At 43.2% G+C, this 144,179-nt stretch overlaps 1 protein-coding gene and 1 long non-coding RNA gene across 2 annotated transcripts; one reads left to right on the forward strand and one right to left on the reverse strand.

Moving 5' to 3' along the window:
* Positions 1-7,485: 7,485 nt before the first annotated feature.
* Positions 7,486-81,725, reverse strand: HAS2 (hyaluronan synthase 2). Its single transcript, XM_029591960.1, has 4 exons — positions 81,075-81,725; positions 31,172-31,798; positions 12,490-12,591; positions 7,486-9,210 (listed from the first exon to the last, which is right to left on the reverse strand). The coding sequence occupies exons 2-4, from the start codon at positions 31,796-31,798 to the stop codon at positions 8,281-8,283; spliced, it is 1,659 nt and encodes a 552-aa protein (XP_029447820.1). The 5' UTR covers positions 81,075-81,725; the 3' UTR covers positions 7,486-8,280.
* A 323-nt stretch (positions 81,726-82,048) lies between these two features.
* On the forward strand, positions 82,049-112,185 carry LOC115085669. Its single transcript, XR_003854926.1, has 4 exons — positions 82,049-82,188; positions 82,307-82,438; positions 84,089-84,134; positions 111,273-112,185. It is a non-coding gene; the product is annotated as an uncharacterized LOC115085669 (long non-coding RNA).
* Positions 112,186-144,179: the final 31,994 nt, after the last annotated feature.

Raw genomic sequence — 144,179 nt, forward strand, 5'->3', positions numbered from 1 at the left:
GCATTATTATACAGAGTCAGAAACAGTGTGCCATTTCTTGCTTCCCATTTACTGAGTCATTTTAGAGAGCAATGAAATTTATGGCAGAATCCACACAAAATAATGTGTTGCGCTGTTGGCTATTAATAAGTAGCTTCTACATATCAACTTAAAAGTTTTTACTGATTCCCTTATCGTGCATTAGTTTTCTCTATAGCCGTAAAGCTTTGAATATTATATTTTTGGCAGAATTCTTTATCGGGTAGTGCTTCTTATACCCATTTCAAAAGTATACACTTTCTGGCCACAAATAGATATATAAAAGTAAAGTATAGTACATGTATTATGGTCAATATTATCAGAATGCCTTATTCTAGCCGAGAATTAGTGACATTAAAAGAAGCTCAACAAGCAGTCCACTGTTCAGGGTTCAGAACACATGCACTGTTCTTTGGACAGATGAGACACATCACCAACAGAATTCAAGTGGTGGCAACCACCACTGTGTGCCCCATCCACAGAATCTACTCCCACCACACAGCCGTACCCATCTCAAAAGGACATGAACCAGGATGTAAAGAGGTAGCCTTCTGACCAGGCCTCTTATTTTCCACTTTAGGTTTTCTGTGAGAATTTTACTGCTCAACTGTTGCAGGAAACTGAAAAACACAAGAGACAACCTCCTTACCTCTCTGCTATAAAACCTGTTTCGAAGATCGTTAATTCAATCTAAGGAAAACCTGCAGGACAGGGGACATATGCTGCGAAGAGCTTTTGCACAATAATGCTATTCTATAGAACTTTGGGATAACCCTTTAAGATGAAATAAAACCCTATGTCTTATATAATTTGAAAAACAATTTGTCATTTTTTGTTTGAATACACACTTTTATTGTTAAAATAGATGTAACCCCATACCCAGGTGCGGCCATAAAATTATTTGTTGTTACTCTTCGGGACTGGTACCTTCCCAGGCTAGCTCGAACAATGGCTCCTCTTCTCAGGGCCTGGATTCTGTGTTGTGTGGGGGAGATGACTGCCAAGGCTCTGAGTTCTCTCGTGTCTTTTGTTAGTATCTCCGGGGAGGGAGTAGTTGTACGTCCCAGTGTGTACTGGCTGTGCCCAATAAAACTGGAGCCAGTGTGTTAATGTCCAAATTAAAGTCTTTACTATCGAAAACGTATAAGAAATATGGTACACAAGTTAATCCACAGCACCACAGTATATATATATATTTTTTTTTTCAATCTCCTCCTCAATCTGTGCATGAATGTCTGCTGCCAGAGCCAGGGGAACCTCTACCCTCCAGAGGGTAGAGGCCACAAAAAGATATATAAAAGTAAAGTATAGTAGAGGGCAGAGGTTCTCCAGGTGGGCAGTGTGTCCTTTGGCTGGGCAGAACACCCCACCAATTGGCAAAGATATAGTTACTGTCTCTACACAGAACAATAGTCGCCCCCATCCCTCAGAGGTTGAAAGCACTGGATGGGTGTCTTCAGAGATATTAGGCTTTGCCTGCACTTACAATTAGTTGATTTCCCAATGTTTACTTTTGATGTAGTCCTCTTTCTCTCTTTCCTCTGAGGTGATCACTGGTGTGAGGGATCCCCAGAAAGACGACTCTGTGCTCCAGCCAGAAAAAGGGAAGTCAGAACTTCCTCCTGGATCTTGGAAACCAAATCTTCCAAAACCTGAAAGTAATACTGGGAGAGTCTCCTTGCAGCAGGTCACTGGCCCCCCCCCCCCCTTCCTCGTGGAGGGTAGGTCTTCCCTCACCTGCACAGCCCCAGGCCCAGGATTCCCAGTTCCCTGTGCCCAGGACGTATACAGGCTCCAGTAAAGCTCCTAAAACCAGAGGGAAAAAATCTAGACCAGCTAGTGAGTGGATTGGAAAGGGAAAAACCACTCCTGACCCTGGTCAGGACCACCAAGCAGGGTTTGCTTGCCCCTTTGACTGCTCCTGCAAATTAAAAGATAAGTTTCTAACTACCTCTGATCTCATTGCCAACCCAAAAGGACTGCCCCTGAGCTGTAGCAGGGGAGTGGTTATATATCCTAAGCCGGGGATGGGGGGGGGGGGGGGGATGGCCCATTCCAGACCTCCCCACTAAACCAGCCTGCACAAACTAGCTAAAATTTAACACCCAGGACCATGCTGGTAGAGTGACAAAGGGGCCACTACATAGAAGTGGAACTTTTTGGACGTTAAAGTATTAGTTTATTTTCTCTTTCTTTCTTTCAGATGAGGAATATGGAAAAATGTTAAAGCATAAGGATTGATTTAGAGATCGGTGTCCATAGCACATGACGACATTTACCATAGGTACCAGTAGTCTGCCTTGCAATGTGTCAGAGTGAGTTGTTATAACACTACAGGCAACAAATGCCTATGATAAAGGCCTTTCGTGACCCCTTGATTTCACTCATAAAGCACATTTTCTTTAGGAAAGAATCTAACTTTTGCTTATTATCTGAATATACCTGTAGAAACAGTCACACTTTATAAAAGGAAATACAGAAAGGAATTCTAAGTTAGCCTAGACAGAACATTGGAATTTTCTTCCCCACTTTGATGAAATGTACTGGAGAAGTAAGCCACAATGGGCATGGCTTTCGGTTTGACTCCCCCTCATGGTACTACACCACCATCTGTCAGAGAAGGCAGCAGGTAAGCACAATCAAAGCCATTGTTCTGGGGAATATTGTAAGGCATCACACAAGTGATCCAAGTATCTGGTGACTTAATTCACATGTCCACTCTGTTAAGTGGATTCTTGGGCCTTCTTGTAACTCCTGTCCACCAGAGTCAGAATCAAGAGTTATGAACAACATCAATATCTAGCACTAGCCCTTAAAAAACAAAAGACACCCTATTGAAAGTGAGCAGGATTGCGATTTCTTCATGTAGACCATCTAGCCCCAAGCTAGATCTTCAAAAATAATGCAGCCTTTTTCCTACTAAACCATGGACACCCTTCTTCACTCTTGTGGTTTCTGCTTTAAAAAAAATAAATAAATGTTTTAGCAGCCCCCTGTGTCCTGTTTGGTTAGCATGAAATAGTTGCCTTAAATATGTAGAGATATGGCAGGAAAACATGAAAGAGATGGAGCTTAAGGATTGTTAAGATGTAAAGTACGTCCATAGCCATTCACTGCCTTAATGGCATTTCACAAATTAGTCTGACAAGAGAGTCCAGGCAGGAACCAGACTATCCAGCCACTATCTTCAGTATTCATTGCACATCTCCCAGCTCTTGCACAGTCAGAGAATGAAAGGGTTTCCAGTTTCTGAAGGCCTCCTCTCTTTTGTGACATAGTATAATTGCTACATGCACACAACAGTTTGCACCGGGCAGGTGAGTCAGCAATGTTCTAAAAATCCCTTCTAACTGCCTTGTTACACCTGAAACTGTCATCTCTGCAGTGTTATCAACACCTAGTAGGAATATCTGAAGAGAGTTTTGCTTGGTTCCACCCACTGCAGTAACTATGGTTAAGAAATTATAGAATAGCTCAGTTTTGATCAGGACACCTGAGCAGGAGACCTTAAACTCTCAAATGTATGCACAGTCACTAATTCCTCATACAAGGCCCGAATGGCCTGACTTCTAGTTGTACATGAGGATTAAGTTTTCTTTTGGCAGGTTTAGTAGGCTGGTCACAGCTGCTTCCTCGATTTGCTCTGCTGGTCCAGATCTTCTCAGGGGCTAGGTCCTCTGGTCTCCTCCTCTCCGTCTTCCATAATCACTCACAGCATCTCCTACTTCACTAGCCCCATTGCCTCCATCTTGAAACCCACAATGCTGGCTGGCTGTTAATCCTTTAAATATCATGCATGTTAAAAAAGATAAACACTTGTCCCAAAGTAGGTTTTACATATGTTAGGCCTTAGTGAGCTTCTATTGCCTAACATCTTATGAGACCACTTTAAGGAGCTGACTAGGGCTTTAGCATACAAGCATACTATTCCATACATGAGCATGAAAAGCCTTAGCATGCTGCTTAAGCTTTATTCCACAAGAGCCCCCCTAAAAAAAAAAAAAAAAAGTGCTTAACAGACTTTTGTTGTTGTATGGGTTATGCTGGTGTTCCTAATTTTCAAGAGAAAAAAAGATGGCTGATGTGTCTAAGAAACCTTGTATTGGACTTAAAGTGGTTCATCAACATTTATACTTTCCTCATCAGTAAAAGCTAGAACAGAGCGCCCCCCCTGAGGCAGTTTTCTGAAACATGATATGTGGGGCTCGCTCAACACACATTAAGGGGAAATATATCTTTTTATAAGAGTCTAAAAAAAAAAGTCAAAAATCATCATTTAAAAAGAACTTTTCATTACAGGACAGATGATTATGTGTGACCTTTAACGGAGAGAATACTGAATGAAATCTGAAATTCAGAATCCGTGGGGTGGTATGATGGTCCTATTTAAAAATTGTTTAACACAAATTGTTTAAGGTAATCTATTATTTAATCTCATTCAAAAAGAAAGAATTTGCATACAGTATCTATTATATATGTTAGTAAATTGACTTTTAGTGTTTTCTATTGCTTAAGAAATGAATGGTACATACATAATGCCCTAGCTGCATATTGTACCTGCTGGCCAAGAAGTAAACTGGATTTATTTTATTCAGCTGCTTAGCCATTTAAATCCTTCATCACTTTATGTCTAGTAGACATAAAGGGGTAAATTTTAAAAGCCCTGCGCGCCTATGTTGCATAGGCCGCCGGCGCACGCAAAGTCCCGGGTCGCACGCAAGTCCAGGGGCTTTGTTTGGGGGGCGTGTCGGAGGCGGGGCTGTGGGTGTGGTGCCGGCCTGGGGGCATTCCAGGGGCATGGCAGAGGCCTCCGAAACAGCCCCCGGGCCGGGGAATGGCACACCAGCACCCAGCCGGCGCACGCAAGTTACGCCTGCCTTGGGCAGGCATAACTTTTGACAAAGGTAGGGGGGGAAGGATTTACTTAGGGATGGGGGGGTATGTTAGATACGGGAAGGGAGGGGCTAGAAAAAAAAAAAAAAAAGAGTTCCCTTCAAGGCCGCTCTGATTTCGGAGCGGCCTTGAAGGGAACGGGGAAAGCCATCGGGGCTCCCCTCGGGCTCGGCGCGCGCAAGATGCACATGTGTGCACCCCCTTGCGCGCCAACCCCGGATTTTATAACATGCACGCGGCAGCGCGTGCATGTTATAAAATCGGACGTAGATTTGTTTGAGCTGGGTTGCGTGAACAAATCTACGCCCACGCATATGTTTTAAGACTTGCCCCAAAGCGTCTGGACCTTCTTGCACCTCAAAACATTCTCAAATTATAAAAATGGAGAAGTTACAGGCTTGAAAAAATAAACAAATATTCAGACATACATTGGCTCCAGGAAGCTATACATGTATATGCGACACTTAATATATAAGCACAATTTTTTCCGTTATAATAGTGTTCTAACTAGAAGCTAACATTGAAGAACATTGCTATAATCCTGATTTATAGCCAAAGACATTAAAAATCACAATTAGAGGATTTCTTCCTCTCAGTCCTTCCTGTGCTCCCCAGTTCCTGGCTTGCACCTGGTGCTTGCAGATGCTTGTTGCTAACAGATTAGTTCAGCACTGCAAATGGATTGGAGATTGGGATGATGCCAGTTCATCTGCATTTTTCTTTTTCTTGGTCATTCCAACAAGATCATCCTTTCCATTTCTTTTCCATAATAACAGTTCCAGATGATGGGACAATGCATTGATGAGCTAAATGTGTGTATGAATATGTTCACTGAACATGTAACTGTTCTTGGGACTTTATGAAGACTGATGCATTTATAGGGCGACCAATTTTCTAAAAGAATTTAACTGGGCAACTAAGTAGCTCAATACTGTCCACTTCCATGCAGCTGAAGTTACTACATACTTCACCTCATTACATGTAGCAGCTATGTTTTAGCTGCTCAAAACAAGTAGGCCTTTCTGGGAGGTGGAGAAAAAAAAAATGAAGCACATATATAGATTTTCCCAAATACACATGTGCATTTTCCCTTACCTAATTCCATCCACAGGTAAAGCAGGGGCAAAGCACTTGGGTCCTTAACAGCTTCATAAGTGTTAGTTTTTCCTCTTTGAAAATTAGCTACTTGGTGAAAATTGCACATGAGACCATTTAAAACTTGTATTCTATGACATACATTAAAGCACTATGTAGAGATAACATAAGTTCACCATACTCTTATCAAAAATATTTTATTTATAATAGAAACATTTTTACAATACATTCTGTATTGGAAATACATTGAATAATTGCTAGAATAAATACAGGCAATTACTTTAGTCTTCTATAGAACAAGGAAATCTGGTAAAAGTTTGGAATCTACCAAAAAAAACTTAAACAAAAAAAAAAAAAAAAAACCAACCAACCCCTTACAACAAAACAGTTTGACAACCAAACTCAGTGGGGGTTTTTACTTTTTAATGGTATCCATCCAGCGACCATAAGGATCAGTTTACAGCTAGGAGCCTATCAAAAATGAGGGATAGGGATTAGCATACTGGGATGCATGTAGGCCAATGATTGGGTACTATAATGCATATTGGCCATTCTACAGCAAAACATACACATTTGCAGAGCAAAGAAGCTGAAAATGCTGAAATTTGTTAGAATACCCAGGCTTCTGCTTTAATCACAGAGCTTTTTTTTTAATCAAAGCCCTCAAAAAGTTTATGAAAAAATACACTGGTATTAAAAATATATCTTCCCTGTTATTGATTTCTAGTACGATCTTTCTTAAAATGTATATTGGAGGTGTTTCTTATACTATACATTTTAAGGACAATATTCAGAAGCCATATACCCCTTACCCAGGTTAAAATAGACATGGGGAAGAGGGGGAAATCAAAGCAGCATGTAATTTTACCCAGGTAATGAGTCTTCATTCCCAGGGATGCATTTTGATTGGGGGAAGAGAGAAATCATATATGTAGATTAGAATTTTCATTCTAACTGCATTGTTTTGTAAGGAAGATGGTACCTATAGTAAAAGTTTGAGCAAAATTTATGTGGGTGCATTCTCCAGGACAATTTTAAAAATGAAACATATGATCATACTGTGCCTTTGAAAACTGGTACAGAGCATACGGGCAAAGTTCCCAGTGTCTAATCATAGAAGCAAGCACTTGTGAATTTTGCTCCTTTTACGCATTTTAATCTTTAAAAAAAAAAAAAAAAAAAAAAAAAAAAATTCTATTCAATCCGATATGCCAACATTTACATGTGGTCTTTAAGAATTTATTTCAAGCTGAAAAAAAAAAGTCTTTAAAAAATTGCACATCTAGATAATTATATATCAATTTAACCGTTACTTTCAATTTAAACTATTCATAATAAGGCACAGAGTAAATGTTTTTCCCCTCAAAAAGACCCTTTACTTGACAAGGATGGATTGCTTGGAAGACTGCAATAGTCAAATTCAAGAAAGGCAAGTTTAAATAATTTTCACAGAAATGACTATTCATCAGTTTTAAAATGTACAGAAAATCAGTTTATTCTTTTTGTGAATGATATGAACCAATATAAAAAAGTTTCACATTTTGGCCAGTTTTAAAAAGAAAAGAGCAAGTATGAATCCATTCACAACACATTAAAAGAATAGAGAACAAAATGTTTTGGCAGATAAGTAAAATATAAAATATGTAAATTTTTAAAAAATTGGCATACAAATAAAACACCAATAATATAAAAATACAGCATAGCCATTGTGCTTCAAAGTTCACAACTGGCATTACATTTGGCAACCAAAGACCCTTCCTTAAAACAAAAGTAAAATTTTTAAAAAGTTCATAAATTATGTTGCAATACATTGCATGAACCTCTGGGCCCGATACACTATGGATGAACCCCCCTCCCAAGCACAAACTCACAAACCAGTAAGGGAACCCAACCCATAGTGAAAGGAGCGGACAGAGCTTTCTCTCTTCTTCCCTAATTTGACCACCCACATAAGCATGACCAGTGAGGTATATAGAACATAACACTGTCAAGCATATGCACAGTAAAAAGTGCATAAACAAAAAGGTTATCCCAAAATCCTGGCAATAACTTAGGTTCCATCTCTGTTTTTCAAAGAAAGTTTTTCTTTGGAAAAAAAAAAATTAAAAATTAAAAAAAACTTGTAAAAATTGCATGTGTTCAAGTTCCAGCAGCAGCGTTGCATTTCCCATGGTGACAATGTTCCATTCCACTAATACTACAGTTCCTAGAAAGTCTCTGAAGATTCTGAGATTTAGTTTCTATTTTCCATAGTTTTAGGGTAACTAGAAATCATCATACATCAAGCACCATGTCATATTGCTGTTCCTTCTTCCTTCTGCCGCACTTGGTGATAAGAACCACATACAATGTCAAAAGCATAACCCAGTAGCATGCATAAAGTATTGCACCAATAATAAGAACTGTCTGTTCAGATTCAGGAAATGACTTTTCAGTTTCCTTGCATATAGTGAAAATCACGCCTCCTAGAAGGATTGTAAACCATACGGATATTGGAATGAGTCCTATGAAATTGACTACTACAGTTTTTCGGCCTGATGTTCCCCATCCTGCTTTGTTTATTGTGGCTATTGCAAACATCTTGGCTGGAAGTAAACTTGACATATACAATACGGAATAGAGAGACATGAAAACCATAACTATGTTCCCTCTAAGACAGCTGGCAAAGGAAGACTTTATAAGGCCTACTAATTGAACTGTCAGCAAGAATAGGAGGATGTTCCATATTCGTCCACGGTAGAAAAGCTGGATGACTGTGGCAATGAGGAAGAAAGGAAAGAATCCAGTGATTACAGCTTCATAGGTCATCCACAAGTGGTGTTTGTGGAACCACATCGCATTATACAGCCACTCTCTAAAGTATGACTTACTCCAACGCGTCTGTTGGTTCAGCCACCTCAGGTACTTGACTGGTGTTTCAGTAAGGCATTTTGATCTAGCCGTATACTTGGTTGCATATCCCAGACTTAAAACTCGGTTTGTTAAGTGTCTATCATCTCCAAAGCTACACTGGGAGCCCATGAATTCTTGATTGTACCAATCTTCAAGGAACTCGTGGAGTAAAGAGTTCCTATACATTCCCAAAGGTCCACTGATGCATTGCACACAACCAAAGTAAGATTGGCAAGCTCTTTCAATATTAAAAGCCATCCAGTATCGAACACTACTGAGAAAGGAGATCCAGGAGTCATACTTGTTCAATATCTGCAATAAAAGAAATAATGCATGTATTTTTAGTCATTAAAGGAGAGCAGTTTTTCAGACAGCTAATTTATATATAAATTTGCCATTTAAATGGCTTTGATGTATCCTCTTATTTATTTCTATTTTTTGTTTTAGGGTTAAGTTTAATAAAGATTTTCTTTAAGGATACAGAATGGAAAGAGCTGTTTAGAATTTTCGGTCTTTAGTGTTGCACATCACCATTTTAAAGACAAGCATTACGATTGTTCAGATGGTTCAGCTGTCTATGCTACTTGCCAGTAGAACCATGCTTACAGGTTCATATCCCAGCATAACATCTCAACCAGGAAAAAATAATTGAGCATTATAAACTGAAGTGCTTTGTATACACAATGGAGCAAAACTGAACATAATAGGGATATACATTCATTTTAAAACAAATGGTAATTCTAACCAAAGTAGGCATTTTTGTTTTATTTGGTCCCAAAATCAATGCACAATCCCTCCAAAAAACACCAAACATTTTAAGATTCATTCAAGTTGGCAAACAATGTGTACTGTTTGCAAGCAGTGCACACTAGAGATGTGCATTCGGGAGAATCAAAATAGGACATTAAAAAAAATGTTCTATTTCATTTCATTCTCAAATTTGATGAAATTTCAGTAGTTTTGATGTTTCTTTTTTCTTTTCAAACCAAAAAGTCACCCATTGGGCCTAGGCCTCCTCTCATCTAGGGAATAGGCAAAGGCCCAAAGCCTAGGCCAATACCCGATTAAAGGCCCAGGGCCCCCAAAAGTTTGCCAGAGACAAGAAACTTCCCAGCCCCCACTTACTGATTTGATATCGCAGCCCAGACCAGATCCTGACATCTGAATCTTGGCCTACACCTGGGCCCAGTTCTGATGATGAGGGTCTGACTCAGAGGCCAGGTCTTGACACCTGAGCCTTAATCCTAACCTGGAGATGGTCTGAGGCCCAGGCCTCATACATCATCCTTTAGCTTTCTTCTTTAAGATGACAGTGCTGCTAGGGATGCACTGGAGTTCATTTTGGCACCTTACTCCTCAGCGGAGGCTGCCATTTTTTTTTGAATTGCAGTTTAAATGACTTCTGAACAACAAAATGGTGCCTCCCTCTTCAGTAGAGGCCACCAAAGTTAATTAATTCTGGCATGCACCACTTGATGTCATCATTGTAGAGAAGAAAGAAGAAAATGATGTGTCTGAGATCTGGGCTTCAGCCTCCGGGCCTGGGACAAGGCTCCGGCATTGGGACCAGGCTTTGAAGTATGGACTTTGCGTAGGTCCTAGGCAAAGGTCATGGTGACCTACCATGGCCTAGTACAATACAAGGCAAGGCTTTGGACAGAGTCTAGGCCTAGTCAGCAGGATCAGGTATGTGGGGGGCAGTGAGGATCCTGGCTCTAGCATTTTTGTGGTTGGGAGGCCTCAGGAGAAGCAGTTTTTTTCATTTTAATACATTGAGATTTTTTTTTTTTATTTTGTAAACTAAAGAAAATGAAATGATTAAACAAAATGGAATTTACACACACCCCATAATGAAATTAAAATATGAACATTTTTTTACCCCTGTGCACCACTAATGCACACCATTGTCTGAAATAAAAATGAACCAAAATGCACAAAAATGAAAACATTTTCCTGAACATTTTTAGAATATATAATAGCTCTAATTTTTTAAATATGTGAGATTTATGAAGTTATTCATCTAAATTATAGTTACAACTATTGAAAATTGGTAAATGCATATGATAGGGACAAGAAATCCAATTTGGATTAAAGCCAATCCTCCAAGTGAATTGGGGTCAGTGAATGTTTAGATCAACAAGCAAACAAGAACAGGCTGGTTTCAACAGTTCAGTTTGCAAAACAAAAACAAACACAAACCACTTATGAATTCAGTAAAAAAGTTACATGCACAAAGCCAACTACGAGTAAAAAATAATGGGGGGATGGGGGGGGGGGGAGGAAAGCACTGGGGAGGATACATGCAGAAAATTAAATTCAAAAACCTTAGTCAAACTTTCTAGTGCTATTATCATCCACAGATACTTTCCAGAATCAGCATTTCCTGTCAGCGATAAAGGAATAGCTGCTTAGTGGTTAGAATAGCAGGATGAGAACCAGGAAGAGGGTTCAAATCCCTCTTCTTCCACCATTGCTTCTTGCAACCTTAGGCAAGCCCTATCTGGAGCAGGGACTTACAACTCAGCTACAATATATGTAGGTCGCCTTCCCAACAAGTTTGGCTGGGCAATCAATTAAACCAAAACCTAAATCCAAGCTATAGGACATAGTTTCTCAACCCCATCCTTGGGAGCCTAGCTTGACTGGTTTTAGGACTGCCTCCCAATGAATATGAAAGAGGAACACCTGCATGTATAAAGCTGGTTCTTAGGCCCATACAAATATCTCTTTTGCATATTTATTATGGATAACCTGAACAGTGCTCCCAAGGTCCGTTTGAGAATCACTGCTCTAGGACACCTGAAGAATAGATTTTAATGAATCTGAAATTTTACTGGGAGAGATGTGGTGTTTGCTGAATCAAATTGCACACATCATACAATAAAGTTATTTTAATAGCATAAACTGTGAACCATAGTCTAAACAGAAAATATACAAGCATTCTCTTCAATATTAGAAAATCAGCAATATGAGAAGTATAGAGCAGTGGTTCCCAAATCTGTCCTGGCGAACCCAGAGAGTCAGTCAGATTTTCAGGATACTCACAATGAATATCCAAGAGGGAGATTTGCATACACTGCCTCCACTGGTGCACATTTACGTCATACATAATCATTGTGGATATCCTGACAGACAGACAATCTGACTGTCTAGGGATGCTCCAGGACAGGTTTGGGAACCTCTGATACAGGGGAAGGTCTTTGTGGAGGAGAGAGGTTATATTATCATAGTTTTATACTATGCTATATTTTATGTTATGTAATTCTTTCAATTGTTTTGTGGTTTTATTTATTTTTTGCTAACTGCTATTTTTTTTAACTTATTTTAAAATGTTTTGGAATATATATTTTTATCCTTTTTGTACATTGCTTTAATTTACTTCTATAAAATATTGTGATTAACAAAGTCAACTTGACTTGTGTTAATTATTTAATCCCCAAATTTATCTATGTTGTATAGCACTTATGTATACCATCAGACCTATATAAAATATCAATTATAAGTAGTAGCAACAGCATTTCAAAGGAATTATATTAAATCAATTCTTGAATTTAAATCAATAACTTAATTAAAAAAAAATGCCTTATTTACCTGTACATCCCCACCAACTCCTCCAACCATAGAATCTTCTTCCAAAACCTTTACCATCTCTACTGATGAAGCTGGATCAAGCATTGTATCAGAGTCACATACCTGGAAATTCAGAAAGAAAGCATTACTTTAGAAGTAAATTACTGGAAAGATATGGATATTACATTTTAAGATTTGTTAATTGTATACACATGATTTTATGCATAGACAATGACCTCTGCATGCACTTCTTTGATCTTCATGATCCATGTGAAGCATTTACTTTTTTTTTTTTTTTTTTTTTTAAATAGGGTCTCATAGTATTCTAACAGTGCCTTTACAGCACTTCAGAAATATATTCAGCTACTTTGTGATGGATGTTGTTAGAACAGCAGCTCTGCTATCCAACATATGATAGTTGTTTCTGCAAATCAAAAAATGCTTTATTTCATAACTACCTAAACCAATTCCTAGTCTGTAAACAATCAAAACTCGTACACATAACCTATCCACAGCCCTTGTTACATTAATACAACAAAATGTTATTTTTATCAAATATCAAATTTTAACCATCCCAAGTACGTTTTACACATGCTCAATAGAGCCATGTATTTTGATGGAGGGTTGTTTTATTAGGGGTGCACTCAATAATTAGAAGCATCACAACTCTCAAGTCTCCCCTTACCGCCCCAATTATAGATGTCCACTCAGGCCTTGGCCCTACCAAGTTTTGGGTCTCTCACCAGAGAAGTGCTCTTGCAGGCACCATATGACTCTGCGAGTTTGGGCCATGCAGGTGCCTGTATTCTCGCGAATAGTCTCGTGAGAACAGCATGAGAATAAAGAGATCCGCGCAGCTCAAACTCAGGGAGAGCCATGTGATGCCTGCAGAAGCACCTCCAGAAAGATTGCAGGGTGTGGCTGGCTAAGGCTATCTGGGGGTGGTGAACAAGAGCAGCAGCTGACAGGCAGTTAGGTGTGTTTGTGTGTGTGGTCTGAGGCTGGCAAGAAGGGCTGTAGGTCACTCGGGGAACTAGCTTGCAGGCTAAGGGTGCCAGGCTGGTTGTGGACAGATTGGCTGAGGTGGTTAAGGCTAGTTGGTTGTGGAAAATGACAGAGAGCAGGGGTAGCAAGCTGGTGGGCACAGAATGTATGAGCAAGCACTTACAGCACTGGAGGACAAAACAGAAAATTACTTAGATGGTAAAGATATCTTCCTCCTTTTCCCCAATCAGGCAGTCTCCATTATCCCAAAAAACATTCCCTTCCTGCTCCCCCATCTGCCCTCCCTCTACTATTCTTTCCATTCTCTCCCTCTCTCCTTGATCCTTTGGCGGGGATGGGAAAAGAAAGTACTTACAGGGTAAGGTGGCGCTATTACGTGGCCACCGAACCTCTGTCATTCTTGTGGTTGTTGGGGTTGACTTATGCAAGAGAAAAAGAAAAAAAAAAAGCATCCCTATTTTCCACAAGAACAATGACAGGAGCTCAATAGCCCCAACATAACACAAGGACGACAATGGAGGCTTGGCTTAAACATTGGAGGAAATGCATTTTAGTTTCTAGTTTTTCAGTTTTGCTCCGTACACAGTGTCTGGCTTCTTAGATTTCAATTTAAGTTTTTATCTGCACATTTGAAGGTCTGTGTTCTGGATGAGTGACCTCAGCTATTCTGCTGGGTCACAGGGATCTGCAGCAGTTTTGTTCATTCTGTTTTCCCTATAGGTATAGTATGGTGAAATTTATACTTACCAGATTATTTCCTTTCCTTTAATCCTAGCAGACCAGTCCACACCTGTGGGAATTCCCTGCTTGCCAGTAGGTGGAGGCAGAAAATGTTTTCCATGCTTTTGTTGTTGTTTAATTCACTCGCATATATCCTGGGGTAGCTGAGATGTCCTTCAGTAGCCTCATGCCCTAGCCTATTAGGTTGATGTTCTGTATTTTTTTTTTAAACACCCTCCCTCCCTTTTTTTTTTATTCAGGAGGGTACTTGGACTGTAAGGGAAAGGAAAGAAAATAATCTGTCAAGTATAAATTTCACCTTCCTTTTTGGCTTGAAGAACAGTCCACACCTGTGGGATGTAACCAAGCAGTAACTAATTTGGGTAGGCTGAGGCCTTAAGAGGCCCCCAACACTATTTTGCTAAACTTCAGATCTTCTACCTACAGGTCCAGCTTGTAATGGCTTTTGAGAGTACCCAAGGAGGATCATGTCGCTGCCCTACAACTATCCTGAGGCATTGCTCCTCAGCCTCCCATGAGGCATTGCTCCTCAGCCTCCCATGAGGCATTGCTCCTCAGCCTCCCATGAGGCATTGCTCCTCAGCCTCCCATGAGGCATTGCTCCTCAGCCTCCCATGAGGCATTGCTCCTCAGCCTCCCATGAGGCATTGCTTGAGCTCTAGTAGAACGTACAAGGCCCTCACTCCCCTTGTGAAGCTTCTGCTCTCCTTCTGACCTGGCTTTGATCAGCCAATCATCCAGATATGGGTGCACTGGGATTCCTTCCTGCCTTAGAGTTGCTGCCACTATCATCACCACTTTCGTAAAGGTTCTTGGTGCTGTGGCTAGTCCAAAACAGCAGTGCTTTGAACTGATAATGGCTGCCCAGTACTGCAAACCTCAGGTATCTGCAATGTGATTTCTCTGATGGAATATGGAAATATGCTTCTGCTAGGTCCAGGGCAGTCAGAAACTCCCCCTTTCAGACTGCCCCAATGACTGACCTCAATGTTTCCATTCTGAACCCGCTCACCTTGAGAGCTCTGTTCGCCCTTTTCAGGTCTAACACCGGACCGAACACCCCCTTCTATTGCCACATATTGTCTAGGGTCATTCTGATAGCCTTGCTTTTCTCCTGCAATCTGAAGGGGGACTAAAAAAAAAAAGAATTCTGATACTGTGGTAGCCAACTTCAGGAACCCTAGACGATCACCTCCAGGACCCACCTATCCCTGGTGACTCAGGCCCACTCCTTGAAAAATAGTGTTAGGTGACCGCCCACTGAATGATGTTCAGGATGTGCTGGGCCGGGCCGGGCCAGGCCAGGCCAGGCCGGGCCACCCCCCCCCCCCCCATCACTTACCCCTTTTTTGACACTGCTGCAACTGGGGCATCTACCTCTGAGACTTTTAGTAAACTAATCTACCTCCCCCTATTGTAGTGGGTGGAGGAAGGTCATTAAGGAATGAATTGGCTAATACCCATTATCCCTCAATCATCTCCTTTATAGCAGGGTGGAAGGGAGATTTTTGCTGGTCTCCTTATACCTCACATTCTTTTCCTCATTTTCCTTGCCTGACTCCTGTAGACTTAAGGCTTGCATAACCTTTACTAAGAGAAGGCTCAATACTTCCTTCCTAAACTCTCTCATCTCCTCCTCCATGGGAGCTTCCTCTGGGAGTTCTAAATCCCCTGCATCACTCTCCAAACCACCTGGGAAGGGTAGGGAGGGAACAGTCAGGGGGGATTCTCTCTGTCCTCTTTCTTTAAACCTGCTGTGTGTTGTGATCCAAAGAGGAAATTGCCTCCCAGGGGACCTTCTAATACAGCTCCTTTGGCTTTCATTTCTTTATAGGCCTGGTGCATTAGCAAGATAAATTCTGTGGAAAACTCAGTTTCCTGTGCTGTGCCATGCCTTGTTCCCTAGGGCTACTCTATCACAAGGCGTGCCTGCATCTCAGCTGGCTCCCCCATGATGGGCCCTCTGCCTGATCAAGCTGCTCTCACAATTCCGTCCGCACATCTGCTTGCAGCCCACCCCTTCCCTCCTCACCTGCTCTTCGTTGCCCATTTTCCGGCAATTCACAACCATCACAGTGGGGGCAAAAAGATCTCACTATCGAGCTTCTCCTTGTTCCACATTGCGCGCATTTCTGGCCCATCTCGGCCATGGGTCTTGGGCTGGAGAGGAAGAAGTCTATGATCCCACTGCTGTGGCCAAGGATGCCGAATCGCTCCCTATGAGTGTGCGCCTTCCCCTCTTAGACTGCCCTACGCAGATCGCTGCTTGCATTAGACTATTCTTTAAAAAAAAAAAAAAAAAAAGTGGAGGCGGCACTGTTTCCCCTGCTCTCTTTCTTCTTTTGATTGTTCCTAGCTATTCCAGTACACATCCCCCACCTAACCGGAGGCAGAGAACTACCAAAGGACCTGCCAGCTAACAAAGGATATCTAACGTGAGTGATGTAAGCAAAAAAAAAAAAGTGCATTGAAAAAGTTTTCTGCCCCTACCTACTGGCAAGCAGGGGAATCCCGTAGGTGCGTACTGGGCTGCAGGATGTAAAGGAATGGTGTTCTAGAGCTCTGTGCATTATTTGCACAGCTGCCTTTTCATAGGTAGGGATTAAGGCTGTTTGAATCCTGTGGCATTAGTGCTGCTATGGTATAGCCAGTTAGCTATATGGGCAGAGAACTTTTAAGTTTCACAATGTGGTAAAGGGAGTTCGTATCGTTGTTACTTAAGACACCAGAATTAGATTTTTTTTTTTTTTGGTATGGCAAGGTATATGTCAAAAAATATCCTGCACTGTCCACCTTGTTGAAGGAATAGACGGGAGTTCTGTGGGTACAGAGTATATATATTTCAGAACTGGATTTCTATATGGTTTGTCTGACACATTCAACATGAAATTGAATGAACATCTCACTCTTAAGCCAGGATATGCTGGGTATGGTCTCGATCTCAAAATTTACTGCTACTGCTCTTAATACTTGTATTGTGCCAAACAGCTTCTTTCTGAAGCTTGTGAGGTGTCATACATACAGGAACCATATTGAGATGAGCTTGGAAGATCTTTCAATGAGGCTAATGGTACCCATACAAAATCAGGATAATGTCTGTAGCATACGCCAAATTTTTGTGCTCTCAGTTTACATCTCCTGGTACTTGATGTTCTTGCTCTCCATACATAGTACAGAAGAATAGTAGTTTTGTACAAATGCTTCTATTAGAAATGCCGTTTGTTGTTTTCACAGTTGTCATTTTCTATCATCAAGCTTTTTATTGCTTGGTCTGGGAATGAATAATTTAAACTCCGATGTATCTGAAGAAAGTACCTAACAAAAACAAGGATATCAACTGTAAAAGCAAGAAATTGGGAATGGGTACTGAGGACAGAGCTCGACAGTTATGTTAGCCCGCACCCTCCCAAAAAACACAAGAGGCATTCTGCTGCCCCTGCTCCATCAGCACTTCCACTCCTCTCCCAACTACCACGCTGGCATAAACATGCAGGGCAAATAGAACTGGCAGTGGGACAGAGAATGGGATGCTTGCATGTCCCACGGCAGCCCTGTCTCCTCCTCCTACAGGTTTATTACATCAAAAGCCAAAGCATACTCTACAACTGGTGCATGCATAGACTTAGTCCTGCACAGTCCCACTGCCATTTCTAGTCCGGAGAACAGCATGCCACACCCCTCTGCCAGGGCACTGGTTAGACGGAAGGGTTCTTTAGATGTATTTGCATATTAAGCAGAAGTACAGCACTATTTTAATTCATTTCTGTTTTGCCTTATTTGGTATGTGATATTAGTACCACAGTTAAAATATTTTAGAAAAACTATGTATCTAGTCATTAGAAAATACCGGGATTAAAAGACTCTCTCTCAGAGATCTCTTTAGACCATGTATGTAGTATGTTTACTGCATTAATCCACTTGAAAGTGTGGATATAAACAAACCATAAATAAGTGATTACCTTTTATTTGCAATAATAAATTTCTTGGCTAGAAGTTCAAGGAGTTACATTTCCCACCACCAGGTCAAAAGAAACCAGGCAGATCAAGGCAAAAGTTACATGAATACACAAGATTACATTACAATGGTGACAGGAAAGGGGACAATGCTGCTCCCTCTGTCGCCTTATCGCTCTGCTAACAATTCACCCCCACCCCTCTCATCCCCTTCCCAGGACCATTTCAAAAGTTATCAGATTTATATTCGGGTAATGACTTTTCTCTTGACCTGCCAAGGCCCCCCTCAGCTCCCAAATCCCTTTAAAATAGAAAAATGTTATATTCAAATTCATCAAATATCTCTAGGTTAATTACCTTATAGTTCATTAATTTAATAAAACCCACCACATTCAAGCACTGTGGACCATACCTTTACTACCTGGTTTTATATGCTTTCACTTAGTTATCGTGTGAGTTTTAAAAAGAAATAAATAGACACATTGGGATCGGCCCAGGGCTCCATGGCAGAGCTGTATGCAGTCAATCCGAACAAGAGTTTATTTCCTGGACCCTGCTTTTTCTCTTTGGGTTGTCCCAAGACTAGTGTATAGAGCCTTTGGTTTCCCTGACAGGAGGGTAGCAATTGATTGAAGATGTTCTGTGTAGAAATTAGCGAGAGAGGTTTGGGTTTTGCTCCCCCATGTGGGAACAGTAGATGGTACGTCCTAGCTGTTCATCATCCTAAAGCAGATGGATTTTTAGTTACAGTGTCAAGCTGACATGAGCCCTCTGACTCGTCCTGCTTGCTATTTTTCTCCTAAGTTATGGGAAATGAGTAAAGAAGTCTTCCCATTGACTCTTTAGACTCAAGCCAATTTTTTTTTTAGATTTCCCTATGAGAGCTGGTCTCCCTTGTTGCAGCAGATTTGGGGTAAGGAACACCTTCAGACAGTGACCTGATACAGAGGAAGTACAGGGAGATTCACTCAGAAGTCCAAATATTCTGTTGTAATTTCTGTTAGGATGAAGCAATCTGAACCCAAAAAAATAAGGTACATACCTTGTCGTATATGTAATCTTTTGCATTACATGTGATGCTGGAAGTGATCGCTAGACACATTTCGACGCATCGCTTCATGTTCCTGAACGCGTATGCGAGCATATCGGGGGGGAATAGCAGCAATTTTACGTTGGATGTTTTCCTTCAAGTCTTCCACAGTGCGAGGCTCGTTTAGATAGACTTTTCCTTTGAGCATACCCCAAAGGAAGAAGTCTGGTGCTGTCAGATCCAGTGACCGTGGTGGCCCAAGCCCCTTTGAGATTACCGTGTTGCCGAAAAAGGACTCAATTTCTGCTATGCTCTTTGCCAATGTGAGACACGTTGCTCCATCTCGCAAACTGGGTTAAAGGTCGCGAAGGCTGTTCGGCGCCTACCTCAAATCACTCCTTCACGGGGGCATCCCAACTTGTTTGAAGTTCCATATACCAAGGAGCACATTGCACATTATTTCGTTCAGATTGCTTTGGCCTAGTGAGAGTTATTACAGAATATTCAGGGCCTCTTTCAAGTGAATCTCCCTGTATGTTTCAAAGTAACTAACTATCTCCTCTTTGGAGGCAAGGATGTTTTATTCCACCCTTCCTGCTTTTTGCTTCATTTTTTTCCTTTTTGGGTTCAAAGACTAAATTTTGGTTCCGCTGGGAGCTGATGGCCCTTGGTACCTGGGACTCAGTAACCAAACCATTGAGAGAGTGTGTACTCTCATTGTGAAAGAGAAAATAAATGTGGAGGAGGGAATCCCAACAGAGGAAGGAAACCAAGGGACAAAGAATCAAGTGCTTTGTAACTACTGTATGAAGTATTAACTAAAGAGAGAGTAAGGTAACTCCTTAGGCAGGGGGCCTAGTGAGCAACTGACTCAAGAGGATTTAGAAAGAAAAAGATCTAGGACTATATTCTGATAGAGCATTGAAACTAAACTCTGAAAATAAATCAGGAGTTAAGAGAGGATTGAATTAACTTCAGTCTGATATGGGAGAAGGAAGAAGAAATCTGTGTAAATAAAAGTGCTTGCAGATAAAAGGCTTTAGTAAAGAAGTGGAGACAAGTTTGACATCTTTCTGCTGTAGTATTTATTGACAAACTGAGAAACCAAATGAAGTGTAAATATTATTCAGTCATCTAATCTCCACTATCAGTAATGAAGTTAGAAACAACCATTCTTCTCATGTGTGTTTACTGGATTATCAGTGCTGTGTACAGAAGTGGGGGGAAAGGCTGGTCTTGCAAAGAGCATGGTATAAGAATGATTGTTCCCACACTAGAATCCTGGGACTCAGAATGTAAAGCTATCCCGAGTGCTGAAGGAGAGCCTGAGGGACAGTAAAGAGTGGTGGGCAGAAAGAAACTGTCGCCGTTCTTTTTCCCCATGTGCTTCTGGGTGCAAGGAGAGAGAGATCCATCCTGCCCAGGGGTCACACTAGGATTTACAGTGCTAGGGAACAGGAGTCGCAACCATTGTGCAATGGTGACAACTAACTGTCGGGCTCAGGGTGCATGCACACAACACATTTTAGAAGAAACCGTGGACTGCATGATTATTTTATTTATTTATTTATTTAATTTTATATACCGGCAACAGTTTGCACATCGTGCCGGTTTACAAAATTACAAAATGATTGAGTGGCTGGGAAGGAGAGGTAATTTCTTTAAAAAAAAAAAGTTAAAGGAGAGAAACTATGTGGAGGTTCATGCAGTCTCTGCCCCAGTAGGAGCCAGTTCAGATATGTAGGAGACCGTGTTTTGTTTTTTTTCAGGAAGTACTTTCCTGTGCACCTTTTTATTCTGCCTGCTAGACTTCCCTGTGGTCCCTCAAATAACAAAAGCAAACATGCATCCTTCATGTGTGTACCGGCATCCTTTTTTCATGAAGATAGTTCTAGTAGGAGGAAGCAAGGGGCCAATAAATAGGAGTAATGGAAATATTCAAACCAATTCTTTACTGGATCATGCTTCTTTCTCTAAAATTAAAGTAGTATTTCTCTCCCAGTGTGTTGGGATTGCCTAAGCAGCTTTCTATAGCAGGGTTTCTCAACCATTCTTCCATCGACCAGCACTGGTCCCTGGCAGCATTTCTGCTTATCCAGAGCGCAATGGGTCATTTTAGGTAAACACAGCAGCAAGACCTGCCACCTGCACCCATAATGCACTGCACCCTGCACCACAGCTGGCAGAGACCTTTTCCTAACCCACCACGCTTTGTGGACCTCTTTTCCTCCCAGTCGGGGATGATCCCAAGTGCCCACATCTACAGGACAGCAACATCTGCTGACTGTTAACATGAGCCGACCTGAGACCATGTCCGTGTCTCACCTGCTCTCAGGCCCCAGTTCCCACTCAGAGCCATGAGGGGAGGGGGACCCACCGCAGAGCGGGAGACTGCAGCAGATGCGGACTCAGTCTCGTGCCGGCTCATTAACTTTCAGCTGCAGTTGCTCCCCTCCTGGAAATCAAAGTTCATGGGGTGGAGATATTAATTGTAGCAGTATTGCTGGCTGACAGGGAGGTGGGATTTATCATCTTATTTTTAAAATGTCTAACTGGTGGCTGACTGAATGGGAGAGGGCAATATAAATGGGAGAGTTTTTTTTTTTTGTTTTTAAGAAACAAAATTCATTAAAACTAGCTAGATACTTTCTTAAAAATGACAGATCAGTTGCAGGGCTAACCCATAAAATAAAAAACACCAGGTGGGAGAGAAGCAAATCCTTCCCCTACCTCTTCCTCTCCTGCTCTCTAGTTTTCTAGGAGACTCTTTCCTGTGCTCAACAGCACTGCAACTGGTCCATGTAAATAAGCTGGTCCCTTGCATACAAAAAGGTTGAAAAACAAACAAAACAAAACAAAAACACACACAACTCTTCTAGAGCATCACCATCCTGGCATTTCAAGGAACAAAAGCTTTTCACCCCTGTATAACAATTTCACATTTTCATAGTGACCCAAGTTGCAGGAAACAAACAGGGAGGGAGATACAAAATGTAGCATCTGCTACTATTAACTGAAATAATTATATACTCTTAACTTATCAGACCAGTCAGTGTTAGGAGGAGGAGATATATAGCCTCCCTTTATCTTTTGACTGAAGTCATGTTCCTCCTGGTGACAGATTGGTAAAACTATATCTGGCCTGCAATAATAAATCTGAAGATTGTGCTTGATAAAGACTAAAAACATAATCACCATTTCAGAACAAATATATATTAACCCTTTATGTCCCGTGTCCTATCTAAAGGATAACTTCTGAATAAATCTGAGACATAATGGGTTAACAATGCATCCTGGATATCTGCAGATTTACAAAGGTCCAGGAGTATGTATATATAAAGAATATACTAAGGGTTTTATTTACAAAAACGTGCTAAAAGGAGCATGGTAATATGCATATAAGCATGCATTATTACAGCACATTTCACACACTACTCACCAAGACTAACTAATACCAGCACGCAGGCGCACATGTACGCGCATATGCCAGCTCGCATCCAGAGAGGCTGCCATTTTATAGTATATATGCGTATATGCGCGCATGGTATAAAAACAGGCTGAACGTGCGTACACGGTTTTAAATGGATGCGTGCACGTGTGGGCAAATGCCACCTCTACCACGTAAATAAGGGGGGGGGGGGAGGGGAACTTTAAATAGAAACGCGTGCAGACGCTAATTACCAGTTAAACCACTTCATTTCCAGTTTCGCCCAGGTAAGGATAGGTTTTCCTAAGCCCTCTTTTCCCTTCTTAACCCCTACCCTTAAAACCCTGAGGACATGCCTATATTTTTTTGTTTCAGGACTTGCACGCCAACCATAGCAGAAGTGAAGTTATACAGTAGGGGACCCTGGTACTCACTTGTGCGTGGAAATACTTATGTGCACATTTCATTTTAAAGACCTGGAAACTCCTCTTCCCCCATGACCCATCCTTACCCCGCTCAAATTTTCCTAAAAATCAGCCCAGGGGCCATTGTATAAAAACAAGGCATTGACTACATAAATAATGGATACATACAGGTGATATACAGATATGAGAAATTGCAACTAAAATGGGGTACATTAGGTAGGAATAAGGAAGTGAGTATTAGGGTATAAACAGAATACACATAACCCACCATCTAACTGTTTGATATCTCCTACTCTGCTGCTGTTTAATTTGCTTCATATAAATTCTAAACCAGCAGGTTGAGAGATCAAGAAACAGTTGAATAGCAGTAGCCCAAAAGTGGAGAAACCTTGTGGGATTTCACAGTCAGGATGGAGGACAAGTTTCTGCTATTGAGTCTAGGAGAAGGCCTAGATAAATAACTAAGCTTTGACTTTTTTCAGAAAGTGAGGTAACAAAGTTTCCATGTCCAGCATTACAGGTAACTTATTCCATATTTGAGAGAGAGTATAGTTGATTGCATGAAGTCACATGCATGATACTCTAGCTGAAGTCAGTGGAGACGGGCCTGTTAAGAGGATTAATGGTCCCTTGTGGAGTTGAAGGAAAGCAGAGGTTGGGACAGATTCTAGAGCCCAATTGATTCACCCATTTGAAGACAAAGCAAAGTTTTTAAAGTGTTATCTTGCTCTTAACTGGGAGCTAGTGTAGGCGATACAAAAGTTAGCACAACATGGCCAGTGGATTTGGCCCCTACCAAAAAGGTCTAGCTGCTGTGCTCTGTAAAAATTGGATGCTCTTGAGACTGCGTTGTGTGATGGGTAGAGAAAGTTACAGAAGTCAAGACTGGCGATCAGTTTGACAATGGCTAGATCATTTTCTTGTAGTTTTTCAATTGAAGACCTGGTATAGGTTCAGAAAGGAAGTTTATACCACCACAGATGTGGGTTTCCATTTTGAGATGCTGATTGAGACTGCATACCAAGTTTTTAGGGCCTAACAAGTTACCTAGTTATTTTCATCATGTTCCATGTTTTCCGATATGATGTGCAAATGAGTATCGGTATATAAAAGCTTTTAAATAAATGAATAAATACAAAAAGTCCTTATCTTAAGTCAGTCATAGGTAACTCCGCTCCTGATTTTAAAAGATATCCACAATTAATATGCATGAGATGTATCTACATACAATGGAAGCAGTGCATGCAAATATATATCTTATACATATTCATTGTAGATACCCTGAAAATCAGACTAGTTTGTGGAAATCCAGAACTGGAGTTGCCAACCCCCTGTCTTAACCCAGAGGAGTTCAGACTGAGTTTAGATCAAGTTTGTGTTTAAGCCGTAAAGTCACTGCTGAGAAGGAGATTGCATCAAAACTGGGACTGAGCAAACTGCAGCCATGAGCAAAGTTGGATGAAATCTGCAAATAGGTGAGATTTGGTGTAGAAAGAAGGACAGAACAGCAGGCAGTTTTGAAATGCCAGTCTTGACATATCCCCATTTTACTTTGTATTGTAAATTGCATCACAGAAGCAGCATCTGGTTAACTTAAACCTGGTCTGAAGTCTCATTCACTAACAAGGATTTGTCTTTTTAACCACTTCTATGATGAACCAGAGTTCCCTGTCATTATTTAAATTTTAAAAATTTTATGTAACAATTTTGATCAAAAAGAATATTCAAAGTGGAATTCAGCTTAAACACAAACATTAAAATACCCCCAACAAAAATAAATATTAAATTGCTACAAACTATCACCACAACATAACATTATAAACTACAGCAGAGTTGTATGTAGCATGGGCAACCAAAATTAACAAAACATAACTAAATAGCTGATGACCTAAAATTGCCTGGCAGATAACCAAGAAACAAATTCATTCAAGCTTTTCTTCATTAAACTTTTACTATTTCTGCAAGACTTTGCTGGTAAACAAACTTTAAAACAATTTCCTTTCACACAAGTTTCTCCTTTTGCTTAACTGCTTTTCAAAGCGTTCGTTTTCTACTGGAGATTTTCCACTGGGTTAAAATGCAATGCATCTGCCAAAATTGAGGACTTTTTTTAGCCAATATTTTGCTCTCTGACCAAAGCGCTACTTTTCTCACTAGCTGCAGCTGCACAGGAATGTTTCTGGTCCTCTCCAAATCCCTCTGCAATCTGGCTCCAAACTGTTCCTTTCCCACTTGCAAAAGCAATAAACAGGAGGCATTGCTCAGCTAGTCTGCTGCTTGTTCACTTTTCTCCCTGTCCAAGTGTTTGTTTTTTTTTTTTATTTCCTTCTTGCAGGAGCTTTTCAGGTCAGCAACAATTTAAAAACTACAGGATCTCTGAAACAGCTAATGTAGCTCTGCTTCTCTCTCTCTCTCCCAGAACCATTCTTAAGCTGCCCAGGGAAATTATTTTAATTCTGTTACAATAGCATAGGCATATAAAAAACTTTTAGTCCTTACTTGATGGGTCATGTACATATGTCAAAGAGTGAGCGTCTCTGCAGAGGGAATTCTAATGGAAAAAAAAAATCTAACACAGCTCAAGATGTAGTAGTAATGTTCCAGATTTTTGGAGAACAACAACTGAAGGCATAAAGGTTAATTCAAGAATTCTAGCTCAGTGGTTCCCAAACCTGTCCTGAAGGACCCCCATCCAGTTGGGTGTTCAGGATATCCACAATAAGAACATAAGAAAATGCCATACTGGGTCAGACCAAGGGTCCATCAAGCCCAGCATCCTGTTTCCTTCCAACAGAGGCCAAACCAGGCCACAAGAACCTGGCAATTACCCAATCACCAAGAAGATCCCATGCTACTGATGCAATTAATAGCAGTGGCTATTAGCTAAGAAAACTTGATTAATAGCAGTTAATGGACTTCTCCTCCAAGAACTTATCCAAACCTTTTTTGAACCCAGCTACACTAACTGCACTAACCACATCCCCTGGCAACAAATTCCAGAGCTTAACTGTGCGTTGAGTGAAAAATAATTTTCTTCGATTAGTCTTAACTAACTTCATGGAACACTAACTTCATGGAACGCCCCCCTAGTCCTTCTATTATCCGAAAGTGTAAATAAGCGAGTAGATATGAATTGGTTAAGACCTCTCATGATCTTAAAGACCTCTCTCATATCCCCCTCAGCATTCTCTTCTCCAAGCTGAACAGCCCTAACCTCTTCAGTCTTTCCTCATAGGGGAGCTGTTTCATACCCTTTATCATTGTGGTTATCCTTCTCTGTACCTTCTCTATCGCAACTATATATCTTTTTTTCAGATGTGGCAACCAGAACTGTACACAGTATTCAAGGTGTGGTCACACCATGGAGTGATACAGAGGCATTATGACATTTTTTGTTTTATTAACCATTCCCTTCCTAATAATTCCTAACATGGTTTGCTTTTTTGACTGCTGCAGCACACTGAGCTGACAATTTCAAAGTATTATCCACTATGATGCCTAGATTTTTTTTTTTTTTCTGGGTAGTAGCTCCTAATATGGAATCTAACATTGTACAACTACAGCAAGGGTTATTTTTCCCTATATGCAACACCTTGCACTTGTCCACATTAAATTTCATCTGCCATTTGGATGCCCAATCTTCCAGTCTTGCAAGGTGCTCCTGTAATGTATCAGAATCCGCTTGTGATTTAACTACTCTGAATATGCATGAAATACAATTTGCATGCTATGCAAATTATTTTTCTATCATTGTTTTTTAAAAACTAAATAGAAGAATAAAGACAATATCATTGATATCAGTTTCAAACAAAAAGACATCCCTACCTGATACAGAGTGTAGCTATTTCAAAATAGTTTACACTATTTTCCAAAACTAACAAAAAATACCCCAAAACCCTCAGAGACATGAAATTCAATTGGCAACCCAATGAACAATCTTTTGACCTGCACACCTCTAGTATCAGGCATCTACTGAACGCTAAAGAATTAAAAGCTTCAAACAATAGAATAGGAAAAAAAAAAATGAAGGCAGAGTGTTACCCATATAAAACCCATTTCAGTGTTTGGATAGTTTAGATTATGAACAGACAATTTTTACATAAGTGCATTCAACTCTTAATGCAGGTTTAGCCAGGGCTTTTGTTTCAGGGGGTACGTGCTGCTGGAACTGAGTACAAACACCATTTTCCTCCATCTGCTTGGATTTGCCCTGTGAGCCCTCAAAAAGTTCCAAGCATCCTGCATGCGACTATCAGCACCTTTTTCCCTGAAAGATAGCATGTGCTAAACCCCGTGCTCCTTCTATTCAACAGCTGAGCATGGTCCTTGTCTGAAGAGCTTACAATCTAATATTTCATGATTCCTTACTGGAATTTTTGTAGGCTGACTAATGATATTGTAGCTCCTAAATATTTGAGACCACATAGGTCACATCTGAAGGTACCTGTATGACCTTGAAAGGTCAAGTACTGCAATCTGTTTTTGTTGGGCCACTAAAGGATGCCAGAAGCTAAGGAGTCCAGTTTTCACCAGAACCAATACAGATCATAAAGCTGCTTTATTTTAGATCCAGTTTGTAAGAGGGAATGTGTTGAATTCATGGTTCTCTTTCCTTCTGTTGCTAATTTCATAAATTTATATTCTTAGTTCTATTATCAGAGCAAGATAAGTTTTTGCCTAGTCTTTTATACACAAGAGGGCCTGATATTCAAAAGCATTTATACACTTAAAAATATTTTACATCTATAAATGCATTTTACCTTTATAAGTAGGCTTTTGAAAATTGCTACAAAATAGGCTATTAGATTGTCCATAGGATTTACTCACATAAGTTCACTTTACATGCATAAATGGCTTTTCAAAATTCAGGTACATATATTACATTTATACACAAAACTTGTTTAAAAATTCACCTGACAATGAATATTTGTGCATTCAGCTCAAAGAAATAAGAAAAAATATCAGCGAAATATCCAGAATTGCGCTCTGGCCCTAGGGCGTGGTTTATGAGTCAGCTCTATGTTCCATAGACAAGACCCCAGCTTTGGGCCGGGGCCCAAAAGATCAATTTTGTTTTCCAAATGAAACACGAAAAATTAAAATTTTAGTCATTTTTAAATTGTTTCACTTTGATAATGAAATGGAAAAAAAAATAGGAAATTGTTTCTCCCAAATGCCCATTCCTAATAACTACTGGAAGAAAAAAAAAAAAAAAAAAAGGAGAATGTAAAGCACTAAGATATTGTTGAGAGAGGAGCATGAGGCTCAGAAGTGTTACTAGATACTTAAAAAAATTCAAAGTACAAACTCAGTCTCCCTCAGATTTTGTAATTAAATTCAACAAATCACAAACTCAGCCTTCATTCCACTCCCTGCCCCCACCAAGAACGATCCTTTAAAAGCATAGGACACTGGTGTTACTGAGATCCTGCCTGCTTTATGTGGACAATTTAAGAAATTGGCACCACTCACACTGAAGAGCCAATGAGATGCACTGCACTCTTATATGATCAGAGGATGAGCTGCCAGTTTTTTGTTTTGTTTTTTAAATCAAGAGGCTCTCAGTTTTTTTGTGAGACACTCCTTGTTTTGAAATAAATGTAGCCCTCTATTATATGCAAATTGCCATACTCTGGTAAGCTATTTCAGGCATCAGTCACCTTCTCAGTAGAGCAATATTTTCTCTGAGCCTTCAGTCCTCCCAACTTCAAAATCAAGGGGTCAGGACATGAAGCTTTGTTTTTGTGAAAAATGCTACTACTTTCTTGAAGGTTATTGTTGCTAGATCTTTGAATGTTTCTATTAGAGATTCTCCCTGCTCCCACTTTATTCCTCTATAGAGATTTTTGAAGGTCCTTGTGTCTCTATGAAGCATTGTTTGAAGATCCTGCACAATTTGGGAACTCTCCCCTGAGCTGCCTGCATCTTCTGAATATCCCTCCAGAGCCATACACAGCAAATAATGTAGTGCCCTACCAGAGTGCTCCTCTACAGGAAACACACACAAAAAGTCTCTCTCACTATCAGGCCAATACAGTAAACCACGCGGGAGAGCGGGCGAGCACCCACTCTCCCGGCGCGCGCTTCAGTAACTTAATTTAAATTAGGGCCCGCGGTAAAAAGAGGTGGCTATCAGCGAGCTCGACAGCTGACGCTCAATTTTGCCGGCATCGGTTCTCAAATCTGCTGACAGCCACGGGTTCGGAATGGAGCGTCCGGGTTTCAACCCACGAGCCACAGGCCCATTTTTTTTTTTTTTTAAACTTTTTAACTTTTGGGGCCTCCAACTTAATATCACCATGGAGGCCCCACAGAAAAGCAGTTTTTACTGCCCTATTAATTATGCGCGGGCATAACTAATAGGGCCATCAACATGCATTTGCATGTTGCGGGTGCTATTAGTCTCGGGGGGGGGGGGGGGGTTGGACGCGCATTTTCGATGCGCTATTACACCTTACTGAATAAGGGGTAAAGCTAGCGTGTCGAAAACGCGCATCCAAATGCCGGTTAACAGTGCGCTCCATTGTATCGGCCTGTATGGGAGGTTAACTTTCCCTACCACTTTATCAGACTGACAGGTAAACGTCAAGTTGTTCAGATCTCTTTCCTTACAGTAGTTGCCAGTTCTCGCCCTCTTAATGAAGTCATCTATATCAGCAGATTGCTAAGGATGACTAATATGGAAGCACCTAAAATTGCTTAAGCCTTGTGACAGTGGAAGTAACTGAATGAGGGGAAAAACAAATTTTTTTTTTTTTTTGCATCTTTCAAAAATAAGTTTCTAATCTGTTTTAATCAGAAAGTAAAAAAACAAACAAAAAAAACCCCAAAAAACAAACAACCCAAACTTAGGGCTTTCAAAGGCAAGTGAAATTTAAATTATTCCATGCTTATTTCAGAAATGGATTTTGGTAGTATTTTTGGTTTATATTGCTACAATCCTGTTTTGCAAGCTCACAATACTCAATACTCAGGAAGATGCTTAATAAGGAGTGGACCCTCAAAAATGTCCCCCCCTCTTGCCCAAGAATCTTGCTTTAACTGAAAGATTATTCTCCTTAGATAGAGCACTTATATTTTGAAAGTACAGATGGAAACAAAGGGATTTTGAAGCCCTGGACTTGCCTTCTTTTCACCAACTAAAATTTTATTTTTTTTTTAGGATTCATAACTTCCAAAGAGACCTTAGAAACAGATGTTTGCAAGAGAAAAAAAAAAGTATCAGCTTTCAAAACATGCAAGTCAGCATCCAAAGACTCTAATGAATGAGAGCTGCACAGTACAGTGTGCATCTAACTTCCTTTACAATCGTTTTGAAAATGGGTTCAAACCAGTTTAAGAGCTTTCAGATGGACCAAGAATGTTCATTTTACAATTTGTTTTCACAGAATTTGGTTTGAAATCACTTTCAAATTGCACTAAAACCTCCATTCAAAAAGGTGCATAGGGAAATAGTGAAAGTTAAAATATCTTTAGGGATTCAGCCATTCATTCGACTGAAGAATTTTGCAGCAGTGAAGTCTAAGTGAAGCTCATTTAAAATGCAGATCACACTGTAAAGCAGTGTTTCTCCTATCCAATAAGGTTTTCAGGATTGCCATAACTAGTATGCACGAGACAGATGTGCATGCACTGGTTCTCTAATGTATACTAATCTATCTTGAGCATATATTCATTACAGATCTCCTGAAAACCCAGTTGGTTAGGTATGCCTCCAGGAGGAGGTTGGGAAACAATGCTCCAAAGCAGGCTTCTAGCAAACATCCTATGAACAGCTCTTATTATAAAGGCTCTTGCTTCATGTTAACTCTCACAAAAAAAATACTGAATCATGTCAAACTGTTTCCAGAATTTCCTTGACACTTTCAAAGACATTTCTGTCAACTGAATGGAGGTAATACCTTTCTTAGTAATAGCACCATCAGTATCTACCTCTCCACCCATAGAATCAGTCTTACAGTTTTAATAAAAATATTCAGCAATCATGCTAACTAATCTGAAAGGAACAGTGTGTTGGGAAAGGGGCTAAGACAGTCTGTCACATGCTCTATAAAATCTACAAAAAGCCTCTTTATTCAGCACATATTTGCACTGGCATGCCTCTAGAGCTCTGCTACCTACCTGTACATAATCCACACTTCTCCCCAGTGCCTTGAATGCTGTGTACATAACTTCTCTTTTTCCACCCCACTTCTGCATGATGCAAACAGACTTGTTGGACAGGACCAGTTGAGTGACGTGTTGCATGCTTTCTTTGTGTGACTCCTCCGTCTCGTTTGGCCCTGTGGAGTGAAAGTTGTTCTTCCATATGTAAGTAGCTGATTTGTCTCTGCCCATGATGTCGCTGAAGGTGTCCATCATGTAAACGTCATCTTCAGAATTGCCATCAATAACCATGATCACTTTAATTCCAGGGTAGGTTAGCCTTTTCACAGAGAGTAAACATTTTGTCAAGTAGTCTGGGTCTTCCTGATAGGCAGCAATGCAGAGAGCAAGAGTCTTGTTCAACTTTATGGGGGTCTCCAGGGATCGCTTCATTTTTCGGTGTTCTAAAAAGGCAAATAGGCTCTGGATGATGAGGTGTAGGGACAAGATGGCACCATACAGCCCAAAGGAGAAATAGTAGTTGTCTGTCTGAATAAACTGATATCCAACAATGTAAGCAGCTGTGATTCCAAGTAGGAGGGAGACTCCAAAGAGTGTTGTTCCAAGTATTCTCAGGATACATATAAACCTCTCGCAATGCATCTGCAACAGAATCACAGAAAGCATTAATTTTTACCAACAGGTTTGGGTCATGATGGGCTTTTATATTCTTTTACCTTAAAAATAGTGGCAATTTATTTTTTTTTTTAAAGGAACTCTGAATAGTTTATCAACAAGGATAGCACCTTTCAAAAAATGTGCTTCCCTCTCTTCTCACTGCCCCCTCCTATCCCAGTGTGGGCAAAAAGTGCATGCTGTCCATAGTGTGTAAACTTTACCAAAGAGGTGCCACACCTTTTACCCATGGGAATCTTTAAAAATACCCGCTGTACTTCCCAGCAGGACGTGTGCACCTGCACAACTCTGCGCGTAGTTATGTCACCAGACCGCCCAACAGGGAAACAATTTTTAAAAGGCATGAAATATTTACACATTCTAAAAAAAAAAAAATGCAAGAGGTTAGTTTGCTCCAAACACCTGAGGCAATCTGCATACTTTATTATACTCTTCAAATTCCTTTTTATGCTATTTTAATTGTACATCTATTGTATTTCCAGGCTTCAAGAATAATGATTGGAAGCTTCTCCTGTGCTTCCTGGCTATTCGTGGAATGCAGAGATTTTTTGTTAACAAAGGATTCGATTCACCCAAATTCAGAGCTTGGAAATACTTCTGGCAGAAAAAAGTTATCCACTAAGTTTAGCAAATAAAATAGACATCCTGTTACGAGGCTGGAAAATTCCCATGTGCCAGATTGCCTGGATGCATAAAATTTAGTACCTAGCACTACTCTAAGCCTCACAGGAAGTGCCACCAGCCGAGGAATAAGGAGAGGGGCTTCTGTTGGCCCAGGGAAAAGGAGCAGGAGAAAAACTCGCCAAATGTAAGGTGTGGAGAAAGAAGGGGGAACAAAGTGGTTGTTAGGCTTCAGGCTCTGTGGATCTTTTTACTTAATATGGGTTTTGGTAGATGGTGGAAGGGAAGGGATAGAATTTAGTTGTTTCCCTGTACCTCAGAGAAAAAGGATCCAGTGATAGTATATTGTAATTTAGTTATGGTGATGTACTTAAGATTTCACATTCATTTATGCACATCTCTCATGCATATTCGTTACAGCAATATATGAATTTTTATATGATATAATTGTGTTCTGATGTATTTTACTGTTGTTTTAACATGCATTGACAACTGAAATGAGCGAACAGTACAAAAAGGGTAAAGTGGAAAAGGCTTATTTTGCTTTAAAAAAAAAAAGTTTACAAAAAAGTGAGGTGGGAACAAAATTTCCCATAGCTTCTAAGAATATTTTTAATGGCACCTAAGTTTTCAGAAAAATATATTTTACCCCATCCTTTGATTTAAAACTACAAACAGAAAACTAAATAAACCAACTTTGCACAGGTTTTTAGATTAACCCAAACCCTAATTCAAACATTTTTGTTTCATTAAAATGCATATGACAGTTTTCCTATTCCTAAAATTCAGTGTCTCTACCAACACCATCAAAATCTGAACTGAGCAATTACATTATGATGCTAGTTTAAAGTAAGTGTATAAGGCTAAAATTATTACTTATCCATACTTGAAAATCTTCAGAGGGATAGTCGCGTTAGTCTGATGTAGCACAAATGACAGGAGTCAAGTGGCACCTTCTAGACTAACCAATTTGTTAAAGCATGAGTTTTTGGAGAATAGAGTCCACTTCCTCACATGCATGAAGTGATGTACAAGAAATGGGTAAAATATATACAGAACAGAGAGAAGGCCTTGGATTAGGCAGGACATCATGTGGAGAGAGTGTTAATAGCATTATAGTATAACCTACTGACAACTGAGGTAAGTGTGAAAAGACAGAATGATCTGCTAACAGCTAAGTTCATAGATTGTTGTAGCGAGTCATGAAGCCATTGTCTCTGTTCAGAGCTAGGGTAATGGTGTTAATTATTTGAATGAGTTCCAGTTCAGCAGTTTCAGGCTGGAGTGCTCCTTTGAAGTTTCTCTGGAGGAGTATGGCAACTTTAAGGTCAGATAGAGAATGTCCTAGAAGGCTGAAATGTTCTACTAGTTTCTGAATGTTACCATTTCTAAATGTCAAATTTATGTCCATTTATTTTTTTTTCCTTATAGCTTGACTTGCTTGTCCTATGTAGACAGCAGGGAGACATTGCTGGCAGGTAATGGCATCTGTTACACTGGAAGAAGAGCAGATGAATGAGCCCCAGATGTTGTAGTTAATATTGCTGGGTCCTGTGAGGATGTTGTCTGGGTTAATACATGGACAGAGTTGACATCTGGGTTTCTTGCAGGGTCTGGTTCCTGAGTTGGTCTCATTGATGAACAATTTGTTATTGCTGGTGAGTACCCACCCAATGAGGTAAGAAAATAAATAGAGCCAGACAAATACCCAGGAACACTCTGCTAGAGGATCATCCCAAAACAGAAAACAGAGCATATCTGGTTGTTTCTTATAGCTCCTAGTTGAAACCACTGAAACATATTGTCAAGGATGTGCAATCCATCCTGGATAGTGCTCACAGGCCATAGGTAGCAAGAAGCACCACCCCCCACCCACACTCCACCTCAAATGGATATTCACCACAATGACACCAACTCAGAAACCCAGATGCCAACTCTATCCACATATTAATCCAGAACTCATTCATCTGCCAGCAATGTCTCTCCGCTGTCTACATAGGATAAACAGGTCGATCTAGTAGGGAAAAAAAATGGGCATAAATCTAACATTAGAAATGGCAACATTCAGAAATCAGTAGGAAATCTGACCTTAAGGTTGCAATACTCATCCAGAGAAACTTCAAAGGAGCACTCCAGCCTGAAACTGCTGAATTGGAACTCATTCCAATAATTAACACCATTACCCTAGCTCTGAACAGAGACAATGGCTTCATGACTGACTACAGGTCTCTATTAACTTAACTGTTAGCAGATCATTCTGTCTTTTCACACTTACCTCAGTTGTCAGTAGGTTATACTATAATGCTATTAACACTCTCTCCATATGATGTCCTGCCTAATCCAATGTCCTCTCTCTGTTCTGTATATATTTTACTTATTTCTTGTACATCACTTCATGCATGTGATGAAGTGGACTATCCTCGAAAGCTCATATTTTAATAAATTGGTTAGTCTGTAAGGTGCCATGACTCCTGTCAGTTTTGTCCATACTTGAATCACAAGGAGTCTTCATTTAGATACAAATTGCCTATTTAAAAATACACTTATAAACTGCTTTCCCAGCTAAAATTAGTCGAAAACAATGAAGCCACAAAGAACCAACAGAACTAAGGCACTCTAAGGGGCCGGTGCAATACAGTGCGCTTGGCTTAGTGCACTGTATAATCCACACTCTGACGCGATTTAAGTAGGCACTCATCCACCCCCTAATGCAATAGAGGGATTAGCGCTTATATAACCCGCGTCCAATGTGGAATAAATGCAATAGTGCTCATCACATGCAAATGCATGCGAATGAGGCTATTACTCACTCACTCTGCATTAAAATAAACAAACAAACAAACAAACGTGCATTTCAGGAGGCACATTTTGCTCTCAGATATTACGCCTGGAGCAGGCGTTAATAGCTAAGCGCAGATTAAAAAGTACAGAAAAGCAGAACACACACTGCTTTTCTGTATTTTTTTTTTTTTTTTTTTAACTTAAAAAACAAAAAAAAACAGAACCTTGGCAGACCGCCGAGTTATGAAGACCAAGGCCGGTAAACTCTGCATCTGTTTTGATAAAATCGGCCTTCTGCCAGTAATGAAAATAGACGCAGAGTTTACAGGCTTCGGTTTTCATAACCAGCAGCTGCGGCAGGGTCGTGTCAGCAAAGAGGTGCCAAGGTCACGCAAGCGAACCTAGCACCTCCCTGCTAGCGTGACCCCCCCCCCCCCTAAATTTGGGTATAGCATGGCACCCCCCTTTTGGGCACCGTGCAGGCATTAAAAAAGTGGGTGCTGACATTTCAGCACCTGCTTTCCGCACTTTTTATTGCATCGACCCCTAAGGGAGAAAAAGCAGTCTGTGGGGACTTCAACTTTCCAAGAACAGCCATTACCTATGCCCAATTCTCAGGATCTAAGATTGGAAGGATCATAAGCTCCCATGGCAAGCAGCACACCAAACAGAGACAGGAAAGGAAGCCCTGCAAGAACATTTATCCATGAGAAATGAAGGTCTTGGTCTATGCAGTGACTTCACAGGGAGGCACACTAGAACCATGACAATGCTGGAAGCAGCAAATCTGGAGACAAATTCAAGATCTGCAACTTCAACACAATGTTGGATCAAATAGAAATGGAGAGAAGCAAGATCTCAAGTAGTCCATAATATAGCTAGAGTGAGGCATAATGCCAGAGGCTCTGGAATGATGTCCCCTTCCCAGAACAAGTCACCCCTATGGAAGAGATGGTTGTTTACCACAGCATTCCTGAAGAGACCATCCCAGAGCCATGCGTATTCAGTTCTCATCCTGAAGCAGGAAAGGGAGAACTTTAGAGCTGTGATGGGCCCAACATGGGAGGGGGGAAAAAAAGAAAAAAACCCTCTCACTCCCTCACTTTTCTTCCAATGGCCATTATATATAAAAACACTACTTCTCTGTGCTGTGATTATTTAACAATACAATTGTTTTTCCCATAGGTAGGGGAGAGAAGCAAGTGCCTTAAGATTTGATTGTTAAACATAAGACTTGCCATACTGGGTCAGACCAAAGGTCCATCAAGCCCAGCATCCGGTTTCCAACAGTGGCCCAGACAGGTCACAAATACCTGACAGGATCCCAAGAATAAGCAGTGGATTTCCACAATGCTACCTTAATGGACTTTTCCTCCAGGAACTTGACCAAACCTTTTTTAAATGCAGCTACACTAATAGCTTTCACCACATCCTCTGGCAATGAATTCCAGAGCTTAATTATGCATTGAGTAAATAATTATTCTCTCTTATTAGTTTTAAATGTATTACCTAGTAACATCATTGTGTGTCCCCTGATCTTTGTACTTTTTGAAAGAGTAAAAAAATTGCACTCATTTTATAGACCTCTGTCATATCCCCCCTCAGCCATCTCTTCGCCAAGCTGAACAGCTCTAACCTCTTTAGACTTTCCTCATAGGGAGCTGTTCCACCCCCTTTATCATTTTGGTTGCCCTTCTCTGTACCTTTTCTAATTCTGCTATATCTTTTTTGAGATGCGGTGCCCAAAACTGCACACAATACTCACAACGAGTTCACACCACATGGTCCGATTCTGATCCCTGGACCTTAGCCCAGTTACTTGGGCAAAGTGGGGGGGGATCAGTACAATTTTGGTAAATGGTGCCAATCAGGATGGGTGCAAGGGTGCACCCATCTCAAACATGGGATCAATAACATAAGGGGTGTTTGCACATCAGGGGAGCCAGGGTGCTGCTGCATACATACTTCACACATATTTTGGGGGAGTGGGGGCTGCCTCAACCGGCAGCCCTGGGTTGAAACGAGGGTCAGCATTGACTCCTGTTCAACCTTCACATTTGACTTTTTCTTTCGGGGGGGGGGGGGGGGGGGGGGCGGGGTAGTCAGTGACCCATTAAGATTATGGTGGTCCCAAGAGGTTGGAGCCAACATTGGGTTAAAGGGCCGCTCGCTGCAGTCTTTTGTGACTCGTTATTTGGCCGTGACACAAAAGCATGCGCCATCAAGCCACAAAGTGTTTTGGGGGGGAAGGGCCCCCACTATCACAGTGACAGACACCCCCCTGTGAATAAACATTGCATTTTGATGATTCTATGCCTACATTTGTTTCCTTATGCTCCACTCTGTGTCTCTGGTCAGAAATATACTGTCTGTGTAACAGCTTTGCACAACTGAGCTATTACTTGCAGTCCTTGCTGGTGCTGTTGGAACACATAGGCATGCTTTCTCTGTCCTGAAATCTTACTCCTGGGGGAATTCTGCACAAAAAAACTTAAAATTCTGCAAACTTTATATTGGTCATAAATAACAGTTTACATGACAGTCTTTAAGTAGTTACATTTTAAATTAATACAAAAAAAAAAGTTATTACTTAAAGATGCAGAGTTTTAAATATTTTGAGCAGAATTTCCTTAGAAACTAACTGTAAGAGAGTGTTCCTTCCACTCACTATCCCTACTCCCCTGGCCACTTTGCCGTCTCAGGCCCAAACTCCTCCACTTGCCAGTATCTCTCCCCTCCACACAGCGGCGGATTCACGATGTCGGACCGGCCCGGGTATTCGCTGCCCAGGCAGGCCCAGGACACATCACGTGGTCTGCTGAGTGCGGCTGTCATGGCCACGCACGGCAGACCACATGACTGGAACGATCGGCCTACCGGGGGATGCCCAATCCGCCCCTGCCTCCACCTCTAGGCTCAACCCCTTCCACTCTAATGCCAAGCCCAGAGTTTGACCCAGTTCTCAGTACTGCCCCTCACACAGGCTCCCTTTGTCCCTCCCTCTCGCTAATACACACACACACACACACATCCCCTCATAGAGGGCCCTCTTTCTTGCATACACACCCACACAAGCTCCCTATGTCTCTCTCTCATGCACCCCTTCACACAGGCTCTGTCTCACACATACACAATCCCTTCATACAGACTAGCACCCTCACATACACATGGATCCCTTTTTCTTACACACGAGCTCCCAATCTCTCACACACATACACACTCCTTCACAATCTCCTCATATAGGCTCCCTCTCTAAAACCCACACTCAAGCATCCCCGCCCCCTGCTCTCACACACATTTTCTCTCTCACCTGGTCCTTCCATCTTCGCCACGAGCGGTGCGCCAGGGCCTTCCATCTTCACCATGAATGGAGCGCGTCCCTCAGCACATGCGGGACATGCTCCGTTCGTGGCATCCCGGGGTCTCCTCTGCTATTTTCTGTGCAGAAAATGGCAATTCTGCACAAATTCTGTGCCCTGCAATAGCGCAGAAGGCCTTCAGGACTAAAATCTGATCTTCTGGTCCTTAGGTTCTATGATCCATGCCTGCCCGCATCACTATCCTGAGCATTATTTATTTGAAAAGCACATATTCTACAACTTCTGAATTTAAAATGTGTCCAGGGCATAAGTACATATATAATAGATAAGTATCAAATATATAACAAGCATCTCATTCATACCACATGCTTCTTGGAATTAAAAAAAAAAAAAAGAAGAAGAAGAAGTTTACACCCCCTTCCTGAAGTCTTTCACATCCTGTATTCCTCTCAACTTAACTAGCAAATTTTAAAAGCTGACATACCAAATCAAAGAGAAACCAACTACTCTTTACCTAGTTATCTTCCGGCAGAATCTGAGGTATGTGCCTGCCTTATTTGCTGTAACTACTTAACTGGATTGAGATACAATAAAATTAAAAGCTACCACATACTTGACCTTATCTGTTTTCTGTACTTTTAATCTATTTTTCTCTCTCTGGATTATATGCGTCTGTCAGTCTTCCTGGCATCCAGTTGTAGTAGAGAAGGATTTTAAGTAGCAAAAAAGTCTTTAGATTTTTTCTCCCCAGTTAACTAAAAGAAATTAGCCCCAATCTAACTCTGTGCAGGTCTCAAAAGAAAGGCTGCCTTTTTTACAAACAGCAGTTCACTCTGCCATGATACTTTTAGTTCAGTCAGGGATCACAGCTTCCGGTTTCAATACTAGCCTCTGAATAAATCTATAGATTTAGAATCCAAATTCGCAAACTAACAGATTCCATTTGAGCTTTTCTTCATTCAAACTTTTAAATTACATCAAATTACTATTTCTGTGTATCTCTGCTAGTAAACTAACTTTAAACAAAATTTTCTTTCACACAAATTTCTTTTGCTTACCCTCACTTCAAAAGATTCTCGTTAGAGAGCTGTATCATCAGGTTAGCATATATCCCGCATCTGTCAGCATTAAGTATTCTTTTGCCAAATTTTCTTTTACTCTGACCAAAAAAAAAAAAGCCTACTTTTCTCTCTCATCAATTCCAGCTCCATAGGCATGCTTCTCGTCCTCTCCAAATCTCTGCAATCTGGCTCCAAACTTTTCCTTTTCTATGTGCAGAAGCAATAAATATGAGCACTCAGTTCAAGTGCTTGTTTACTTTTCTTTCCTGTCCCAAGTGCTCTTTTTATTTACCTTTTCTTCCTGAAGGTGGCACTATGGGTCAGCAAGCAACAATATGGTCATCCAATAACCCCAGGCCACTCGCACCCTCTCTCTTCCACTGAGTGCAATCACGTAACCAATAAAACAACCAACTGTTAGAATCAAAAGGCCTCAGCTTTATTACAAAACATCAATATATATACCAGAGCGTAAGAATGACACACACACAGTCCAGTGAGCATCTGCCACAATCTCAGCAAGAAGCCCAAGTCCAGGCTACCCAGCCTACAGGCATCCACCACAAGCCAGCAAGGTGCCTACACCTTTCAGCCAAGAAACCCCAGAACAAAATATGCTCGGGTAACATTGCCCTTACCCCAAACCAGCTGTGACAAATGGGAGACAAGCTCAGAACAAGCACAAGCCACAGAGGGAGGGATGATGACAGGGAACTTGAAAGAAAAAAAAAAAAAAAAAGAGAGAGGGGAAAAGACACAGGTCTAAAGGACCCCCTCCCTCCATGTCAAACCAGCCTTAAGTTTCCAGTGAAGCAAAGAGAAGCAAACCCTGCATAGTTTGAACGCTTAACTGGGAAGAGAGAGTCCATTCCATGTGACACCTGCCATCACTGCCTGATCACAAACATCACAAGGGAGCCTGCAGCAAAGTCAGAAGCCCACATTGTCACAGATAACTCAGGACCTGGCTTGCCCAAATCATTAATTTAATTAAAAAGCCATAGGATCTCTTAATTAAGAGCAAAGCAGCTCTGCTTCGCGCTCTCCCCTCCCCCAGCACCATTCTTCAGGGATCCAGGGAAAATTATGCTTTTTCAACTCTGGTAAGAGAAAAATGTTACAAAAGCAACATACAACTAAAATATAATATGATGAAAAATCTTAAAAGGGACATCCGTGTTAGTCTGGTGTAGCAAAAATGACAAATCAAGTGGCACCTTATAGACTAACCAATTTTTTAAAGCATGAGCTTTTGAGGACAGAGTTCACTTCATCAGATGCTTATAATATAGTATTGGGCAGGACTTCAAAGACAGCATGGGAATAGGGCTTCTGATTAATTGGCTAATTTTGTGATCTCAGGGGTATTCTTTTCCCCCTTACCCCACAGACCTGGTCTATACAAGACTTGGCTGGTCTGAGGCCCGGTTATGGCAGTAAGAATCACCACCACAGGCAGAAACCACGAAGCAAGCCAGGGTCCATTTATTCCCTTTTCAAAGTTCAACTAGGATGGAAACAAAAAGTAACTTTTGAGTCTGAAATTGGTGATTGTGCCAGCACGACTGATCCTATGCCCTGCATTCCATATAGAAGCCAGGAAGAAGGCAGAGCATTTTTTTAGCTCAGTCCTTGCACATATTCCTTCTGGTCATGTTGCTGCTGCTGCTATTACAAGTTGCAATGTGGACTTGGTTTCATAGCCTAAATGGATAAGGTCGGCTTAGTTGTGTTGAGACACTGATGGGGCTATGGGTGGCTCTTCTGTGTGTAGGAGGCTGTTCAGGTAAAGCAATGTAAATACATTAGAGCTTCTAATAACAAAAAATCAACCCAACACAAATTTTAGCTCTATGAAAAAATGTTTTAAAAGCCTCTCAAAAAAAACCAAAACAAAACAACCCACAAAAAACACCCCCACAACCGAACACCATTAATTAAAAAAAAAAAAACCTAACACCTAATTTTATATTTTATAAACTCCCCAAAATTAGAAGTCTTAATCATAATAGTGATGATTGTGACAAACCTGAATATATAACCTATAAGATCATACATTGCCCTTTTTCTATACAGGCAGTGAAGTATTGGCCACCATTTCCTGAAGAAGTGACAGAACACAAGTGAGCCGCCTCCTCATGATCCTCATCACTAAGATTGTGCCACTGAGGGATTGGAGAGGGGGGGTTTAATTTTGTGTGTTTTATTTTGTTGGTGGGAGAATGACAGATTCACTTTTTTTTCCCCCCCAATTTCATATTTTTAAATGCATGCTTTTTTCAAAGAGTGTGCAATAAAAGCTGCCTGTCTGGCCTGTGCATAAAAGACCTCCCTCCCAGTTTCCTCTCTCCTCTGTACCTCCCTTCTTCAGAATCCCCATATGTGGCAGTTGCTTCTATCCCACTGGTGAAGTACCTTAAAATAGTGCCAGCTGATCAGAGGCTGTGCCATTTGAGCATGGGTGGGATAAGTTAAGCGGGAATGGGTACTATAGAAGCCCAGCACTGGTAGTGGCGGGGGGAATTTTCCTCCTCCACCTCTCCCAATGCTGCCTTTGTGGGTAGAGGTGGAGCAAGAGAAGAATATGGAGTTTCCACATCCCCTCTGCCCAAACCACAATCTTCTCTTGCTGCATGTCTTGAATCTGTTGAAAGGGAAGCATGTAGACCAGGGCTTCTCAAACCCATAGGCATTCAGGATTTTTAGGCTATTCATAAGTAAATATGCATACAATACAAATCTTAAAACATAAAACACCCACTCAATTTCTCTGAGAATTCAGTGCATGAATAAGTAATCCAACCTATATTTTTTGAAACTACATCTATTTTTTTAATGTAACATATACCTTAAAGAACCAAAAGCATACAGCCACAATGTTTCTCAGTACTAGTGCTCCAGTTCTATGTATTTTAATGTCTATATTCCAATTATAGCAGAGAAACAGTCATCAATTCCTGAAATTTTCATTTTGTCTAGTTTCCGAAAAAAAAAAAAAAAAAGTTTAAAAAATAATTTTGATATGCTTTTTGTGCAGATGCCATTTTACAGAAGAAAGAAGAAGGGTTAAAATCTAAGATTATTTCAACATGGGCTGGAACCATATTCTCTTTTCCCTGAAATATTCATAACAAAACAATAAAACATGTGAAGGAGGCTGTTGTGATGGGAGTGTATAAACCCAATACAGGCAAAAAGGGTTTAACAGTGCCTCTACCAAAAATTTGGTTAAAAAGGTAAATACTGCAGTCACTAATTTAGAAAGCAAATGAGGCCACTTAAAAGGTCCATATAAGCAGCAGCTTCCTTGCCTTTCTGGTGTAGTTGTATCCTCAACTAGGGGTGCTACGAGTCCAGGTCTAAGACTAGACAGGGAGGAAATGTTAACTTCCGAAGCCTCTGGTGTGGTCAATCACAATATCTCTGTGACCACTTCACACAAGTTTGAAAACCCCAGAAGGTGCCATATGGTAAAAAAGAGCTGAGAAATAAGAATCACCACCACAGGCAGAAACCACGAAGCAAACAAGGGTCCATTTATTTCCCTTTTCAAAGTCCAACTAGAATGGAAAAAAAAGTTAACTTTTGAGTCTGAAATTGGTGCTCAAATGTAATTGAAAGAAGAGGAAACAAGCCAAAATCACAATAAAAATTAGCATACATCCAATAATCAGGAAAAAGCAGATTGTTTCTCTGTCCATTCTTCTTCTAATCACTTCCCTTACTGCTCTTGTTCTCTCATCCTGAGAAAAGATATCCTCACCAGTTAGGGTGGGATAGCCAGAGTAACTGCAACATCAACCAAAAACAAGTGGGAAAAAAACCCTCAAGTCCAAGAAGACTAGCCAGAATGAGAACATCAAAATGGAAAGAACTTCAAACTGTAATCCAATTATCCAAAGGTTGAGGTTCTGGATTCCTTTATTCAAAAAAAGTCTCTAAATTCCTCTGCACCCTCACTTTTACTAGATGCTTGGGCAGAAAGATCTGACCCCAGGCCTTAGGGTGACAGGGGAAACCCTTCCCTTTAGACAGTTGCAATGAAAAAAAAACACAAAACAAAACACCAAAAAAAAACAAAAAACCCCACCTCAATCAAAACATCTCTTTTCAGTTGAAACGCAAGACAAACCTCCACCTCTCTCCCTACTAGGCATGCTCCCATAAACCCTTAGAATTGCCTCTCCTCCAAAAAAAGGTGTGGATACAGCACTGGGAGGAATCCTAAGCACCATTAGCTCCTCCTAGCTTAGGGAAAAATATTAGTTAATGACAAAGCTCCAGTTGCCATGGCTATTTAGGGAGACAACTCAACTGCTTCACAATGAGTTTGGGGAAAATGGGGAACTGTGGGGGAGGGGGAGGTGTCACTTTTTTTTTTAAATATCTTCTGTTGGTAATGGACAACTGTGTTAAGCAGAGTACAAAGTAAGTTTAAAAAAACATACAAAATCAGATACATATAAAATTACAATAGAGACATTACATAAACTATTAATAGAACAGTACTAGCAAGCTGCCATAAGCACAACCACTCAGCAATCAGAATTATCTGCAAAATCGGTATGCTGTTTGAAATAGGAGGGCCTTCACCTTCAGTGTTTGCAAAAAAAAAAAAAAAAAAAATACTGATATCCTCCATGGACCACTGGGAATCAGGCAGGGAAGAACCTATGATGGGGATGGGGAAAGGCTCGATGGCACTTCTCAGAAAATCAAGCAGCCTTTATAGGAGGAACTGCTAGTGAAAAGTTTTCCTGGAAAACATTCTTAAATGAAGAGTAGTCATTAAAAGTTTTTGTATGTACAAACCCTGAATTTTGACAAGCAGGGCTCTAAATACCTAACAAAACATACACACACACAAAAAAAACAAAAAACCCAAAAACAAGAATTGAATTCCTTCCTATGGTAGGTCTGTGAACCAAAGTTTCCCTGGAAGTGTGTGTGGGGGGGGGGGGGGGGGGGGGGGGGATAAATGTTCTCTCATTTGCTGCATGACTTATTTATTTGAGATTTTTATATACCAACATTAGTGTGCAATCATCATACCGGTTTCATGTAACAAAAAGATTGAAAGTACAATGAAAGGAGGGGAGGGGAAGTCAAGTAAATTACAGTAGGAAGAGTGCAGAGAAAGTGCAAAACAGTAATGGTAGTAACTTTATGCAAGGGAGTAACTTATATACAAGGGGCTTAAAAAAGGTATTGAGGTGCATTGCGATGTTAAAGATGACGACTTGTGTCAGAGGTGTTTAAGCATGTATTGACATGGAAGGGGAGGGCTGAGGACACGGTCTATTCTGGGTGGTCTTGTTGGAAAATGGTGAGATTACTTACCTGATAATCTCATTTTCCTTAGTGTAGACAGATGGACTCAGAACAAGTGGGTATAGTGTGCTCGTGCTAGCAGTTGGAGACGGATCTGATGTCAGCACGGGTACATATACCCCTGCAGGAAGTGAAGCTCCTCAGTAATCTTCCTTGCAAAAACTGTTATATTTATTTATTTATTTATTTCTTTTGTATACCGACATTCGATCGAGATATCACATCGGTTTCCAGAAAACAGGTTGAATAGAGCCGGAACTGCCCTATTTTACATTGTAACAAGCGAACAGTTGATTAAACAATAAATATAAGGAACATTGTAACATATGAATAAAATTAAAATTAAATATTAGATGTGGGTATATAGAAATGGCATATAGCCTATATACAATATGTACAATATGACTTGGTAATGAGTAGGGTGGGGGACAGGGAAGAGGGAGGGAGTTATGGATATATGTGTACTGACTATCAATGAAATAGTGAAAACAGGATTCCCCTGACCGATTGATAGTAGCTGGAGACAGCCAGCATTCCCAACCGGAAGGCGTCGACACCCTCATGTAAGAAGTGATAAGGCTTACCTTGAATCTGTGAAACCAATGTATGCAGGCAGCTGGGCGGGATGCTGAGTCCATCTGTCTACACGAAGGAAAACGAGATTATCAGGTAAGTAATCTCACCATTTCCTGTCATGTAGCCAGATGGACTCAGAACAAGTGGGATGTACAAAAGCTTTACTCCCAGACTGGGCGGGAGGCTGCCTGAGGACTGGGTAAGACTGCCCTCGCAAATGCTGTATCCTCCCTGGCCTGGACATCCAGACGGTAGAACCTGGGGAAGGTATGGAGGGAGGACCACGTCGCCGCTTTACAGATTTCTGCAGGCAACAGCATCCTAGATTCTGCCCAAGATGCTGCTTGGGCTCTGGTAGAATGGGCCTTGACTTGTAGAGGCGGTGACTTCCCGGCCTCTACGTAGGCCGCTCTGATGACTTCTTTAATCCAGCAGGCGATGGTGGGCCCAGAGGCCGCTTCTCCTTGTTTCTTCCCGCTGTGAAGGACGAACAGATGGTCAGTCTTTCGTACTGTTTCAGTCATTTCCAGATATCTGGGCAGCAATCTGCCGATGTCGAGATGACGTAGCAAACGCCCATCTTCTGATTTCTTCAAACCCGCCGTGGTAGGCAGGGATATGGTCTGGTTGAGGTGAAATTGTGAGACTACCTTAGGCAAGAAGGATGGAACCGTACGAAGATGGATAGCCTCAGGAGTGATTCTGAGAAAGGGATCATGGCAGGACAGTGCTTGTAGCTCTGAGATGCGGCGTGCTGATCATACAGCCAGCAAGAACACCATCTTCAAAGTGAGAGAATGTAGAGACAGGCCCCGAAGGGGTCAGAAGGTGGATCCCGTGAGGAAATCCAAAACTAGGTTGAGGTTCCTCAAAGGCACTGGCCACTTCAGTGGCGGACGAATGTGCTTGACTCCTTTCAGGAAGCGAGAAACATCTGGGTGCGTGGCAATGGTCTTACCATCCCTCCTGGGACCATAGCAAGCCAACGCAGCCACCTGAACCTTGATGGAGCTGAGGGAGAGACCCTTCTGAAGTCCATCCTGCAAGAAATCCAAAACAATAGGGATTGTGGTCGCATGCGGATTGGTGCCGTGTCGCACCAGTCTTCAAATATTCTCCAAATCCTTACGTAGGTGAGGGATGTGGAAAGCTTGCGGGCTCGTGTTAATAGTAAGAGTTCCTGTTTCACTAAACCACCTCTAGTCTATTTTGTGAGTGAACGGCCAATGCCCATTACACAATGTATGTAAATTTATCTTATGCATATTCTGAAAACACAACTGCCAAAGGTTTGGGAAGCTCTGATGCAAATCAAGTGAAATTCCTGTAAGATAGGCAGCCTTTGAACATTATCTGGAGCAGTTATTCGCTCTTGAGGTGCAACATTTCCAGTCTTAGCAGGAACAGCAACTTATGCTTTTACATACATTTTTGATTGCTTAAAGTCAGAACGCCCAACATGTATCATGGATTTCTTTCAATTATGAAATATGTGAAATATGTTTGACCAGCAAGCATGCAGAAAATATATGTCAGCAAATTATGACCATCATGGGACACCCACATGCAGCTTTTCTGCAACGTCAATTGAGATTTTACAAGCTCTGTTAGTGGAGTCATGCTATTGGTCACCTTTATGAGGGATACCTAAAAGGTAAGAAGGGTTGCCTATGAAAGAATCTGCTTTTCAGATCACTTTGAGGTCATGCCTTAGGTACATCAAATAGTAATTGAAATCCTCTCTCATATGTCCTCTTTATTGCATTTTCCTAGCCAAGAGTGGAAAGATCATGATTGCCTAAAATTTACATAGTTATTACACATTATTTCACTGGGTTAACTTCTTTAGCTAAGATAGTGCAGTATAGGTTAGTAGTTAGGGGATGGTCCATTTGTTGTAGCCACTTCCTTTGAGGGTGCTGGAATGGCCATTCCCCAGAAAGGAATAAAAGCAGCTCTCTACTGAGAGACTGTGGGTACTGCTTTGAGTTGAATTAGGCAGCAGTCAATTCAACTGGAAAACAAACACAACTCTGAGGATCTATGCAAGCCCTGGCTAAGGTGCTGCAATACCAGACCATTAACTAGCTGATTGGGTTTACCTCTGGGTGGTTTGTTTTTTAAACACACTTTTTCATGGTAGGAAGCCTTGAGAGACTCACTAGGTGTTGCCTGGGTTCAGAGCATGGGAAACACTATCCCTGGGGGCAAAGGCTAAGGAGGACCTGCCTCTCTGCAACCTCTTCATGGACCAGAAGTATGGTGGTAACCTTATTCAAGGCCCTTCCGATATTCACACTCTGTTCAAGGGAAAAAATTTTTTTTTTGGAAGAACCAGAAGGAAGATGATTTCTGGTTCTCCTTCCTGCCTGAAGAGAAGCACTAAGAGCTGCAGGTTCCTGAGAGGATCCCTCCCATCTGGGATCTGTGAAAAAATAGAGAGGGAGAAACACTCTGCTAAAAAAAGTGAGTAATTTCATCTTGAAACCATTTGAGGAATCTTTAGCCCCTGGGGAGAGAGGGTTCTGACACTCTGTGCAGAGATGGTATTTTTGCCACATTTTCCAGATATGGAGGGGTCTTTCCTGTCCCAACCAAAAAAAGATAGTGAGCCTCAGTACCCCCACTGCCTGGAAAGTGAGTGCCTTTCAGTCCTGGTGATAGAAACTGCTGCACCAATTAGGTGAGGGGGGAGGGGGGCTAATGACTGTTAATTGTGCCATCACTACAGTTGATTTCCCATCAGTAAAACTATTGTATTTGGACACACAATCCATGGCTCCAGAGTACGTACTGACACTCCCCGCGCACACAGTGAAGGAAAGGTAGCCCTCCTCCAAAGGAAAAGAAAGCTACAAAAAGGCACCCCCTGTCAAACTGGGTCCTGAAAGATAAGTCTCACTCCCCCCTCCCCCCCCCAAAAAAAAAAAAATAATAATCCAGTCCCTGGAGAAAGTGAGACCGTGAAAGAGCTAGAAAGGAGCGATACAGCCCCAAGAGTAAAAATCTTTCGTGGCCTCGTTGGTGGTTAGCGGCCACCCAAAAATGGGGTAACACTTGGCTCCTGCCGCTTGCTGCTGATTTACTCAAGTTGAGGAGTGATAACCATCACCGTGGCTGTGGGCAGATTCCTGCTTACAGACTTCAAAATTGAGGAATCACCAACACTGCTACATCCTTCTGCCGGGCAACCAAGTTGAGGAGGGAGGGAGAGAGAAAGGGCTAGTTGTGAGCAGCGGCTGACTGGAGGAGGGTCTGAGGGCAGGGGTAGGGGGGGGGGGGGAAGAGGAAAGATGACTGATGGGAGTAAGAAGAGAGGGAAGCAGATCAGAGGAAGGGGGAAAAGATGATAATGGATTTTAGCACTGGAATGAAGAAGCTGGAGGGGCTGCAAAGAAAAGCAAACACAATAAAGTGTATTAAAAAAAAAAAAAAGTAAAGAGCAAATGGATAAGACCAAAAATTAAAATAATTGTAATCAAGGATACGTTTATTCCCTGCCTCCTAAAAAAACATTTTGATTGAAAGCCAAGTTTTCTAAATATTTTTTAACCATGTTCCTGGGCAGTTATCTTCAGGAGCCAAAAAGGTCAGGAATTGTGGCTGGGAGCTGAGCCCTGCCCATTTGTTTATAGACCAGATTGCTTTCCCTTACATTCCCACTGCTATTGTTCATACTATCTCCTAAGTCCCTAACCTCCTTTCTTCCTTTTCAAGTGCATGCATTTGTCCTCCCTAAGGCTTTTCTCCCATTCTGAGAGGATGGAGGAAAAAACGGATTATGTGATGCTATCCTGGGAAGACGAGAGCAAACAGAAACCTCAGGAAATTGCAAAAAAAGATGCAAGTCAAATATTCTGGATAGCAACACAAATATTGAGAATTCAGAAAACAGAGCACTGCTGTTACTTTGCTAAAGATGGGAATGGAGATTTACTAGCATTATAAATGTATGTCCATAGGGAGCTACACAGATATGGCCACTCTCCTGTCAGTCTGAAGCAAGTATTATAGGGACAAGTCATGCCAAAAGAGCATGTTCTTGCTGAACCAAAGAAAATGGAATAAAGATAGCAAAGCACTTTGAAAAATTCTTATGTATGTACCAAGACTGAGAAATATAGGCCTGCAGGAAAGAATGCCTAGGTTATAAAATATATCCTTGGCACTGCTGCCATGCTGTCTTAGCGCTGCCTAAAACAAGAGAGCTTTAATACCGATTACAGACTCGCCTCAAATGTCATTTTGAGGCTCTGCAATTCTCTGTGTTAAAATGAGCTCTTCACTTTTTATTAAAGTGTGAAACTCCCAATCAGAGGGCTGTGCTTTGGTTTGAGTAATAAGTTCATACGTACTTTAGACAGTTGCAGGTTCCAATTAATAATTACTCTATAATTGATTACGTGCCATTTCCTTCAGTATGGTCGAGTGAATCAGTGTATGTGGGCAGGTCTGAGGTCTGTGGTGGAGAGAAGGGTGATAAAGAAGCATCACACCCTGAAGATCTATTTTTTTTCAGGCTGCAAAAAAAAAAAAAAAAAAAAAAAAAGTCTTGTTTGCCAACTATTAACCCATTCTGCCTTTACAGCAGCTACTGTTTGGTGGTTTTCCCACTATTTACCTTCCACAGGGTGAATGAAGCCCAGAAATCTTCCTGAAACCTCTTAAGCCTGTCAATTTACTAAGAATTCCAAAATGCTTGACTAAATTATAAATGATGTGTTCATTTCTTTGACGGTAGATCTAATGCAGGGGTGGCCAAGTTCAAATCTCAAAAGTCACAAACAAGTCTGTTTTTCAGGCTATCTACAACAAATATACATGCGGCATATTTGTATGCATTGCCTCCGTTGACAATGAAGGTTGCATGCAACACCAATATCCTGAAACCAGAGCCATTTGTGGCTCTTGAAGATTGCATTAGGACAAGAATGGGCAATTCCAATCATTCCCACCAAAAAAGAAAAAAAAAAGAAAAGTGTAAATTCAAAATGACCCCCCCCCCCCCCCCCCCAAAAAAAAAAAACCCAACCCCACAATAAAAAACTTAATTTACATACACAATTAGGTTAATTTTCAAAACCTTTGGGCCGGATTTTAAAACATACACGTGCAGCCTACACATGTGCGCGCTACCCGGCACGCGTACATGTACGCCTAATTTTATAACATGCGCGCGCATGTTATAAAATCCAGGGTCGGCGCGTGCAAGGGAGTGCACGCCGAGCCCTATCCGAGCCACGCTGCCTTCCCCTCGGAAGGAACTTCCTTACACCCCCCCCCCCCCCCCCCCCACTTTCCCTCCTTGCCCTTCTCCCCCTACCTTTGATGCTTTTTCTTTTTATTTCAAAACTTACTTCAGCCCCAGGGCTGAAGTAAATTATGTGCGCCGGCCAACTGCCAGTGTGCGATCTCCGGCCCAGCGGCTGTGCAGAGGCCTCTGGCCACGCCCCTGCCCCACCCCCGGATCGTCCCTTTTGTAAAGCCCCGGGACGTACTTGCGTCCCGGGGCTTTACATGCGCCACCAGGCCTTTTGAAAATAGGCCCGGCGCATGTAACCTTTTGAAAATCTGGCCCTTTATATGCATAAATAGCCTCTACTTGTGCATTCTGTATTTTATAAAAAACAACAACACAAAAGTGAAAATATGTGCCTAACATGTAAGAACCTAAAACAAGGGGTAGTCTAGGGGCGTTCTGGGGCAGGACCAACACTAGATGCATTTAAGTTGCTATTTTGTTAGACACATGCATGTGTTTGCCATCTTACTTGCATATTTTCACACTTGCTAATTATATAGCATGAGCAATATTAAATGTGTTTAATACTGAGTGGGTGGGAACTAGGGGGTATTCAGATTGAAGGACCAGGAAGATTTTGATGACCTGTTAGAAGGAGTGGGCGAACTGGTGGCCTAATTGGTAATTTGGTTAATTTCATTTACACACGCATGATTTAAAATTGGCTGGATTACTAAATTTAATGCATAAAATATACGTGTATATCTTTAAAATTAGGTAGGAAAAAAAAAGTTTGCAGGTTCAATGTGTTGATACGTATGGTTTCAATATATTGCAAGTATTTGCACACAAGCCTACATACACATGTATGTTGCAGAATAGAGATATATGCAATCACAGTTACAAAATACTTGAATATATTTGCTCAGAGTCATATCTGCACATATATGCCGCTGTGTGCATTTGTTTAAAGTTATCCTTAATGTGTTACAAGTAAAACACACAACCTACTATTTGAACTCTTTTTCTTTCCATTATTCACTTTTCTCTGCTGTTATCAATCTACATGCATCATGAATGGTGTTCACATCTGTGAACCACAGCTGAGTTTGGAACACCACCCTCTTACATCATACAGCTGTAGATAGTAATTTTTTTGGACTATCCAGAAGGGACAAAACACTAAATGTACAGCTCTAATCAGCCTCATATTTCAGTTCTCTTGCGTTGTAACCTCCTTCCAAGGTCTGAAAGACTGACATGAGAAAGTTTGTTCTATTTTACATCTAAGGAAAAAGTGTAAAGATCAGGCCCTTGGTGTGCATTAGACAATTTTCTGTTTATGTCATAAGGAGAACAGCTACTTGTTCAGGAAAATATGTATTTGAAAAGAAGAGAAAAACAGTTTTCCAGCTAAAAGTTTGCAGAACCAGGGAATTTAGTTAGTAGTTTGTTATAAAATATCAGATTTCTTGCAGCTTCCTGCAGCTACGGCTCACATCCTTCCTGCAACATCTCTCCCCAAATTTACACCAGGTTTTCACCCCTCAACTTCTCTCCAGCCTTCTCTCCCTAATCTTTCAGATTCCTCTTATCCCCTCCACCCAGTCCTTTATATATCCCAGTGACTATCCTTGCTTTGCACCAGCAGCCTCCCTCCTGCTGTGCTGCTCTGTTTACTGTTAGCCAGACAGGCCCATATGAAGGAAGTAGCAGCTGCTTGGCAGGACTCTGTCTTGGGGGCTGAAGAAAAATGGAGAATAGTAGCAATAGCCAACCATGAAGTGCAGCAGCAATAGCTGCCTCTAAACTAGAATCAGAAAGAGAAGCGGCCTGTGGTAGTAAATATAAGGAGTTGTCATCATGAGCAGGTGCCTGCTGGACAGAAGAGCTATGGAAGCCTATAGAGATGTGCTTTGGGTAAAAAAAAAAAAAAAAAAAAAATCCTGTGGGGTTTGTTTTTTTTCAGGGGGCCCTGATTTTTGGGTTAGTGCCACTAACCTGGCAGAGTTAGCGCGCACTAACTCATAAATGGAGACATTATTTACCTGATAATTTCATTTTCCTTAGTGTAGACAGATGGACTCAGGACCAATGGGTATAGTGTACTCCTGATAGCAGTTTGAGACGGATCAGATTTCAATCTGACGTCAGCCCTAGTACATATACCCCTGCAGGAAGTGCAGCTCTTCAGTATTCTCCTTGAAAAGCATTGTGGATATATGTATGACTGAATAATTTGAATAACTTGATTAAGTTATTCAAGTTAAAGTTTAATCAAGTTAACCAAGTTATAAAGTTGATCAATTTGAACTGGTTGCATTGGCTATAGCTGGAGACTGCCAGTGCCCTCAACTGAGAAATGTCGACACCTGGTAGGGTGGGTGTCCTAGATGAAGGAAAGCATGGCTTACCCGTGAAAACACTCGCTCCCGGGGATGTCCCCCGAGAATTCCATGAGTAACTGCAGCCGTGGGTGGGATGCTGAGTCCATCTGTCTACACCAAGGAAAACAAAATTATCAGGTAAGTAATTTCTCCATTTCCTAGCGTGTAGCAGATGGACTCAGGACCAATGGGATGTATAAAAGCTACTCCCAAACCGGGCTCTAGTAGAATGGGCCTTGACTTGTAAAGGCGGTGGCTTACCTGCTTCTTCGTAGGCCACCTTGATGACTGATCCAGCGGGCTCTGGTTGCTCGCGAGGCCGCTTTTCCTTGCTTCTTCCCACTGTGAAGGATGAATAGATGGTCCGTCTTTCGTACAGGTTCCGACCTTTCCAGGTATTGGACTAGGAGCCTGCCGATGTTGAGATGGCACTGACTTCAAGCCTCTTCCAAATTCGTATGCTCATCTGGCGAGGTTTGGTTGAGATGGAAGTGAAACACCACTTTGGGGAGGAACGACGGAACTGTGCGTAACTGGATGGCTCCCAGCAGGACAGTGTTTGTAGCTTGGATATTAGGGATGTGAATCGTTTTTTGATGATTTAAAATATCGTCCGATATATTTTAAATCGTCAAAAACCGTTAGGGCCACGATACAATACCAATTCCCCAGATTTATAGTCAAAAAATCGTAAATCGGGGAAGGGGGAGGGCAGGAAAACCGGCACATTAAAACCCCCTAAAACCCACCCCCGACCCTTTAAATTAAATCCCCCACCCTCCCGAACCCCCCCCCCCCAAATGCCTTAAATTACCCTGGGGGTCCAGCGGCGGTCCGTAGCTAAATCGGGGGAAGGGGGAAGGGGGAGGGCAGGAAAACCGGCACACTAAAACCCCCTAAAACCCACCCCCCCGAACCCCCCCAAATGCCTTAAATTACCCTGGGGTAGAGCGGCGGTCTGAAACGGCCTCCTGCTATTGAATAGCGTAGTCTTCAGCCGGCGCCATTTTGCAAAATGGCCACCGCAAAATGGCGGCGGTCATAGACCAACACGATTCGACTACTGGAGGTCGTTCCGGACCCCCGCTGGACTTTTGGCAAGTCTTGTGGGGGTCAGGAGGACCCCCAAGCTGGCCAAAAGTTCCTGGGGGTCCAGCGGGGGTCCGTGAGCGATTTCCTGCCGCGAATCGTTTTCCGTACGGATAATGGCGCCGGCCATACGCGTATGGCTGGCGCCATTTTCCGTATGGAAAATGGCGCCGGCAGGCGATAGACTGCAGGAGGTCGTTCAGCGAGGGTTCCTGACCCCCGCTGAACGACCTCCTGCAGTCGATCTCCTGCCGGTGCCATTATCCGTACGGAAAACGATTCGCGGCAGGAAATCGCTCACGGACCCCCGCTGGACCCCCAGGAACTTTTGGCCAGCTTGGGGGGGCCTCCTGACCCCCACAAGACTTGCCAAAAGTCCAGCGAGGGTCCGGAACGACCTCCAGCAGTCGAATCGTGTTGGTCTATGGCCGCCGCCATTTTGCAAAATGGCGCCGGCTGAAGACGATGCGATTCAATAGCAGGAGGCCGTTTCAGACCGCCGCTCTACCCCAGGGTAATTTAAGGCATTTGGGGGGGGAATTTAATTTAAAGGGTCGGGGGTGGGTTTTAGGGGGTTTTAGTGTGTCGGTTTTCCTGCCCTCCCCCTTCCCCCGATTTAACTACGGACCGCCGCTGGACCCCAGGGTAATTTAAAGCATTTGGGGGGGGGGGGGGGTTCGGGAGGGTGGGGGATTTAATTTAAAGGGTCGGGGGTGGGTTTTAGTGTGCCGGCTCACGATTTTAACGATTTTCACGATACTTTACACACCCAAACGGCAACAATACGATTCCCTCCCCCTCCCAGCCGAAATCGATCGTTAAGACGATAGAGGACACGATTCACATCTCTATTGGATATACAATGGGCTGAACAGACTGCCAGCAGGAAGGCTGTCTTCAATGTTAATAGTCAGAGAGACAGGCTGCAGAGAGGTCTGAAAGAGGTTCCTGCTAGGAAATCTAGCACCAGATTGAGGTTCCAAAGAGGCACCAGCCACTTTAGGGGTGGTCGGATGTGCTTGACTCCTTTCAGGAAGCGGGAGACATCCGGGTGAGAGGCTATGCTGCCGCTCTCATTCTTGGTTCCGTAGCATGACAATGCGGCCACCTGTACCTTGATGGAGTTGAGGGACAATCCCTTCTGAGCATGGTATGATGTCATGGTCCTCGCACCAGGCTTCAAATACTCTCCAAATTCTTATGTGTTAGGGATGTGGAAAACTTGCTTGCTCGGAGTAGGGTGTCAATTACTGCCCCCAAGTATCCTCTCCTCCTTAGGTGATTCCTCTCAATGGCCAGACCATAAGAGAGAACTGAGCTGGATCCTTGTGTAGGATTGGTCCCTGTTGAAGTAGGTCTCTGTGTGGAGGTAGCAGCAGGGGGTTCACTGCCAGCAAGTCTTCGCATGTCTGCGTACCACGGTCTTCTTGGCCAGTCCAGGGCCACTAGAAGTACTGATGCCCTGTGGTGTTCTATCTTGTGGATGATCACACCCAATAGGGGCCACGGCAGGAAGGCATATAACAGTCTCTTGTGGCCAGGTCTGTACAAGGATATCGATTCCCTGGGACTGGGGTTCCTGCCTGTGGCTGAAGAAATTGGGTACCTGGGCATTGGACTGGTTTGCCAGGAGGTCCATGGTTGGTGTTCCCCAACAGTTTACTATCAATTGGAATGCTGTGGTTGACAGTTTCCATTCTCCTGGATCTAGACTTTCTCTGATGAGGTAGTCCGCCATGACATTGTCTTTCCCGGCAATGTGGACAGCTCACTTCCGCCCATGACATTAGGAGGTCTATTTCCAGGGACACCTGTTGGCTTCTGGTTCCTCCCTGACTGTTGATGTAGGCCACTGTTGTAGCGTTGTCCAACATTACTCTGACCGCTTTGCCTCGGAGTCTGTGACCAAACCTTAGGCAGGCTAGTCTGCCTGGGCTTCTAGGCGATTGATGTTCCATTACCCTTGGGCGGTTAGCTCCTGGCAGTGTGCTCCCCATCCTTTTAGGCTGGCATCCATGGTGAGTAGGATAGTCTCGTTCCCTGGCTCAGATGGGCTTCTTGTAGCCACCATCGTAGTTTGGCCTGAACTCTGACCGGGAGCTGAAGCCGTACGGTGTAGTTCTGGGACAGTGGATTCCATCATGATAGTAGTGAGCATTGTAGTGGTCTCATGTGAGCTCGTGCCCATGGGACTACTTCCAGCTTGGATGCCATGAGGCCGAGAACTTGTAGGTAATCCCATGCTGTGGGGCGAAGTTCGTTCGACAGGGTTTGTAACTGGGTCATCAGTTTTGATCTTGTCTGTGTCAGGATGACCTTGTCTAGTTTGGTATCTAACCGGACTCCCAAGTATTCTAGAGATTGGGAAGGCTGCAGGCAGCTCTTGTTTGTGTTGACCACCAACCCGAGTCTCTCCAGTAGAGTTTTGACTCTGTTGGTTGCCTGGTGGCTTTCCTCTGGGGATTTTGCTCTGATCAACCAATCGTCTAGATAAGGGTGCACGCGGATTCCTTCCTTCCTCAGTGTTGCTGCCACCACCACTATGATCTTGGTGAATGTCCGGGGTGCAATGGCTAACCTAAAAGTTATGCTCTGAACTGGTAGTGACTGTCCAGGATCGAGAAGCGTAGGAAACGTTTATGCTCTTGATGGTAGGCTTCCGACAGAACCAGGAAGGTAAGAAGCTCTCCCGGTTGTATCGCCCTTATTACTGAGCGTAGGGTTTCCATGCGGAAGCAAGGAATCTTCAGGTGACGGTTGATCGCCTTGAGGTCCAGGATAGGTCTGAATGTTCCTGCCTTATTGGGAACGATAAAATAGATGGAATAATGGCCAGTATTTGTTGTGGAGGTACCGGTGTTATAGCCTCTAAGGCTAGTAACCTGGTCAGTGTAGCTTCCATTGCCATTCTCTTGGAAGGGTCATGGCAGGGAAATTCCAAACTTATCCGGAGGGAGGTGGTGGAAATCCAGGTAATATCCCTCGCGAATGATGGATAGAACCCACTTGTCTAAAGTTATCTCGACCCATATTTGCTAGAATAGGGCCAGTCTGCCCCCTATGGCTTCTTCCTTTGGACGGGTCGATGATTTTCATTGTGGGGTGCGGCTGGGGCCTGGGCCCGAGATGGCTCCCCTTTTATTGTGCTTGTTCCAAAAGGAATGGCTCCGGCCTGTGGGGCAGGCCACTTGATATGAGCTTCTATATGGGTTGAAGCGCTGTGATCCCCTGCCCCTGGAGGGCTGAGGAAAGGATCGCTGATTTCTCTTATTCCTGTCCTCCGGTGTCGCGGTAGTGGGGACTCACCCCATTTGTTGGCTAGTTTCTATGGTTCGCTTCCGAACAGGAGTGTTCCCTTGAAAGGCATCCTTGTGAGTCTCGTTTTGGAGGATGTGTCAGCCGACCAGTTTCAGAGCCAAATTTGTCTTCTGGCTGCCATGGCGGATGAGAACCCTCTAGCTGCTGTGCGTACCAGATCCGAAGCAGTGTCCGCGAGGAATGATACAGCTAGTTCCAGGGCTTCCCCAGGCATGTTCCTTGTCTGTGCTAAGCAGGCGCGTATCACCATGGCACAGCAGGCCATGATCTGTAAAGACATAGCGGAGACGTCAAAGGACCATTTGAGGATAGATTCCAGACATCTGTCTTGAGCATCATTGAGTGCTGCTCCTCCCTCCACCGGGATAGTAGTGCGCTTCGAGACCGTGCAGACCATGGCATCCACTCTTGGACATGCCAGGAGATCTTTGACGGCTGGGTCCAGAGGGTACATGGCTGCCAGGGCCTGGCCCCCTTTGAACGTGGTTTCTGGGGCATCCCATTCCAGGTCAATTAGCTGCTGGACGGCTTGTAATAGTGGAAATGGCAGGAGGTCTGATGGAGTCCCTCCAATAAGGGGTTTGTCTTGTGCCCAGGATGGCAAGCTCTTTTAAGCTGTGTGTGACCAGGTTTGGGAGCTCGTCCTTGGTGAAGAAGCGTCACATGGTTTGATGGGGTTCTGTCCCCGGAAGTTCCCCTTCCTCCAGGGGTTCTGACTTTCATCTGAGATGTCAGTGTCCCCGAAGGTGGGGCTTCTGGGTGGTGGGATCACTTCCCTGGACATAGAGGGTCCTGGCATGTTGAGGTCCTCTGTTGGAGCCTGAGGCCGCATTATAGGAGGCCCTGGTTGCATGTGGACAAAGGTATGTAGACCTTTGAAAAATTCCACCCAGGAGATGGATGCTGGGTCTAGACTAGGGGGCGCTGTGTCCGTGGGGAGCTCCATTTGAGGGGGGTCCTGCTGTGTAATGTTAGGTCCGGCGTACTGCTCGAGAGGCTGGGGTCCGGTACAGACTGGGGAGGGCCATGAATTGGGTCCCCTAGGGCCTCTTCGCACTCTATACACAGGGCCGTGGCCTCCTCATGCTGTGCAGCTCTAATATGGCATGCTGGGCAAAGGCCCTGAGCTTTGGGTTTATTTTCCGATGGTCCATGGCTTGTGCGCGTACCATAAGGTTATGCACTCCGGTGTGCGAAGTTGCACGCGCAGGTTTGGTGCACACGCGCAAGTAGATGTGCGCACAGGTCATACTTATGCATCCAGCACAGTAAGCGCGTGGCTAAGCGCTTCGCTTGTGCGCACAAGGTATGTGTGCACAGCTCGTCTCTGTGCGCATGGATCGAAATGGCGTACAGGGTGGAGAACAGAGCCAAAATGGTGACTGCGACCACACGGACAATATGGAGACTACCTCGGAGGGTCTCCACGTGGGAGGGCCCTAGGATCTGACAGAGGTCTAGCCCTGCTAGGGCCGATCAACCCGGTGGCACTGGTCCCAGATGGGAACCCGGTGGCACTGGTCCCAGATGGGGACCTGTGCGTCTCCTCCAGCTTTGGAGACCAGAGACTTTTAAATAGATTTCTACCTTACCTTGTCTCGGCACTTCCCGGTTTCGTTCCGGGCGGTCTCTGGCTGCGAGGGAGAGGGAAAATACCTTCACCGCCATGCTCGAGGTTGCACCTGCTGCCTCACCTGATGTTGGGAGCTAGGTCTCTGCCGAGGGTCAGCCGCTGGAGGCTTACTTCCGAGGGATCGCGGAAATCACATCGGGAAATCTCTACTGGGGGAGGGACTTTTTCTTCTTACATTGGTTTTCTTCGGTAAAATTACTCTAACGCTGTGCTAGCGTGCATAGAGTCCCTAACTGCTATGGAGACTGAAAATACTGAAGAGCTGCACTTCCTGCAGGGGTATATGTACTAGGGCTGACGTCAGATTGAAATCTGATCCGTCTCCAACTGCTATCAGGAATACACTATACCCATTGGTCCTGAGTCCATCTGCTACATGCTAGGAAATGAATTTTTTTCCGAAATTTCAGTTTTCCCGAACCATTCCGAATTAGGCAATTTCATTGACATTGCACATCCCTAGCAGCCAACACAAGGCTAGTCTCAGTCATGGCAGTGAAGAGCAGCAGCATTAGTAACAGGAAATAATGAACAGAAACTATGCATAGGGTTGAGGAGGAACAGAGGTCAATTTGCCAGGATTCCCCAGGCAGCAGCAAATTTCATGATGGGAGGTAAATTCTACTGCATTACCATAGTCATGGAATTACAATAAATTAAAAAAAAGACATTAGTTATATCCTTCTCATTGTATTTTGGATATATGTGAACCTGGTCTATATTTGTATACTCATCCACTAACTGAAGTCCACTTAACCTCCCCATTCATGTAGACCAAAGGGCTACAATAGATTCAGTGGTATGTGTGTGGCAAAGGGATTGTGCCTTAAAGCTTTGGTGCTATAAAAGGGTGAGAGTTCTTGTGTCATGTTCCTCAGTTCTGGCTTGAGCTGCTGTCTGTTTTACTCCCTAGTGTAGAAACCAGGAGACATTCTTTATCCATAGAGGGAATAAATTCTATATTCTACTCTAGGAGGAATTGTGGGGACAAAGAGCACAGCCTGCCTTGAAAGTAATCATTTATCCCAACTTCTGTTTGGGAAAGGGACCAATTCTCTCAGGTAAACTGTTTTGAATTGTCAGGAATGAATTTCCTATGAGGGATCTTTTGAGGGTAAAGTGTTAAATTTTGATATGGCATGTCTGCTTTACTACAGAGATCTTGTGACAGTGCAACTCGTGAAGACTCCCTGTGTTTTTATACTTGGTAATTCCAATATTGCCAACCAAGCTATGGTCTGAAGTCTTAATCCCAGGGTTTGGATTCAATAGAGGTGGTAGTGACTAATCTGCTGCAAGTTTGAAGCCAATTCAACAGAGAGAGTGGTCTGTTCACTCACAATGGGGAGATGTTTTCCTGTCTAGTGAGAAGGATCACCGAAAGAAGCCTCTGGAGCCCAGACTATCACATCATCTAATCAACCATTTTCTACTTTGAATCCAAAGAGCAGTTCAAGAAAGGCTCAGACCCTCTTCGGCACATGGATATTTTATGTGGCCTGACCAGGAAGAACATAATTTTTCAAATACTATTTCTTATTTTTTTTCTCATATTTGTAGTGAACCTGCTACAAAAATACTGTGTGTTCTTAACATAGGGACATCATCATTCTGTGTTTTAACATATCTATGAGTATATTGTTAAATGCATCTATTTCATGACGAAAATAAATCTAGAGCAGACTAATGGTCCATCTAGCCCATCATCCCATTATTTGGAAGGACCCAGCAGGTTCTATTAAGGAATGGACTTTTTTATTTATTTATTTTTTTTATTGGAGTTATGGAATACAAACTGTTCCACAGATGTTCTCAGAGAATAAGATTTGTTATTGGCAGCAACTTTTCACAGTACAGCTTTTTTTGTGAAGAGGCATGGCCTAATTATTAAAACAGACTGTCAAAGTAGTTGGGCAGTTTGAGTTAGAGACACTATGCCACTGACTTAATGGCTTTATCTTGGACAGATCACCTTGGACCTGATTCACAAAGGCTTTTCTCCCAGGCTGAGTCTGCAGCAAGGAGAATAACTCCATGAATCAGGTCCTTTGTCTCACTTTGATTTCTAGAAACTGTCTCAGTCAAATTAAAAAAAAAAAAAAATTATGCCATTACAATAAATATAAACTTGTTCAAACTGCAGTCAGCCTCAATTAGAATAGTTTGAAATATTATGCCACAAGCTGGGATTCGTGTAATACTTGGAACATTTTTTTTTGTTAAATTTATGCTGCTCTCATTTTAATCACTGTAGTAAAAAGAAGTTTGCATGCTGTGCATGCCAACATATGAGCACAGAGGTAGACCTGCATGTAAAATTTCCATGCACACACCACTGAAAGATTAAACAGTGTGCATGGAAAGCCTTTCCCTGCTCCAACTTCACGCCCCCCAGCGCACATCTCTGCTTACTGCAGGTTAAAAAAAAAAAAAAAAAAAAAACAGACTTCAGGTATACTCTTACCCACAGAAGGATTTTCAAAGCACAATTTTACACAAGCAGGTCGATCCTGTAAGGCCGCGGTAATAACAGTGCGGCAGTGTCAGGCGCACCCTTCCTCCCCGCACGCACAGTTCTCTTCACTAACTCCCCGATACTCTCCTATAATCGCATGCAAATGCATGCCGCGGCTTTAAAGCGGTAGGGAAGGGTTATGCCCGCGTAACCCATTTTACTGTATAGGCGCTTAATACAGCGCCTATACAGTAACCTGGGTGCGCTGGTACCTGTCATTTCAAATGACATTTGAAATGACAGGCACCATGAAGTGAAAAAAAAAAAATACCAAAATATGTAAAAACCTGAGTTCAAAAAAAAATAAATTTTAAATACCTGTCGGAGGGCCGCGTGGGTCCAGGCGGCGGCGGCGGGAGCCTGGTGGTCGCGTGTTAAATCTAGGCCGCGGGCGGGTGGGCGCCTGTTCCAGGCGGCAGCGGCGGCGGGGGGACACACGTTAGTTCGAGACGGTCGGTGGGCGGCGGGTGGTCGCGTGTTAAATCTAGGCCGGGTCGCACAGGCACGCATTCATTCATCCAGGCGGAGGAGCCGGCGGCGAAAGCAGCCGGCTCCGCCTGAATGAATGCGCGCCTGTGCGACCCCTGCGATTCGGCGCTCAAGGCAGTCACAGCATTCATTCACGGCCGGTGGGGGCTGCCGGGGCAGCCCCCACCGGCAGTGAATGAATGCGACCCCTGCGATTCGGCGCTCAAGGCAGTCACATGCTGTGACGTCACGGCATGTGACTGCCTTGAGCGCTGAATCGCAGGGGTCGCACAGGCGCTGTATTAAGCGCCTATACAGTAAAATGGGACCCACGCGGCCCTCCGACAGGTATTTAAAAATTTTTATTTTTTTTTCTGACAGGTTTTATGTGTCCCACATCATTACATTTTCTCGATCATCTCTGTATCGCTTTTTTTTTTTATTGTGTTTTATTGTTTTTGAGTGTCTTAAGCGGTGTCGATGGATTTGTTACTAGACTCACAGTCCTAACTCCTACTAGGGGAGGCGGTAAACTAACACGTTACGGCCACGGCAAAACAGTGCGTTACTAATGAGAGAACCTGAGCGCGCGTTAGGGTATCGGAGGGGAATAGCTAATTCCTTCATTATACAGCTAATTCGTTCATTTACATGCCGGGTGGGGAAGGGTTACGCGTCTGTTTTAAGAAGTGCTACGGACGCGCAAAACTGGAGACTGTATCGCTGGTTTGCCTTACGCGTCCGAATTGTGCGCAGCGAGCTCGTTACAGACGAGAAATCTTCAAATGAATGTTACTGTATCGAGCTGCTAATATGTTACTTTTGAAAAATGAACTCTGCTAGGTAATCCCCCCAGCTTTCTGTTAAGGGTAGTGGCAACTGCTGCTTTGTTCAGGCCCATCACTAAAATACAAAAAAAAAACCCCAATTCCAATTTATTCAATCTTATGTATATATTAGGGATGTGAATCGTTTTCCATATCGTCTTAACGATAGAAATCGTGTGGCAGGGCAAGAAAATCGTCTTAAGCACGATTTTTTAGTTAAAAAATCGTTAAAAATCGTTTTTTCCGATTAGTGCGCACTAACTCGAGTTAGTGCGCACTAACGGGAGTTAGTGCACACTAACGGGAGTTAGTGCACACTAACGGGAGTTAGTGCACACTAACTGAAAATGATACAATTTGACACTTTTCAGGTCAGTTAAGGTCAGTTTAGGAATGAATATGTATTCCTATTGGCTGCCCTCTTATTTATTCATGTTACCAAGTTTCCTACTGACAGTATATGGGGGATGGGAAATGGAAACAGTTGGTAGCTTGACAAAACAAGTAATGTGATCAGTCAATGTGACTAGAACTTGTGCCCTAACCCTGATACCAGGGGTATTGTGATCTTCCTGCACACAGTGACCTATCCCTATTAATACCAGGAGTGTTGTGATCTTCCTGCACACAGTGCCCTATCCCTAATACCAGGGGTGTTGTGATCTTCCTGCACACAGTGCCCTATTCCTGATACTGGGGGTGTTGTGATCTTCCTGCACACAGTGCCCTATTCCTGATACCGGGGGTGTTGTGATCTTCTTGCAAACATCCCGATATCAGGGATAGGGCACTGCATGCAGGAAGATCACAACACTCCTGGTATTAATAGGGATAGGGCACTGCATGCAGGAAGATCACAACACTCCTGGTATTAATAGGGATAGGGCACTGCATGCAGGAAGATCACAACACCCCTGGTATCAGGGATAGGGCACTGTGTGCAGGAAGATCACAATACCCCGGAGGAGTGAGGGTCAGGCAGCTCCCCCCTGTCTGTGAAGCCAGCCTCTCACTAGTAATGCAGGGAGGGAGCTGTCTCAGACTTCACCATCCTCCCCCACCCCTTACCCACACACCATTCACTAGCTGGGACATGGGGGAAGTCAGGAGTGAGGGTCAGGCAGCTCCCCCCTGTCTGTGAAGCCAGCCTCTCACTAGTAATGCAGGGAGGGAGCTGTCTCAGACTTCACCATCCACCCCCCCCCCCCCCTCACCCACACACCATTCACTAGCTGGGACATGGGGGAAGTCAGGAGTGAGGGACAGGCAGCTCCCCCCTGTCTGTGAAGCCAGCCTCTCACTAGTAATGCAGGGAGGGAGCTGTCTCAGACTTCACCATCCTCCCCCCCCCCCCTCACCATTCACTAGCTGGGACATGGGGGAAGTCAGGAGTGAGGGTCAGGCAGCTCCCCCCTGTCTGTGAAGCCAGCCTCTCACTAGTAATGCAGGGAGGGAGCTGTCTCAGACTTCACCATCCACCCCCCCCCCCCTCACCCACACACCATTCACTAGCTGGGACATGGGGGAAGTCAGGAGTGAGGGTCAGGCAGCTCCCCCCTGTCTGTGAAGCCAGCCTCTCACTAGTAATGCAGGGAGGGAGCTGTCTCAGACTTCACCCTCCACCCCCCCCCCCCCTCACCCACACACCATTCACTAGCTGGGACATGGGAAGTCAGGAGTGAGGGACAGGCAGCTCCCCCCTGTCTGTGAAGCCAGCCTCTCACTAGTAATGCAGGGAGGGAGCTGTCTCAGACTGGTATCAGGGTTAGGGCACTGTGTGCAGGAAGATCACAACACTCCTGGTATTAATAGGGATAGGGCACTGTAAGAGATGACTGTAGTAGATTGAATAAAGATCTGATGTTTCTGCTCTCCTCACACCAAACAAAAACAACACACAAGCAGAGAAGCCCTTCTTACAAAGCTGAGCTAGTGAGTTAAGTAGGAGGAAAAGTAAACATACTGGTGCCAGTGTGGCTACTTAAAAAATACACTTACCAACAATCAATTACATATATTTGAACTGTGTACAGTTCCAGCCAGGACCACCTTTCTAAAATGCACAGTGATTGGCAAATTCAACATGCACTAGCATTTCAGGTGCCTGCTAACAAAAATAATAAACAAACAAGTTCTAGTCACGTGAGTGCTGATCATTACATTACTTTTTTTGTCAAGCTTCCAACTGTTTCCATTTCACATCCCCCCAACCATATTGGTAACATCAATAGATAAGAGCACAGCCAGCCAATAGGAATACATACATACATATTCATTCCTAAGTGACCTTTACTGACCTGGGAAGTGTGAACACTTTGTTTCATTTTCTGTTGGTGTTCGTTAGTTTCCAGTTCCATTTCCCATCCCCCCAACCATCACCTCAGTGGTAACCTTGGTAATATCAATAGATAAGAGGGCAGCCAGCCAATAGGAACTCATATTCATTCCTAACTGACCTTCAGTGACCTGGAAAGTGTTTATTTGTATCATTTTCAGTTAGTGCGCACTAAATCGAGTTAGTGCGCACTAACGGGGAGTTAGTGCGCACTAACTCGAGTTAGTGCGCACTAACACGATTTAACGATTTTTAACGATAAATCGTTAGAATTTCTATTGTATCGTGTTCTATAACGATTTAAGACGATATAAACATTATCGGACGATAATTTTAATCGTTGAAAAACGATTCACATCCCTAGTATATATACACATTTGAGGCAATAAAGTTGTCTGGACTAATAAGGAGCTGTTACAAACAGAAGAACCATCATAAAACATTATTTTCTGCTAAAACAGTAAATAGTTCAAGTAGCACACAATGGTTAAAAAGCGAGGATATGATAAAACAAATGTGTAGTCTGGTCTCATCAGTTAAACAGTCTCTTAGGACTGAAAAGAGACCTCCAGAGGCAATAAGGACCTCAGCCAATTGTAGGTTCTTATTCACTATTCCCTCCCTTTGACCTTAGGGGGTGAGACATATGAGATCCTCACCTTGAGCTATGTGCACTGCTTGAACTATTCCAAAAATTCATTTTGTGCCAGTTCTTCTCCTTGTCTGCTCTAATGTGATGAGCTGTTAGAAATTGAATAAATCTGGATTGTAAATCTTTCATGTATAAAATATTTTTATGAAGTAGTAAATTTTGGTGATGGACACAAGAGCTCATAAGCTACGATAAACTTTTTTCATATTTCAAGACAGAGAAAAAGATATGTTCTCAATAGATGAAAGGTTTTTTTTTTTTAATGACTTCCCCATTCTATTATGTAACATTTTATTGAACACACACACACGTGAAATAAGATTACTAGGGCACACACACACACACACGTGTGTGTGTGTGCCCTAGTAATCTTATTGAGACTGTAAAAAAACAAAAAACCAACCACCAACAACAAACTGGGATTTACAAGTTATTATATCTTTTATTGGACCTATGCACTCTATACATGAGCTTTCCAAGTCAAATCACACAGTAAGTACAGAGAGAAGAGTCCAAACATATTTCTGTTGCAAAATAGGTTCCAATTTTTTAAAGTTTCAGTGGGATGAAAAACAAAAACGACAACTCACTACGGCCTTCTCTGCTGTCCATTTATCCATCCAGATACAATAGGTTAGGCCGAAGGTGGGTGATGTTTCCTCCCGGCAGTAGAAGCCCTCAGGTAGTCTGCCCTTTGTTTGGTATATAGAATTTGGAACCAGTGAATGTCAAAACAGTTTGCAGCATATGAAATGTGGCTCACTACATCATCTGTTTCAAAAGGTTTTCCCCCAATGTGCAATAGGAGTGAAGAAATGCAAACATGGGTAGAATACGGTATCAGATACAAAAAAAACACTAATGGCATAGGATTTCCTCAATGTAGAACTGAAGCATTCAGCCACAAACATATTATTCATTAGGTAACTCATATGTAGTTCAGTTTGACACACGTCTGCACACATTTGTTCTATTCATGAATATCCATTGGAAATGTCTAAACCATATCCGATTGGAAGTCATGAGTAAAAGATCTGAGAGCAAGTTGGACCTAGAATGTGAACAGATTGAAGAACTGCTTTACAATTAAATATTGCTCTAACCATAAGCCATTCCATGACATGTAAGCTGTCCTATAAAATGTTACACCTGAGGTGCAATGGAAGACATCAGTCTCCCTTGAAATGCAACTGTAGAACAGGTTTATATTTCAAAAGCATGAAGCTCACAAGGTAAAGTCAAGGTGTGTAAAAAGCCCCTTCCTCTCTCCACCAGCACACCCTAGACAATATAGTTCGGCATCCACAACACAAAAGGTAAAGGAACGTAGTCGCTGATGCTCTTTGGAGAGCATCAGTGACTATGAAAGCATCCAACACCTCTGAATGGTGTAACTTCAACCCTTTCTACAACCAAGTGACTTCAAAACAATCATAAGTGGTACTGTCCACATACCTAGACTACTGCAATGCCATCAAAACAGGATCATCTAAAGAGACAAAAACTACAGACAATCAAAATTTCTGCTTCCAGAAAAGTCACAGGTAGTAGAAAAATGGGAACATGCCTACCCCATCTTAATGTCCCTATACTGGTTGCCTATATTCCAATGCATCAAGTTCAAAAGTCCTAACCCTCACATTCAGGGCACTGAAAAACACTGAACCCCCACAGACCTAAACTGAGAAAGTAAAATATTAATCCCACCCACAAAAATGTTTTTGGTAAAGCCAAACAATGCTAAACTGCTTCAAACCATAACAACTAAATTAAAACAAAAATAAGATACACAGATCCTTCACAGGAGTAGTACCCACATTGTGGAACACACTCCCCATAAGAAAATAAATATATAAAAAGAGATGACTGCATGGACTTCTGAAACCAGCTAAAAACATAGCTTTTTACTCAAACCACCCCCCCTTATAGGGTAACATTACATTCATCAATCCACATAAAAGCTCCATGTGCCACTCTACAATTCCTGCAGATTGGATCAGATTTAGAAGTGTTACAAACAACCAATGAGCAAATCTGAGGCAAAGCAACACTTCTAAACCAGGCCTATCCAAGTATTATGCTAGTTAAATATAAATGGTCCACAATCAATGCTTCTAAATCCAACTATGCATGCTAGATGTAAATAAATTGCCAAGTAAATTTATTAAAAATTGTTCTTTAGGTATAGTTATTTATTGTATCATACTACAATTGTAGGAGCCACATTATCAAACAATTGGGGGGTGCTAAACACAAAGTACCCCACCTTGGACACAGTGAAGGAGCTTAATCAATATTCAGGGTGCTCAAGCACCACCCACAGAGTTGGAACTTTATAATACAAAGTTTCATTACAAGGAAGTTTTGAATGTGACTTTAACAAAAAACAAAGATTTTACTTAATCATAAGCTGACGACACTAATCATGCACAGTATGATCATTATATAAACACTGACTGCAAACGTGTACAAAGTGATTGATGTCTATCAGAGGAATCTATTTATAAGCATTGGTCATTGTCATGCATATCTCCATTTTTATATATATTTTAACTTCAAATTAAATATCCTTGATTACAAGTAGCATAGACCATACAAAAAGGAGGTCAACCCATGGAATTCAACCGAACACTGATTCAGTGTTTCAAAGTTCAATGAACTACAGAGGACCAGTAGACTTCAGCATCAAATTAAGAAACTAACAAGTACTTCAGCTTGATGTATCTGCCACAGAAAATAAGTGAAAGGCACCATTTTCTAATGAGGAAGAAGGCTAGAATATCATCTAATTGGTCACATCTATCTTCAGAATTGAAATACCTTTAATCTTAGAAAGTTGCACAATACTGTGGCAGAAAAAAATTGATATTTCACACTAAGTCATAGTAGTATTAAAATCAGGCAAATGCCTAAACAGAACTATTCATACAGGATCAGTACTTTCAAATTAATGTATTGACACCTCCTTTTAGTAACAGGACTAAAATGTATCTTACATAAAGAACCATAAATAGATTATACAAAAGAAGCATCATTACTTGGTCAATATGAACTCTAGCTTTCAAATCCCACCAGAGATCCTCATTTAAATGCTCTAACTCAGCATATCTTCATCAAGAGGGTGCTTGAACTGACACCATTTTAACAGTAAAAATGCAAATAATAGTGCAATCTATATAAATAAAAATGTAAATGTTAGTTTGTTCAAAATCTTAAATCTCCGAAAGCTCTTCACCGATTGCTTTGAAATTTTGACATAACGTTGCATTTGAATACGCGAGTGTTTTTATATACATGTCACAACTGTGACAGGTAAAAACATGCTTTTTTGGAAAAACAGCGCCATCTGTTGGGACATACAAGCAACACATGCTATTTACAATATAAATGGGCTCTGACCCACGGCCCGCAAATTCGCAGTAGAGAGCAGCTCTACCGCGCATGTGCGGACCATTGAGCTCTGTGCTACCTGCTGGGTGTCACAGAGGGGAGGAGGAAAGGGCAGACGAGTCGCCGCTCCGAGAAATGGCTCAGCCCATTACTCCCCCGCTGGGGAAGGGGGGAGGGAGTAGGGACTTCCAGACAGTTACACACAGGAGGAGGAAAGGGTAGAAGAGTCGCCGAGCCAGTTCGTCCACCGCCGGGCAAGGGGGGGGGGGAAGAGGGACAGCCGGAGCAGAGCAAATGCAGTAGAAAGCGACTGTGAAGAGATCACAAGCAGCTGCAGCCTGCAGCAGCCAAAGTGCAAAGAGCTGAACAGAGAACAGCTTGCCCTCCTCCCCTGCCCCCTGAGTCCCGCAGATAAGGAGAAGCCAAGTAAATATCCTGCAACTGCGGGGGAAGGGGGAGGGAGGGGGAAGGCAGTGCTGTGAGCCCACCTGTGGGTCTCAGCCGCCAAGGGAAGAGTTTACATGGGCATCGCTCCACCCCCACTCCCAGCAAAGCACCGTGACGAAAGTGAAAGCAAGAGCCCTGCTCCCTCCTCCCTCTCAAGCCCCGGGATTTCTTAAAGGCACAAGTCTGCCAGAAAGAGCAAAGTAAGCTAGGCAACGTGTCCCAAATCTGTTGCAGTGCCTGCCCTTTGCGAGGGGGGGGGGGGGGATGGAGTGTTTTCCTCTCTCTCCCAGACACAACTGGCATGGGAACTCTGCAAGCTCTTGTGAGTGCAGAGCAAAGACTTAGGTGAGGAGGGGACAAAAATCCCGCCCGTTTTAACTGTGTGAGAGAGAAGTGTGGCAATGTGCGCTGAAGGAGCGTGTGAGTGCCAGAGAGAGAGAGAGGGAGACTATGTGAGGGATTGTGTATGTGTGTGAGAGGGAATGGGCGTCTGTGTGTGCAAGAGAGAGGAAGCCTATGTAGGGGGCTGTATGAGAGAGAGATTCTCTACCACCCCCCCCCCCAAAGCTCTCCACATATAGGTTACAGTGGAAGGGGTTCAGTGTACAGGGGAATGGGAGAGCAAAGGAGTTGGGGCCTATAAGGATAGAGGGGAGGGGGGAGGGAGTTGGGATGACAGGACCATTATGCCTTGCGAGATCTCCCGCGGACACCGCTGCAGCTCCTACCACCGCCACCGCCTCTGGCCCTTCGTGGTGCTGGGTGGGGGAAAGGAGCAGAGCAAAGACGTAGGAGGAGAGGGGACAAAAATCTCACCCGTTTTAAATGGGCTTAACGGCTTGGACTAAATATTTTACGATTCCATGTCAATCTTTCCGATTGCATTGTTAAATTGAATTTTCATAGATTTCAATTTATTTTCATTTTGATTTAATTATTTCGTGTGACATTGTGTTGGAATTGAGCTGTGTCATTTACCATACCGTTCATTTAGTGAGTATAGTTTGTTTTTTCTTTTTTCATTTCTAAAATTATGCGGTTTACATCTAGACACCTATTGCTTCTCACATGGACAATTATATGTTGCGTGTTCTAGAGTTGGCAAACCAGATAGACAATGGAACAAAAAATATTGTATACCCACAAGCATTATGAAATTAACCATATTCGAAACGTGCACTCTTTTCTTTCTTTTCCATTTAACCAGACTGAGCCACAGCAACGCATGGCCAGGTACAGCTAGTAACCAATAATAATGCAGTTCAAAAGAATGAAACCTGAGAAATCAAAAAATAAGCGACTGACGTTCATGGATGATGTTACCTATCAAAAACTATTCCAATCTATTGTCTGGTTAAGACCAAACACTGTTTAAAAAGTATACATCCAATGATGGTTGCATACTCTCAATTACAGTCCATTGAGAAATCAGAAAAAGTGTGTTCTTTTGAGAGGCAATGCTGCAGCTAAAGCATTTTGATGCACATCCAAAATGGTCAGCTAGGGCCACCTACATAAAATGAGGAAGCAAGGGCACTGGAGCACATCTAACTTATTCTTACGATACCCAATGAAACTAAGAGCTCAAATGCTGCCAGGTTTTACTACACATATCACGATGGTTGCATAGCTAATGGCCCAGTTGCACTCTAGTTTCTTGAGAGACAGAGGATAATGCTGCAAGAATATATTATCTGATGTTAGCACCACTCATATGATATCCATGGTGCTTTTCTAAAAACAGGGTGTATAGTTAACACATGCCAATGCCATCTGATTAAAGCTGCAAGTTTGCATGCTAAATTACAAGAGTCATACATTAGTTCATCAGATTGTGCTGTAATAAGAGTGCAATATTCATATTTAGCACTAAGATAAGCATCGTTGACTGCTTTCTTGAGATATCCACATACAAAAAAATATCTCTGTAAGATCCTGTGATTGGAAGTCAACAGTACTTGAACAAATTCTCCCGAAGAACAGGCCAACAGGAAAGCCACTTTTAAAAATGGACAAGGGGAGAAGCTCCAAAACCACAATAGGTTGTATGCTTCATGAGCTTCCAATATAGAGCAGAAACAATTGTTGTATACTGTATTTCCTATTTTTCTCTGTTTATATTTTCTTAGTTTGCCTAAACTATTTTATTCTCTTATTTAACTTGTTTACACTTTTTCCTTTTCTCCTCCATCTTCTCATTCTCTCTGGCCTCTTTGTCCATGGCCCTCCCCTACCTCACTACTTCTCCTCTCAGCAGGCAACGGATTGGTAGGGACCAGACAGCAGCAGGAACTCCTCCCATGGTGAAGGTCTGAGGGTGGCAGCTCTTCCTGGGTTGTGGAACATCATAGTGGCTGCTCTCATGTCCAGTTCTGCCACAAAGTAAGCAACTCCCAACCTCGGCCCATCATCGCAGAAGCAGCTCCTCCCCCTAGAAAGCCATATGGTTAACCAGGGTATGTTTTCAGTGTCACTGTGTTCTGGCAGCTCCCTCCTTCCTGAACTTTCAATGCCTCCAATGCACCGACTCGACAGAGTAGCCATTTTTTCTTCCTTGATTGGGCAGCCAATGTGCCCCACTTCAAGGATTGCTCAAGCAGATATGTGGAGTTAGAGCATTTAATTTTGGATCTCTAGTGGGATTTTGAGAATTTGAGCTAGTCTACACAAATCTTGCATAACAGCACATCTTTGTATAATATATTTATGGTTCATTATGCGAGATACTTTAGCCCAGTTAATAAATAAAGAGAAAGTAGTACATTCATTTGATAGTCCCAATTTTGCATTTCTGTTTTATTCTAATTGAACTATGGCTTAGTATGCAATATCTTTTTTTTCTGCTACATATCATCTAAATAAGAGTAAAGGTATTTCAATTCTGAAGACCGATGTGATCAATTAGGCATTATTCTAGCCACCTTTGTTAGAAAGTGGGGTCTTTCTATGTGCAGACACAAGCTGAAGTGCTTGCATTCCAGTTTTCTGTCTTTACCCTGAAGTCTTCCGGACCCCTGATGTAGATCATTGAACTTTCATTGAATCAGTATTGGGTTGAATTCTAAGTAATCAAGGATATTCTAATAAAAAAAAAAATGCATGACAATGGCCGATGTTTTTAAATAAATGCTTCCAATATGGTACATGTGTAGTGTCAGCATTGTTTGCATGATGGTCATACTATGAATGATTAGTGTCAACATTTTCTGGTTGAGTGAAATCTTTTTGTTTATACATTTTTTTCAGTTAGAGGTTCACTCCCCCATCATAAATGTTTGCTTTAGCCAACCATCCGTTATGAATTCTGTCTTGAAGTGGTGGAACAATTAGGATGGGAATAAAAATGCTAAACTAAAATCTTGTGTAAACTGTCAAAATCTGATGAAAGTTCTGGGGGGGGGAAAAAAAAAAAAAAGCCATACCATTAGCATAATATCATAGGGAAATTTGAAACAAATTATTCCAAGTCCTCACATTCTTGCCAGAAAATTGTATTTAACTGGCAATTTATAACAAGTGCCACCTAGAACTAAGAAGTTTCCTACATTGTGGATGCACCTGTGATTCATGCTTATGCAGAGTCTCCTTGCTCCCCCCCCCCCCCCAAAAAGGAGACCCCAAAATCTGTCCCGAACTAACAGTATTTGTTCCTGGATGGTATGGCAATTGGGCAGCAGTGTGTGTGTGTCAGAGGTCTCCATTCAGACTCTGCCTCATAGTGATGTCCGTGTACCTCGTCCCAGTGTAAACGTGTGTGTGTGGGGGGGGGGGGGGGGGGGATTGCAATGGTCAACACTCCTGTGACCATGAGTTACAGGCCCAAGGGAGACTTGGCGTCCAACATCAGCCTTAGCACAGGGCTTAGGAAGCAGGAGTCTTTCCTCGGAGGACACTTAACATAGAAATGACGGCAGAAAAGCACCATCCAGTCTGCCCAGCAAGCTTATGGTAGTATCTGCCGTGCCGTACTTGCTGGGTCCGTCCCTCCACAGGGACATGGCCTGAAGATGTGATAACCTTTTGGGAAAGGCGTACATGGAAGGGGAAAGAGGTTCCAGAGCTCAGAAGACGTGGGGGGAAGTCCAGGGTAGCTGAAGAGTTGATAAGATAATTTTTGTGTTGGAAAAAAAATAAATAAAATTCTTGCATCTAAGGAGCCCCAGAAAGGAGGGATTTCTCCAGACACAGATTGCTTGTTCAGGAAAGTCTTCAGGCACGCTGATCCAACAGAAAGACTGGCAGGGCCCATGCAAGCATATTTGGTACGCTAGGTGAATCTTTGGTCATTCACTCCCCCAACTTTAAACTACTGGCAGCAGTGGCTTCGGCACAGCACTACTTTCTTTGATGGTAATGGCTGTGGTACAGCATCCTTCTGGATATCACACTGGCGGGAATTTGCTGTCCCCCAAAGTCTTGGCATTCTAGGCAACTGCCTAGTTGCCTAATGGAAGCACCAGGCCCGGAGCCTGAGAAGATTCAGCTTCAGGTTGAAGGGCACCTGTTCCAAGAGATGACCTGTTTGGGAATTGGACTGAGGAGAGACTGGAGTTTTACACTTTGTTGCTGTCTAGAGCACTATCAACTAGCAAACTGCTTTGGACATTGTTTTGCCTACCAGCAGTTTCAGTGAAAAACATTATTTTATTTTAAACAGCTTTGGGAATGGAGAGGGATTTTTGATGTGCGACTGACTAGCGTGCAAAAGAGCCCCAGAGAGACAAACAAAACCTTAAGGGCCTTTAGAAAACATTTCCCCTCCCCCCCCCCTTAGGAACCCCAGGAGGTCATGGGAGCTTGCATGATCAGTGACCTTCTCCATGGCCCCTGAGCCCAAGAACTAACTGGGACAGGATACCCTACCCCTGACAAGAGTCCTCTCGTTATCCCCTCCCTGACATCCCCAGAACAGGACATCAAACAAAAGGTCTATGACATGCTCACAGTCATCTCATAAGCCTCCTTTCCTTCAAACAAGCAAGCTAATATTTTTTACCTTTATATGGTACCTTACAATAAATATTTTCCTGTGGCCTTTCTAAAATGTGTTTCTATGAGTGCAAGATGGAAACAAAAAGTAATACAATTTTCAGTCTCTAGTATTTTATTTATAATTGCTATTCTTGTGAATTTTTTTCCCCTCAAGATATGCTCTTACAAACCTGAGCTTTTAATAATTGGACCATCTGCAAGTCCAAAAAAACCAAGGAAATACTGGAATCATAACCTGATTTCATTCCCAACTGATCTTGGGCAATAAACTTGAGCCGCTTCAGATACAAAGCTGCTTTGGGATAACTAATCTTGGATTGGGTACAGCAATTCTGATTGGAGATCACAGAATTACCTGAAGTCCAGGTATTCTGCTCATGGCCAGGGTTTGTTAACCCTACATAGCTTATAAAGTCAGGAGAAAGAAAAAAAAAAAAAAAAAGTGACACTCCCCCAATGTTTTCCCATATGTCGAGAAGAAGTTCACCAAGGAGACAAACTTAATAGCGCTAAAGGCTTGAAACTAAGTTATCATTATTATTTATGTTCACCAGTCACAGGACCTGCCTTGCGATTGGCATCACAACACCCCTGCTCTCAGCACAGTCTGGAAGCCGCCACACACCCCTCCTGCTGCAAGACGCAGCTTCCTCTCCTCCTGTGCGGGGATCTCTTTAGGCCTGTGTGCTGCACAGTCACTTAAAAGGCCCACGGCAGGAACCCGGCCTGTCAGTGCCTAGCCTCACACCTCAGCAACGGTACTCTGCCTAGAAGCAGTGTGTGTTGCTCCTGCCTGACCTGCATTCCTGATCGTGCCTACCTCATCAAGCCTGGTCTCCTCATCCCACTTTCGTCCAGTCTCTCATGCATCTTCGACCATCCTTGGTCTAACTTCCTGGTATTGACCCCTTGCATTGGATTTTGCCACAGTTGCCTGCTGCGTGGACCTGACCTCTTGCACTGGATCCGGCTTCTCCAATCTGTAGCCTGTCCTGACCCTGGAGTGCCTTCAGACTCTTGCTCTTTCTACCTAGGGCCCACCTAAGCCCTGCCAGCCACTAGAACCCCAGAACTGGAGGAGGCAGCAGGTATAGGTGAAGCTCCAACCTGTCCCACCTTCCGGGTGCTTTTGCCAGCTGTTGGCATAGGTCTCATTAGGTTCACCTACGAAGCAGCATCAACTACGCCACAGCACCAAGCCATTCACACCACATAAAATGTACCACCCATTACGGTTTTCTTTTTAACTATTTTTAGCCTGATATACTATAAATGAACTGTATACATCATGAACTGATGAGGCACAACATAAAAAAAAAAAAAAAAGGATATTTCAGAAAAAAAGGTGTTATGATCATCTTCCATTCCAATATATTGAAGATGTAAGAGATAAATAGGTCTATAGAAAAAATAAAAAATGGATCTATGTCCTAGGTCAAGATAAAATTGACTGCTAATGCAGGTTACAGCGCATATTTTATGGTGAGTGTGTGTTAGCAGGAAATTTAATGCCCAGTGTACTAAGGGAATAAAACATACTTCACTAGCAGCAAGTGTGTCAGTGTTACTCAAAAATGGTGCTTCCATTAGGCACACTAGAGTGGCAAAATCCCACCAATGCAAGGCACAGAGGGGTGCTGTGCCATCAGCTCCATAGCTCCATCACTGCCATCAGCTCCATCACTGCCAGCAGCTCCATCACTGCTCTCTACATTAATGGTGGGGGAGGAAGGGAAATAGAACCAAGAGCTAAAAGAAACAGATAAGTATGAGAGAAAAAAATGTGTGAAGCTTGCTGGGCAGACTGGATGGGCCATTTGGTCTTCTTCTGCCGTCATTTCTATGTTTCTATGATATTTCCAAAGAAGGGATTGCTGTGCTCGATCCATGGCCAGTAGTAGGAGAGCACAACGTTTTGGTTCGACCACCAATAGGTAAGTTGGGGGCGAGTGCATGACTGAAGATTCACCTAGGGCTCCAAAAACTTTGCATGGCCCTGGTGTTACTGCCTTCAGTAATATATCTGCATTACTGCTGCTGGCAACTGAAACACATAAGGGGATCTCAAGCCATCCTCACCTCGATGCCCAAAAAAAATACAAGGCCTCTGTACTCAATTTTCTCTTAAGCCCTCATCCATCTTGCTGGACCCCCCTCTTGCCCCCACCAGGTGATGTCTCCCCCCCCCCCCCCCACTCACCCCTGAAGTGGGAGCAAGAGGATGAAACACTCGTTCCCTGCTGGTACCACATTCAAAATTGTACTGGTTAACTTCAGGTGATCCTTCCTATCCCCATTTTTGACTTGTTGTTGGAAGAGTAAAGTTGAAATTGTAGGATAATACAAATACTTAACACCCCTTTAAAAGAGATGCAGCTAAATTTTAGTATAACCAACAGGTTGATGCAAATTGCATTACTTCAGGCGATTGTAGAAAACTGTTTTAAAATTCTCAAACTGCTTGGCATGCTCTTACCTGCTAAGGAGCTCATTGATGCACTTTTCACGTTATGCTGCATTATATCCGTGTTAAGTTAAGAGACACAGAGTTGACTTCAGGCCTTGACACATGTCAAAGCTTTAACTAGGCGTAAACAAACAGTTTTGCATATATCCTTTAGAAATAAGACCTACCAAAGGATCAATACAGGCAAGCTGATATTTTGAAGATTGCTTCCCACACACTTTGTAGTATGTTGTCTGACCAGCAGCTGGCTTTCATCCAACCTAGTTTTTTTTCTCAATGAACTGCTAATGTGTCAGTGTCCCTGGGCTCTCGCAGCATGGTGGTGCCGATGACACCGTTTAAGAGGAGTCCGTCCTCATTGACATGCCTTTGATATCTTCCAGCTTTAACCGATTCAAAGAGATTTTGGCTGCCTTGGCTCAATTATAAAATGTTAAAAGTGAAAGTATCAAAAGAATGTTATCATTAAAGTGAAAAAAAAAAAAAAAAAAAGAAATTCCTTTAATCTTGCTAACTAATGTGTATCAAGTTTCCCCTTCAAAAAAAAGAGTCTCAAACTTTAGTGGATTTAAATAATGAACAAAAAACTTGAACATTTTGTTATTCTCCAAGAAGATTAGGAATGATAAGTATTCTTTCACCAGTCATTTGAAACAAGCCTATCCCTCCACCTCCGCCCTTTTCTGTGAAATCCAGGTAAAAAAAAAAAAAAAAAAAAAAAAAAGTTTCCCCATTGTCACTTTTGCCCCCCTCTGTTTCCAATTTTCTTAGGCAGTATTTCTTGTCTCCATATAGAGTGAAAAAGGGCTTGGAGGAAGCTAGAGCTTATGAGTCAAAAACATTTTCAAAAAACTATGGTAGATGTGTAAAAGAGAAAAGTCAATTGAGCTTCAAAGAGTAAGAAAGAAGAAGTTTTGGACAAACTAACAGGAAAAAGAAGTTAAATCTCAGGGTGGAGGGAATGATGGCTCAAAATGCTTGACTAACATGGAAAAGCTGCTGGCTGCTTCATTAGGTTGGAGAGAGTAACTACTAGAATCTGATTCTCATCCAATAGGAAGGAAGAGATTGTCATACAGAAGAATGAATGACTCAACCAGGACATGGGAATTACCTTAAAAAGTGTGCAATTAATCAGCTTTAAAGCTGCAGAATGTCAGTTGTGTCTATTTTACGCCATCTAATGAGATTTTATCAACCAAGGCCATTCACCATACTATAGATGTTAATGCTGCATCCCATAATTAAAAAAAGAGACAAAAAAAAAGCAAACAAAGCTTACCGCAGGAGTTAATCATAATTCAGCACAATTCTATTGCCTAGCCCATTCCAACCAAGTCAGGAATATGATTTACATAAATTCATAGATCTCCTCTTTTTATAAGCAGTATTCATTAACATCATTTCTCAACATTCATGCTGTCTACCATATATAGTTATTTTAAAGAGTACATAATTACCTACCTCCAAAACAGGACCCTTTCACGTTTCTGGAGAATGGAATAGCTATATCTGCAGCTATATTATGTAGAAGTATAACTATGAATAAATTAGAACTAATGAATACATCCTACATGCATGTAGCATAACTGGATCCTACTGTCCGAGTATAGCTGTAGTTTTTAATTAGCATGAACTACAAGGACATACAGCGGATGTTTAACAACATCATCCTTATTCGCTCCTCAGACCTAATATATGGTCCACTAAACCTTTCCTACACCAATATCCATACAAATAATTCAATTATATACATTAATAGTCACAGAAGGCTTTCCATGTATATCCGTAGGTCAATGTGATAAGTCACAGTTAATTCTGAAATAAGATACAATAATCTGCAAGTTTAGGTGTCCAAAAAACCTTAGGTGCACAGCTCACCTTTGGCACCTGTGAAGTCAAAAAAAGTATTCAGTGGAACAGGTCATTTAACTTTCTTTCAATAGCATCCCTCCACTTCTGATGACAGAGTTGTACTGTCTTTAATCTTAGACTTAGCATTTCCACAATAACCTATAGCTTAATAACCGTTATCTTAGCAAATCGGAAAACATGCATAAAAAGTGATTCAAGATAGAAGGAGCAACCAAGTTTCTCTTTCAGTAGTTTACTTTATATTTTAAAAATGCGAGGATGGGCCATTTCTGCACTTGAAATCACAAGCAAATATGATGGAAAGGACCAGTGGAAAATGCTGCAATGATAACAGTTTCTCTGCCCTTACAGCATCGGGATGAGGAGGCGTGGAATCTCTCTGCTGTCATCAATGGAGCACAGACACATAACTAAGAGCCTTCCCTTCTCAGTGCCAGCCCCCTACCCTGGGGAACCCCCAGCTCCAATAGCCGGCCAATCAGTGATTAACCGGCTATGGCGTCACTCAGGGAGGGCTTGGCTACGCTGACGTCAAAGGTATTCCCCCAGATTTGCCACGTGGGTTTTCAGAGACAAGTATCCGGGGCAGGCTTTAACTGGGTCCAAAAAAAAAAAAAAAATGAATATCAACAAGCCACTCTTTGCTCATTCGCTTCCTTTACGGAAGAGAATTTGGGAGAGCTTTAGCGCTCCTTCTCGCCACTTTTTATTAATCTTTGTATCAAGCTGCCAGTGATAAAATCCCATGCTCCAAGGTTCAGAGGACGATTGGAGATGTTTGCGTTCAGCGATGCAGTGCTAATGTGATAGCCAGAGGTTCTTAATCCCATCATGCTGATTCACTCGCGGAATTGGCTTAATTGCCTTCCCCACCCCGTCCAGCAGCAGTGTGCTGCCAGACTAAGCTCTGTGCGCCACTTCTGGGTCATCTCCCAAACGGGGAGGAACAAAAATGAGGTGGCTTCAATGCAGAGCTGCAAACTGCATCTCGCTTGCCTGCCAATAACCTCTCCTCGGGGCTTGCTCTTTGTCTACCCTAATCTATGAAACTCACTTTTTTGTGAGTTCAGAACAACATTTTAAAGCCAACTAGTCCCAAGGCCGCTTATTTTCTTTGAATCCCGTTCTGTTTTTTTCTTCTTCTTCTTCTCACCCCTGCTTTGCAATTTGCATGGACCGGTTTTGTTATAAGTGGTTCTTAAACCCACGAGTAGAAATAAATGACAGCACATGAAGCATGTGAAACCAAACGAAGCTTTCTTTCCACCCTTCCCCCACACCTCCCCTTTAAATGCTTTCCACGTAATTTGTCTTAGGTAAGTACTGAAAGTTTTTCCATGGCAGAGAATTTCCTCAACCAAGGACCGTTTCTTTCAAAGTGAACAAATGAGCATTTCTATGGTTGTCACACTGTTAGTGGTTTCGCTTTCTCGTTTCGAAGGTGATATTTAACACTCTCCTGGCTTGCTCAGCTTTTGCCATTTTATTTCCCCTTTCCTGAGGACAGCAGTAACTTTTTTTTTTTTTTCTGCAGTAGATAAACTACAAGAAATAATTAATAAATAGTGTATACGGGAAGAAAAAAACTGGAGCCAATACACGCTTTAATAGTACGAACTTTCACACCTCCTGTAATTAACCCTATTGCTTCAATCCTTTTATCATATTTTGCAACGCAAGGATTATTATACAAAAACGTTTTTGTATGGAGGACTCCTACCCATGCATATTACTATTTTAAAATATATATATTCAACTGTATTTACTGCAAAAATGTGTTATGTATATAACAAAGTATATATACACGAGTATATGTAACATTTATTTACACTGCAAGTCATTTAAAAGTTTAACAAGGATAAAATATCTACAAAAAATAAATGCAGGAGTTTCCTCTAAATCGAAAAATCACATACCTTGTTTCTCCTTAGATCATATGGTCACAGGGATCTCCAGCCTGTTGTGTGGTCTTAGAATGCAATTTCTTGTTATCAGTTTTCCAAGACTTGAGGTAATAGCTCAAATTATGTCAAAAGATTTCAAGAAACAGCCAAAAAAGTGAAGGGGAAATAAAAATATACATAAATAAAATTTAAAAAAAAAACCCAAACTTTAGAAATCACTTTCCCTCCACGTGTTCTCTAAGGCTGATCATACGATTTCTATTTCACTTGTATTGGGTCTCTTTTAAATAAGTTAAAACTTCCCCCAAAACTTTTTAGTGTTAATTTAAAAAGTTGTTCTTATAAGTTAAAGGGGCTGCTGCTGCTGCAGGAAAATACTTTTTACAGTGTTCTAAGATGTGCAGCATCAGTCTTCAGTCCTGCAGCCTAGGGGTGATGCTTTGCAGGAACAAGTCCGGATTTCAAGAAGCCTTCTCCAAATCAAAGTGGGTAATTTTTTCCAGACGTCTCTTGGCTTGACTCTTTCTTCTTCTTCTTCTTTTTTTTTTTTTTTTCCTTTTTCCCCTCCCTTCCCGCTCCTGCTTGCTTTTCTGCCTTCGTCCAAGTCAAGGGGGTCTTTTAACAAGTGAGACTTTTCCTGGTGGTAGTTTTATTAAGGGCGGAGGAAGGGGGACAGGGAGGAGGGACCTCCTTCCTAGTCTTTAAAAAAAAAAAAAAAAAAAAAACCCTGCCCATTCAAAGTTTCAGACTTGGCTGGGACCAGTTTAAAAAAAAAAGCTGCGGTGCATTCAATTAGCCTAATTGCAAACATTTGCAAGGACCCGCATGCTGCCCACCACTTGATTTCCCCCTCATGTGCAATGGGAGGGGAGAACTTTTGTAGGGTTGTAGCTTTAAAAGAAACTGACATGGTGCGTTTCCCCTCCCAACCCACCCCCCCGTTTCCTCAATCTTTGCCACCAAGTAGCGACTTAAACAAAAAAGCCCTTTATACACCGTATTTAGCTACAGGGTACATAAATAAATAAAGGCGAGGTTGTCTTGCCTTACTCATTTCAGTATAAAATCGGAGCCGGCACTCCAAGAAGCCCAGATACATACACGATATTATTTCACCTTTTAAAAAGTTGGTATTGCCCCCCCCCCCCCCCCCCCCCGCGCTCTTTTTTTTTTTCGCTTGAGGGGGGGAGGGACGCTATATATTTTTCTATGTTGAATTTATTTATTTATTTATTTATTTGTAGAACTTTTACCCAGTGCCAAGTTGCTATTTAAGGATCTTCCACATACAAAGACCATCGCTTGTAGAAGTTAAAACCCTCACCACAGCTTGAGCTCACCAGTCTTCGTGAACTCTGAGCTGTCCGCCAAGAACAGTAGGTGTTTCTTTCTTATTTTTATGTGGCTCTGCTAACCTAGCTGTAACCAAAGGCTATAATGGCTTGTCTGAAGCTCCCCGTAGGAATAAAAGCGAGAAAAAAAGGTGGCGAGGTACTGCGGATGACCGGAAGGTGGCACTGTTTAGGCACGCTGCGGAAAGGGGCGACGCTGAAAGACTGGAAAATGCTACTCGGGAGCCTTCGGAACGATGCTAGGAGCAAACATTTTGGCAAATGTTTTCCGACGTGCACAGAACATGCACTGTTTTAACAGTTGGCCTTCACCATTGCTCCGATGACGAATTCATGTTTGTTTCATGTTACATTTGGTGGGACTGAAAAGCTCCGGCAGTATTTTTAAGCAAGGCAGTTTTGAGGGGGGCGACCTTTTACATAGGTGGTTTGAGGTAATTCTGTTATTTAAAAAAAGAAATACCTTGGTGGCTGAATATTTACAATGCGTTCTCAGATGTTGCAGGATCTGGCTTTCTGCGCTGATGCTGGAGCTTGCTCTGGTAAGAGAGCCCGGAGTAGCTCTTCCCGCCCCTCCCCCCTCTTATATAAACAAACACGCTCAAGCACACACACAGGCAGGAGGCTCCTGGAGGTATACTGCCTGGCTTTTTTTTTTTTTTGGTTTTGTTTGATTTAAAGTTGCAATAGCTACTGTACATGAGTTCACCAGCATTTATGGAAACAAAGGATAAGAAATGCAACCAAAATACAGAAGGTGATACTTTTTTTTTTTTTAATTTATTTATTTATTGGACTAAATACATTTGATTAGCCGAGCACTAAAGTACTTTCCCCCCACCCCCACCCCCATCATGCCGGTATAACATTTGTCAGCTTTTTCCCCCTCCCCCTTCTATTCAAGACTTCCCGCAGCATATGACACACATAATAATCTGGAAAAAAAAAGTGATGATATTGTACAGCAACAACTTGTGAAGTCCTGAGGCGCGGTTAGAAGTAAAGCGGACCCTGTTGTGTAATGTGCATGGGCTTCGATTGTAGGCAGGGCACGAAGCAGAACTTGTCTTTCATCAGTGCAAATGGTTACTATGAAATCTGTACTTCTGAAATGCCTTTAGCAGCTTCCACGTCACTCCCTCCCCCCTCCTACACACACACACACATTTTTTGGGAGGAGACCATCTTGGCCAGAGAGTCACAAACGGCTTCAGACAGACTGGAGCTTAACTGATGCAAATTGGCTGTGGTGGTGTTAGAAATGGCATCACAGTCCCTGTGTGAACCAATCTCATTCTCATTCCGCATGAAGTGATTTGTGGCACTGCTCTGACCATGGCTGCTCCCAAGGTCTCAGGGGGATTGTTGGGAGCAACTAAAAGAAAAATGATGTAGCAGTAATGTTTAGAGTTGATAGAGGGAGGGAAGGTACTTTTGATATGCAGCACAACAGGCAGACATCTGTGGGGCTTTTTGGGGTTTTTGTTTTTTTTTTTTTAGAGGTGTGGTGAAATATCCTTTGGAATAAGAATAATTCCTGTTAAACCCATTACTGCATAATACATTTTTTAAATAATTTAACTAACAGTACATTGCATTGAAAAAGTATGTGACCATTTTCTTTCTTTCTAGAAAATCAGATTGGATTTTGATATATACATTTTTTTTTTCTAGAAATAAAGCTGCTGATACTCAAATGTGTCAGAGAGGCAGGGGAGTGGTAAGTTTCAAGGGTGTTTTTTTTTTTGCCTATATGTAAAATGCTTTAAAATACATTGTTGGGACAGTAAGTAAAGTATACCTCTCGGGGGGGGGGGGGGGGGACTGGGACTGCTGGCGCTGAGTGCGAGCTGGTCCAGTGAGACGCCTGCCTCTCGGGGGGGGGGGGGGGGGGGGGACTGCTGGCGCTGAGTGCGAGCTGGTCCGGTGAGACGCCTGCCTCTCTGGGGGGACGGGGGGGACTGCTGGCGCTGACTGCGAGCTGGTCCGGTGAGACGCCTGCCTCTCTGGTGGGGGGGGACGACGACTGCTGGCGCTAAGTGCGAGCTGGTCCGGTGAGACGCCTGCCTCTCTGGTGGGGTGGGGGGGGTGGGACGACTGCTGGCGCTGAGTGCGAGCTGGTCCGGTGAGACGCCTGCCTCTCGGGGGGGGGGGGGGGGGACGACTGCTGGCGCTGAGTGCGAGCTGGTCCGGTGAGACGCCTGCCTCTCTGGGGGGGGGGGACGACTGCTGGCGCTGAGTGCGAGCTGGTCCGGTGAGACGCCTGCCTCTCTGGGGGGGGGGGGACGACTGCTGGCGCTGAGTGCGAGCTGGTCCGGTGAGACGCCTGCCTCTCTGGTGGGGTGGGGGGGGGGGACGACTGCTGGCGCTGAGTGCGAGCTGGTCCGGTGAGACACCTGCCTCTCGGGGGGGACGGGACGACTGCTGGCGCTGAGTGCGAGCTGGTCCGGTGAGACGCCTGCCTCTCTGGGGGGGGGGGGGGGACGACTGCTGGCGCTGAGTGCGAGCTGGTCCGGTGAGACGCCTGCCTCTCTGGGGGGGGGGGGGGAACTGCTGGCGCTGAGTGTGAGCTGGTCCGGTGAGACGCCTGCCTCTCTGGGGGGGGGGGGGGGGGGGGACTGCTGGCGCTGAGTGCGAGCTGGGACAGGGAAACAGGATGGGACATGGAGGTGCACTACTGAGCTTGTTGCTATGGCACAAGTACAAAACAGTTGAAAACTACTGTATTTTTATCCTCCAAACATCAGATGACCTGTCACTACTTCTCTGTGCGGTGGGGAGGGGATGATGAAATATTACTCTAATGTTTTATTTGTGATGATTTTTAGGCGGTATATTAAATGTATTAAATAAGAGGATTGAATAAAATAGATAAACCTGTCTGTCTCCTCCAGTCCCCCCAACAGGACCTAGATATGTATCAATCTGTCTGAATTGTCACTTGATCACACAAAAAGGTTCTCTACTATGTCATCTATCTTGTATGAGTTTGCTGTATGATTGTCACCTGTTGTGCCAGCTAAGTTCTCTGCTTTCCCTCTTGCCATATAATAGTGCATAATTGGTTACAGACTTATTTTGACATCTCTTGTAAGATCTGCCTCCTCGTGTTCCTCTTTTCTCTGTTGCTGGACCTTGCCTGGGTCATCTGCTTTTTTCTGTTCTGTAGATGTGGTGGTTACAATGGGCTTAGTTCTTTGTTAGGGTTTGTTTTCCTTCTTTAGCATCCCCGGCATAACTTGTTGGCCTTCCTTCCACAGGAGGGAGAAAAGGGAGCGATGCCAAAATTCTGGCAAAAAAAAATGACAAAGGAACCTGCAACAAATCCAGGCTAAGTCTCCTTCAGGTTCTAGATATAGCTATTTTTATCCAAAAAACCAAGCACTTGCTTTCGAAATATAATGTTTTCAAATCTTTCCTTTCTTTATTTCTTGTTTCTCTTTTACTTTTATTTGCTGTGTCAGGCTGTTAGGTAAAGCAGAGAGGAAACAAATATTGAATTGCAGTGGATCTAAGGTGTGGGTGTGGGGGAGGAGGGGTGGATGATGTTTGTGTTAGAAAAATGATTGTCCATTGCAGTGCTAGACTGGGTAGCATAGAAATAATGTCTTGATATCTCTTCAGTCCTGATGTAGGTTGTCTTTTTTTTTTTTTTTTTTAATGAGTTGTGTGGAGTTTTTTTTTATAGTTTGTGCTTAAGACTCTGCAATTGTTGGCTAAGTGACCAAGGTTTGCATTTGTGAATTTAGTTTGCTTAATTGGATCATCAGTTCCCATGGCAGGTGTCCTGCTGTTCCTTAATGATATCCTATCAGAGTACTAGCCAGGTATGACCCTACTTAGTGCAACATGAACGCTGACCCATTGCTCTCTTTGGAATAATTGAAAAATCTATACATGAAAAATGAGTCGAATGCTTTAAGAACATTTAGAGAGTGCCTGTGTGAGTTTGTAAGGTATGACTGGCTGAATGTGAGAGAGATTAGTTATTGTAATTAACATTACTTTAAGATACAATTGTTACGTTTGGTTTTTTTTGGTTTTTTTTTAACAGCAGTCGGTCTCGCACTCAAAACCATAAGATCCAGTAGAAGGCAATTTGCTGTGTGACTGTGGTATCCAAACCACAATGTTCTTTTGGAAATTAATGCCTATATTTAGGGATGGTTTTTAAATATAAAGCACATTGTACTTATTTTTTCTATTCACACACATCTGGTTTATCAATCATTTTTTAAAATGGCCTCTTTTTTTTGGGTTTTTTTCACTACTGCTGCCAGCAGCAAAGGAGGAAACCGAGTAGTCTAGTTATTAGAGCGCACACAAACTCTTTGGCGCTGATGTAATAAATGAGCGTGGAAAACGGGCGCTCACTGTTGAGCGCTCGCTTTCCTAACGCGCGCCCAGCCACCTCTCCTGGGTACGCGATTCAATATTTAAATGGAGGGGGTCGCGCTGCCGAGGAGGCAGCTAGGGACAAATGTGCAACCCTAGCCGCCTCCCTGCCAGCGGGCACCTAGGAAAGGTGGCTGTGAGTGGGTTAGGAAAACGGACGCTCATTAATTTGAGTGTCTGTTTTCCTAACCTGATTGCACTTTTTTTTTTAACCTTTTGGTTCCTCCGACTTAATATTGCCACGATATTAAATCGGAGCATGTCTGTGGTGTGTATATCCTCCGACTTAATATCGTGGCAATATTAAGTCGGAGGAACCAAAAAGTTAAAAAAAACAAAAAACCAAAAAACAGTGCCAGTGGTCAGGTTAGGGAAACAGACGCTCAATAATGAACATCCATTTTCCTAACCCGTGGCTGTGAATAGGTTAGGAAAATGGACGCTCGTAAAATTGAGGGTCCATTTTCTTGCCTCCTTGGCGCTAATCCCCTTACAGCATAAGGGGTTGTGAACGTGCGTCCAACCATAGGTTAAACAGTGCGCTCGGCTGCGCGCAACTGTTTGCATCGGCCCCCTAGTATGTGAGCTTGAATTTCACTCTTTCACAGACTTTCTGTGAACAGTCATTTTCTTTCAATGATTTAATTTGCCTCCTCCTTTCTTCGGAAGTTTTCACATAATCCAGTTATCAGAAAAATTGTTCCCTAACCTTTTGCTTCTGTTTAGAATAAAGTAGCATGATTGCCATACTGTTTCTTGCCTTGGGCAAGGAGCATTATAATGGAAAAGCGAGTGTGAGAGAAAATGACTTATTCATTAATCCACTTGGATAAAAAGAGTTATAGATCAACAAACAAGTTGAAGGCAAGACTTTTATACTAGACTGTCTCTTAATACATTTGTGACTGTTTTGCTAATTCTGCTGTTTGATTCCCTCAACTATTTCGCCTCTCGCCAAACACATTACCTTTGCTCCTGTTCTTTTTACTTTTACAGCTATAGCTTTGAATCAAACACCTCTGTTGTCATTGCAAGACCTACGATTCAGGGCAGAAATGAGCGAACATTGGCCCATAGGATATTTATGTTCAGCTTGCAGGGACGAGATGGATCCCGGCCTGCACTGGCTAGATGATATCACACAGAAGTGATATGGACGTGCTGGAATCAGTGCTGCTGCTATGGGCTGAATAGACGCCTCCCTAACACCTCAGTTGTAAGTGAGAGGGGACCACCCCCCCCACCCTACCTGCTTCACAACTAGAACTCTGAGGGGCCCTGCAGTCCATTAAAGTGGCCCCCTAAGCCCACTCCTCCTTTAAGTGATGCTCAGGCAGCATCATTGTTGAGGTCTCTAACCGATGTGGTTAACGGTTATGGTTTTCAATTCTTCTGTTATGTAGATGCAATATAGTTAGTCATTCTACAGGTCCAGTCTAGTAACATTACCTTTATCAACCGGCGATTTGAAGATGCAGATATATAATATGGCTAGTGGAAAATAAACTGCTTAACTCAAGCAAAACAAGTTTTGTGGGTAGGTAAACCACTGGCTGGAGCCTTAGAATCCTCACTTTTGTTGGACGTTATCTGAAGAATCTGTCTGGAGTTCAGCAGTATTATTTGACTTGACACTGACAATGGAGGCAAATATATCCAACATCTTTCGAATTTTCTATATTTTTTTTCTGCGATTCCTTTATCAGATTATCCCTAGCAATAGCAGCCTGGTGTTGACTTTTTATCTTGCTTGGACTACTGTAACACACCAATCCAAAAATCCACGGATGGGGGTAACCAAACCAAAGAACATCAAACAACCCACATCGCTATTTTGCATGGAAGATACAGGCAGCGCGTTGCGAGCACCTTGACATCTTGAAATGCGAGTATAGGATTATAGAGATACAACTTTGGAGACCTGAGACATGAGGTGGGCAAGCAATTTCCCCCGATGAAGGAACTATTCAAAGCTTGGCCTCCGTTGGGTAAAAATGCATCTGCGAATTGAGGTCTCAGTGTCTACATTAAGCTAAGTACTTTTTGTCTGTCTATTAAGACAACATAAGAAGCAAATTCTGTTCGTGAACTTTTCTCATTTTGTTTGACAAGGATTTACTTTTTAAAAATATTTTATATTTAAAAAAAAACCCAAAGTTTTTTTTTGTGATAAATAATAAATTAAATGTAGGAGGTCGGTGGCTTGTTCATGATTAAAAACAATAACGAGGATAACCTGGATGGTTCCTTGAAAAGTTTATGAAACAACCACTTTCCTCTTAATTGTTTTTTGGTAAAAAGGGATTCTTGTTTTTCAAAGAAGAATTAATATATTGATTACCCAGTTTTTGGGAAATTTTTTCAATGGTTTTAAAGGACATAAAGAAAAAAATAGGAAAATATTTGATGTGAGTAGTTTGATGTTATTTGGACTACTGTAACAGCTTACTGGCAGGCCTTCCAGAATAATCCACTCGAGGAATTCAATTATTTCAGATTAGTGCTGCTAGACAAGTCTCAGAGATAATGTGACTTTATCACCTCCCAGGGATGCAGAAGCTCCCCACCTGTCACGGTGCCAAGGAGTAAGAGGTTAACAGCAATGTCACTATTCTCCTGTGAGCCTCTGAGATAACTCTGACCTCATGGGGAAAAGGCCCTACAAAAGGGTAACTTAACTAATGGGTAATCCCACAGGTAGAGAGGAAAGGCAGGTTGTGTTACTGACACAAGAACCAGTCAGTGAAATAAATAGAACACCATTTTATTTCACTCTGCCTAATGTTGGAAGAATGAAATGGAATAACAGAAAGAAGAAGGAACTTGAATCAAACAAGTAAATTTATTTTATTTTTTTCTCAGCACTGCTCTTTCTGCTTTTTGTTTTTAAAGGTAACAGTTTAGAGTCTGAACTGAATAATGGCTTTCAAAATTCTTTGATCCCACATGTATTTACCGTATTCATTCTGTCTTTCAGAAACATCAGTATATGGTGTGCTGTATCAGATAAGTATCCCACGCAAAACATTTTCATAATGTAGTAGAGTTCGCTGACCATAAGTTCTGACCCTTTTTCCCTGAAGTTGTATTTTCTTTATGTAACCCCTACATAAAACACTTTTTTTTTTAATATTTGTGAATCACCCTTTCCAGATTTAAAAAATCGCTCAGTGATGTACAAAAATTATCACATACTACAAGAACATAATTGTAAACATATTACATAAAATACAAAGTAAAAAAACCACATAATACAAAAGCAAATAACAATTAACAATCAAACAATAAAACACTCTTGCACTATTCAACTATAGACCACTGTTGCCACTTCAGTTTTCCCACGTATATATATTTTTATATCCTCCTCCTCATTCACCAGTTTTTTACACCCTTTTGAAATCTCATCATATCTCTCTTCCCTCAACAGCATGGGTAATTCATTCCACAACTTTAGAATGGCTGAGGAAAAGGCCCAGTTTTGCAGATGTATATGTTTAAAAGCCTTTACAAATGGCAATCAAAACTGAGACCGAAGATGTCTTAATTTCATGTCTGCTATTATACCATTGGCTACGCCCCCTAAGATGCGGTGGACATACACCTCTCAATACCTTAAACGCCAAGACTAAACATTTGAATCTGCAATGCTGAGTAATGAATGTAACTTTAAAAGGAAAGGAGGTATAGGAAGGCAATAGTCACTTCCTGGATAACCTGCAACCTTCTAGACATTTTATTTGGTAACCCCAAATACAGTGCATCACAACGATAGTACTAGGCATAAGCCACCTTTCTCAGTGACCCCATTTCCAAAAATGGACTTAAATGTCTCACCCACTTCAATCTTGGAAAAGCTGATATAGCCACTGATGAGATCTGTTTCTCCATTGTTAAGAAAGGATCTAATGTAACCCCCAAAGATTTAATCACCTCTGCTGTTTTTAGCTTAGTACCCTCAACTAATGGATAGGATACATCTCCCCTTTGCCCAGCCTTAATAACTCATTTACTAAGGTTCAAAACTAATCTATGTGCCCTTAACATTTCATTTCAGATATTGCACATAAACAATTATTTAATCGCCCAACAACTTCATCTTCCTTATCTCCAAGTGGAACTATCAGCAGAATATCATCAGTGTATGTGTGTGTGTGTGTGTGTGTGTATATATGTGTGTGTATATATATATATGTATATATATATATATATATATATGTGTGTGTGTGTATATATATCAAAAACCCAAAAGAATAAATTCAATTACCCAAAGGGGCCAAAAAGATATTAAATAGCAATGGAGATAAGGAAGACTTGTGGTACTGTAGGAGATACCAGACATTTTACTACTGTACAGCAAAATATAACTTTGGACTTCACAAAATGGATGCTGCCCTGTGTTCCAGCAAACAAATAGAGATGCTGAACTTTGGCCAGAATAGCAACATGTCAGACTTACCGGCTAGAATAATGCAGGCCCTGCAAACCAGACATCTACAATGGTGAGACTGATGGTAATCTTCTAACGTTATGGAGATTAGGGATGTGAATCGTTTTTGAACGATTAAAATTATCGTCAGATAATTTTAAAATTGTCCTAAATCGTTAGAGTGCACGATACAATACAAATGCCCCCGATTTATCATCAGGGGCATTTGTCTTGTATCGTTAAATAGGGCACGGGAATTATTTGGGGGAGGGCGGGAAAACCGGCACACCAAAACAACCCCTAGACCCACCCCGAACCCCCCCAAAATGTTGTTACCTGGTGGTCCAGTGGGGGGGTCCCGGCGCGATCTCTCGCTCTCGGGCCATCGGCGCCATTTTGGCTGCCACTAATTAAAATGGCGCCGATGGCCCGGTTTAAAAAAAAAAAACAAAAAAAAAACCCACCCGACCCTTTAAATCGACCCCCACCCTCCCAACCCTTTTTTTTTTTAGGAGGCCCGCGCCGCTAAAAAAAAAACCCACACCCGACCCTTTAAATCGACCCCCCCCCCAAAACCTTTTAAAATTACCTGGTGGTCCAGGGGGGCCTCGGGGAGAGATCCAGGGGGGCCTCAGGGAGAGATTTCCCGTTACCAGGCATCAGCTGTTCTAAAAAAAAAAAAAATGGCGCTGATGCCCCGTTGCCCTTACCATGTGACAGGGTATCCGTGCCATTGGCCGGCCCCTGTCACATGGCAGGAGCACTGGATGGCTGGCACCATCTTTAAAGATGGCGCCGGCCATCATTACTCATCAGCCCCTATAGGGCTCTCCTCTCCCCGAGGCCCCCCTGCACCACCAGGTAATTTTAAAAGGTTTTGGGGGGGTTGATTTAAAGGGTCGGGTGGGTTGTTTTTTTTTTTTTTAGCGACGCGGGCCTCCCTAAAAAAAAAATTAGCGATGTGAATTGGAATCGGAAACGATTCCAGTTCACATATCTTAACGATTAGATCCCCCCCCCAGCCGAATATGATCGTTAAGACGATCTGGCACACGATTCACATCTCTAATGGAGATAGCTTTGACTTGGTTAGCTAACTATCTGGATATGTAGTGCATTGAGTTCACCTATGATATGCAAAGCTTTACTCATTACCAGTATGTGCTGTTTGAAGGATTGTAGTTTACGTATCTTCTCTAAGATCCCTAAGTTGCCTGTATTATTCTAGCTGGTAAGTCTAAAAATAAGGGTCTGACTCTGAGGCAAACAGTTGTTCTCTTTTGGGCTTTTTTGATCACCTATAAAGTATACAAGTGGTGCTCTTCAGTAGTGCTGCCTCTCCCTGAAGAAAGGAAGAGACAAGAGGGGTTAGGAAAGTGGTGTGATCCCCATAGGTTACAGAATACCCTTATGTTCAAAAAGTACCCCTGTGCCAATTTCTGTTAGGATGAGATAACTCCTTGATATGCCACAACTTGCTGTCTATCCTGCATAAAAGAGGTAACCCACTCAAGCACAGTATCTCCCAAACTTTATTTGGCAGAACAATCTATCATTACTGCTGACCATAAGGAGTCAACCAGTATCCTCTCCACTGCCTTTTCTCTCCTTCAAACATATGGGAGGCCTGGCTGTTTTTAGGATGAGGCGTACCCATATGAAATCTCTCATCCAAAGGGCACAAAGATAGATGAGCACAAAATTCCCTGGCAGTACATTACACCATCACTTTTCTAAGGGCACTGTTCATATACCACTCCATCTTTCTATGCTGGTTTCCCCCAGACACAGCACTAGCAAGAAATCACTGGGGCAATACCTCAAAATGACTCTCTCTCTTCTCTTTACCTCAGTTTCTTCCCCTCTTGGAGCATCCTGCTTTGCACTTTTTTTGGTTAATTCCTCAGGAAAACACCCCCTTTCCCATACACCTGCCACGGGTCTCTCACCTCTTCAGCTTTATGGTAAGTTCCTTTTGGAGGGAAGAGAAAATCTTTCTTTCATTCCATTTGCGGTAGGTTCCCTGGCCCCCATGTATCCAGAATATTACAGGGCAGTTCCTCACTGGGTTAACTCGCCCTACTCCATCACTTCTCCTTTTGAGATGCATGGAAGTCCCCCCTGGGATGTAAGAATCCACTCCTTGCCGCTCCAGTCCAACCATAGAAAAGAACAGACTCTACTCCACCTCTTCTCAGCCTTGGGCCTCTCCCCTTGAGGGAAAGAGCCCCTGTGGGGGTCCCCCCCTCCTTTAGGAGGGTCCCTGGGCCTTTCAGCCCACAGGCAGGGTTCTCCAACTGATTACAAAGCTGGATGTCCCTGATCCTCCACCCTATACTGGAGACAACAGAGGAGGAAAGGGCAAAAACCTGTCAAATACTGCCTACTCTCTAAAATCCATCAGTAAGAGTCCCAAAATGTTAAGAGAACTTTAAACTCTTTTTTTCCCCCAAAAGTACATAAAAAATATACATCATGGCTCATTTCCTTAAAATTTCATTCATTTCTCATTTAATGTACTGAATGATAACTATTTGTTAATCAGTTAGGACATGATGATGACAGGGTCTCCCCCATCCAGTTGGTTTTGTACATGTCGTCATCCCAAGGGTGCCATCACATTTATGTTTCCCGATGAATGAACCCAGGTAAATGGGTGCTTGTCTGTTAATGTGCCTTATGTATACCTGAGCTCTGGATTTGAATTTAACCTGCAGAGTACTCAAATATAGTGATTTGTGAGCTCAGTTTTTCCAGGAATCCCTTGTAGGACAAAATAGTCTTCTCAGATGTATTGGACCTGTTGTGGCTGGCCTGCACCCTTGTAGTCACCATTTTCTGGCCACTTGATTCTCACAGCTGAAAACATGAGAAGTGATCTGACTCCCTATTCTCAAACAAAATCAATTAAAAGAAACCTGTCTATACTCTCACCTCCTTCTTCCACAATCTAGAGAGAGAGAATGTAAACCCTCACACAATCTCTGGAGCCTTACTTTACAAACATAAGATATGCCAAACTGATGGACCAAGGGTCCATCAAGCCCAGCATCCTGTTTCCAACATTGGACAATCAGTCACAAGTACCTGGTAATTGCCCAAACATTAATTAGATCTCAAACTACTATTGCTTATTATTTAATAGATGTTTATGGCTTTTTCCTCTAGAAACTTAATCAAACTTTTTTTAAACCCAGTTACACTAACTGCTGTAACCACAACCTCTGGCAATGAATTCCAGAGTTTAACTATGTGGTAAGTGAAAGAGAATTTGCTTTGATTTGTTTTAAATGAGCTACTTGCTAACTTCATAGAGTGCCCTCTAGTCCTTCTATTCTCTGAGAGCAAATAATCAGGTCCTTTCATGATTTTGTAGACCTCTATCATCCCCCCCTCCCCCAAGTTCTCTCTTCTCCAAACTGAACAGCCCTAACTTCTTTAGTCTTTCCTCATAGAGGAGCTGTTCCATGCCCCTTATCATTTTGGTCACTCCTGGTATCAGGGATAGGGCACTGCGTGCAGGAAGATCACAACACCCCCGGTATCAGGGATAGGGCACTGCGTGCAGGAAGATCACAACACCCCTGGTAACCGGGATAGGGCACTGAGTGCAGGAAGATCACAACACTCCCAGTATCAGGGATAGGGCACTGAGTGCAGGAAGATCACAACACTCCCGGTATTAGGGATAGGGCACTGCATGCAGGAAGATCACAACACTCCCGGTATCAGGGATAGGGCACTGCGTGCAGGAAGATCACAACACTCCCGCTATCAGGGATAGGGCACTGAGTGCAGGAAGATCACAACACTCCCGGTATCAGGGATAGGGCACAAGTTCTAGTCACATTGACTGATCACATTACTTTTTTTTGTCAAGCTACCAACTGTTTCCATTTCCCATCCTCCATATATTAAACCATCACGTCAGTGGAAACCTTGGTAACATGAATAAATAAGAGGGCAGCCAATAGGAATACATATTCATTGCTAAATTGACCTTAACTGACCTGAAAAGTGTCAAATTGTATCATTTTCTGTTAGTGCGCACTAATGGGAGTTAGTGCGCACTAACCGAAAAACCGATATTTCTTTTACAAAAAAAACCATGCCGATCAGATTTCCCCCCCCCCCCCCCCCCCCCCAGCCAAAATCTATCGTTAAAACGATTGGGCACACGATTCACATCCCTAGTGAATTCACTTTTCCTGCAATAACATGTATCAGACTTCAGATGCCACTAATTTCCAAACTGTTACAGAATTTTCCTCAGCACTTTCACCTTTTATCAGGGAATCCTTCCAAAGGTGCTGACTGAATAGTTCTGACAATGGTTTGCACAAAATGCTTATCTCCGACAGGAAGCTTTGCTTGCTGGTTTAATCTTTCTTAACTATGCCTACAAAAAGTACTCCCAACATGACTTTATGGTATCTCCTCAGCAGCAGCTTGCTCTCCCCCAACTCTGGCTGTCTCACCTTCTTTCTCTCCAAAGTTTAGATGAGTGGACTTTCCGCTCAATCTCCTAACTGCTTCCTGCTCTGTTTTGGAAGTTGAGCTAGTTCATAGCCCCCGACTGTTTATTTCTCCTTGTGCTTCATCCACATGGGTTTGTTTGCTTTTTTTCTCTGCTGGCTCTATGCATCACTGTTTACTTTTCCTCTTTGCAGCAAACGGGCCTGGGTGCAGCATTAGAGTAATTAGAACCCCCTACTTCAATAACATTGCCATTTTATTTAACCAATATTTGGTATATACAGTTTAAATATCTTTTATTAGCATTTAACGTCCTTTATTGGCATGGTCCCGTTTACTTTCTTTTACCTCATATGCCTTCTAGACAGTTGCAGTTTTTCTCTAGTTCCTATATGGAGACAGGCTTGGTTGGCCAGCACTCCCATTTATCAGCACTGGGGAATACTTTTAGAGTGGAGGCCAGGTTGATGACTGACTGATATTATTATTCAGTTTAAAAAAAAAATCCTATTAAATCCTGGCTTTTCATTTAGGTCTTCTGGGTATAGTTGCCTTGACTAAGCGCCTGTATCAGACAGATCATGCAAAGCTACTATGATTTAACTTCTCTAACTGAATGTATTTGGCAGAGTAAATTAGGAGTCAATAATTCATGCTTTAATCATAATCTTTTATTTTATATTAATTTAATGCAGTTGCTGGTTTAGTTGGTGGTGTTTGATATGTTTAATTTCTCCAAAATTGCTTATGTTTGACTGGTAGTTCACTTGTTTGATCTCTTAAAATATTTTGCCACGCACTGAGATTTTTGTAGTATCATGTAACAAATAATCTGCATTTACCTGATGAAAGAAGCATATTTCTCAATAGTTCTTCACAAATGTATTAAGTTAATCAAATTAAAAGGCAACTTGTTTGTTGACCTTTATTCATTCTGTTGGCAAGAAAATTGTGAGGTCCATATTCAGCCTCTGGCTGGATTGAAAAGATAGCCGGATAGCTTTGCTCAGATATTCAGTGGTGCAACTGCACCGCTGAAGCTCTATGCCTATTTCAAAGTTAGTTGGATACGTTTATCTGGCTAAATTAATTGGATAATGTTGAATATCGGTGGTTATCCAGCTAAGTTATCTGGATAGCTGACTCTGTCCTGGAATGCCACTGCTTTATCTGGCTAATTCTTTAGCCAGATCAAATGATAGGATGCCGAGCCGGCTCTAGGGCAAATAGCGCCAAAGGCAAAGATTGTCAATGTTGCATTCTCTCTCCCTTCCTACAGGCATCCTCTATCACAGGGGTCGGGAACCTTTTTGGCTGAGAGAGCCATGAACGCCACATATTTTAAAATGTAATTCCGTGAGAGCCATACAAGACCTACCAAATTAATTTACTAAAACCCTCTACTCTCCTGACCCCCCCAAGACCTGCCAAAAGTCCCTGGTGGTCCAGCGGGGGTCCAGGGCTCGCAGACAAATCTTTAATAAAAAAAGTAAAAATCTAACAACCCCCCCCCCAAAGATCTGCCAAAAGTCCCTGGTGGTCCAGCGGGGGTCCAGGAGCGGGCCGGGAGCGATCTCCTGAACTTGGGCTGTCGGCTGCCAGTAATCAAAATGGTGCTGACGGCCCTTTGCCCTCACTATGTCACTGGGGTCGACCAATGGCGGCGGTAGCCCCTGTGACATAGTAAGGGCAAAGGGCCGTCGGCTGCCAGTAATCAAAATGGTGTTGACGGCCCTTTGCCCTTACTATGACACAGGGGCTACCGCCGCCATTGGTCGACCCCAGTGACATAGTGAGGGCAAAGGGCACAAGAGATAACTGTTTATTTTAACAAGGATCTTCATCTGGAGATTTTATTTAAATAATTTAATTTAGCTCACTTTGAACATTTGAATGACTCTGGTATAAATATTCAAATGGTTTGTCCGGACCCTTTAGCGTTAACTGGGCAAACCCCAAGGTTTACATTTTTTCTCCTACTATCTGGTTAAATTTGGGACGTATGGTTGCCCAGACGAAATTTATCCACACCAAAGAGAAGCCGCATGGGGGTATTCCCGAGGTGTGGGCAGTACTGCCTCGACACAGATCACTGATCCAAATAACTCTTGAAACAGCAGTCCTGGTAGCTTTAGACCCAAAATTCAGCCAGTGTGGATTTGGACCAAGTATTGAGATAATGTTACCCAAAGTTGTCCGAATAACTTCACCCAGAAACGGCTGGCTGAATATTGACATCTATGAAATGGTAAATATGCATGCACGTAATAGAGCAAACCACAAATCTTTTACAGCTAACTAGGACCCAGCAGCAAATCTGAGTTATCTGCTCACCTGCTGCTCAGCAAACTTACAAGTGATAGCAGGTTATAAAAATGTGCTCCACAGTTCCTGCCAGTAGTCAGTCTAATAACAATTTAGTCTAATTTAATACATTTCTTGACTACATTTCCAGAGCAAATACTCCCTTTCTAAAGTGAGAACCTAATCTGAAATTTTGATAAGCGGTATAAAAATGTTTTAAATATGGTATTGCCTCCAGAAAGCTAGACAAGAAATGTATTTAGTTAGATAAATAGATAGATAAATAGTGATATATTTTTATTGGACTATCTATCCATCCATATACACTATATTATTTTGTTTTGGTTTTTTTTTTCTTTATATCCATGCAGAAATTAGGAAGAGACCACTCCGCTGTTGTGCCCTGGCTGTCTCTTCTGATATGGCTGCTCTTTCCTCTATGGTATTGGCACCTCTTCTTTTTGTTCTGTGCCTACATATCAAGCAGGTCATCAGTGAACCATCCTGCCATAGATAAAGAGGAGATGTGCTGGTATCAGTAAAAGGGCGAGGCCAGGTTAAAAGCTAAAGCTGTGCTCTCTGAGTATGCCTCCTTTAATGGTACAGGAATGTATAGGGAAGCAGTGATTTCAATATTGCCAACCCAGGAACACCTGCGCTTTTAAGGGGCAGATTCTTTTCATAAGAAAATTCCACACTGGGTTAAACCAAGGGTCCACCAAGCCCAGCATCCTGTTTCCAACAGTGGCCAATCCAGGCTATAAGAACCTGGCAAGAACCCAAAAACTAAGTCTATCCCATGCTACTGTTGCTAGTAATAGCAGTGGCTATTTTCTAAGTCAACTTGATCAATAGCAGGGAATGGACTTCTCCTCCAAGAACTTATCAAATCCTTTTTTAAACCCAGCTACACTAATTACACTAACCACATCCCGTGGCAACAAATTCTAGAGTTTAATTGTGCGTTGAGTGAAAAAAAACTTTCTCTGATTAGTTTTAAATGTGCCCAAAGCTAACTTCTAGGAGTGTCCCCTAGTCCTTCTATTATCTGAAAGAGTAATTAACTGATTCACATTTACCCGTTCTAGACCTCTCATGATTTTAAACACCTCTATCATATCCCCGCTCAGCCGTCTCTTCTCCTAACATCTTTAGCCTTTCCTCATAGGGGAGCAATTATATCTTTTTTGAGATGCGGCGACCAGAATTGTACACAGTATTCAAGGTGCGGTCTCACCATGGAGTCATACAGAGGCATTATGACATTTTCCGTTTTATTCACCATTCCCTTCCTAATAATTCCCAACATTCTGTTTTCTTTATTGACTGCCGCAGCACACTGAACCGACGATTTCAATGTGTTATCCACTATGACGCCTAGATCTCTTTCCTGGGTGGTAGCTCCTAATATGGAACCTAACATCGTGTAACTATAGCATGGGGGTTTTGTTTTCCCTATATGCATCACCTTGCACTTGTCCACATTAAATTTCATCTGCCATTTGGATGCCCAATTTTCCAGTCTCACAAGGTCTTCCTGCAATTTATTACAATCCACTTGTGATTTAACAACTCTGAATAATTTTGTATCATCTTCAAATTTGATTACCTCACTCATTGTATTCCTTTCTTGATCATATATAAATATATTGAAAAGCTCGGGTCCCAGTACAGATCCCTGAGGCACTCCTCTGCCCACCTCCTCCACTGAGAAAATTGTCCATTTAGTCCTACTCTCTGTTTCCTGTCTCTTTTAACCAGTTTGTAATCCACAAAAGGATTATTCCATGACTTTTTTTTTTACTTTTCCTAGAAGCCTCTCTTGAGGAACTTTGTCAAATGACTTCTGAAAATCCAAACACACTACATCTACCGGTTCTACATGTTTATTAACCCCTTCAAAAGAAAGGAAGCAGATTTGTGAAGTAAGACTTGCCTTGGGTAAAGCCATGCTGACTTTGTTCCATGAAACCATGCTTTTCTATATGTTCTGCAATTTTGATCTTTAGAACACGTTCCACTATATTTCCTGGCACTGAAGTCAGGTTAACTGGTCTTTAGTTTCCCAGATTGCCCCTGGAGCCCTTTTTAAATATTGGGGGTTACATTAGCCACTCTTCAGACTTCAGTAAGCACTTGCCCAATTTACCTCACCTGCACTAGGCCTTTGTCTAGTCAGTACTGCTGCTGATAATCCCACCTGCTGATAAGCCCAGTTTGGTGGGGATCCACTAGCTCAGAGTAGGCCAAAGACTCGAACTTGCCTAGGCAAAAATCTGGATCTAGGAATGATGCCATGGCCCAGTCCAGAGGATGGTCCTGATGATGGGACCTCAGCCCAGACACAGGGCTGACACTGTGACCTGCCTGGATGCCGAGTACCAATGCCACGATCTGACCTGGAGGCCAGGTCCTGATACTGGGGACTCAGCCTAGGCTAGAGCCCAGACCAAGGCCCAATGTGATCATCCTATGAAGCCAGGTCATGATGCCTGGGCCTAGGCCAGAGCCTGAGACCAGGCCGAACACCGAGGCACAACCCAAAGGACAGGTCCTGAGGCCAAGGCCTCAGTCTGGATCCAGGCCTAACCTGTCCCAGAGGCCAGGTCCCGATGCCTGGGTCTCGGCTTAGGCCAGAGCCCAAGCCCAGGCCTGACACTATAACCCAGTCCATAGGACAGGTCCTAATGCCTGGACCTAAGCCCAGACACAGGCCCAATGCTGCGACCTGACCTTCAGGCTGGGTCTCAAAGCCTGATCCTAGGTTGGAGGCCAAGCCCAAACCTGATGCTGTAACCTGATCCGGAGGATGGATCCTGATGCTGGGGCCTCTGCATGGACCCAGGCCCAATGCTGCGATCCAATCCACAGGCTAGATCTCAAAGCCTGGGCCTTGGCCTAGGTTGGAGCCCGAATCCAGGCTCGACAGCACGACCTGACTCGGAAGCCATATTTTGATGCTGGTGCCTCAGCCTGGACCCAGGCCCAATGCCGTGATCTGCCCCAGAGGCCGAGTTACAATGCCTTGGCCTCTGTTTAGGTCTGAGCCCGAGCCCAGGTCCAATGCTGTGACAGGACACATAGGGCGAGTCCTGATGCTGGGGCCTAGGCCTGGACCAAAGCCTGATATCACAACCCAACCCAGAGGCCACATCCAGTTGAATGGGGCCTAGACCCAGGCCTGATGTTGTGACCCGTCCCAGAGGCCACATCAAGATGAATAGGGCCTAAGCCTAGACACAGCTCGATGCCAGGGCCTTGGCTCAGGATCAGGCTCAGGCCTCAGAACCCAGGGCTGGTAGCTCCTCTTCGCGGGTCCTTTTCTTTCTTCACCACTTTGGTGACAAATGACAGTATCTGCTGGGATTGTGCTGGAGTTATTTAACTCTGGCACATTCTTTCCAGCAGACAGCACCATTTTGATGTACAACATTGCTCTAGCTTCACTCCTTCTGCTTACTCCTTACATGTCCCCCACAACAACAGTGAGACCTGACTCAGCCTGCTTCCTCCTTACACATCCCCAATAACACTGGGGCTTCGCTCCTCCTGCTTCATTCTTTCACATCCCCAACATCACTAGTACAGGGCTCTGACAGCACATCCAGCAGCAGACTTCATTGTCCTATCCCAACTCCAACAACACAAGAGTCTGGCAGCACCTCAAGCACTAACCTTCCACTGCCATACACCTACACAACCACAGGGGTTTTTTTCACATCCTGATTCTTCCTGCCATATTACAAGCACCAACAATGGGGCATAACTCGATCGATTTTTCTCTACCTGCTTACCCCAATCACCATAGCCAGGTCATGATTCCACATAGTTCTTCTGCCTCCTTTTCCCCAAAAACCAGCACTGAGGCATGGCTTCACCAACTTCCCCTGCCTGCTTTGCCCCAAATTGTTGAGGTTGTTTTGATCTTGTAGACACCCAAGATGTCTACAAGATGAAAATAATTTATACTATAATAGCTTCTGATACTGGGCTTGTAGTCTAAGTTTTCAACATTCTATTTAAAAGATAAGTGGAATTTATTGTCACAGAAACAAAGATATTAATAAGAAGATTGTTGAGTTATCAATGAATATTCACTTAAATGCACATATTTAGAAAAATATTCAAAAAATTGAACAATTGACCGATGATTATGAATAAGGCTGAGTCTTAAAGTATTTCACTACATGATGAAGCCTAGTATGATGGTCACTTATACTTGAGCTTATTCTCAATAGTTCAAATTTATGCGTTTTAAAATCTAATACGTTAATTGTGGATTGAGTTGATTATACACAACGTTGTGAGTCCATTTCCAATCAACCTAGCATCAACAGGGTCAGCACACGAGGATCTTGACAGTAATGCATAAGCCTGTCATGCTGCAACCATGACCACTGTGGCCGGATGCTTCCAGCTGCAGTACACCATGTTCAGCCATATCCTCTCAGCTCATGGAATCGGACACTTTTCCAGCTTCAGCATGCCATGCTCCACCCATAACAAAACAGTCTTAGCAAGGCTCAGGATCCTTAATTTCCAATGAATTTTGCAGTCCCTGTGAATGCTATATTTTCTGCCTTCAATGGCATCTTTAAAATGCTACATGGAACTGATACTGACAACACCCCCAAACAGTTTTGGGGGTGTTACAGCTACACTTCTTTGCTGTGTTGTTCTGCTGCTAACATTCCAATTTTTAAAAATTAACAGACACCAACACAACTTATGTGCCCACTCGCTCTGTTGCTCTGTGCATATGTAAGAACTGGCAAATGCCTTTGAGCCTTGCTGCCGTATGCACATTTTACACCTTGGGGTTCTTAAGTTCTTTCTGCCACTGTACTCTCCTGTCATACTCCAGCTCCTCTACTTTGAGGTCTTCTTGCAAATCTATGCACCTCCACTATTCTTTTAAAATCTTGATACCTCTCTTTCTGATTCTTGGCCCCTTTATCTGTACCTTGGGATTTTTCCTGCTATGTTTTCTGCTTTATTACCCTTCAGGGTGCCTTAGGGTGCTGATGCCAATTTTGGTGCCTCTTGTGATACCATCAAGTGAGGATTGCCTGGTAGCATGCCTACCTGGTGTGAAGGTGGTGGATCTCACATGTCACCTAGATAAGATTTTAGACCGTGCTGGGGAGGAGCCAGCTGCCGTGGTATATGTGGGCATCAACGACATAGGAAAATGTGGGAGCAAGGTTCTAGAAGCCAAATTTAGGCTCTTGGGTAGAAAGCTGAAATCCAGACTGCCAGTGTAGCATTCTCTGAAATGCTCTCTGTTCCACGTGCATGGTCCCCAGAGGCAGGCAGAGCTCCAGAGCCTAAATGTGTGGCTGAGACGATGGTGCAGGGAAGAGATATTCAGTTTTGTAAGGAACTGGGAATCCCTTTTGGGGAAGGGGGAGTCTTTTTCGAAGGGATAGGCTCCACCTAAACCAGGGTGGAACCAGGCTGCTGGAACTAACCATTAAAAAGGAGAGATAGAGGAGCCTTTAAACTAGAACAAAGGGGAAAGCCAACAGTCGCTCAGCAGCGCATGGTTCAGAGGGAGGTATCTTCAAAGGATACTAATGAAGCATTAGAGATAGGGCATCCCAACAGTGAGGTTCCAATAATAAGAAAAGTAGTTCAAGTGCTTATAATTAAAAACTCTCTTGAGCTAAAAGATTCCAATTTATCCCTGTCAATTGTAAAGCAGAATGATGATAAAAAAAAAACAAAAAACACACTTTGAAATGTTTGAAAGCTAATGCCAGACATCTAAGAAGTAAGATGGAAGAATTAGTGTGTATAGCAGTGAATGATGACACAGACTTAATTGGCATTCTCGGAGACATGGTGGAAAAAGGATAACCAATGGGATAGTGCTATACTGGGGTACAAATTTATATCACAATGACAGAGAGGGACATCTTGGTGGTGGAGTGGCACTTTATGTCCAGGATGGCAGAGTCCAACAGGATAAAGATTCTGCATGAGTCTAAATACAACTGAATCTTTATGGGGAAGAGAATAGTGATAGGAGTATACTACCGTCCACCTGGCCAAAATGTTGACAGACAGTGAAATGCTAGGAGAAATTAGGGAAGCTAACCAAACTGGTAATGCAATAATAATGGGAGATTACAATTACCTCAATATTGACTGGGTAAGTGAAACATCAGGGCATTCTCGAGAGATAAAGTCCATGGATGTTATAAAAGACAGTTTTATGGAGCAATTGGTTCAGGAACTGACTAGAGAGGGAACAATTTTAGATCTAATTCTCAGTGGAGTGCAGGATTTGTTGAGAGAGGTTACCGTGGTGGGGCCACTTGGTAATAGTGATCATAATATGATCAAATTTAAATTAATTACTAGAAGGGGGACAGTATGTAAATCCATGACTCTAGTGCTAAACCTTCGAAAGGGGAACTTTGATAAAATGAAAAAAATGGTTAGAAAAAAAACTGAAAGGTGCAGCTACAAAGATAAAAAGAGTGCAACAAGCATGGACATTGTTTAAAAAAAAAATCCTAGAAGCACAGACCAGATGTTTTTTCCATGCATTAAGAAAGGTGGAAAGCAACATGATTACCAGCATGGTTAAAAGCTGAGAGAAGCTATTTTAGCCAAAAGATCTTCATTCAAAAATTGGAAGAAGGCTTCATCAGAAGAAAATAGGATAAATCATAAGCATTGACAAGCTAAATGTAAGACATTGGTAAGACAGGCTAAGAGAAAATTTGAAAAGAAGTTGGCTATAGAGGCAAAAACCCACAATAAAAACTTTAAAAAATATATCTGAAGCAGAAAGCCTGCAAGGGAGATGGTTGGATCGTTGGATGATCAAGGGGTTAAAGGGGCACGTAGAGAAGATAAGGCCATTACTGAAAGATTAAACTATTTCTTTGCTTCAATGTTTACTGAAGAGGATGTTGGAGAGAGAACCATTCTGGAGAAGTTTTCACAGGTGATGATTCGGATCAACTGAACTAAATCACGGTGAACTTGGAAGATGTGGTAGGCCTGATTGGCAAACTGAAGAGTAGTAAATCACCTTGACTGAAACATAGAAACATAGAAACATAGAAATGACGGCAGAAGAAGACCAAACGGCCCATCCAGTCTGCCCAGCAAGCTTCACACATTTTTTCTCTCATACTTATCTGTTTCTTTTAGCTCTTGGTTCTATTTCCCTTCCTCCCCCACCATTAATGTAGAGAGCAGTGATGGAGCTGCATCCAAGTGGATGGTATACACCCCAGTGTTCTGAAAGTACTAAAAAATGAAATTTCAGACTTATTTCAATTAATTTGTAACCTGTCATTACAATCATCTATTGTACGTGAAGAGTGGAAGATGGCCAATGTAACCCCTATATTTAAAAAGGGATCTAGGGGTGATCCAGGAAACTATAGACAGGTGAGCCTGACTTCAGTGCCGGGAAAAATTGTGGAAACTGTTATAAAGAATAAAATCAAAAAACAATTTAGATAGACATGGTTTGATGGGACACAGCCAGCATGGATTTACCTAAGGGATGTCTTGCCTCACAAATCTCTCCTACATTTTTTTTGAAGGGGTGAATAAACATGTGGACCAAGGTAACTGGCAGAGGTGGTATTTAGATTTTCGGAAGGCATTTGACATAGTTCCGCATAAGATTTCTAATAGGGTCATTTATCAAATCGTATTATGATGTTTTTGCATGCAAAAACGGCTTTAATGTACGCAATAAGCACCATAACACATGGCGTGATGCAAAGTTTTAAAAGATGAGAAGTCTGGGGTGGGATTTCAAAAAAAAGTGGGCTGGCTTCAATATTGCACAGTTTTAATGCCAAAAATAACTGCATCTTTTTTAATTGCATTAAGCTGTGCAATATGCCCATAATGCAATTTGCGGTTTTTTCACAAATTTCGTTTTGGGCATTTTTAGGCTGGGGGAGGGACAGAGATGTGGGATGAAAGAGAGTGCACCTCTGGGGTGGCATCATAGTAAGCAGCTATTTATGCCACTCAAAGATGAGATTTATAGAATGTTTTTTCACCCTAGCTTGATGGACTCTCTACCTAGGTAACATCGAGTAGGTTGAGAGAACATTGTACAGATCTAATCTTTGTGTGAGTTTCCTTACTCAGAATGACATCAAATCTTCACAAGAGTGTACTGTTCTGTTTTGCATGCAGAATGAGATGTACAAAGTGGCCCCTAACCCCTACACTACTACCTAAACCTCACCTCGAGTTTACTAGGTGGGCCTCCTATAAAGATATGAATAGCTATCTACTACAAGGGCCTTGTAGATAATCATTCTCTCTCTCTCCCCCTCTCTGTGAAATGAGCACTTTGCAGCTAGGAAAATGCAATTCTATAGATATTACCACAATGTGCGAAAAGTTAACGCACTTTGCGGTAATACCTATGTCACGTGCTAATATAGCACAAATTGCGATAAGTAGGAAATTAACGTAAAACACACCCCTTTTTCTACTGCATGCAATATTTACAGCAATTTGATAAATCTAGCTATAAGATAGCTAAAAAGTGATGGGATAGGAGATGATATCCTTTTGTGGATTGCAAACTGGTTACAAGACAGGAAATAGAGAGTAGGATTAAATGGTCAGTTTTCACAGTGGAAACAGGTAAACCGTGGAGTGCCTCAGGGATCTGTACTTGGACTAGAGCTTTTTAATATATTTATAAATGTTTTAGAAAGGGGAAGAACAAGTGAGGTGATCAAATTTGCGAATGTCACAAAATTATGCAGAGTAGTTAAATCTCAAGTGGATTGTGATGAATTGCAGGAGGACCTTGAGAGACTGGAAGATTGGGCTTCCAAACAGCATATGAAATTTAACGTGGACAAGTGGAAAATGTATGCATATAGGGAAAATGTAACCCTTGCTGTAGCTATACAATGTTAGGTTTTATCTTAGAAGTTACCACTCAGGAAAGAGAGCTAGGCGTCATAGTGGATAACAAATTGAAATTGTCTGCCCAGTGTGCTGTGGTGATCAAGAAAGCAAACAGAATGTTAGGAATTATTAAAAAGGGAATGGCAAATAAATAGTGGATGTCATAATGCCTCTGTATTGCTCCATGGTGCGACCACACTTTGAATACTGTGTGCTGTTCTGGTTATCGCATCTCAAAAAGGATATAGCTGCACTGGAGAAAGTGTAGAGAAGGGTGACCAAAATAAGGTGCATAGAAAGGCTGCCCTATGAGGAAAGGCTAAAGAAGTTAGGGCTGTTCAGTTTGGAGAAGAGATGACTGAGGGGGAATATGATAGAAGTCCTACAAAATCATGAAAGGACTTGAACAAGTTAATGTAAATCGGTTATTTTCTCTTTCTGATAATAGAAGGACCAGGGGGGTACTCCATGAAGATAGCATTTAAAACAAATTGAAGAAAATTTTTTCACTCAGTACATAGTTAAGCTCTGGAATTCATTGCCAGAGGATGTATTAGAGTGAGAGACTGAGTCCTTTCTCCCTCTTTATTTTTCAGCTCCTCCAGAGAGCGAGAGACTGTCCTAACACAGTGAGCTCTTTTTTCATGAAAAAGAAATGGAGACATCTCAATTATCTTTTGGTTTTCCATTAGTAAGAAACAAATAGTAACATTAAGACGATGGAGACGCATACACCCAGGGAACACCACTGACTAGTTTGCGGAAGATCATGGAGCGGGTTGAGGGAGATTAAATAGTTTTTCTTTGTTGATTTAAGTGTAAGTTAGAAGGTTGAAGAGGAGAACAAGAAAGAAGAACTGGCCAGCACTGACAGAGTAGAGAAGAAACTGCAGATACATTTTCCATTAAAAGGAAAAACATTAGCAAACACAGCCAGGCCCTGGGCATACAAACAGACAGACATTTAGACATAGACAAAAGATAATTATAGTGGAATGATGAATCACGAAAAAAAAGAGTGGGAGGGCAATAGTATGCACCCAGCCTGTTATGGTTTTGAGGTGTTTGAGTGGATTTTTGGGTAGTGAGGGAGATGACCATGCCTACGGGGAGGAGCCCCGTGGGGAGCCACAGTACTGGGCTAGACTCAGGATGCACAAACAGAGTTTTGTCTTAATTGTACAGCTGATGTATACCTCCAGAGATGGCAGTAGTGAGTAGATCCCAAGATAGCAGTCTAGGGACCCTCGGCAAAGGGAACCCATCTCACCATGATGGTATAGGGGTATCCAGGTGTAGGTTTCCCAGCACGGCAGAGCTGTAGATGAGACAGACTGAGAATTAGATTACTCACTAGATAGCTGTAAGGTTGATGATTCCACCAGGCAGAAGTCAATGGTAACAGGCAGGGAGAGCAGGCCCTCGAGGAGCGAGTACCTGATCCCACTAAGGAACTTTAAAGAAGCAGAGGGCCCCCAAGGAGCAAGTACCCAGGTTAGAATATACCCCGAAGGGCAGAGAAGGCTTCTAGTGGCAGCAAGAAAGTTGCAGAGTAGCTTAGACCGGACAAGTCCAATCCGTGCTAACTCAATGAGCTAGCAAACGAGTGTAGGCTAAATACTCAGATGGCTATTTATAATGTGCGCATTCATGCATATATGTTATAAAATGGCTGTGTTCATGGGTGCAGGCCCCAAAACACGCACACATGTACGCCTATGCACCGATTTAAAAGTGACCATCAAAATTTGTACATACTGTTGGATAAAGAAGTTGCTTTAGAATTGCAAACATGTCTGTCTATTGGCCAGGGTTGAGAAGCTGAAGGAAGTGGGGAAGAGTTTACTGTACAAGTTTTATAGTTGGTTATATGGAGTCAAGCAATGGCTAAAACAACTTAATTGGTGCTGTGCGTTATAGATCATTTACTGACCATAATAGAAACAGTGAGTGATTTATTGAAAGAGGCTTTTCAAAATATATACCAGTTCATATAGCTTTTTAACATTTCATTGATTTGAAGGGATTGCTGCCATTAAAAAAAAAAAAAAGCTGGCTGCAGGACATCATTTCTCTTCTACATGATTTTGTTATTTTTGTATTAGTTTATATTTTCAATGTGAATGGATAGCCATGCAATTTCCCGCATCCCCTTAAACTAAAATAAGAAGTGCTGTGCTGGGTTAGAGCAATGATCCATCAAGCCCAGCATCCTGTTCCTGAAAGTGGCTAATGTGGGTTACTTGGATGTATGCAGCAGATCCTAATAGGGAGATCGTTCCCTATTGCTCCCTTCCAAAAGTAAGTATCCATTTGAGGATAGCTTTCAAACAACTACATGTGATAGTATATACCATCTACAATTGTATTTTTATAGCTGTATGTTTCATGTACGCGTGCACTATAAAATACATATACCCTGCAACATACGCCTGTATGTATGTTTTCATCTGAATACATGCTACGCACTGAAAGCGAGAATTTCAATGCGATTTTCCTACCTATTTAAAAAATATATGCACATATATTTTACATAAGAAAGCAAAGTAGGACTTGTGTAAATCGGGTTTTACTTGTAAAAGTTGGCATATTTTAAAACATGCGCACGTAGTTGAAATTAACCAGTTTACCAATTAGTCCATCAGTTTGCCCAGCCCTCCAGGTTATTGAGACTCTCCTCGTTCTTCAGCCTGAGCTCACCCTCAGTTCACCCAGACCTCCCACCCAGTCAGTGCTTTACAATAAACAATTCTGATATCAGTTACACAAGATAATGAGCAGGTGTAAAATTACACAAGTTAAGTTTCCAAATATACATGTGTTTCTTTTAAAATGGCAACGTATGCACGTAGCTGTTGGACCTCCCTCAGAATGCTCCTATGCGCATGTATATGTATCCATGAAATGTAACGTACATGAATATTTTTGACATTTATAAATTAGCGATTAAGCGAAAATAGGCTACTTACGCAAGTATATGCTCATTTTTACATACGCAATTCTTTGAAAATTATCTCCCCTAGTCTACTGGGTTAATAGTTATTAGTGGACTTGTCCTCCAGAAACTTGTTCAAAACTTTTTTTATACCTAACAACTAACCTACTAGCCTTGGCCACATCCTCTGGCAACAAATTATACTCCTTAATTGTGCATTGACTAAAATATTAATTTCTTAAATGTTCTACTTTATGTATAGTAATGCATGCTGTCCTAAAAGGGATTTAGTGAAGAATGCTGGTTCATAATTGCAGAACGCAGAATTTGTGAAAGGTATAGTTATCTTTGATATGAGAGTAAGGCAAAGTTTACTATACAGATGAAATAGTGTTTCTTTTTTGCTCTTCTACATTTTATGTCAACCTTCCTAGACTCTTGAACCTCTAGGAGAAAAATAAGTGTTTTTTTTTTTTTTTTTTTTACAGTATAAACTGAAGCGTTCTCTTTTTTTCTTTTTCCTTTTACCCACTAATTTATTGGGAGTTGGTATGCATGTTTTTGAAAAGCCCAATCAAAGCTATGTGGCTATTAAAATGTGATAAAAAGATTTTGGGTTTATGCTCATCCTGAACATGTCCAGTGCATTTTCTCCACTCAGTTCCAATTGTTGGAAACATCAATCCTTTATATAATCTTCAGATACAATGAGGGTCATGTATACTGTTCAGATGGGACTGCTCTAAAAACCCAAGTATATATATAATGTTGTTACTACAAGACATGCATGGTCTCGGAGTCATCTATGATATTTTAATCATAGATGTGATTTACTTTTATTTGACAAAGTTAGGAAATGGCTTTCTGGTTTAAATTTTCTAAGCTCTAATTTGGATGACTTATTTCCTTTTAATTTCTCCATAAAATAAATGCAGCAGATATACTCTACAGCAAACCTACAGTCACATTTCTTTTACATTTGATAATGGTATGATAGTGACTTATGAGTTTTTTTCATGCTCTGATTGTAAAATGGATGCACAAATCTCTGAAAAACTGTTAATGTAACTTGTGTTCCTCATGAGGTTTTCACTAAAACCAAAGACTCATTTGCTGCAAGTGGAGTGTTGCTTCAGTGAAATATGTTGGAAGGAGTGTCGGAAAGAATATTAGAATTATTATTTTTTCATTAAGTAATTGGAAATGTTTGTTTCCATGCCCTGTTTACTGTATTGTATCTGCCCACTTAGTCATTGTTGAAAAAATGTTTTTATTCGCTGTATTGCCCCTTAAAACACTTCAGAGTTTGCTCATCTAACTTAGATTCTCTGCTCTTTTGTCTGTCATGCCTTTCATGATGGTAGCCATAATGCTGTTGTATCTTTCATCTCATACCAGCATATTTTTCACAGATGCGGATGTTGCAGTGAGTTGCTGAGCTTTGGAGCCACAGATCGAGGCGAAATAAAGAAGAATCGATCCATGCTGTTCCCTCCTGATGCCACATTGCAAAGCCTATTCCATCTCACATCCTTGAGTCGAAGGATCCTATGTGCTCATACTATGCTTTCTTGAAATCTGTTACTGTTTTGACCTCTACCAGGAGGTCATAAAATGTATCTATCTCCCTTTTTGTGAAGAAATGTTTCCTTAGGGGGTAGACAGTGACACAGAAGTAACATAAAATATTTCATGACAGAAATAGTGGGACCTATCCCCATTCCTTCATAAAGCAAGACTGTGGTTGTTAAATGAAGACCACAATTTGCAGGGCCATAAATACCAACACTTGTTTCAGTGTTTCTGTTTAATATCTCTGAGATAGGCATATTTAGTCTGAGGCTGGATATTCATACAGTAGTTCTCAAATGTCTTCAATAGAAAATATTTAGAGAAACTAGTAAGAACCCTAAAATATTTCATATTTTTTCCTTTTGTTTGATTTGGATGGTTTAAGCATATACAAGAAAAGGCCTCTGCCAGACATTTGTTTGAACATGTTAGTAGAACTGAACTTCAAGTTCAACTAATTTCCAGGTTTTATAGAATCTGCCAAGCACATCAAGCTGACAAGTTGGCTGATTCCTTATTCTCAACATTTATGTTTTGCTAATATCAGCAGGGCTACACAAACAATCATTTTGAAAAGGTCAATGGCATAAATCAAGATTTTCTATTGGCCAGATAGCAATAGTTAGCTATGAACCACTGCAATATCAATCCTACACTTTGATTTTCATAGAGGAAATAATCTAAGGTATATGATATTATTGGGCACCAAATAAAGTAGATCAATTTTTTCCTCTGCCCTTTGTACTCTCTCAGTGTCCAGTCAGATGAATCCAGAACAAATGGGTTGTGTACTCCTAGCAGCAGATGGAGATGGAGCAAGCCGACATCACAGTACATATAGCCCTGCAGTGACCTCAGCCCACCAGTATTCTCTGTCTTCAGCAGATGGTGGATGTGCATCTCCCCTTTCAGGATTGCTTCAATTTTAAGTAGGAGAATTCAGGAAATATAATTAACACCCTGCTCTCCTGCGGTGATACCAAATAGTCCCTCCCCCAGTTGAGATTGCCTGAGGTGATATTGTGGTCCCTCAGAGGTGTGCCTTGGTCAGATAGCTGGTTTTGCTGGTGTGGACTTAGCTGCCTGAGCAGCTGAAAGGCAGCGGGTGCAGGAACATGAGTGCAGCAGTGATGGCACAGGCTGTCATTGTACCCCCTTCCACCCCCCCAAGCTGGAGACTGTCTCTGTGTTCAGACAGGTAAGGCTAGTAAGTTAAAAAAAAAAAAAGCAAAAAAAAGCAATATACAGAGTTAGCGGGAGGTTTTACTGTGCAAGGCTTGTCCGGTCTCAGAGCTCGGTGCGCTGTTCTGACGTTAGTGCCTGCTCCGTGGGAGGCGAGGGATGGGAGCAGACTGGCAGGTTGAGCAGCTTTCTTAGGCCAGGCCCAGCTCCGAGGCTTTTTGCTGCACACAGTGTGGTAGGCCGTGACTGTTTTCACACGCTTTCTGAGGCTGCCCTCTACAGGCTTGTCAGTACGGTGTGTGTGTGTGTCCAGTTGTGTGCCCAGTCTTGAATTCTGCGTGCCCATGTTCAGTGCTGCCTGTTGGCAGCATGCTTATGTCGGCACACAAGAGGCACTGTGCACTTTCATTTTGGCCGCCTGGCTGAGTGCCTAGGGGTACACGCACAAGTGTTGGATGCATACATTTTTTGGGTGCTTTGTTGTGTGCATATATAAAAATAAATAAACAGCTAGACACACACCTCTGCCCACTGCTTAGCGCAATATCAGCCATTATGGTGCCTGTGCCTAAGAAGCCTAAGCCCCTCTCTCTTTGCACTGTTTATCAGATTTGGGTGTGTCAGCCAAGAGTGTCCGCTGAATTGTGTCAGTGCTGTTTGGGGGCTCAGGGTGAGTTGTCTTCCTCTGATTTTGCTAAGTTTGGTTCTTCCTAGCTGGAAGTTGGTCTGGGTTAAGATGTCTCAGGTGGGGCACCTGAATTTGGAACTCCCTAACTGGTTCTTCAGCAAAGGATGGTAGCTCAGTGAGTACTCTTCAGGTACCTCCTGGTCTAGATGCTTCTACTTTTTCCTGGGTAGAATTTTTCCGGGGAATACAATCTTTCTTCAGGCACAGTCCTTGGTTCTGTCCCATGCTCTTCGAGCAGAGGCACAGGTGCAAACTTTAGCTGGACCTTTTGTTCCTTGTCGGAGTACCCCCTGAGTGACAGTGGTTCCTCTGGCTGGAGATCCGGATGCACGGATGATGATGATGATGCCAGTCCTGTCTCTCTTGAGTATGGGGAAATCCCCCTTGGATTGGAACTGTATAGAACTATGTTGTGGTTCTTTCACAGGGATGAACTGCCAACCTTGGTTTCCCAGACCTTGACTATGCTTGGAGAACTGGGGCAGATTCCATTTCTGAGCCACAGAAAAATCCTATTTTGGTTTCCTTGCATAAAATCTCTTGGTTTTTTTCCCTGTGATGGAAGACATTCAAGAATTAATTGATCTTGAGTGTGGTACCCCTGAGACTAACTTCAAAGGGGGTCAGATTTTGGAAGGCCTTTACCCTCTGGACCCAGTGATGATAGAGTGCTTACGTTTTCCAAAGTTAGATGCTCTGGTGTGTACAGTCTCCAAGTGGACCACTATTCCCGTGGAAGGAGTGGCCTTGAAGGATGCTCATGATAGAAAGATTGAGACTATCCTTAAGCAGGTGTTTGAAGCTGTGCAATGTCCTTGCAGATCACTTCTTGTTGTTCCTTGGTGGTTAACTCTTGTTTGCTTCTCTCCCAAGAGGTTAATGACTCTGTAGTAAATCCCAGGTCAGTTATGGAACTAGCTGCTGCCTTTTTGGCTGATGTGGGTTGTTATTTGGTGAGGCACAGCAATTGACAGAAGAGGAGGATCTGTCAAAGGTCACACTAAACATGCAATGGGAGTGGTAAGAAGAGACCAAAACAGGCTGGAGTCCCACAATCCAACTGAAGACAGAGTATCATGGAGTAGGTGGTGATCAACAGGGTCAAAAGCAGCAGAAAGGTCAAGCAGGATAAGGAGTAAGTAAAGGTCTTTGATTTTAGCCAAAACTAGGTTTTTGGGAAACTTTTTGGCAAGTGCTTGTTTCTGTGGATGAAGAGGAAAAAAACAGACTAGACTGGATTGAGAGTGGCTTGAGGTGAATGAAAAGATAGTGGTAGTGAATAGCACATTCAAGTAGTTCGAAAGCAAAGGGGAAGAGGAAAATAGGATGATAGTATGGCAGGTAGGGTCCAGTGATGGGTGTTTTTTTTTAGGAATAGTGTGATCACTGCATGCTTGAAGGCAGCAGGAACAGTAGCAGTGGAAAGTGATAGGCTGAGGATGTGAGAGAGGGAATAGATGCTGCAGGGAAATAGAGCTGAGGAGCTGGGTAGAAATGAGGTCAGAGGAAAAAGGAATTAGATTAAGATGACAGCCAATGCTAGGCCCTGGTTTTTACAGTCTAGGATACTGATATGCAAATTTGTACGGCCAAGTCCAAAGAGCAAATCACATTCAAGCAGCATTGTCTAAATTATCATGAAGGCTGCTCACCCTAGAAAAAACAATTTTGTAATAGGTTTGTCAGTTGCTTGGTTTAGATTGTAAATATTGGTACTCTTAACATGAGGCAACTTTCCTAGTACCTGACAGTACCTGATAGAGAGCACAGGATTTGTGTTTGTGGCACTCAAGGGCCAGAGATAACTACTTCTGCCCTATCCCATAGCAACCCAAATACATGATTTTCCAGTTACCTTTGTAATTAATCTTAACTGCTAAGTACTCAACCCATTAGTGTAAGTTCTGCCCAAGCAGCCCCCATAACGCAAGAGAGGAAGATCAAGAACTAAGGGGGCCTGTGGCCTGTTGCTGTAAAACAACTGATCACCTGATTCCTACAGATACTGAATGGCTATCAGTGAGTAGGAGCCGAGCAGTGCCAGTACTTCCACTAACTCCAGCATCATCCTTGACTTGATGCCACCCACATCCAAGGATTTTCAAAGCAAACTTATATGTGCTAATTTGCTTTGAAAATACTCTGTAAAGTCCATGTGTATGATGTATGCACAAACTGTTGCATCAATGGCCTTAGACTAAAAGGTAAAACAAGAAGGTAAGACATTTAAAGTGATAATGATCTAAAACTTCCAAACAGACTTGAGTTAAATGACTTAACAGAGCAATAGTTTTTATAACTTACTACAATAATTATTTCTACTGCCTTTGTTATCTTCTTGTCATGCCAAACACATCATCTCCCTCACTTTTCCCACATTCCCCTCATATTGTAATGCAATCTGTCATTCACTTGTATTTTCTGTCAAGGGCATCTTTTACTCTGATTTGCTCATTATGTTTGAACCTGAAAAATAAAGTGTTGATGTCCAAAAGCTAGTCAAGAAATGTACTAAGTTAGTCCAATTAAAAGGTTAAACTTTATATATTTTTCATTTGTTGACCTTTATTTCATATAATTAAACTTAATCCTCCAATAAGGGATTTAATTTTTTTTTTCACAAATTATGGAGTATGCATGTCATTTTTTATTGATTTATTTTGGTAGTGTTTTTATTTATTTAAAACAATTTATTACTCGTACTATCCCAGAGTACTAGTGGAGGTAGAAAAACAAATAAAACAAACAGCATGGGACTCATGATATGTGACAATATGATTTCTTTGAGCTTGATTCATTGCATATTCTTGGAATGGATGACACAGCCTAGCTTCTAACTTATCTGGCTAGTGCGATTGTGAGTGCATTAATTATAAACCTGGATGCATAATTCATTCTAGGGAGGGATGGAATGGTTCCACTTCAATCTATGCCTCATAAAAACCATGGACTACTCATATTATCTAAGCAGCAGCCACTTCTGTTCTGATGCTGCTCAGATTAAAACCAAAATTGGAGTTAATTGAAAGCCTGGATAAGGATAACTCACAGGCTAGATACTTGACACTTGACATCTAATTGCTACACAACTGCTACCAAAAGGCATTAAATCAACTAGGAAAGAATGACATCACAAACTATCTTATTAACCACATCCCACTTGGAGGTTCCAGACAAATCCGATCCAACTCATATTAAAAGTCTAACACTGCTCAATTAAAAATATGAAGTGAGTCAACCTTGTAAATTTCAACTTGACCAAAACTGTGTTCAATGTTGATGTAAGATGAATTAGAGGTGGCTAGGAGTGCCATACAAAATTCTGAGCTAGTCCAGTCCTAATCTGAACTGGTATTCATCATGACTGTTTCACCCATCCTTTCTCATCCTGTACATTTGTATCACATTTCTGTTTCTAACAATAGCTCACTTGTCATTGTAAATGACTTTAAGACACATTTCATCTATTATTTCCTCTATCTATTTGCATTTAAGTTTTCTCCCAATGCTTCAAGTATGTTTGACAGACAAATATGTATTTACTATTTGTAACCATGTCTATGACAGATCATTGGGATAGCTGATCTGTCTATAATATGGGTAGCCAGGACTGACTTTTCCCAGCACCCACCCTGTCACAAATCAATAACAAGCAGTACAATCGATAACATGAACGAGACTTAGACCAAAGTGGGATCAAACAGGCCGCAACTTTATTGTACCACAATTAGGTGCCCGAGCCAGTACTTTACATTAGCTTCCCTGCGCAGCCGCCACCCGCCAGCAAGGTGCGCAGATATTAACATTGCGTTGTACCCACTACCCCCGCCACCATCAGCAAGGGGTTGTGACCACCAGCTCCCGCTACTTGCAGCAAGGAGCCTTCCGCAGGACAACAGCACCAAATTGTCCTGCCCCTCGACACATTGCCTCTCAATTGGCTCGGGCAACCCCGCCACTGGCACAGGATGGACCCATCCTGTGACCCCCCAAAGATGCGGCCTAGGTCCCTAACGCAGCAAAACTTCCAAGGCGTCCTGAAATGAATTTAGGAACAAATCCTGTCCTATGAAGGAAAGATGAACCCCATCTGGGCGAAACAGCCCTTTCCCACATTCCCATGACCATTCATGACAAATGTGCCAACCCCTGAAAAGGGTAAGCCAGGAACCTATTTGCCTGTTTGCTTTGGCCCGGCAGCGTTTCCAAATCTTTCTATTCATTTCAGCAGGCCTTGGAATAATGTCTGACCAACAAATTATTGTAGATGGGAGCATGGCCATAGCAGCTGTCAAGTCCTTACGGACCATAGCGATAAACTTGCGTCCAGACATCGCACCCCAGTCATTACCGCCTAGGTGTATAATCAGGATTTGTGGTAGCCCGAATCGCGCTACGCTTCTTTGTAGGCAGGGAAGCAGTTCGTCCCAGCCCATGCCTCTGCGTCCCAGCCAATGGATTGTTGCATTGTACTTTGTTAAGTCCAAATGAACCCCGTAAGGGCGCTCCCGGGCATGCTTAAAAGCCCACGTGATAAAGGAGTGTCCCACAATCCAAATTCGACATCCCCGGCTTCTAGGACCTGAAAAGAGAGGAGTGATAGTATATTGCATCATTTATAGGTGACCCGGGCGTATGTAGCCTTTGAAGTCGCCCGATTTCCAGTGCCCAATCCGCTGAATCACTCCTCCCGATAATCCGGCTTGAGCGGCTGAGGTAGCTGCACCTATTCGGAAGGAATGTGTCCCAAAGTGGGACGCGTCCGCTCCAAGGTAAGTTAAGCACCTGCGTAGCACCACCTCAAATTGAAATTTGGTAAGTGGTCTGCTATCTGAGTGCACCAGAAATCTGGATCCCTCAGCCGGGCGAAGTTCCATGAAAGCCGTGTAGTTGGCCACAGGACAGGTCTTGCAGTTGGGGATGGCGCGGAGGACTACGTAGGCGCCTTTCCCCATCTGATCTGTTTTGGAACGCGGTATAAAAAGTATGATTGCATCTGTCTCTCTTGAGACGAACTAGGAGCGCAAGCCTGAAGACTCCCAGCCTTTCGTGGCCCTGGCCACTAGTTCGCTGACCCGAACGCGCCGAAGAATGCGAACACAAAAGCAACGCGAAACAAAAGTGTTTCATATTCAGAACTACATATGTTTGTTAAACTGTCCCATAGCCTTAGTAACATGCAATGGGTAATGGGATGTTTCCCCCCTGCCGCTCTTGTCGTTTCTATAGCATGTGCACCTTCTTTTGCCCAACCTGACAATACCCGGCGTATCAAAAAGTGTCCGACTGGGAAACCCCAACCGTGAGCTCTCATGAAGAAGAAAAAACCCGTAAGTTGTCTCGCCACTGCTGCCCTTGTTGTCCCTTCCACTTTTGCCACTTCTATATAGCGCATTGTGCCCCACTCCGAAACTGGTCCCCCACGCCACCCCCTTTTGGAGAAAAAGGACACCACCTTCTCAGCCCCTTTCACGTATGCGAACCACGTGGAGGGGGCTAGTGACATTTGTAGCAATCTCCAAACTTCTGGATACCAAATTGCCAAAGGAAAGTAGGCACTGAAGCTCCCTGTGGATCCGCTTCTTGCGCAAGTTTCCGGAAGGTGTCCCACTTTAAATGAGAAAGAGAATCAGCCAAAGTGTTAGAATCACCTGGTACGTACCGTGCCCACACAGTCACATTTAGTTCCATACAGCGAAGAATGAATTCCCGCAGTAAATCAGACACTAACATGTTTTTTGCTGCTCTCTTGTTGATAACCTCGACGACACCTTGGTTGTTGCACCAGAAAATTCATTTTTTGTTCCTGATCCGCTCTCCCCATAGTACGACCGCTACTACGATGGGGAAAAGCTCTAGGAAGGTGATATTCCTGGTAGTACCACACTGTACCCACGCCTCAGGCCACTGTGCTGCGCACCAAGTTCCTTGGAAGCATGCACCAAACCCTACCGATCCTGCCGCGTCGGTGAACAGTTCTAAGTCGTGGTTTGAAACGGCTTCGGACTGCCACAATAATGTCCCATTGAAGTTGGACAGGAATCTGTTCCAGATGAACAAATCCTCCCGGATTCTCTTCGAGATTCGGATATGGTGGAAACTTTTCTTAACTCCGGTCGTTGCGGCTGACAGCCGCCGCAAGAAGGCTCTTCCCATTGGGATAACTCTGCAGGCGAAGTTTAGGCTACCCACTAGTGATTGGACCTGCTTTAGCGTCAGTTTCTTTGCCCTTTGTGCTTGTGAAATTAGTCGCTTGAGTTCGTTCACTTTTTCTTCCGGCAATCGTGAAAGCATGGATGTAGAGTCTATTTCGATGCCCAAGAAAACTAGCTGTGTGGAGGGCCCTACTGTTTTGCTATCTGCAATAGGTATACCGAACTCGTTGGCAACCCTGTCAAAGCAACGCAATAGGTCTGCACAGTCTCTTGCTTGAGGACGACCGACAAATAGGAAGTCGTCTAAGTAATGCACTATGTTCGTAGATCCGGATTCTTGTTCGCGCACCCAGTGTAAGAAAGAGCTGAAAGCTTCGAAGAAGGCACATGCGATAGAGCATCCCATTGGTAGGCATTTGTCCACAAAGTAACCGCCTTCGAATTGAAAGCCCAGCAATGGAAAACTCTCTGGATGTATGGGTAGTAAACGGAAGGCTGACTCAATGTCTACCTTTGCCATCAGTGCCTCTTGACCGCATATCTGCACTAGCTGCACTGCTGAGCTGAATGACTGGTATCTTACCACGCAGAGCTCCTGAGGAATGAAGTCATTGACCTCTGGGAAGGACAAATTGTGGATGAGTCTGAACTTGCCTGTCTCTTTTTTAGGGATGACCGCGAGGGGGGAGAGTACCAAGTCCGGAAAAGGGGGCGTGTGGAAAGGTCCAGCAATACGTCCTAGCGCAATCTCTGCAGAAAGTTTATCTTTGGTGATCTTGGACAGGCTGCGCGTAGAAGGGCAATTTGCACCGCCACCAACTCCAGCAGGGCCAATGAATGGGATAGCAAACCCATCCGAGAAACCTTTCAACAAGAATGCGGATGACTCTGTATGCGGGTATTTAATCAGCCATGGCTTCAGTGCGTCGACTTGAACCGGCGTTGGTGCTCTGCCGAGGTCCTCATTTCTGAGATCCTTTTGGTGCTCCTCCTGAGGCACTGTTCCCTTCTCCTGAGTGCTTGGCGCATTTTGAGGCTGGATGACCTGCTCCGCAGTTGAGACAGCTGTGTCGGAACTTACATTCCGGGTAATTGCACGATGAACGATTGAATCGCCAGCAGATGTCTGACATGCCTGTTCCGGCTCTGCTGGGAGCTCCTGGGGTGGCGCTAGCACGAAAGGAACGCCCGCTCTTAACCATGTGAGCGTCCGCTGAGCTGCTTGGCGCATTGGAAGGGATCTTAGCATTCATCTGTGTCAACCATAGACCCACATCTCTGGTGCGCCAAGAGAGAAATTTGTTCTCTTCCATCCGGTCTCTGAAGCGCTCATCATAGTTAAGCCAGGACCAACCCTCGTAGTCCTTGCTGGCTGCCAATATTGTATCTGCGTATGCCAACATCGGGCCATACTGGGAGCTGTCATGACGGCCTATCACACTAACCAGTCTCAGGAACGCGCGTATCCAATTCAATACGTTCCGTGCCACTCTGTTCTTCTGTGTGCCTGGGAAGTGTTCGATTCCTCTCTTTTTTAACTTTTTCTCTCTGGTCCTCCTACCTTCGAGGAGGCAGAAGAGATCGATATATTTCCTTTGTCTAATTTTCTTGCGCATCGCCTTGGGCACGTCCTCCCAAAGTTCTGATAAGGTATCTAATGCAGGGGCACCTCTGTTTTGCCCTTTATCCCCTTTTTCTGAGTCCCCACTGGAGGACGATCCAGAAGAGCTTGAACTTGACGAGGAGGAGGATGTAGAGGAATCGGAGGAGCTGGATCTAGTGCGCTTGCGCTTACCCTTGGCCTTGTCCCGCTTCCTGGATTTATTGCTCCTGCCGTGCTCTGTTGCAGCCCCTGCTGACTGCGCTATGCTTGCATTGGGTATGTTAGGATATAAGTCCTGCTGTGCCCTAGCGGTTAATGAATTAGATACTGCAACTTGTGACCCTGCCCCGATACCCATCTCACCTCTGTTTGGGACCTCTCTTGCTGTGGATTCAGCCGCCAAAGTCGGACGTCTGGGGGTACCATCCATCGTCGTCATTTCGTTCTGTTCGATATCATAGCACCACTCGTCCGATGTGGTTGGTCTCTGTGAAGAGAAGGAAACAGGCGCCGCAGGGCCCAGCGGGTCTGTCATGAGGGTGTTATCATGTGGTCGTGAAGTGTTCATGTAGGTACCACAACCTGGCTGTGATCCAGTGCCTCTTCTCAGTCCCGGGGGCGGATAATGGTGAGGGGATGCTCCTGTAGGCCTGGATGGGTCGATGGGACCACTGAGGGGCGCCGATACGCGCAGAGGGTCGAGACCGCTCCTTGCCCCTAATCCCGGAGTGGGCCACCATTCCGAATAAAAGTAGGCATCATTTGGGATGGGGACGGAAAGACCTTGCTGCAGTTGAGCCCTGGAGACAGGACGCCACTCACCCGAGTGGTCAGCAGTCGCCACTGTGTCCTTGCTTGGCCTTGCCTGTCTACTTGCTGGGGATCTGAGGTCGACTGGCTCCTCTTGCGACGGTCTGAGGTTCTCGCTATACTGTCCTGTCCTTGTGGAACCGTTGGTCGTTCTCGTGTGCTCCATATGACCCCAGCTTACGGTATTTAGGCCGAAGTAAGCGGCACTCGTGGGATAGATAAGGCATCGTTCACCCGTCTCAAGGGCTTATGCTTCATCTCTCGTTGGCTCCAAGGGACCGGCTATGTCGTGGAGTCGTCTACTGGTGACGTCAGTGCCGCCGGGAGCAGTAGTTCGTTGAGCGTTGTTCGTAGATGCTGATGTTGCCGGATCGGTCTTTCTTTTCGTGTGACCTCTTCCTCTTTTTGGGACTGGTAGTTCTGTGGTGTCCGAATCCTTTGGTCGGGTTGAGACCACTTTCTTGGACACGGACCGATGGGGCTTGGCCTGGCGTCCCTTCCCGCGATGCTTCTGGACTATCGGTGACTTGCCCGTTGTCTCCCCCAGTGCTACTGCGGCCTCTTCAGACTCCACCTCACGTAGACCAAGGTTGGGTGCCATGCGGGAGGTACCCGGATGGTGTCCGTATCCTGGCTGGAATGTCTGTGGAAATGGGGCCTCCATCGCTTGGGGCTGATAAGCTGCCGTCTCTGAAGCGGAGTTGAGGCGTAGGGGGTTTCCGTTCGGATCAATCGCAGTGGCGCTGTAAGCTGGATGAACTGAGAAACAGGGGGATACATGCAGGGGTATATGTTTGTTAAGGTTTGTCATGAGTTGTATTATATGTGTACACACCGGGGGTGGTATGGAACCAGTATGTATAAATTGAATTAATATATAAGTAAGGGGAGTGGGGGCAAAGGTGGCTCCGGGGCTAGGTCGAGGGGGGGGGGGGTATCGGTGGGCTTAGCAGGGACGGGAGGGGGGGGGGTGGGCAATGGTACTCGCAGGGTCTGGGAAGAATTGTGCTTCAGGCTTTTTTTTTTTTAATTTTCGGGGGGGGGGGGGGGGGGGTGGCGCGGCCACGGGGAACACGCACATTGAGAGAATACACAGAGCGCGTCACCATTACAGCAAATACATTTTAAATACTCTGAAACATATCTACCAAAATACCAGCCAAAGGTAAATAGGCAGCATTTCTAGGCCATTGCCACAAAGGACATTGCTCTCCATTTATGTGGGGCATGGGGCTAGACGGCGGAATGAGGAAGGAATTCCAGGGGGGGGCCGCTGGGTAAGGTGCGAGGCGGCAAGGGGGGGGGGGCGGTCGGGAACAGCAGCGCAGGGCAGGGGGCCAGCTGGGGCGGGGTGCAGCGGACAGCAGGGGGGGGGGGCCGCGGGAAACAGGGCCCGGGGGGGGGGCGGAGGGTATCAAATCAAATCTCCCTCGCTCCACGCGGGGAGCCCGGGCCGCTAGCTGGGATGGGGGCCGGTGAGTTGGTCCCTTCTTTTTTTTTTTTTTTTTTATATAAATCTCCCTCACCCGGCGTGGGGAGTCCGGGCAGGGATGGGGACCGGCGATGCCTGTGTTTTTTTTTTTAAATCTCCCTCGGGCAGCGAGGGGAGCCCGGGCCACGCGGCGCGTGCAGGGGTGGGGACCAGCTAGGATTTCTTTCTAATTTTTTTTTTTGGATCACCCGCTCCCGGCGTGGTGTGCCCGGGCCGCGCGGCGCGAACGGGAGGGGTCGCTGCGGTCGGCGCGGGGGGTACTCACGCGGCGGAGATGGTGGCCAGATGAGGGTCGGTAGGCAGAGCAGATGCGATGCGATCCCGGGAGCATCGGCAGGCAAAGAGGGAGCTGCCGGCGCTCCCTGGGAACCTAATCGGCTGGGTTCCCTTCCTCTCAGGGAGCCAATTAGGGCGCCCGGCCTGCCAATAAGCGGGCACGCTGGCGCGGGCATGCGCGCACAGCGGCCCGCTTTCCCCTTTCCCCTCCCCCCCCCCCGCCCCCCGGGTGCCGGCGCGGCATGTGCCTGGCACCCACATTATGCCCGGGCACCCCGATACTCCGTCGGGGTGCCCTTCTCAGAATTTTGGTTCACTGTTTCAAATCCTGGCATGTTCAACTCATTGTCTTACTACTCATTTTATATATTTCAGAAGTAATTGAGAAATAAAATGGTTTGCAAATTACCTTATTACTGTGTTTATATATCCATTATAATTATATATTTAAACTGCAAACGATGCTTCAACTTTATTTTAAGTATAGAAGAAAACTACTTTTGGCTTTATGCCCTTCCTTTATGGCTATATCAACAGTAGGAGCATGCTGAGGGGGCTTCTCCAGATGTTCCCAATGGGCAGGAGATGCATATTCTGAAAGGAATAATGAGGGGTGGAGAGATTTAAATGAACCAGATAAAGTATTCCACCACAGATGGCAATGATTCAAATGGACATTATCCATTCAGGTAATCTCTGTTTGTTCTTCTGTCATGATACAAGAAACAGATGTGTGTCGAGCCAACTTTCAAGATTTACAAAAGGGAACCTAGTGATTTGGGTCTTTGCCACTTGTCCAGCGGGGGTCCGGGAGCGACCTTCTGCACTCGGGCCGATTTGCCAATATTCAAAATGGCGCCGGCGCTACCTTTGCCCTCACTATGTCGACATTTTGAATATTGGCAAATCGGCCCGACTGCAGAAGGTCACTCCTGGACCCCCACTGGACTTTTGGCAAGTCTTGTGGGGGTCAGGAGGCCCCCCCCAAGCTGGCCAAAAGTCCCTGGGGATCCAGCGGGGGTCCGGGAGCGATCTCCTGCACTCGTGACGTCGGGTCACAGGAACCAAAATGGCGCCGGCGCTACCTTTGCCCTGTCATATGGTAAGGGCAAAGGGCCACCGGCGCCATTTCTCTTAACGCAGCCGTGGCCCGAGAGTGGGAGATCGTGCCGGGACCCCCCACTGGACCCCAGGTAATTTAAAACATTTTGGGGGGGGTTCGGGAGGGTGGGGGATTTCTTTTAAAGGGTCGGGGTGGGTTTTAGGGTTGTTTTGGTGTGCCGGTTTTCCCGCTCTCCCCCTCCCCCGATTTACGATTTTTGATGATAAATCGGGGGAATTGTTATTGTATCGCGGCTCTAACGATTTTTGACGATTTAAAATATATCTGACGATTGTTTTAAATCGTCAAAAAACGATTCACATCCCCAGTCAATAAGGTAGCAGTAGGTAGTGTGTTTATTTTTTAAAAGTCTGCCTGACTATTAAAGTGTCCTCCAGACTTTTAAAGAGCTAAGTGTTTTATTTAATAAATAACTGAGTGCATTGTATTGAAAAACAAAAAAAAAACACAAAAAAAAAACCCACAAAAAAGTAGCCAGAAGCTAGAAATAAGCTAGGAGCAGTATATACCAAAGTAAAAAAGTTGAATAGTTCAGCTCAGTTACTCACCTTGGAAAGGTGTTGAGGTAGTGTGATTAGGTTTGAATAGGGAACAACATTTGTTAATCAAGGGAACTGTGAGTCACTCAGGCTGACTAACTAAAGTTAGACTGTTTGTAATTCCCAACCCTCCCACCCCTCGCCCACCCACCCCAAGCTCATCCCTTAATTTATAGGCAGGTGCCACTTGCACAAAAAAAAACAAACCCATCAACAAAAACTTTATTGAGAATTCGATCAGACCCCAGTAGGCCACTACCAGACATATAGTGAATTCACTAATACATTTAAAGGAACTTAGACACATACCTACTCCCATAGCAACCTAAAACTTAACTAGGAACTGATCAAAATTGAGATGAAGGCAGCAGTCCAGCAGCAAGAGGGGGGCTTCCCAGTCTTTTGCATCGAGTGTCACATGTATGATTTTTTACCCACCGGTGAGAAGTTGTACATGTGCATGCGATGCAAAGAGCTCCTGGCTCTCAGAGAACGAGTCCGATCTCTGGAGGCTAGAGTGGCAGACCTGGAGGAGCTGAGGGAGACAGAGAGGTATATAGATGAGACCTTCAGGGACATAGTAGTCCAGTCCCAACTTCAGACTGGCAGCCCTGGTGCTGCCTTGGAGGAAGAAGGTCTCATAATGGGAGAGCACCAACCAGATGTAGCAGGAAAGGATCCTGTAGCAAGGACCTGCTCTCTAGGTGATGCATTGTCCTTTCGCACTGAGGATATCTCCCCAAGGCCTACTGCCCAGGAGGGAAGGGTTAGGTTGGCCGTCATAGTTGGTGATTCGATTATTAGGAATGTAGATAGCTGGGTGGCGGGTGGGCGTGAGGATCGCCTGGTAACATGCCTACCTGGTGCGAAGGTGGCGGACCTCACGCGTCACCTAGATAGGATTTTAGACAGTGCTGGGGAGGAGCCGGCTGTCGTGGTACACGTGGGCACCAACGACATAGGAAAATGTGGGAGGGAGGTTCTGGAAGCCAAATTTAGGCTCTTAGGTAGAAAGCTTAAATCCAGAACCTCCAGGGTAGCATTCTCTGAAATGCTCCCTGTTCCACGCGCAGGTCACCAGAGGCAGGCAGAGCTCCGGAGTCTCAATGCGTGGATGAGACGATGGTGCAAGGAAGAGGGATTCAGTTTTGTTAGGAACTGGGGAACCTTTTGGGGAAGGGGGAGTCTCTTCCGAAGGGATGGGCTCCACCTTAACCAGGGTGGAACCAGACTGCTGGCGCTAACCTTTAAAAAGGAGATAGAGCAGCTTTTAAACTAGAACAAAGGGGAAAGCCGACAGTCGCTCAGCAGCGCATGGTTCGGAGAGATGTATCTTTAAAGGATACTAATGATGCATTAGAATTAGGGCATCCCGACAGTGAGGGTCCAATAATTAGAAAAGTAGTCCAAGTGCCTGTAACTAAAAACTCACCTGAGCTAAAAAATTCTAACTTATCCCTATCAATTAAAAAGCAGAATAAAATACAATCAAAAAACAAACTTTGAAATGTTTGTATGCTAATGCCAGAAGTCTAAGAAGTAAGATGGGAGAATTAGAATGTATAGCAGTAAATGATGACATAGACTTAATTGGCATCTCAGAGACATGGTGGAAAGAGGATAACCAATGGGACAGTGCTATACCGGGGTACAAATTATATCGCAATGACAGAGAGGAGCAGTCGGGAGGAGGTGTGGCGCTTTATGTCCGGGATGGCATAGAGTCCAACAGGATAAACATCCTGCATGAGACTAAATACAAAATTGAATCTTTATGGGTAGAAATCCCTTGTGTATCAGGGAAGACTACAGTGATAGGGGTATACTACCGTCCACCTGGTCAAGATGGTGAGATGGACAGTGAAATGCTAAGAGAAATTAGGGAAGCTAACCAAATTGGTAGTGCAGTAATAATGGGAGACTTCAATTACCCCAATATAGACTGGGTAAATGTATCATCGGGTCACGCTAGAGAGATAACGTTCCTGGATGGAATAAATGATAGCTTTATGGAGCAATTGGTTCAGGAACCGACGAGAGAGGGAGCAATTTTAGATCTAATTCTCAGTGGAGCACAGGACTTGGTGAGAGAGGTAACGGTGGTGGGGCCGCTTGGCAATAGTGATCATAATATGATCAAATTTGATTTAATGACTGGAAAAGGAACAGTGTGCAAATCCAAGGCTCTCGTGCTAAACTTTCAAAAGGGAAACTTTGATAAAATGAGAAAAATTGTTAGAAAAAAACTGAAAGGAGCAGCTACAAAAGTAAAAAATGTCCAAGAGGCGTGGTCATTGTTAAAAAATACCATTCTAGAAGCACAGTCCAGATGTATTCCACACATTAAGAAAGGTGGAAAGAAGGCAAAACGATTACCGGCATGGTTAAAAGGGGAGGTGAAAGAAGCTATTTTAGCCAAAAGATCTTCATTCAAAAATTGGAAGAAGGATCCAACAGAAGAAAATAGGATAAAGCATAAACATTGGCAAGTTAAATGTAAGACATTGATAAGACAGGCTAAGAGAGAATTTGAAAAGAAGTTGGCTGTAGAGGCAAAAACTCACAGTAAAAACTTTTTTAAATATATCCGAAGCAGAAAGCCTGTGAGGGAGTCAGTTGGACCGTTAGATGATCGAGGGGTTAAAGGGGCACTTAGAGAAGATAAGGCCATCGCGGAAAGATTAAATGATTTCTTTGTTTCGGTGTTTACTGAAGAGGATGTTGGGGAGGTACCCATAATGGAGAAGGTTTTCATGGGTAATGATTCAGATGGACTGAATCAAATCACGGTGAACCTAGAAGATGTGGTAGGCCTGATTGACAAACTGAAGAGTAGTAAATCACCTGGACCGGATGGTATACACCCCAGAGTTCTGAAGGAACTAAAAAATGAAATTTCAGACCTATTAGTAAAAATTTGTAACTTATCATTAAAATCATCCATTGTACCTGAAGACTGGAGGATAGCAAATGTAACCCCAAAATTTAAAAAGGGCTCCAGGGGCGATCCGGGAAACTACAGACCGGTTAGCCTGACTTCAGTGCCAGGAAAAATAGTGGAAAGTGTTCTAAACATCAAAATCACAGAACATATAGAAAGACATGGTTTAATGGAACAAAGTCAGCATGGCTTTACCCAGGGCAAGTCTTGCCTCACAAATCTGCTTCACTTTTTGAAGGAGTTAATAAACATGTGGATAAAGGTGAACCGGTAGATATAGTATACTTGGATTTTCAGAAGGCGTTTGACAAAGTTCCTCATGAGAGGCTTCTAGGAAAAGTAAAAAGTCATGGGATAGGTGGCGATGTCCTTTCGTGGATTGCAAACTGGCTAAAAGACAGGAAACAGAGAGTAGGATTAAATGGGCAATTTTCTCAGTGGAAGGGAGTGGACAGTGGAGTGCCTCAGGGATCTGTATTGGGACCCTTACTGTTCAATATATTTATAAATGATCTGGAAAGAAATACGACGAGTGAGATAATCAAATTTGCAGATGACACAAAATTGTGCAGAGTAGTTAAATCACAAGCAGATTGTGATAAATTGCAGGAGGACCTTGTGAGACTGGAAAATTGATGAAATTTAATGTGGATAAGTGCAAGGTGATGCATATAAGGAAAAATAACCCATGCTATAATTACACGATGTTGGGTTCCATATTAGGTGCTACAACCCAAGAAAGAGATCTAGGTGTCATAGTGGATAACAAATTGAAATCATCGGTTCAGTGTGCTGCGGCAGTCAAAAAAGCAAACAGAATGTTGGGAATTATTAGAAAAGGAATGATGAATAAAACGGAAAATGTCATAATGCCTCTGTATCGCTCCATGGTGAGACCGCACCTTGAATACTGTGTACAATTCTGGTCGCCGCATCTCAAAAAAGATATAATTGCGATGGAGAAGGTACAGAGAAGGGCTACCAAAATGATAAGGGGAATGGAACAACTCCCCTATGAGGAAAGACTAAAGAGGTTAGGACTTTTCAGCTTGGAGAAGAGACGACTGAGGGGGGGATATGATAGAGGTGTTTAAAATCATGAGAGGTCTAGAACGGGTAGATGTGAATCGGTTATTTACTCTTTCGGATAGTAGAAGGACTAGGGGACACTCCATGAAGTTAGCATGGGGCACATTTAAAACTAATCGGAGAAAGTTCTTTTTTACTCAACGCACAATTAAACTCTGGAATTTGTTGCCAGAGAATGTGGTTCGTGCAGTTAGTATAGCTGTGTTTAAAAAAGGATTGGATAAGTTCTTGGAGGAGAAGTCCATTACCTGCTATTAAGTTCACTTAGAGAATAGCCACTGCCATTAGCAATGGTTACATGGAATAGACTTAGTTTTTGGGTACTTGCCAGGTTCTTATGGCCTGGATTGGCCACTGTTGGAAACAGGATGCTGGGCTTGATGGACCCTTGGTCTGACCCAGTATGGCATTTTCTTATGTTCTTATGTTCTTAGTAAGGAATAATAATTTTATGGGGAATTTTGTCACACTCTATAAAAATTAGCCAGCAAATATGTACATAATGACACCAATTTTCAAAGTAGATTTATATACATAAATCTGCATTAAAAGTTATCCTGGCAAAACTATGTGCAAACAATGTTTACCTGCTATTTGGTCTCACATGCCATTGCCTGCCAAGTGATCTACCATAATCTGATTGTATTTATTATAGCATTCCATGTAGCAATGGCATAACCACAGTACACTAAGGTTTAAGGAATGCTTTACTTAATGTCTGTATTAGCAATATTATCCCTCTTTTAGGAAACTATAGAATGACATCTTCTTCATCAGGAAACAGAATCCTGAAGTAGCAGATGATCAGGAGCCTTCAGGCCACCAGATAAACAAGTTCATGGAGGAACCTCTGGAAGCACAGAGAGCACACAATTTTGTTTAAGCTTTTGCCTACATTTTGGGATCTGTTGGGTACTTGTGACCTAGAAAGTCCACTGCCAAAGACAGGATTCTGACCCAGCATGGCATTTCTAAGGTTCTTGCATTTAATAAAATCTTTTGCTGGGCAATTCCTGCATCATGTGAATTCAGTTTACTAGTGAAGCTGCCCTGACTGAGGACTATCGCTGTGATGGTTAGACAGAGAACATAAGAAATTGTCATGCTGGGTCAGACCAAGGGTCCATCAAGCCCAGCTTCCTGTTTCCAACAGAGGCCAAACCAGAGTTGGAAAGGACCTATAGCAAATGCAAAACGAGGCAAACTGAGAAGACTAGATGAGCGTCATGGTCCTTCTGTAACTATTATATTCTAGGTTTCTCTGTTTAGTGATATAGTGAGCACATGGAAATAAACATAGATAAGTGTTGCAGGATGAGCGGTGGCGGGGTACACCAGGGGTGATAATGAAGTAGGGGTGTAAGCATATGAGTTGATGAGCTTGTTATGTACTGTATATTATAAGAGTGCACAGCAATTTAAATGTACCGTGTGCTGGAGAGAGAGTCATCATGAGCTGCTTAAAATGGGAACAGTTTTGAATAGGCCACCTAAGTACGCGCACATATTTGCATCCTTGCTCCTTACGGCTTCTTTCCGAAAGGGAATTCCCTCAGGCAGTTTCTCTTTGAACATTAGCTGCAATTACGCCGGCAGAGATGATGCACGAAACTTAGCACCTCCAGCTCGTGCAGACAGCCAGTCTGGGACAAACAGAAATGAAATGTACTTGCACCTTATTTTTTCCCCAACCTAAGCAACACCCCCCACCCCCACCCGAGGAATACCCCTATGTACAGCTGCTAAAAGTGAAAAGCTGCGAAAGCAGACGCCATCATTTTAGCTACTGCAAAATTGGGTAATTTTCCCAAGTAAATATCTGTTTACCTGCCTGGGTAAATGCCTTGGGAAATTAGCTTCAATGTGTAACTGGTGTGTGGTAGGGATGTGAATCGTTTTAGGACGATTAAAATTATCGTCCGATAATTTTAATATCGTCTTAAACCGTTATGGAACACAATACAATACAGATTCTAACGATTTATCGTTATAAATCGTTAGAATCGTGAGCCGGCACACTAAAACCCCCTAAAACCCACCCCCGACCCTTTAAATTAAATCCCCCACCCTCCCGAACCCCACCCCCAATAACTTAAATAACCTGCGGGTCCAGCGGCGGTCCGGAACGGCAGCGGTCCGGAACGGGCTCCTGCTCCTGAATCTTGTCGTCTTCAGCCGGCGCCATTTTCCAAAATGGCGCCGAAAAATGGCGGCGGCCATAGACGAAAAAGATTGGACGGCAGGAGGTCCTTCCGGACCCCCGCTGGACTTTTGGCAAGTCTCGTGGGGGTCAGGAGGCCCCCCACAAGCTGGCCAAAAGTTCCTGGAGGTCCAGCGGGGGTCAGGGAGCGATTTCCCGCCGCGAATCGTTTTCGTACGGAAAATGGCGCCGGCCATACGCGTATGGCCGGCGCCATTTTCTGTACGGAAAATGGCGCCGGCAGGAGATCGACTGCAGGAGGTCGTTCAGCGAGGGTTCCGGCGCCTCGCTGAACGACCTCCTGCAGTCGATCTCCTGCCGGCGCCATTTTCCGTACGAAAACGATTCGCGGCGGGAAATCGCTCCCTGACCCCCGCTGGACCTCCAGGAACTTTTGGCCAGCTTGTGGGGGGCCTCCTGACCCCCACGAGACTTGCCAAAAGTCCAGCGGGGGTCCGGAAGGACCTCCTGCCGTCCAATCTTTTTCGTCTATGGCCGCCGCCATTTTTCGGCGCCATTTTGGAAAATGGCGCCGGCTGAAGACGACAAGATTCAGGAGCAGGAGCCCGTTCCGGACCGCTGCCGTTCCGGACCGCCGCTGGACCCGCAGGTTATTTAAGTTATTGGGGGGGGGGTTCGGGAGGGTGGGGGATTTAATTTAAAGGGTCGGGGGTGGGTTTTAGGGGGTTTTAATGTGCCGGTTTTTCGATTTTTCGATTTTTAACGATTTTTCACGATATTTTACCCCCCCAAACGGCAACAATACGATTCCCTCCCCCTCCCAGCCGAAATCGATCGTTAAGACGATCGAGGACACGATTCACATCCCTAGTGTGTGGTTTATATTAGCTAACGCACAGAGGAGAATTCTGATCCTTCTTTTTTTTTTTTTTCCTCAATTAATGAGACATACAGAAAAATTAAGGATTTGCATGCAAGATGTTGCAAGTGGGGCTGTGTGAGGGTGGCTGAATGAGTGAAACACGGGGGTAAAGCCTCTGCTGCAAAGCAAGGGCTTTGCTTAGACTACAAGTGATAGAAATGCTGCAAAGGAAGCTGCGCGTGAAAGGGACTCAGCTGCTGCATTTGACAGGCAAGCACTGCTCTCCCAGCTTGGAAAGTGACACTTGTACTTTAAAAGTCTCTGTTGCTTGGAAAACTGACAGAAATTATGAACAGCAGAAGTGTTTGCAAACAACTAGGTTTTGGTGGGGGAACGATGGGCTTAACAGCCGGAAATCCCGCCCATTGACATGGAGGGGAGTTCTACAGCCCAGAGTTATATCTGCTCCAAGCAGCAGCAAATATATTTGGGACCGAGGACTCCTGGAAATGAATAAAAGGCCCCTATTTTTTTTTTTTTGTAAATCAGCCATAATCAGAAGAACTGAGGGTGGAGGGATTAATGGGAAGCTAATGATGGCGCCTCTTACTGTGCTCTCAAAGGTCTTTTTCTTACCCCTTTCTAAATATATTTTTCTTCCCCTGAATCGCTGTCAAATATTTTCTTCCATGGCAGTAGCTATTTGTTTTGTGTCCCCCCCATTTGTCCTCCCAAAGGCAAAAATCAATTGGCTGAATCGAGTCCTTAAAGAAAATCCTTTCTAAATAGGATCCTGTACCTGTGAAAAAAAAATGTGCCTGAAATGCTCAGTGGGAAAGGTAAATCACCACTAATCTGCTCTAGGAAACAATGCAGTGACATTCATGCCAGGAAGTTGACATTCAGACAATCCCTTGAAGTCTAGCAGTAAATGTATTCTCCCTAGGTGTGTGGATTAAGGTGCACACTGCAGGGTTTGTGAGTGATAAAGATTAACCAGACAAATAACACACCGACCAAACTCCAGCGGACTGGCAGAAACCCGCTCAACATCCCTGCAAATTGTGACGCCCGTGCTTAAAAGGATAATTTTTGTTACCCTGCTGGTCCCAGGAGAGACAAGGCCAATTAGGAAAAGAATCCTTAATTGCTACAGAAATAGATAGTTATTTAATTAGGGCGCTGCTGAGCCTGATTTGATTTCCCCCTCCCAGCACCTGAGCTGTCTTTTGTTCTCCTGGACTCAGGTAAATTCACAGCTTTATCAGCTGGGCTATGCATTTTTATTCCACCAGCAGCACATCGCATGACTAGAAGCTTGAATACACAAAATGCTGCAAATTAAATCATAGCAATAGCATCTACTGGGAGGACAGGAAGCGTTAATAAGACAAATTAATTAAAACAGAACAGGTTTTCTTTCATTCGTAGGCATGATCATCAAATGCTTATTGGCTAGGACCCTGCATTCTTTGCAGGCTGTAAGTGACTTGTAACTGACTCAAATATAAGAATAATCCAGGGCTCATGTTGAATAGAAACATCACCGAGATAAACACTGAGATAACAGGGGTCTTAGTTTCTGCAGCTGTGAGGAGAAACCTATGTGGTTCTGACAGTTCACAAATAACTTTTTTGTACAGCACATATGTTGGTCCAACAGGACCTAGAGCACACAGCCAAGAATGCGACATGCCCTGACTTACGAGCGAGTTCCTGCTGGTCATGGTAAGCAGAAAACAAACCCATATGGAGACATCACCCCCCTCCTTCCCCTCAAGAGTAGGTGGGCCTGATATTTAATTGGAGCCCACGGGTTACCTGGGCGAGTGGAGGGCAGCTGGGCGCGCTGCGTGACGTCATCGGGACGCGCCGCAAGGGCGCGTCGCGTCCCGATGATGTCGGGGCAGGGTTCAGCCCCAGTGGGGGCATTCGGGAGTTAGCGTCGGCAAGAGGGGGGCAGCGCCGATGGGAAACGCCACCCCTCCAGGGCGTTCCGGTTGCCGGCGTCATCGGCCCCGATGACGCCGGAGCCCGGATCTCCGCCCCTTTTGGGGCGTTCCTGCGGCCAGCGTCATCGGAAGGGGCCGGCGCGGGCCGATGACGTCGGTCGGTGTTTAAAGGGCCAGTGTCTCGAGGCAGTCGGCCCTTTTCCCTGGAGAGCCGTTTCCCCACCCTGTACAAGTTGTAAGGTGTAATGAAGATAAGAGGTGGGGATAGTAAGGAGCAACGCAATGTTGCAGCTGGGGTGGGTACCCAGGCCAATAGGACTTTGGGTAAAGGGATCAGCCGCGGGCTGACAAGCAGATGCCGGAAGAAAAGGGGGACCACGCCCGGAGGCAGGGCCCCCCTGCTTACTACGCGGCGGGGGGCCGTTGAACGGAAGTCACCTTGCTTGGAGCGCGGCAGGCGGTGCGGGTGGGCGTGGTCCTGGGAGAACGTGTGGCAATAAATATATATATATATAGGTATTGGCCCGGGGTGGTGGGTTGTTATGATTACATTGTGTGCTGTTATATAAACATATGGTTAAATAAAAGCTGCGGCCAGTTTTACCCAAGATAAGTTTTGAGTGGTCATTAAGCACTGCAGGTGGGCGAGCGCCCGGGAACAAAAGGAAGTCAGGAGTCCCAGAGTCAATCCATTTTTCTCCAGGATCCAAGTGGTTGCAAGAACCTGACGCTGCCGAATAAGGGCCTAAAAATAAAGCAAGGTGAATTAAAGGAGCAGCATTTGCTTGAGTCTGCAGACTTGCTTGCTTCTTGGCTCCGAAGGGTCAATGTGATTCCTAGGCCATCCACTCAGTTTTGTAGTAAGATATTATATGTTTTTTTACAATACTTTTTTGGGAAATGTATGTATACACATACATACACATGACACCTTCAGTTCCAAAAAACATTGGAAATATAAGAAACATAGAGATGTAGTTATTTCTGTTCTGCAAATCATTCTCCCCATCCCCAATGCCTATGGGTCAGGTGCTCAGGGCACACATTCATAAATACAGTGAATGTGTGCTCTGAGCACCTCACCAGTACCCTGAGCAACCTCACCAGTACCCTCTCCAGCCAGCAGTGTCAGTCTGCTGGCTGGACAGGGTACTGGTGAGGTTCAGCAAAACAGAGCTTCAATTTACATTCAGTCATAGCTGTGTGACAGATTTAACAGAAGGAGCTTTCAAAAGGGTTATAAAAAAAAAGAAATAAAAAGCAGGATGACACAAGGAGCAACCATGATTTTGTCTTAATTTAATGTGCATCTTCACAATCTCTTTTTTAAACATGCCTCTCCTCCCCCTACCCCTGCTATTACTGCTGCTTTATTTGAGAATGTATTATTGCAATTTTACCATTTAATTATAATGTTAGATATGCTAAAGTTAAATATTTACGGCTTATCTTAGAATTTTATCTGTAAATGTTTTTAGTTTTTCAATCCAAATTGATTCTGACCTTTGAAAGCTTACGCATGCAAATTATAGGATAACATTTTTGTTTTTTTCTTCTTGTTTTTTAGTATTCAAAGCACAAACATGTATACTTCTGATACTTAACTTGAAACTTTGCTATTTATAACTTTGAGCAACCATTAAGAGGGTTAATTCCATTTAGGAGAAACCATAAACTTTACTTCAGTCTTCCTCAAAGATGAAACTAAGGCAGTTAAATCCCTTGCCAGCAATTCTAATATTTTATTTCATTTTTTTTTTTTTGGGGGGGGGGGGTGGGAAATTTTAGCCTTCCTTTTCCAATGATAATGAAGGCAGCATATACATAGTAAACATAATAACAGAGAAATTATGGCAGAAAAGAACAAAATGGTCCATCCAGTCTGCCCAGCAACTACCACTCTGTGCAGGTTATTCCCTTGTTGCTCTTAAACAGGAAGATTCAGTATGGTGCGCTCGGCCGAGTGCACCTTTAGCCCCGGTTTGGCCGCATGTTTTTGACGCACTATTTTTAACCCTTATACAGAAAGGGGTAATAGCGCGTCGAAAACGCGCGGCCAACCCCCCCAAAACTAATAGCGCCCGCATCATGCAAATGCATGTTTACCTTTTTCCTCTGAGAAAATTGACCATTTAATCCTACTCTCTTTTCCTGTCTTTTAGATAGTTTACAATTCACAAAAAGACATCTCTTTCTATCCCATGACTTTTTTGGTTTTCTTAGAAGCCTCTCATGAGGCTTCTAAGAAAAGGACATTGATGATTCAACAAGCAGTCACTGAAGCTTGGCAGAAATTCAAACTTCCATCGATGCCGATGCCTCCATCGGCACAGACACCGGAGCCGACCATATTTGCTCCTCTCCTGACAAGGATCGATGCCTTACTCTGTGCTCTTCCAGCGCTGGCACAGATACCACAAACACATAGGGGATGCCCCATTATCAGCACAACCCCTAGTAAGGTCGATTTATGAGAGGCTTACTTCAGCTGAAGCCTCCCATTTGACCACCAGTTACTGAATGGGACCTTAATGTAGTACTTGCACGACTCATGCGATCCCCGTTTGAGCCTTTGCATTCCTGTGACATAAAATTTCTTACATGGAAAGTACTTTTCCTAGTAGCCATTACATCGGCTAGGAGAGTTAGTGAATTACAGGCACTAGTTACATACTCACCCTACACAAGGTTCCTGCATGACCGAGTGGTACTGCGCACTCACCCTAAATTTCTGCCTAAGGTAGTAACGGATTTTCACCTTAATCAAACCATAGTTTTACCCACTTTCTTTCCAAGGCCTCACTCTCACCAGGGCGAGACAGTTTTGCACACCTTGGACTGTAAACGTGCACTCACTTTTTACCTCGACCGCACTGCAGCCCATAGGAAAGCCACCCAACTCTTTGTTTCTTTTGACAAAAACAAGCCAGGAGTTGCAGGGGGAAAACAAACTATTTTCAACTGGTTAGCAGACTGTATCGAATTCTGCTATGAAAAAGCAGGCCTTCCTCTCTAGGGATGTGTAAAGGCGCACTCAGTTAGAGCTGTGTCAACTTCCATAGCACACTGTCGTTCAGTACCTATTGCAGACATTTGCAAAGCTGCAACTTGGACTTCATAAGTTCACTATATTATTCTTATTGTATCTATATGGTAGATTTGACAGGTCATCACCACTACGTTAAATAGTTAAATTGTATGTACATATTATATTATATTTATTATTACTATGTTAAATTGACATCCGGTTTTATTGTTCCTTATGTTCTACAGTTATATGTAAAGCCCCCTTCCGCTGTTGGGCAGTTCATCGTTTTATGTAAACCGGAGTGATTTGTAATTCCCACAAGAACTTCGGTATATAAAAATTAAAAATAAAATAAATAAATAAATGAGGGACTTTGTGAAATGCCTTCTGAAAATCCAAATACAGCACATCTACCGGTGCTAGAGTAAAATGACAAACTAAATAGTAGCAAATCACAGGGACCAAAATGGTGCTCACCCCAGGGTTCTAAAAGAACTCAAATATGAAATTGCAGATTTGCTACTGGTTATCTGTAACTTATCATTACAATCTGCCTCTGTAACATCAGTTTTCCAAAAGGGTTCCAGGGTGACCCAAGTAGCTACAGATTGGTGAGCTCTTGAGTTGGAAAAGAGTAGGTTAATTAAGATAAGTATTTCTAGTTTTAAAGACAGACAAGTAGTTTAATAAAAGTTTTAGAAGGTGTGATTTATTTAAGAAAAGCCAGTAAATTACATTATAAATAAAAAAAATAAATAGAATCGTTGTGACACATAGGAAAAGGTATATGACGTGAATTTTAGTGCTCAGGTTTATGATGCTGGTTGAAGCACATTGTGGACAAGACTCTGCAGATTATACTTTTATGAGCACATTTTAATCTGATAACTATTTCCCACAAAATTAGGGCCTGATTAATCAAGGCATTTTTTCCCTGGTAGAGAGTGCATCAAGCTAGGGCGAGAGATCATTGTAGATATATATCATCTTTGTGTGACATTCCTCGCTCAAAATCACGTCAAATCTTCACTGATGTGTACTGTGCTGTTCATACATCTGCCTGTGCATATAAAACTGGCCCCAGAACCTTAGTCTACCACCAGAGGGCGCCTGATGCCAGGCGGCAGAGCACACAAGGAGACAGAGGCAAGCTGGAGCTTCACCAATAACAGCCCGGGGGCTATGCGGGTTGAGCCCTTGGATTCCTGGGCTGCCTGGGCTTAGGTGGGCCTCTGGGAGTCCACCAGAGAGGTAGCGGAGAGGTGTGCCCACCAAGAGTAAGGGTGTGCGGCTGACGGTGAATAAACGAGCTAGACCGGACCAGAGAGTACCGGAGACCATGGGTACGAGACAGGAACTGAAGGTCCTCTGGGCAGGGTAGGAAGCACCTAGTGGTCTAGCTCGAGGAAGGCCGCAGGTAGCTTCAAGGCAGGTGGACCTGGTGGTCGCAGGAGAAGCAAAGAGAATGTCCGAATGGAGTACAAGGGTCAAAGCCAGGGAATCCGTCCGAGGGTGGTCAGCCAAAGCAAGGGTCAATTCCAGGTATCGGTCCAACGTAGTCAAAGGCAAGCAGATATACCCGTATATACTTCACTTTTCCATTTGCCCCTACACTACTGTAAACTGTGATCCAAATGTAATGAGTATGTATTGCAAATTTGATTGCAACGCACCTGGAGACTGGGTTGGAAAAGGCAGAAAATCAAATGTTTATACGTTAATAATTAAATAATTAATTTAAAATAGAATATCTCACTGCAAAGTTGCACATGTAAGTCTTCACAAAACAAATCAATTTTCAAACACAAGTTGCCTTCCTAAGATTAATTTGAAAATTGGTTATGTGGTTAAATCTGCACTTCTATAGTTAGGTGATACAAAATGGAGGGTGTGAACTTAGGGATATTAGCATCATGCCATCTAGGCGCATAATTTTTGAAAATGTAAGGTAGATGTGTGCAACTGTGCATCTCATACATATCTTGGGAATTATTTTTTTCAATGTGGCAGAGTTTGTGCACTTTGTGAAACAGTGCACATAGTTTTAGGTGGCTTAAAATCCATGTTCATAAACTCATTTAGTCAATCTACACATATAACTCCTTGTTTTACTCATGTAGATCCTGACAAAGCCTTCAAACATTTACCTCAGAATGTATAATTAAAGACCACATATATCACTCTTATTGCAGACAATTTCTGTGTGTGAGAGAGAGATTTGTATTTAAAACTGTATTTTCTGACTCCCACACAAAAGTTGCAGTAACAGAGTCCTCTGCAATTCAAACTCCTTTATTACAACCCTATAGTTTGAACAATGTTTAAATATCTTAAGCGATAGACTCTACAGTACTGAATGTTACTGCTGGTTGGATAATAGTGTGGGACCAGAGATACCAAGCACAGCTCACTGTTGCTTCTGATATATGTATGTAAACCCTATTGCACTCTCCGGTCACATGTGGGGGCTCTTTCTGGAGCAGAAGGGCCATTAAATTCCCTCTGGGGCTTTTAATTCTCCTGTCAGAGGGGAAAGAAGCTTTCAGCGCTCTTAGGCTTTGGATGTCTTCCGTACCATCCAGTAAAAATCATGCAGCCACATCAGGATAGGGTTGTTCCAAAATAAAAGTTTACTGGGGTACTTGGTGCATATGAACAACTGTGCAATAGTGCACTTCAGTCTAGTGCAATTCATACAGAAAATAAATTCCAATACGCGGTCAATTTTACAGTCAGTTTTACAGTCATGGAATAGACAGCACGAGTTTTTATTTTTTCCCATCTACCACTCCTAGCTGGGTACTCTTTGGCAATTTTACCACCAAAGGGACTTTCCCTGTATTGGTAGCTGAGTAAATTTGCAAATAATTGTTCTCTGAGTAGGAAGTTGAACAAGAACAGTCTCTTGGTTAAAAGCAGTGGCAAACAGTTAGGGCTTTCTAGGGATTCAGTGACTCCCCAGTCCTAAGGTTGCTTGCTGGCTGGTTTTCAGTCAGCAGGACCATTTTTTTCTGCCAAGGCTGGCTGCCAGAAAATGTAAAAAAAAAAACAGTGTAGGACTACACAGCTCAAGAAAATGTAAACCCAGTGCAAGGCCAGAGAGGGCATGTGTGCTCCAGCAGCCCCTGCACTATCCTGCCCCCCTCCCACTGAAAGGGGCTCCTGTAACCAAGGAAACCCATGCAAGGGGCAGGGCATCACAGGGCCCGCCGGAACACAAATGGATTTTGGATTTTAGATTTAATTTCTCGCCTTCCTAAATTCAAGCTCAAGACAAATTACAGTTTAGGTACTGTAATTATGTCCACTCCCAAGAGGACTTACAGTCTAAGTTGTACCTGAGGCAATGGAGAGTGAGCGGCTTGTCCCAGGAACATCAGTGGGAGAAGCAGGTTCGAACCTGCTCTGGCCTTGCACTGGATTCCTTTTCTATTACTGCTGCTACAGCTGCTGTGGCCCAGAACAGCCCTGAAAGGAGAAGGGGGAGAAACTGGGAAGGGACTTGCGCTGTGGTGGAAAGAAGCCAGGAAGGAGCCATTTTGGGGGGAAGGGAGAGAGGAGCTAGGAAGGAGCCTGAATGGAGAGAAACCGAGAAGAGCTGCCAGGAGTCCATGAGGGAATGGGGATCTAAAACAAAGAAAAGCCTGGATAGGGCCCTGGGAAGAGAACAAAGAGGGAGAGGAGCCTAGAAAGGACCCTAAGGTAGGACTAAGAAGGAAAGGAGCCTGAAAAGAGCCATGGAGAACATAGAATGGAGAGATGTCATATGAGGAGTGGCATCAGATAGAGAGAGGCCATGGAGAGACAGAAGAGGGAGAGGAACTTTTTTTTTTTTTAAGCTGTGTCTTTATTGACCTGTGCAGGCCAATTGGATGCAGTGACTAACCTTGCATTGGCAGCAGCAGCAGTAGTAGCAGCCCATGCAGCCCAAAACGATGTAGTGATTCGGCCTTCATGGGGACAACATAGGTCGGGATTGTATTAGCATCTTTGGTTCACGCAAGGTGACTGGACACAGTGATTTGGACTGTGGGGGTCCAGTCCAGGCGGGGACCACAGTGCCATGAGCCCTCACAGGCTGACAGGAAACAGTTAGTCAACTGTGCAGGCCCAATCCAGATCAGGACTGTAACGCATTGACGATCATCAAGAACCTGAAGCACAAGAAACGGGCCTGGCAGATCAAGGTGCAATCTGGCACTAGAACAGAAGGGGTTGCTGAACATCAGGACTGAAGGACATTGGCAAAGTTTTGCAAGAGAACTTGGTAAAGAGAGGAGGGGAAAGTGAATATTCCAGGGTGGAATAAGGGGTGTGGGGGGTGTGGAATAAGGGGGGAGGGGTAAGAACATAGAACATATGATGCCATGCTGTGTCAGAACAGAGTTTCTTCAAGCCCAGCATCCTTTCTCTGACAGTGGCCCATCTGGGTCACAAGTTACCCGGCATATCTCAAGGAGCAGATCCATTTCTTGGTGCTCTCGCCCAAGAAGCCAAATCTACCCGGCCAATAATGGTTTTTGGACTTTGCCTTCAGGATCTTGTCAAACCTCCTTTTAAAGCTTACGATGCCAGATGCCTTATCCACGTCCTCTGACAACAAATTCCATAGCTTGATTGGGTGTTGAATGAAAAAGCACTTTCTCCAATTTGTTTTAAATCTGCTGTTAGTTTCATGGAGTGTTCACTAGTCTTTGCACCTTTTTGAAAGGGGAATTAACTGATCCCCTATTTACCTGTTCCACACCACTCATAATTTTATAATTCTGGAACCAACTCCCTGGTTTGCTGTGAATGGAGATCTGTAAGAGTCCTTTAAGAAATACCTGAAGGACTTTTTTTCATGCACACATTTAGCCTCTCATTGTGATGAAGGGGACTGGTCAGACTTTATGGGATATGGTATTGGTTGAATATATATCTCAGTTGAATTGGCAGATGCTGTTTAAGTGAAAATAAAATATTCAAGGTCAAGGTTTTTAGGCATAATGATCATTTTTATAAATTGTTTTTTGATGTGTTTGTAAGCATTATGAATGTGAAATTTGTACCCCACTTAGAACTTTGGATAAATTGCGAGTTATAAGAATTTTAAATTAGTAAACAAGCCTCCATCATATCCTTCTCAGCCACCTCTTCTCCAAGCTGTTAACCTTTCGTCATAGGGAGCCATTCAAGTCCATTTATCATTTTTGTTGTCCTTCTCTGTCCTTTTTTTTATTTATCTTAATCTTTTCTGAGATGGGGTTACCAGAACTGCACACCATATTGAATAAATGTTTTACTATTTATTTTTACCTGTCCCTGGAAGGACAAAGTCTGGTCAAATATATTGGCCAGGTTCCTGACTTATTTGGAAACTGGAATTGCCCAATCGCCAGCTAATAGTGATGTATAATTCATGTCATGAGACACAGTTTTCCTGATATTCAACATCAACGTATTTGAAATCATCTACTGCTTAATCACTGAGAAGTAGATTGCCACTTCAGATAAAATATGAGAGACTGATGCCGTTACAGCAATGGAAAACTATATATTGGCAGCATAAAGATGTTACTGCCCAGGTCTGATAAACATTTACAAATAGTACTTAAAATATATTAAATAATATTGCTGAAGGGCAAATCCCTTTTTAAGTTTATGCTATTTTTGTGTTTTTTAAGTAGTTTTTTAAGTAGTGTTAGCTTGGGGGGGCCTCCTGACCCCCCCAAGCTGGCCAAAAGTGCCTTTTGGGCCCAACGAGGGTTCCGGGAGCGAACCCGAGGGGAATCACGTGACGTCGGCATGACGTCGGAGTGACGCGGCGTCACGTGATTCCCCTTGGGTTCGCTTCGGGACCCCTCGTTGGGCTCAAAAGGCACTTTTGGCCAGCTTGGAGGGGCCTCCTGACCCCCCCAAGCTGGCCAAAAGTGCCTTTTGGGCCCAACGAGGGGTCCGGGAGCGAACCCGAGGGGAATCACGTGACGTCCGCGTCACTCCGACGTGACGCCGACGTCACGCGGTCCATCGCGGTTTCGCTCCCGGCACTTTTGGCCAGCTTGGGGGGTCAGGAGGCCCCCCCAAGCTGGCCAAAAGTGCCGTTTGGGTCCAACGAGGGGTCCGGGAGCGGAAACCGCGATGGACCACGTGACGTCGGCGTCACGTGGGAGTGACGCGGACGTCACGTGATTCCCCACGCGTCCACTCCCGGACCCTCACGGAACTTTTGGCAAGCTTGGGGAGTTTTGGTAAGTCTTGGGGGGGGGGGGATTAAGGAGGGTGAGGGGTTTAAATTTTTATTTAGATCAACAATCGCGATTTCCAACGTATTCAACATAGCTATGTTGAATAAGTTGGAAATCCGATCGTTTACGCCTCATCATTTTTTTAAGTTAAAAAAAAAAAAAGTTGCGTTTTCCATTTAAGTTCAAAACGAATGCACACCCCTACTACACACAGCCCATACCCACATCAGCAACACAACCCTGTCCAAAACCACAAATCATATACTCCTGCGCACACCCTCCCACTCATACCCCTACAACCACTTATACCACTTCCATCCCCCCTTACACACACGTGCACACACAGTGGGAGAGGGGGAGGGGGAAAGGAAAAGGGGTGGGGAGAATAGGGAAGAAAACTGGTAAGGTAGGAAGAGGAAGGGGTGAGAAGGATGAGAAAGTGGAGACTGTAAAGGAGGGGGGAGCGTTGTACAGGGAGGGAGTGGGGAGGATGACACATTTCAGAGTTCAAGAGAAAAATGATGCCCCCACCTTCTGACACTAGCACAAACACACACTCCCACACCCCCACCCCCACTTCCACCCCAATACACCCATTCACCCCCACATACTTCCACAG

This window comes from Rhinatrema bivittatum, chromosome 2, assembly GCF_901001135.1.
Source record: "Rhinatrema bivittatum chromosome 2, aRhiBiv1.1, whole genome shotgun sequence".
Taxonomy (NCBI): domain Eukaryota; kingdom Metazoa; phylum Chordata; class Amphibia; order Gymnophiona; family Rhinatrematidae; genus Rhinatrema; species Rhinatrema bivittatum.

What these genes read in the sequence shown, in the direction of transcription:
- HAS2 (XM_029591960.1), bottom strand. Translation starts at nt 31,798, where the DNA reads ATGCATTGCGAGAGGTTTATATGTATCCTGAGAATACTTGGAACAACA. An exon ending in GAAGTGTGGATTATGTACAG is followed by an intron (nt 12,592 to 31,171) that starts GTAGGTAGCAGA and finishes CTGAATTTCCAG; the next exon opens with GTATGTGACTCTGATACAAT. An exon ending in GAGTTGGTGGGGATGTACAG is followed by an intron (nt 9,211 to 12,489) that starts GTAAATAAGGCA and finishes CTTTTATTGCAG; the next exon opens with ATATTGAACAAGTATGACTC.